The sequence below is a fragment of the Leucoraja erinacea genome, chromosome 6 (genome assembly GCF_028641065.1).
Source record: "Leucoraja erinacea ecotype New England chromosome 6, Leri_hhj_1, whole genome shotgun sequence".
Classification (NCBI taxonomy): domain Eukaryota; kingdom Metazoa; phylum Chordata; class Chondrichthyes; order Rajiformes; family Rajidae; genus Leucoraja; species Leucoraja erinaceus.
The window spans coordinates 86,227,431-86,370,415 of NC_073382.1; the positions used below are offsets into that span (position 1 = coordinate 86,227,431).

At 42.8% G+C, this 142,985-nt stretch overlaps 2 protein-coding genes across 2 annotated transcripts in view; both read right to left on the reverse strand.

Moving 5' to 3' along the window:
* LOC129698453 (splicing regulatory glutamine/lysine-rich protein 1-like) overlaps nucleotides 1–4,324 on the reverse strand; it is a gene marked incomplete at its 5' end in the record, with an annotated part of 23,216 nt that extends 18,892 nt beyond the window's left edge. Inside the window, 2 exons of the mRNA XM_055637599.1 lie at nucleotides 2,737–2,851; nucleotides 4,271–4,324. Of these exons, the coding sequence (XP_055493574.1) occupies nucleotides 2,737–2,851; nucleotides 4,271–4,324 (169 nt within the window). The remainder of the gene's footprint in view (nucleotides 1–2,736; nucleotides 2,852–4,270) is intronic.
* A 26,820-nt stretch (nucleotides 4,325–31,144) lies between these two features.
* nectin3b (nectin cell adhesion molecule 3b) lies at nucleotides 31,145–111,517 on the reverse strand. Its single transcript, XM_055637526.1, has 6 exons — nucleotides 111,357–111,517; nucleotides 69,139–69,480; nucleotides 61,853–62,152; nucleotides 50,732–50,849; nucleotides 41,476–41,627; nucleotides 31,145–32,887 (listed from the first exon to the last, which is right to left on the reverse strand). Exons 1-6 carry the CDS (start codon nucleotides 111,424–111,426, stop codon nucleotides 32,301–32,303), a joined length of 1,569 nt encoding a protein of 522 aa, XP_055493501.1. The 5' UTR covers nucleotides 111,427–111,517; the 3' UTR covers nucleotides 31,145–32,300.
* Nucleotides 111,518–142,985: the final 31,468 nt, after the last annotated feature.

Consider the following 142,985-nt stretch of genomic DNA (forward strand, 5'->3'; position numbering starts at 1 on the left):
TTGCGTTTTTCGTTTGTCTTTTTGCGTTTGTCTTTTTGTCGTTTGTCGTTTGTCTTTTTGCGTTTTTCTTTCGTCTTTTTTTGTTTGTCCTTTTTTTTTTGTTTTTGTCGTTTTTTTTTTTTTGCCTTTGTCGTTTGTCTTTTTGCGTTTGTCCGTTTTTCTTTTTGTGTTTTTGTCGTTGTGTGTTTTTTTTTGTCGTTTTTTTGCGTTTGTCGTTTGTTTTTTTGCGTTTTTTGCGTTTGTCGTTTTGCGTTTTGCGTTTGTTGTTTTGTTTTTTGCGCTTTGTTGCGTTTTTCTTTTTGTCGTTTTTTGTTTGTCGTTTTTTGCGTTGCGTCGTTTTTTGTGCGTTGTCGTTTGCGTTTTTTTTTGTTGTTTTTTGCGTTTGTTTTTGCGTTTTTGCGTTTGCGTTTGTCTTTTTGCGTTTGTCTTTTTGTGTTCGTCTTCTTTTAGCGTCCGTTTTCTTTTTGCGTTTTGCGTTTGTCTTTTGTCGTTTTGTCTTTTGTCGTTTTTCTTTTGTCGTTTTCTTTTTGCATTTGTCGTTTTTCTTTTTTCGTTTTTCTTTTGTCTTTTGTGTTTTTGCGTCTTTCGCTTGTCTTTTTTGCTTTTTTGTCTTTTTGTTTTTGTCGTTTGTCTTTTTGCGTTTGTCGTTTTTCTTTTTGCGTTTGTCGTTTGTCTTTTTGCGTTTGTCGTTTGTCTCTTTGCGTTTGTCGTTTGTCTCTTTGCGTTTGTCGCTTGTCTCTTTGCGTTTGTCATTTGTCTTTTGTCTTTGTGCGTTTGTTTTTTGTCTTTTTGCGTTTGTTGTTTTTTTTTTGTCGTTTGTTTTTTGTTTTTCGTTTGCGTTTGTTTTTGCGCGTTGTCGTTGTCTTTTTGCGTTTTGTCGTTTGTCTTTTTGCGTTTTGTCGTTTTGTCTTTTTGCGTTTGTCGTTTTTGTCTTTTTGCGTTGTTTTTGTCTTTTTGCGTCGTTGTTTTTTGCGTTTGTCGTTGTCTTTTTGCTTTTGTCGTTTGTTTTTTTCTTTTGTGGTTTGTCTTTTTTCGTTTGTCTTTTGTCTTTTTGCGTTTGTCGTCTGTCGCTTGTCTTTTTGCGTTTATCTTTTTGCGTTTGTCGTTTGGCTTGTTTGCATTTGTCGTATGTCGTTTTTCTTTTTGCGTTTGTCGTTTGTCGTTTGTCGTTTGTCTTTTTGCGTTTGTCGTTTGTCTTTTTGCGTTTTTCGTTTGTCTTTTTGCGTTTGTCGTTTGTCTTTTTGCGTTTTTCGTTTGTCTTTTTGCGTTTGTTGTTTGTCTTTTTGCGTTTGTGTTTGTCTTTTTTTGTCTTTTTGCGTTTGTTTGTCTTTTTGCGTTTGTCGTTTGTCTTTTTGCGTTTGTCGTTTGTCTTTTTGTGTTTGTCGTTTGTCTTTTTGCGTTTGTCGTTTCTTTTTGCGTTTGTCGTTTGTCTTTTTGCGTTTGTTTGTCTTTTTGCGTTTGTCGTTTGTCTTTTTGCGTTTGTCGTTTGTTTTTTTTTGTTTTGTCGTTTGTCTTTTTGCGTTTGTGTTTTGTTTTTTTTTGTCGTTTGTCTTTTTTTCTTTTTGTTTTTTTTTTTTTGCGTTTGTCTTTTTGCGTTTGTCGTTTGTCGTTTTTCTTTTTGTGTTTGTTTTTTTTTTTTTGTCTTTTTTCTTTTTTCGTTTGTCGTTTGTCTTTTTGCGTTTCGTTTGTCTTTTTTTTTGTCGTTTTGTCTTTTTGCGTCTTTTTTTGTTGTTTGTCTTTTTGCGTCGTTTTTTTCTTTTTTCTTTTTTGTTTTTTTTTTTGTTTGTTTTTTTTTTTTGTTTTTTTTTTTTTTTTTCTTTTTTTTTTTTTTTTTTTTTCTTTTTTTTTTTGTCTTTTTGCGTTTGTCGTTTGTCTTTTTGCGTTTGTCGTTTGTCTTTTTTCGTTTGTCTTTTTCGTTTGTCTTTTGTCTTTTTGCGTTTGTCGTTTGTTTTTTTTTTGTCGTTTGTCTTTTTTCGTTTGTCGTTTGTCTTTTTGCGTTTGTTGTTTGTCTTTTTGCGTTTGTCGTTTGTCTTTTTGCGTTTGTCTTTTTGCGCGTTTGTCTTTTTGCGTTTGTCGTTTGTCTTTTTGCGTTTGTTTTTTTGCCTTGCCGCTTTTGTCTTTGCGTCTTCTTTCTTTCGTTTGTTTTGTTTTTTTGCGTTTTTCGTTTTTAATTTTTCCGTTTGTCGTTTTTTTTTTGCGTTTGTTTTTTTTTTTGTCGCGTTTTTTTTTGTGCTTTTGTTTTTGTCGTTTTTTTGCGTTTTGTCGTTTGTTTTTTTTTGCGTTTGTTTTTTGCTTTTTGTCGTTTTTGCGTTTTTGTGCGTTGTCGTTTTTTTTTTGCGTTTGTCGTTCGTCTTTTTGCGTTTGTCATTCGTCTTTTTGCGTTTGTCGTTCGTCTTTTTTTTGCGTTTGTCGTTTGTCGTGTCTTTTTGCGTTTGTCGTTTGTCTTTTTGCGTTTTTCGTTTGTCTTTTTGCGTTTGTCTTTTTTCGTTTGTCTTTTGTCTTTTGTCTTTTTGCGTTTGTCTTTTTGCGTTTGTCGTTTGTCGTTTTTGCGTTTGTCGTTTGTCTTTTTTCGTTTGTCGTTTGTCGTTTTTCGTTTGTCGTTTGTCGTTTGTCTTTTTGCGTTTGTCGTTTGTCTTTTTTCGTTTGTCGTTTGTCGTTTTTGCGTTTGTCGTTTGTCGTTTTTGCGTTTGTCGTTTGTCTTTTTGCGTTTGTTTTTGTCTTTTTGCTTTTGTCGTTTGTCTTTTTGCGTTTGTCGTTTGTCTTTTTGCTTTTGTCGTTTGTCTTTTTGCGTTTGTCGTTTGTCTTTTGTCTTTTGTCTTTTTGCGTTTTTGCGTTTGTCGTTTGTCTTTTTGCGTTTGTCTTTTGTCGTTTGTCTTTTTGCTTTTGTCGTTTGTCTTTTTGCGTTTTTCGTTTTTCTTTTTGCGTTTTTCGTTTGTTTTGTTTTGTTTTTTTGCATTTGTCGTTTGTCTTTTTGCTTTTGTTGTTGTCTTTTTGCGTTTGTCGGTTGTCTTTTTTTTTGCGTTTGTCGTTTTCTTTTTGCGTTTGTCGTTTGTCTTTTTGCGTTTGTCGTTTGTCTTTTTGCGTTTGTCGTTTGTCGTTTGTCTTTTTTTTTTGCGTTTGTCGTTTGTTTTTTTTGCGTTTGTCTTTTGTTTTTTTTGCGTTTGTCGTTTGTCTTTTTGCGTTTGTCGTTGTGTCTTTTTGCGTTTTGTCGTTTGTTTTTTTTGCGTTTTCGTTTTTTCTTTTTTTGTCGTTTTGTTTGTTTTTTTTTTTTTCGTTTTGCGTTTTTTTTTTGTCGTTTGTTTGTCTTTTTGCGTTGTCGTTTGTCTTTTTGCGTTGTCGTTTGTCTTTTTGCTTTGCCTTTTTTCGTTTGTCGTTTGTCTTTTTGCGTTTGTTTTTTGTTTTTTTTTTTTTTGTCTTTTGTCTTTTTTTTTTTTTTCGTTTGTTTTTTTGCTTTTTTTTTTGTTGTTTGTCTTTTTGCTTTTTTTGTTTGTTTGTCGTCTTTTGTCTTTTTGCTTTTTCTTTTTGCTTCTCCGTTTGTCGTTTGTCGTTTGTCTTTGCGTTTGTCGTTTGTCGTTTGTCGTTTTTGTCGTTTGTTTTTGTTGCGTTTGTCGTTTTGTGTTTTGCGTTTGTGTTTTTTGTCTTTTTGCGTTTGTGTTTTTTTGTCTTTTTTGCGTTTGTCGTTTGTTTTTTTGCGTTTGCGTTTGTCGTTTGTCTTTTTTGCGTTTGTCGTTTGTCTTTTTGCGTTTGTGTTTGTCTTTTTGTGTTGTCTTTTTGCGTTTTCTTTTTGCGTTTGTCTTTTTGCGTTTGTGGTTTGTCTTTTTGCGTTTTGTTTTTTGCGTTTGTTTTTTTTTTTTTTTTGTCGTTTGTCTTTTTGCGTTTGTCGTTTGTCGTTTTGCGTTTGTCGTTTGTCGTTTTGTTGTTTTTTTTGCGTTGTTTTTTTTTTTTTTTTGCGTTTGTCGTTGTTTTTTTTTTTTTTTGTTTTTTCTTTTTTTGCGTTTGTCGTTTGTCTTTTTTGCATTTGTCTTTTTTCTTTTTGCTTTTGTCGTTTGTCTTTTTGCTTTTGTCGTTTGTCTTTTTTTATTTTGTCGTTTTTTGTTTGTTTTTTCTGTTGTCTTTTTGCGTTTTGTCGTTTTTTTGTTTTTCGTTTGTCTTTTTTCGTTTTTCTTTTTTCGTTTGTCGTTTGTTTTTTTGCGTTTGTCGTTTTTTTTTTTTTGCGTTTGTCGTTTGTGTTTTTTGCGTTTGTCGTTTTTTTTTTGTTTGTCGTTTGTTCTTTTTGTTTTTGTTGGTTTTCTTTTTTCGTTTTTTGTTTGTCTTTTTGCCTTTTTCGGTTGTCTTTTTGCGGTTGTCATTTGTCTTTTTGTGTTGTCATTTTGCGTTGTCTTTTTGCGTTTGTCGTTTGTCTTTTGTGCGTTTGTCTTTTTTGTCTTTTGTTGTTTTGTCGTTTGTCTTTTTTTGTCGTTTGTCGTTTTTTTGTTTTTTTGCGTTTGTCGTTTGTTTTTTTGCGTTTGTCGTTTTGTTTTTTTGCGTTTTTGTCTTTTTTTTTGCGTTTGTTTGTTGTCGTTTTTTGCGTTTGTCGTTTTGTCTTTTTGCGTTTGTCGTTTGTCTTTTTGCGTTTGTTTTTTGTCTTTTTGCGTTTGTCCGTTTTGTCGTTTTGTTTTTTGTCGTTTGTCTTTTTTTGTTTTTGTCGTTTTGTTTTTGCGTTGTCGTTTGTCGTTTTTTTTTGTCGTTTGCGTTTTCGTTTTTGCGTTTGTCGTTTGTCTTTTTGAGTTTTTCGTTTGCGTTCTTTTGTCGTTTTGTTTTTTTTTCGTTTTTTTTTTTTTTTGTTTTTTTTTTTTTTTTTTTTGTTTTTTTGTTTCTTCTTTTTTTTTTTGTTTTGTTTTGTTTTTTTGTCCCTTCATTTTTTTGCTTTTGTCATTTGTCTTTTTGGGTTGTCGTTTGTCTTTTTGCGTTTGTCGTTTGTCTTTTTGCGTTTGTCGTTTGTTTTTTTTCGTTTGTCGTTTGTTTTTTGTCTTTTTGCGTTTGTCTTTTGTCGTTTGTATTTTTGCGTTTGTCTTTTGTCATTTGTCTTTTTGCGTTTGTCGTTTGTCGTTTGTCTTTTTGCGTTTGTCGTTTGTCTTTTTTGCGTTTGTCGTTGTGTTTTTTTTTTGTTTTTTGTCGTTGTCGTTTTTTGCTTTTTGTCGTTTTGTTTTTTTGCTTTTTGTCGTTTGTCGTTTTCGTTTTTTTTTGTCTTTTGTCGTTTTTGCGTTTGTCGTTTGTCTTTTTGCGTTTGTCGTTTGTCGTTGTTTGTCGTTTTGCGTTTGTCGTTTGTTTTTGTGCGTTTGTCGTTTGTTTTTTGCTTTTGTCGTTTTGTTTTTGCTTTTTGTCGTTTGTTTTTTTGCGTTTGTCGTTTGTCTTTTTGCGTTTGTCGTTTGTCGTTTGTTTTGCGTTTGTCGTTTGTCTTTTTGCGTTTGTCGTTTGTCTTTTTGTCTTTTGTTTGTCGTTTGTCTTGCGTTTGTCGTTTGTCTTTTTGCGTTTGTCGTTTTGCGTTTGTTTTGTCTTTTTGTCGTTTGTTTTTTTTGTTTTGTCGTTTGCGTTTTTTTCGTTTTTGTTTTTGTGTTTTTGCTTTTTTCGTTTGCGTTTGTTTGTTTTCTCTTTGTTTTTTTGCGTTGGTTTTTTGTGTTTTTGGTTTTTTTGTTTGTTTGTTGTTTGTCTTTTTGCGTTTGTTTTGTCTTTTTGCGTTTGTCTTTTGTCTTTTTGCGTTTGTCGTTTGTCTTTTTTGCGTTTGTTGTCTTTGTCTTTTTGCTTTTGTCGTTTGTCTTTTTTGCTTTTGTCTTTTGTCTTTTTGCGTTTGTCGTTTGTCGTTTGTCTTGCGTTTGTCGTTTGTTTTTTTGCTGTTGTTGTTCGTCTTTTTGCTTTTTGTCTTTTGTCTTTTTGCTTTTTTCGTTTGTTTTTTTTTTTTTTGTCGTTTGTCTTTTTGTCTTTTGTCGTTTGTCGTTTTTCGTTTCTCGTTTGTCTTTTGTCTTTTTGCTTTTGTCGTTTGTCTTTTTTCGTTTTTGTGTTTTGTCTTTTTGCGTTTGTCGTTTGTGTTTTTGTTTTTTTTGTCTTTTGTCGTTTTGTGTTGTTTTTTTTGCGTTTGTCTTTTTGTTTCCGTGTTCGTCGTTTTTACGGTTGTCTTCTTTTTGCGTTTGTCTTTTTGTTTTTGTCTTTTCGTCTTTTTGCGTTTGTCGTTTGTCTTGCGGTCGTCGTCTCGTTTGCGTTTTTGCGTTTGTCGTTTGTCTTTTTGCGGTGTTTTTCGTTTTTGTCTTTTTTCGTTTTTTTGTCGTTTTTTTTGTTCTTTGTTTTTGTTTTTGTTTTTTGTTTTTTTGCGTGTGCCTTTTTTCTTTTTGCTTCGTTTCTCTTTTTGGTTTGTCGTTTTTTGTTTTTTTTTTTTGCGTTTGTTTTTTTCTTTTTTTGTTGTCGTTTGTGTTTTTGCGTTTATCTTTTGTCTTTTGTGCGTTTGTCGTTTGTCTTTTTGCGTTTGTCTTTTTTGTTTTTTTGCGTTTGTCTTTTTTGTTTTTGCGTTTGTCTTTTTCCTTTGTTTTTTGTTTTTGTCTTTTTGTCTTTGGTTGTTTGTCTTTTGTGTTTTTGTGTTTGTTGTTTGTTTGTTGTCTTTTTGTTTTTGTCGTTTGTGTTTTTCTTTTGTCGTTTGTTTTTTGTCTTTTTGCGTTTGTCGTTTGTCTTTTTTGTTTTTGTCGCTTGTCTTTTTGCGTTTGTCTTTTTTTTTTTTGCGTTTGTCGTTTGTCTTTTTGCGTTGTCTTTTTGTCGTTTTTTTTGTCTTTTGTGTTTTTGCTTTTTTTGTCTTTTTTTTGTCTTTTGTCTTTTGTCTTTTTGCTTTTGTCGTTTGTCTTTTTTCTTTTGTCGTTTGTCTTTTTGTCGTTTGTCTTTTTGTCTTTTGTCGTTTTTCGTTTGTCTTTTTGCGTTTGTCTTTTTGTCTTTTTGCGTTTGTCGTTTGTCTTTTGCGTTTGTCGTTTTTGTTTTTTTTTTGTCGTTGTCTTTTTCGTTTTTGCGTTTGTTTTTTTCGTTGTTTTTTGTTTGTTGTTTGTTTTTTGTTGTTTTGTTTTTTTTGCGTTTGTCGTTTGTTTTTTGCTTTTGTCGTTTTTGTTTTTTGCGTTTTGTCGTTTGTCGTTTTTTTGCGTTTGTCTTTGTCTTTTGTCGTTTTGTCGTTGTTTTTTTTTGCGTTTGTCGTTTGTTTGTCGTTTTTGCGTTTGTCGTTTGTCTTTTTACGTTTGTCGTTTGTCTTTTTGCGTTTGTGGTTTGTCTTTTGTCTTTTTTCGTTTGTCTTTTGTCTTTTTGCGTTTGTTGTTTGTCTTTTTGCGTTTGTTTTTTGTCTTTTTGCGTTTTGTCGTTTTGTGTTTTGTCGTTTTGTCGTTTGTCTTTTTTGTCGTTTGTCGTTTGTTTTTTGTCGTTTGTCGTTTGTTTTTTTTTTTTTGTCGTTGTTCTTTTTCTTTTGTCTTTTTTCTTTTTTTTTCGTTTGTCTTTTCTTTTGTCTTTTTGCGTTTGTCGTTTCTTTTTCTTTTTGTCGTTTGTCTTTTTGCGTTTGTCGTTTGTCGTTTGTCGTTTGTCGTTTGTCTTTTTGCGTTTGTCTTTTGTCTTTTTGCGTTTGCATTTCGTTTGTCTTTTTGTCTTTTTGCGTTTGTCTTTTTGTGTTTGTCTTGGTTTCTTTTTGTCTTTTTTGTCGTTTGTTTTTTGCGTTTGTCGTTTGTTTTTTTGTCTTTTGTTTTTTTGTCTTTTTTGTTTTTTTTTTTTGTTTTTCTTGCGTTTTTCGTTTGTCTTTTTGTTTTTGCGTTTTTCGTTTTTCTTTTTGCTTTTGTCGTTTTTCTTTTTGTGTTTTTCTTTTTTTTTGCGTTTGTCGCTTCTCTCTTTTCGTTTGTCGTTGTCTTTTTTTTTTGCTTTTGTCGTTTGTCTTTTTGCGTTTGTCGTTTGTCGTTTATCTTTTTGCGTTTGTCGTTTGTCTTTTTTTTGCGTTTGTTGTTGTTTTTTTTTTTTTGTTTTTTATTTTTTTGTTTTCTTTTGTTTTTTCTCTTTTTTGTTTGTTTTGTTTTGTTTTTCTCTTTGATTTTTGGCTTTGTTCTTTTTCTTTTTGTGTTTTTGGCTTGTCTTTTTGGGTTTTTGCGTTTTTTTTTTGTCTTTTTTTTTGCTGTTGTTTGTGTTTTTTCGTTTTTTGTTTGTCTTTTTGCTTTTGTCGTTTGTCTATTTGCTTTTGTCGTTTGTCGTTTGCGTTTGTCGTTTGTCTTTTTGCGTTTGTCGTTTGTCTTTTTGCGTTTGTCTTTTTTTTGTCTTTGTCTTTTTTTTTTTGTTTTGTTTTTTGTTTTTTGTTTGTCTTTTTGCGTTTGTCGTTTGTCTTTTGTGTGTTTTTCGTTTGTTTTTTTGTTTTTGTCTTTTGTCTTTTTGTTTTTGTTTTTTGCGTTTGTCTTTTTGTGTTTTTGTTTTTGTCTTTTTTGTTTTTCGTTTGTCTTTTTGTTTTTTGCGTTTGTCGTTTTGTTTGTCTTTTGCGTTTGTCGTTTGTCTTTTTTTTGCGTTTGTCTTTTGTCGTTTTTTGTTTTTCTTTTTTCGTTTGTTTTTTGCGTTTTTTTTTGCATTTGTCGTTTTTTGTTTGTCGTTTTCTGCGTTTGTCGTTTGTCTTTTTGCGTTTGTCGTTTGTTTTTTTTGTTTTTTTGTTTTTTTCTTTTGTCTTTTTGCGTTTTTCGTTTGTCTTTTTGCGTTTGTCGTTTGTCGTTTTTTTTTTTGCGTTTGTCGTTTGTCTTTTTTGCGTTTGTCTTTCGTCTTTTTCCGTTTGTCGTTTTGTTTTTGTTTTTTTTTTTTTTTTTTTTTTTTTTTTTTTTGTTTTTTTTTTTTTTTTTTTTTGCTTTTGTCGTTTTGTCTTTTTGCGTTTTTCGTTTGTCTTTTTGTCTTTTTGCGTTTGTCTTTTGTCTTTTTGCGTTGTCGTTTGTGCGTTTGTTTTTGTCTTTTTTCTTTTTGTCGTTTGTCTTTTTGCGTTTGTCGTTTGTCTTTTTGTCGTTTGTCGTTTGTCTTTTTGTCTTTTTGTCGTTTGTCTTTTGTCGTTTGTCTTTTTTGTGTCTTTTTGCGTTTGTCTTTTTTTTGTTTTTGCGTTTGTCTTTTTGCTTTTTGCTTTTGTCTTTTTTGTTGTTTTTTTTTTTTTTTTTTTTTTTTTTTTTTTTTTTGTTTTTTTTCTTTTTGTTTTTTTTGTCGTTTGTCTTTTTGCGTTTGTCGTTTGTCTTTTTGTCGTTTGTCTTTTTCTTTTTGTCTTTTGTCTTTTTTGTCTTTTTGCGTTTGTCTTTGTCTTTTTCGTTTGTCGTTTGTCTTTTTGCGTTTGTCGTTTGTCGTTTGTCTTTTTGTCTTTTCTCTTTTTACGTTTGTCACGTCTGTCGTTTGTCTTTGTGTCGTTTGTCTTTTTGCGTTTTGTCGTTTGTCTTTTGTCTTTTTGCGTTTGTCGTTTGTCTTTTTGCGTTTGTTCGTTTGTCTTTTTGCTTTTGTCGTTTGTTTTTTTGCGTTTGTCGTTTGTCTTTTTGCGTTTGTTTTTGTCTTTTTGCGTTTGTCGTTTTTTTTTTTTTTTCGTTTGTCTTTTTGCGTTTGTCGTTTGTCTTTTTGCGTTTGTCGTTTGTCTTTTTGTCGTTTTGTCTTTTTGCGTTTGTCGTTTGTCTTTTTGCGTTTGTCGTTTGTCTTTTTGCTTTGTGTTTGTCTTTTTTTTTTTTTGCGTTTGTCGTTTGTCTTTTTGTCTTTTTGCGTTTGCGTTTGTCGTTTGTCTTTTTGCGTTTGTTTTTTCTTTTGTCTTTTTGCTTTTGTCGTTTGTCTTTTTGTTTTTTTTTTTTGTTTTTTTTGCGTTTGTCGTTTGTCTTTTTGCGTTTGTCTTTTTGTTTTTTTGCGTTTGTCGTTTGTCTTTTTGCGTTTGTCTTTTTGCGTTTGTCGTTTGTCGTTTGTCTTTTTGCGTTTGTCGTTTGTTGTTTTTTGTTTTTTCTTTTTGTCGTTTGTTTTTTTTGTTTTTGTTTGTTTTGTTTTTTTGCGTTTGTCGTTTTGGCGCGTTTTTGTTTTTGTCGTTTTTCTTTTTGCGTTTGTCGTTTGTTTTTTTGTTTTTGTCTTTTTGTTTTTTTTCTTTGCTCGTTTTGTTTTTTCTTTTTTCTTTTGTCTTTTTTGCTTTTTGCGTTTGTCTTTTGTCGTTTGTCGTTTGTCTTTTTTGCGTTTGTCGTTTGTTTTTGTGCGTTTGTCGTTTGTCTTTTTGTTTTTGTCGTTTGTCTTTTTGCTTTTGTCGTTTGTCTTTTTGCGTTTGTCGTTTGTTTTTGCGTTTGTCGTTTGTTTTTTTGCGTTTTTGCTTTTGTCGTTTGTGTTTTTGCGTTTGTCGTTTGTCTTTTATATTTTTGCGTTTGTCGTTTGTCTTTTTGTCGTTTTGTTTTTTTTTTTTTGTCTTTTTGTGTTTTTGTTTGTCGTTTTTCGTTTGTCTTTTTGCGTTTTTGTCTTTTTCTTTTTGCGTTTGTCGTTTGTTTTTTTGCGTTTGTTTTTGTGTTTTTGTTTTTGTTGTTTGTCTTTTCTTTTTGCGTTTTGTCTTTTGTCTTTTTGCGTTTGTCGTTGTTTTTTCTTTTTTTTTCTTTTTGCGTTTGTCGTTTGTCTTTTTGCGTTTTTCGTCTTTTTGTCTTTTTGCGTTTGTCTTTTGTCTTTTTGCGTTTGTCTTTTGTTTTTTGCGTTTGTCGTTTGTTTTTCGTTTGTTTTGCGTTGTTTTTTTGCGTTTTTGTCGTTTGTTTTTTTTTGCGTTTGTCGTTTGTCTTTTGTTTTGTCTTTGTGCTTTTGTGTTTTTTTCTTTTTGTTTTTTTGTTTTTTTGTCTTTTTTTGTTTTTCTCTTTTTTTGTTTTTTCTTTTTTTTGTGTTCGTCTTCCTTTTGGTCTTTCTGTTTTTTTGCGTTTGTTTTTTGTTTTTTCGTTTGTCTTTTTGCTTTTTGCGTCTTTTACGTTTGTCTTTTTGCCGTTTCGTTGTCTTTTTGCGTTTGTCGTTTGTTCTTTTTGCGTTTGTCTTTTTGCGTTGTTTTTTTTAGCGTTCGTCGTCTTTGCGTTTGTCGTTTTTTTGTGTCCTTTTGTGTCCGTCGTCTTTTTGCGTTTGTCGACTTTTAGCGTTTCCGTTTTTCGTCTTTTAGCATCCGTCGTTTGTCTTTTTGCTTTCGTTCATCTTTTTGTCGTTTGTCTTTCTTTTTGTCGTTTGTTTTTTTGCGTCTTTTTTCGTTTGTCTTTTTTCTTTTTGCATTTGTCGTTTGTCTTTTTGATTTTGTCGTTTGTCTATTTGCTTTTGTTGTTTGTCTTTTTGCGTTTGTCGTCTGTATTTTTGCGTTTGTCGTTTGTCTTTTTCCGTTTGTCGTTTGTCTTTTTGTGTTTGTCGTTTGTCTTTTTTCTTTTGTCGTTTGTCTTTTTTCGTTTGTCGTTTGTCGTTTGTTTGCGTTTGTCGTTTGTCTTTTTGCGTTTGTCGTTTGTCTTTTTGCGTTTGTTGCGTTTGTCTTTTTGCGTTTTGCGTTTGTCTTTTTGCGTTTGTTGTCCTTTAGCGTTTGTCGTTTGTGCTTTTTGCGGTTGTCGTTTGTCTTTTTGCGTTTGTCGTTTGTCGTTTTTCTATTTGCGTGGTTTGTCATTTGTCGTTTGTTTTTGAGTGTGTCTTTTGCGTTTGTGTCTGTTTGCGTTTGTCGTTTGTCTTTTTTTTTGTTTTTTGTCTTTTTGCGTTTTTTGTGTCGTTTGTCGTTGTTTTTGTCGTTTGTCGTTTTTTGCGTTTGTCTTTTTGTCGTTTGTCGTTTGTCGTTTGTCGTTTTTGCGTTTGTCGTTTGTCTTTTGTCGTTTGTCGTTTGTCTTTTTGTCGTTTGTCTTTTTTCTTTTGTTTGTCTTTTTGCGTTTGTCGTTTGTCTTTTTTCGTTTGTCGTTTGTCTTTTTTCGTTTGTCGTTTGTCTTTTTGTCGTTTGTCTTTTTTTTGCGTTTGTCTTTTGTCGTTTTTCGTTTTTTTTTTTCGTTTGTCTTTGTTCTTTTGTTTTTTGTGTTTTTTTTTGCGTTTTTCGTTTTTTTTTGTTTTTGTCGTTTGTTTTTTTGCGTTTGTCGTTTGTCTTTTTGCGTGCTTTTTGCGTCTTTTTTTGTCGTTTGTCTTTTTGCGTTTGTCGTTTGTTTTTTTGCGTTTGTCTTTTGTTTTTTTGTGTTTGTTTTTTGTTGTTTGTTTTTTTACTTTTGTCTTTTTTTGTTTGTCGTTTGTCTTTTTTTGTTTGCGTTTGTCGTTTGTCTTTTTTCGTTCGTTTGTCTTTTTGCGTTTTTCGTTTGTCTTTTTGTCGTTTGTTGTCTTTTTGCGTTTGTCTTTTGTCGTTTGTCTTTTGTCTTTTTGCGTTTGTCGTTTGTCTTTGTCGTTTTGCTTTTTGTTTTTTTTTTTTTTTTTTTTTTTTTGTTTTTTTTTTTTTTCTTTTTTTTTTTTTCGTTTTTTTTTTTGCGTTTTTTCGTTTTTTTTTTTTGCTTTTTTCGTTTGTCTTTTTGCGTTTGTTTTTTTGTCTTTTTGCGTTTGTCGTTTGTCTTTTTGCGTTTTGTCGTTTTTCTTTTTTGCTTTTTGTCGTTTGTTTTTTTGCTTTTGTCGTTTTTTTTTTTTTGTTTTTGTCTTTTTGTTTTTTTTCGTTTTTTGCGTTTGTCGTTTGTCGTTTGTCTTTTTGCGTTTGTCTTTTTGCGTTTTTCGTTTGTCTTTTTTTTTTGTCGTTTGTCTTTTTGCGTTTTTCGTTTGTCTTTTTGCTTTTTGTTTTGTTTTTGCTTTTTGCTTTGTCTTTTGTCTTTTTGCGTTTGTCGTTTGTCTTTTTGCGTTTGTCGTTTGTCTTTTTGCTTTTGCGTTTGTCTTTTTGCGTTTGTTTGTTGTCTTTTTGCGTTTGTCGTTTGTCTTTTTGCATTTGTCGTTTGTTTTTTTTGTTTTTTGTTTTTGTCTTTGTCTTTTTTTTTTTTGCGTTTTTCGTTTGTCGTTTTCCTTGTTTGTCGTTTGTCTTTTTTCGTTTGTCTTCTTGCGTTTGTTTTTTTGTTTTTGTTTTTTGCGTTTGTTTTTGCGTTTTTTTGCGTTTGTCGTTGTCTTTTTGTTTGTCGTTTGCGTTTTTTGTTTTTTTTTGCGTTTGTCGTTTGTTTTTGCGTTTGTGTCGTTTGTCTTTTTTTTGCGTTTGTCTTTTTTTTCGTTTTGCGTTTGTCGTTTGTCTTTTGTCTTTTTTTTGTCTTTTTGCGTTTGTCGTTTGCGTTTTTGCGTTTGTCGTTTGTCTCTTTGTTTTTGTCGCTTGTCTTTTTGCGTTTGTCGTTTGTTTTTTTTGCGTTTGTTTTTTGTTTTTTTTTTTGCGTTTGTCTTTTTGCGTTTGTCGTTTGTCTTTTTGCGTTTGTCGTTTGTCTTTTTGCGTTTGTCGTTTTTCGTTTGTCTTTTTGCGTTTGTCTTTTTTGTTTTTCGTCTTTTTGCGTTGTTGTTTGTCTTTTTGCGTTTGTCGTTTGTCTTGTTTCTTTTGTCGTTTGTCTTTTTTTTTTTTTTTTTTGTCTTTTTGCGTTTGTCGTTTGTCTTTTTGCGTTTGTCGTTTGTTTTTTGTTTGTTTTTTTGTTTTTGTCTTTTTTTTTTTTGTTTTTGTTTTTTTGTGTTTTTCTTTTTGCTTTTGTTTTTTGTTTTTTGTGTGTTTTTCTTTTTGTGTTTTTCGTTTTTCTTTTTGCATTTGTCTTTTGTCTTTTTGCGTTGGTCGTTTTTGTTTTTGCGTTTGTCGTTTGTCTTTTGTCGTTTTTGTTTTGTCTTTTGTTTTTTTTTTTGTTTTTTCTTTTTTTTTTTTTTTTTTGTTTGTTTTTTTTGTTTTTTTGTTTTCGTTTGTTTTTTTTCTTTTGTCTTTTTTTTTTTTTTGTTTTTTTTTTTTTTTTTTTTGTTTGTCGTTTGTCTTTTTGCGTTTGTCGTTTGTTTGTCTTTTTGCGTTTGTCGTTTGTCTTTTTGCGTTTGTCGTTTGTCTTTTTGCGTTTGTCGTTTGTCTTTTTGCGTTTGCGTTTGTCTTTTTGCGTTTGCGTTTTTTGTCGTTTGTCTTTTTGCGTTTGTCGTTTGTTTTTTTTGCGTTTGTCGTTTGTTTTTTGCGTTTTGTCGTTTGTCTTTTTGCGTTTGTCGTTTGTCTTTTTGTTTTTGTTTTTTTCGTTTTTTCTTTTTCGTTTGTTTTTTCGTTTTTCGTTTGTCTTTTTTCTTTTGTCGTTTGTTTTTCGTTTGTCGTTTGTCTTTTTGCGTTTGTCGTTTGTCTTTTTTTTTGTCGTTTGTCTTTTTGCGTTTGTCTTTTTGCGTTTGTCGTTTGTCTTTTTGCGTTTGTCGTTTGTCTTTTTGCGTTTGTCGTTTGTCGTTTGTCTTTTGTCTTTTTGCGTTTGTCTTTTTGCGTTTGTCTTTTTGCGTTTTTTCGTTTGTCTTTTGTCGTTTGTCGTTTGTCTTTTTGCGTTTGTCGTTTGTCTTTTTGCGTTTGTCGTTTGTCTTTTTTCGTTTGTCGTTTGTCTTTTTGCGTTTGTCGTTTGTCGTTTTTGCGTTTTTTTTTTGTTTTTTTGCGTTTGTCGTTTGTCTTTTTGCGTTTGTCGGTTGTTTTTTTGCGTTTGTCGTTTGTTTTTGCGTTTGTCGTTTGTTTTTTTGCGTTTGTCTTTTGTCTTTTTGCGTTTGTCGTTTGTCTTTTTGCGTTTGTCGTTTGTTTTTTGCGTTTTGTCGTTTGTCTTTTTGCGTTTGTCGTTTGTCTTTTTGCGTTTGTCGTTTGTTTTTTTTTTGTCGTTTGTCGTTTGTCTTTTTGCGTTTGTCTTTTTGTTTTTTTGTTTTTGTCGTTTGTTTTTTTTTGCGTTTGTTGTTTTGTTTTTTTGCGTTTGTCGTTTGTTTTTTTGCGTTTTTTGTTTGTTGTTTTTTCTTTTGTCTTTTTGTCGTTTGTGCGTTTTTGTTTGTTTTTTGTCGTTGTCTTTTTGCGTTGTCTTTTTGCGTTTGTCGTTTGTCTTTTTGCGTTTGTCGTTTGTCTTTTTTTTTGCGTTTGTCGTTTGTCTTTTTGCGTTTGTCGTTTGTCTTTTTGCGTTTTTTTCGTTTGTCTTTTTTCGTTTTTTTTTTGTCTTTTTGTTTTTGTTTTTTTTTGTTTGTTTTTTGTCTTTTTTTGTTTTTTGTTTTTTTGCTTTTGTTTGTTTTGTTTTTGTTTTTTTCTTTTTGTCTTTTTGCGTTTTTTTTGTCTTTTTGTTTTTTGTTTTTGTCTTTTTGCTTTTGTTTTTTTGCGTTTGTCGTTTGTCGTTTGTCTTTTTGCGTTTTTCGTTTGTCTTTTTGTGTTTGTCGTTCGTCTTTTTGCTTCGTCTTTTTGTGTTTGTCGTTTGTGTTTTTTTGCGTTTGTCGTTTGTTTTTTTGCGTTTGTCTTTTTGCGTTGTTGTTTGTCTTTTGTCGTTTTGCGTTTGTCTTTTTTGTTTTTTGTTTTGTTTTTTTTGTTTGTTTTTTTTTTTTTTGTTTTTTGTGGTTTTTGTTTTTTTTTTTTTTCTTTTGTTTTTTTTTTTGTTTTTGTCGTTTGTCTTTTTGCGTTTGTTTTTTTTCTTTTTTTGTTTTTGTCTTTTGTTTTTTGCGTTTGTCGTTTGTCTTTTTGCGTTTGTCTTTTTGCGTTTGTCGTTTGTCTTTTTGCGTTTGTTTTTTTCGTTTGTCGTTTGTCTTTTTGCTTTTGTCGTTTGTCGTTTGTCTTTTTGCGTTTGTCTTTTTTTTGTCGTTTGTCGTTTTCGTTTGTCTTTTTGCATTTGTCGTTTGTCTTTTTGCATTTGTCATTTTGTCTTTTTGCGTTTGTCTCTTTGTGTTTTTTTGTTTTTTTCGTTTTTTTTTTTTCGTTTGTTTTTTTTTTTTTTTCGTTTTTTTTTTTTTTTTGTTTGTCTTTTGTTTTTTTCGTTTTTTCTTTTTCGTTTGTCTTTTTGCGTTTTTCGTTTGTCTTTTTGCGTTTGTCTTTTGTCGTTTTGCGTTTGTCGTTTGTCTTTTTGCGTTTTTCGTTTGTCTTTTTGCGTTTGTCGTTTGTCTTTTTGCGTTTGTCGTGTCTTTTTGTCGTTTGTCGTTTTGCGTTTGTCGTTTGTCTTTTTGCGTTTGTCGTTTGTCTTTTTGCGTTTGTCGTTTGTTTTCGTTTGTCTTTTTACGTTTTCGTTTGTCTTTTTGCGTTTGCGTTTGTCTTTTTGCATTTGCGTTTGTCTTTGTCGTTTGCATTTGTGTTTGTCTTTTTGCGTTTGCGTTTGTCTTTTTGCGTTTGCGTTTGTCTTTTTGCGTTTGCGTTTGTTTTTTGCGTTTGTCGTTTGTCTTTTTGTGTGTGTCCTTTTTCTTTTTATGTTTTTCGTTTCTCTTCTTTCGTTTGTTGTTTGTTTTTTCGTGTTTGTTGTTTGTCTTTTTGCGTTTTTTTTTTTGCGTTTGTCGCGTTTTTTTTTGCGTTTGTCGTTTGTTTTTGCTTTTTTTGTCTTTTTTTTTGTGCGTTTCGTTTGTCTTTTTGTCGTTTTGTCGTTTGTTTTTTGTTTTTTGTCGTTTGTCGTCGTTTGTTTTTTTTGCGTTTGTCGTTTTTGTCTTTTTGCGTTTGTCGTTTTTGTTTTTGTTGTTTGTTTTTTTGCGTTTGTCGTTTGTTTTTTTGCGTTTGTTTTTTCGTTTTTTGCGTTTGTCGTTTTGTGTCTTTCTTTTGCGTTTTTTTTGTTACGTTTGTTTTTTTGGGTTTTTGTTTTTTGTTTTTTTTTGTCTTTTTGTTTTGTTTTGTTTTTTCGTTTGTTTTTTTTTTTTTTTTTTTTTTCTTTTTTTTTTTTTGTTTTTTGTCGTTTGTCGTTTGTCTTTTTGCGTTTGTCGTTTGTCTTATTGCGTTTGTCTTTTTTCTTTTGCCTTTTTTGGTTGTTTTTTTGGGTTTTTCGGTTGTTTTTTTGCGTTTTTCGTTTTTGCATTTGTCGTCTCTTTTTGCGATTGTCGTTTGTCTTTTTGCGTTTGTCGTTGTTGTTTGTTTTTTGCGTTTGTCGTTTTTGTCGTTGTTTTTGCGTTTTGTCGTTTGTGTTTTTTCTTTTTGTGTTTGTTTTTTTTCGTTTTTCCTTTTTTTTTTTGCCTTTTTCTTTTTTGGTTTTTTCTTTTGGCTTTTGTCGTTTGTCATTTGTCTTTTGGCGTTTGTCGTTTGTCGTTTGTCTTTTTGCGTTTGTCGTTTGTCGTTTGTCGTTTGTCTTTTTACGTCTGTGTCTTTTTACGTGTCGTTTGTCTTTTTACGTTTGTCGTTTGTTTTTTTTGTCGTTTGTCTTTTTGCTTTTGTTGTTTATCTTTTTTGTTTTTTTTTTGTTTTTTTGTTTTTCTTTTTGTCTTTTTTCGTTTGTCTTTTTTTCGTTTGTCTTTTTGCGTTTGGCGTTTGTCTTTTTGCGTTTGTCGTTTGTCTTTTTGCGTTTGTCGTTTGTCTTTTTGCGTTTGTCGTTTGTCTTTTTGCTTTTGTCGTTTGTCTTTTTGCGTTTGTCTTTTTGTGTTTTTGCGTTTGTCGTTTGTCTTTTTGCGTTTGTCGTTTGTCTTTTTGCGTTTGTCGTTTGTCTTTTGTTTTTTTGCGTTTGTCTTTTTGCGTTTGTGCGTTTGTCTTTTTTGTCGTTTGTCTTTTCTTTTTGTTTTTTTGTCGTGGTTTGTCTTTTTGCGTTTGTTTGTCTTTTTGCGTTTTTTTTGGTCTTTTTGCGTTTTTCTTTTTTCTTTTTTTGTTTGTCGTTTGTCTTTTTGCGTTTGTTTTTGTCTTTTTGTTTTTGTTTTTTTTTTTTTTTTTTTTGTCTTTTTTTTTTGTTTTTTTTTTTTTTTGTTTTTTTTTTTTTTGTCTTTTTGCGTTTGTTTTTTTGCGTTTGTCGTTTGTCTTTTTGCGTTGTCGTTTGTCTTTTGTCGTTTTTTTTATGTTTGTCGTTTGTCTTTTTGCGTTTGTCTTTTTGTCGTTTTTGCGTTTGTCGTTTGTCTTTTTGCGTTTGTTGTTTGTCTTTTGTGTTTGTCTTTTTGCGTTGTTGTTTTGCGTTTGTGCGTTGTCTTCTTGCGTTTGTCGTTTGTTTTTTTTGCGTTTGTCGTTTGTCTTTTTGCGTTTTGTCGTTTGTCTTTTTGCGTTTGTTTTTGTCGTTTTGCGTTTTGTCTTTTTGCGTTTGTTTTTTGTCGTTGTTTTTTTGCGTTTGTCGTTTTGTTTTTTGCGTTTGTTGTTTTTGTCTTTTTTTGCGTTTGTCGTTGTCTTTTTTGTTTTGTCTTTTTGTTTTTTTTTTTTTGTCGTTTTTTTTTTCGTTGTTTTGTTTTTTTGCGTTTGTCGTTTGTTTTTTGCTTTTGCGTTTGTCGGTTTTTTTTTGCTTTTTGTCGTTGTCTTTTTTGCGTTTGTCGTTTGTCTTTTTTTGCGTTTGTCGTTTGTTGTCTTTTTGCGTTTTGTCGTTTTGTTTTTTTTTTTTTGTCGTTTGTTTTTTGTTTGTCGTGCGTTTGTCGTTTGTTTGTCGTTTTTTTTGTCGTTTGTCGTTTGTTGTTTTTTCTTTTTGTCGTTTGTCTTTTTTGCGTTTGTCGTTTTGTTTTTTGCGTTTGTTGTCGTTTGTTTTTTTTGTTTTTGTCGTTTTTTGTTGTTTTTTGCGTTTGTCGTTTGTTTTTTTGCGTTTGTCGTTTGTCTTTTTGCGTTTGTCGTTTGCGTTTCTTTTTGCGTTTGTCGTTTTGTCGTTTGTCTTTTGCGTTTGTCGTTTGTCTTTTTGTGTTTGTCGTTTGTCTTTTTGCGTCGTTTTGCGTTTGTCTTTTTGCGTCGTCTTTTAACGTTTGTCTTTTGTTTTTTTGCGTTTGTCGTTTGTTTTTTTGCGTTTGTCGTTTGTCTTTTTGCGTTTGTCGTTTGTCTTTTTGCGTTTTTTGTCGTTTGTTTTTTTTTGCGTTTGTTTTTTGTCGTTTTTTTGCGTTTGTCGTTTGTTTTTTTTTTGCGTTTGTCGTTTGCGTTTTTTTGCGTTTGTCGTTTGTCTTTTTGCGTTTGTTGTTTGTCTTTTTGCGTTTTGTCGTTTGTCTTTTTGCGTGTCTCGTTTTTTTGTTTCGTCTTTTTGTGTTGTCTTTTTTCTTTTGTCGTTTGTCTTTTTGCTTTTTTCGTTTGTCTTTTTGCGTTTGTCGGTTGTCTTTTTGCGTTTGTCTTTTGTCGTTTTTTGCGTTTGTCGTTTGTCTTTTTGCGTTTTGTCGTTGTCGTTTTTTGCGTTTGTCGTTTGTCTTTTTTTGCGTTTTGTCGTTTGTCTTTTTGCGTTTTGTCGTTTGTCTTTTTGCGTTTGTCGTTTGTCTTTTTGCGTTTGTCGGTTGTCTTTGTTGTTTGTCTTTTTGCTTTTGTCGTTTGTCTTTTTGCGTTGTTTTTTTGGGTTTGTCGTTTGTCTTTTTGCGTTTTTCATTTGTCTTTTGTCTTTTTGCATTTGTCTTTTGTCTTTTTGCGTTTGTCGTTTGTCGTTTGTCTTTTTGCGTTTGTCGTTTGTGGTTTGCCTTTTTGCGTTTGTCGTTTTTTTTTTGCGTTTGTCGTTTGTCTTTTTGCTTTTTGTCGTTGTCTTTTGCGTTTTGCGTTTGTCGTTTGTGTCTTTTCGTTTGCGTTTGTGCGTTTTGTCGTTTTTTTTTTTTTGTTTCGTTTTTTGTTTTTTTTTTTGCGTTTGTGTCGTTTGTTTTTTTGCGTTTGTCGTTTGTCTTTTTGCGTTTGTCGTTTGTCTTTTTGCGTTTGTCGTTTGTCTTTTTGCGTTTGTCGTTTGTCTTTTTGCGTTTGTCTTTTTGCTTTTGTTGTTTGTCTTTTGTCTTTTTGTTTCTTTTGTCTTTTTGTTTTTGTCGTTTGTTTTTTTGCGTTTGTCGTTTGTCTTTTCTTTGCGTTTGTCGTTTGTCTTTTTGCGTTTTCGTTTGTCTTTTGCGTTTGTCGTTTGTGTTTTTGTTTTTTTTTTGTTTTTCGTTTGTCTTTTTGCGTTTGTCTTTTGTCTTTTTGCGTTTGTTTTTGTCTTTTTCTTTTGTCTTTTTGTTTTTTTGTTTGTCTTTTTGCGTTTGTCGTTTTTGCGTTTGTCGGTTGTCTTTTTGCGTTTGTCGTTTGTCTTTTTGTCGTTTGTCGTTTTTCTTTTTGCGTTTGTCGTTTTGCGTTTGTCGTTTGTCTTTTTGCGTTTGCGTTTGTCTTTTTGCGTTTGTCGTTTGTCTTTGTGCGTTTGTCGTTTGTCTTTTTGCGTTTGTCGGTTGTCTTTTTGCGTTTGTCGTTTGTCTTTTTGCGTTTGTCGTTTGTCTTTTTGCGTTTTTGTCGTTTGTCTTTTTGCGTTTGTCGTTTGTCTTTTTGCGTTTGTCGTTTGTCTTTTTGCTTTTTGTCGTTTGTCTTTTTGCGTTTGTCGTTTGTCTTTTTGCGTTTGTCGTTTGTCTTTTTGCGTTTGTTGTTTTTGTTTTTGTTTTTGTTTGTTTTTTGTTGTTTTTTTCGGTTGTCTTTTTTGCGTTTGTCGTTTGTGTTTTTTTTGTTTTTTTGTGTTTTTCTTTTGTTTTGTGCGGTTGTCTTTTTGCGTTTGTCGGTTGTCTTTTTGCGTTTGTCGTTTGTCTTTTTGCTTTTGTCGTCGTTCGTCTTTTTGCGTTTGTCGTTCGTCTTTTTGCGTTTGTCGTTCGTCTTTGGGCCATGGGCCAAGGGTCCACAACAGCCAAGTTGGCATACGTTGTGGAATTGACAGTTCCATGGGAAGATGGTGTTGAAGAAGCTTATGAGAGGAAAAAGACCAAGTACTCGGAACTGGCAACTGAACCTGCCCGGAATGGCTGGAAGACCAAGATTTTCCCAGCAGAAGTGGGATGCAGGGGATTCGGTGCTATATCTATGACCAGTCTATGTAAGTAAGTTTAAGTGAGTAAGTAAGTAAGTTTATTGGCCAAGTATTCACATACAAGGCATTTGCCTTGGTGCTCCGCCCACAAGTAACAACATGACATACAGTGACAGTTACAAATGACTCAGAAAATACTACACATTAATACTAATAAAACATTAATGATAAAACACCATTGATCAAGCATGTGAACAAACAAATACCAGATCAAAGGGAGGCTATAGATTGTTGGCTGTTGAGTAGAGCAACTACTTGTGGATAAAAACTGTTTTTATATCTGGCTGTGGCAGCTTTGACAGTTCGGAGTCGCCTTCCAGAGAGAAGTGATTCAAAGAGTTTGTGGCCAGGGTGAGAGGGGCAGAGATGATCTTGCCCTCTCGCTTCCTGGCCCTTGCAGTGTACAGTTCATCAATGGAGGGAAGGTTGCAGCCAATAACCTTCTCTGCTGATTGGACGATTCGCTGCAGCCTCCAGGTGCCGTGCTTGGTGGCTGAGCCAAACTAAACCATGATGGAGAAGGTGAGAACAGACTCTACGAATGCCGTGTAGAATTGGACCATCATTGCCTGTTGCAGATTGTGCTTCCTCAGCTGCTGTAGGAAGTACATCCTCTGATGTGCCTTTTTGACTGTGGTGTCGATGGTAGCCCCCCACTTAAAGTCCTTGGAGATGATGGTTCCCAGGAATTTAAAAGACTCCACAGATGTGTCTATGGCGTTGTTGATGGTGAGTGGAGTGAGGGGAGGGGGAGCTCTAATAAAGTCTACAATCAATTCCACTGTCATTGAGCTCTAGGTTGTTGCGATGGCACCAGCACGCCAGTTGTGACACTTCCTATCTGTAGGCAGATTCCTCCCCATCCTGGATCAGTCCAATCTGGGTTGTGTCATCCGCAAACTGGAGAAGCTTGACAGAGGTGTATGTGGCGGTGCAGTCATTGGTGTAGAGAAAGTTGAGGAGAGGAGAGAGTACGCAGTGTTGCGGTGCTCCTATGCTGAGCGTTTGTGGGCCCGAGATGTGTTTTCCCAGCCTCACATGCTGCTTCCTGTCTGTCAGGAAGTTGGTGATCCACCGACAGAGGGGTTCAGGCACAGTCAACTCGGAAAGTTTGGAGTGTAGTAGCTCTGGCACAATGGTGTTGAATGCAGAGCTAAAATCAACAAACATGATCCTCTATTGAAGAAAATGGGGGTGAGGGGTCGCTCCCTCCAACAAGCAATCAAGTCATTAACAAATTCAGCAGAAAAAATCAGCAATTGGCTTTGGATTAAAAGGAAAGACATCAATTGGGCTGCACGATGAAGACAGGAGGGTATGGAACTGAGGGGGGTGTACCTGGGATGCCAGGTATCACCGTTGAGCCCTCTGGACATGTTGTGGGTTTATCAATAAAACGTCAAAGGAGGGTGCCCACCTGATGATCCTGTTGACGTACCTACCCTACCTTTCACCACTCCAATCCCATTGCCAATATATCAAGAGTGCCGACTTACTACAGGGATTGAAACAGCAAGTCCTATTAGCTCTACTCACGGATTTTTAAATATATAGGCAAGCTCATCAAATTGTAACATTAAATCCATTTCCCTCCATTTGGTGCAGTTTAATCTGAGTGTTTCCATGAGTTCCATTTAGTTCAGCTCTTCAACACCCACAGTATTTACCTTTCATAGAATCTCTGGGTAAACTAACAATTCTCACTCCACCCTCATCGCGTTTGCCCCTATACACAATCACAGGCCCTGGATAGTAGAGTTCAACAGTTCATCTGTTTTCCCTGATTGCTCAGGTGCAGTGAGTAAGAAATATCTACTGATTTATTTAAAAGATATTGACAATGGAGGAATGAAACTAGCCTGTGTAAGAAGGAACTGCAGATGCTGGTTGAAACCGAAGATAGACACAAAAAGCTGGATTAACTCAGCAGGACAGGCAGCTTCTTCCTTGACCAAGCTGTCAGTAAATTATTCTTGATAGCACTATTAACTTCAGCTTCCAACTTTATTTTTATTGAGAGTAAACTGCAACTGGCTAGATTGTTTTTTTTTTCCTTTTATTTTCCGTACACTGGATTTTCTGTATTTACAGGCACATGCAAGTACAGTAAACATTATAACAGACTGTGGGGGGAGGGGGAAGGGAATATTGTGTACATCATTGTGGATTGTCCACTATAACCGGATAAGGGTTTCCCAGATAGGGCATAGCTCGCTATTGGCTTCTGTCATCGTCCAACATGTTGACAGAATCGGTCGCGCGAAGTGTCACAGAGTGCATCGTGGCGTCGTTTCCGGGAATGGCTCCGAGGAGGCTTCTGTCATGGTCCCCTGCACAAACAATAGAAACAAAGAACTGCAAAACCTGGTTAATGCACAAAGGACACAAAGTGCTGGAATAATTCAGGAGGTCAGGCAACATCTCAGAACATGGATAATTTCGGGTCGAGACCCTTCTTCAGACTCTCGATGTGGAACTGGGCCTGGAATCCAGGTGAGTTGATGCTTGAGGCCGGTGGAGAAGAGAAGATCGGCGGTGTCATTGGTCACGGCCCGCGGGTGGTCAGGGTGCAAATAGTGGCTGATGAATGGTTCAATGCTGCTTTATTCGTCACATGTGCAACTTCCAAGATGGCGCTGGTCTGGGGTGACATGTTGCCAGCAGCACAGGAGAAATTGATCAAATATAGCAGTTCTCAGCTTACCTGTATAAAGGAAACAGTAGAAACCAGCGATGCAACTGACTAGCTGCTAATGCATTTAAACTCATTAGCACTATTGCAATCTACCGGCAGCAACGGAGATGCCAACTGTAAGGGAATTCTCGATCTTAGGGGAATCCCCGACCTGGCGGAGGATCGCAAGAACAGTAAGAACTGTACCTGGAAACACCAGGCAGGCCTCCATGGTGTCCGGAAACTTGGCTAATGGGCAGGACTACAAGTCAGACTGAAGCGCAGAGGACTACAACACCCTCTCCCTACCATCCTACTAACCAATGTACAAGCACTGGAAAATAAAGTGGAGGACTTAAGGTCAAGGCTGCTTTATGAAAGGGAGCTGAGGGAACGCTGTATGTACTGTTTCACAGAGACATGGCTCACCCCCAGCTCCCCAGACTCAGCCGTCCAGCCTGAAGGTTTCTCCATCCATTGTATGGACCGTACACTGGCATCAGGGAAAGGGAGAGGCGGGGGCGTCTGCCTCATGGTCAGCTCTTCGTGGTGCTCAGACGTGGTGCTCAGTTCTGTCTAGCTCCTGCTCTCCGCACCTGGAACATCTGGTGGTGAAGTGCCGCCCCTTCTACCTCCCGAGGGAATTCACCTCCCTCATCCTGAACGCAGTCTACATCCCACCCCAGGCAGACGTCCGTCTAGCATTGGAGGAACTACACACCGTGGTCAACAAGCACCAGTCAGCGTACCCCGAAGCGTTTACCACCACAGCCGGGAACTTTAACAAACGGACTTCAACAAAGCCAACTACCACCAACGTCTCCTGCAGCACTAAAGGATTAAACACCCTTGACCACTGCTACATGACCATCAAGGATGCCTTTCGCTCTATCCCTCACCCACACTTCGGGAAATCCAACCATTCAGCGATGCTGCTTCTTCCTGCCTGCAGGCAGCAACTGAAGAGCGCAGCCAGAGCTGCCAACATTGGGTGAGAGTTGAGAGTGAGAAATTGCGAGAGAGCTGGGGGGGGGGGGGGGGGGGGGGCAGGTTGTGGGATGGGGGCTTGAAATTGTGCAATCTGGTGCACACTATAGCTAATATCTTAACTTACACTTCAATGCAACATTTATGCTTTAAATTGGATTAGGTATGAATAAGGTTAGGCTAAATTACATTCCTAATACATTCCATAGTAAAGCAAGGCTCTGATCAACAGGTGCAGCACATGAGAAACAGTGAGATAGGTACAGGTTTAGAAGAAAATGGGCCAAATGCAGGCAGGTGGAACTAGCGGAGATGGGACATGTTGGCCGGTGTGGGCAAGTTGGGCTGAAGGGCATGTTTCTGCTGTAAAACTCTATGACTCTATAACATACAAACTTGCTGACCAAAAAGAAAGAAGAGAACAAAGAGAAGGTCTCCACAAAAGGAAACAAATTTCTGGAGTAACTTTGTGGGTCAGGCAGCACTCTGTCTAACTGCACTGGTGAATTTACCTTGGACTTAAGTCAGGAACAAAAGATGTATAGCATGTAGAAACTAGGAACTGCAGATGCTAGTTTACAAGAAATGACACAAAGCTTTGGAGTAACTCAGTGGGTCAGGCAGTATCCCTGGAGAACATGGGTAGGTGACATTTCAGGTGTAAACCCATCTTCTGACTGATGAAGGGTCCCGACCTGAGACATGATATATCCATGTTCTCCAGGGACGCTGCCTGACCCACTGAGTTACTCCAGAGCTTTGTGTGTTTTAAGATAAGGCTTTTGGTCAGAGCAGAGTGAAAAGAACAACGAGAAGGTTGTTGAAGATGGGAGAGAAAACACCCCGTACACTAGCACTATACTACACACTGGGGACCATGTACAATTTTTACCAAAGCCTAACCTACAAACCTGCACGTCTTTGGAGTTTCGGAAAAACCCATATAGTCACAGGGAGATCGACATACTCGTACAGACAGCATCCATAGTCAAGGGCCTGTCCCACGACCATGCGACTGCATGCGGCAAGCGCGACCAAACCGGAAGCGGGGGCCGTGCGGGGGAACGTGCGGAGGTTGAGTGATCCCCGTACAGGGCCTGTCCATCCAGCATGCGACTGCATGTGGCGAGCGCAACCAAACCGGAAGCGGGGGCCGCGCGGAGGTCGAGTGATCCCGTACGAGTTGACGTGAAGTTCGAGTGAAGGCGTACGCCATCAAGACACTGCGTACGGCGTCGAGACCCTGCACAAGCCCGTCAAGGCAGTGAGTAGGGCCTCAATGCGGCTGTGGGCCGGCAGGCCATTGCCGCACGGAATTTTTGGACAGTGTCAGTTTTTCGGAGCCCCACGCGATGTCGGGACCAGCTCCGCACAACTCCATACGGCTCCGGCGATCGAAGTGGAACCGGCCCCGCAAGGCCGTACGGCTCAAGCGACTACGTTAGTTCGCGCTTGCCGCATGCAGTCGCAAGCTCGTGGGACAGGCCCTTCAGGATGGAACCCCGTTCTCTGGGGCTGTAAGGCAGCAACTCTGCCGCTGCACCACCGTGGTGCCCCGTTTTTTCTTCTTTCTTCTTTTCAGAGGAAGAGTATTTCTCTGTGGTCTATGTTCTACCAGGACAACAGCAATACTAAATGCAACACACATAGCCTCTGATGCTGCTTACGCCTGGTATTAATCCAACAATTACTGAAGCTACATCATTTAAGGCAGCTTTTACAACACCAAATAAGTTCTGCTGCTGCTTCACTTCTTAATAAACTGAATTAATAAACTGAAAACAATTTTTTTATTCCATCTGGTCCACATCCTCACAGAGAAAATACTGGCTACACTTTGGCTCAATATTTACTCATGGTATGTGACATCCTCCAGCATTGTAAGAAGTAAATCTTGAAAAACGTAACAACTGGACTAATGACCAAGTTTCTTTTGATGTACTGGAGCTGATCGCTGAATCTGTCAAGGTTAATGTCAGTCTCAATCTGATCAAACTGCCACTGAATTCCGCCAGAAGTTTGCGTAAGTTATGGCTGCAAAAATAGAGAAGTTAAAAATGTAAAAACAAGGAAATAATTAATACCCTAAAGGACACCGATTCTGGAGTGACTCAGCCCAGTTGAGCCCAGACCAGGTTATGAATTTTCACTGCACACAAAAATTAACATGGTCCTTGTGTATCGCCACATGTAATATGGCCAGTGATATCAGGTATATATTTGCATCTTACTTTTCTCGTGGAATTGAAGCAAAACCATTTAAGTTGCAAGCTGTAAAGCAGCATCCTCATCACGTTCCTGTGGAAGGTCAGGCTTGTGAATATTAATAGTGCGCGACGGGCTTAAGACAATCAAATTGCTCGTTCTTTATGGGAAGCCCGCCGCCAGAAAATTATTCTCATTGGTGAGTGTGGAGGAGATCTGGAAGCCTTGGGCAAATTAAATTGTTCGTGATTTTCTTTATTTTTCATTATTTGTTTTTTTGAGCGTGAGAAATTCAGTGATCAGCGTGAGTGTGAGAATTGTGGAAAATACATGAGTCTCATGCTCTATGCATGAGAGTTGGAAGCCCTGGCGCACCCCCAGAGTGAGAACTGCACAGAGCTGGTCGGGGGAGGCAGAGGAACAACTACAGGACTGCTTGGAGTCAGTAGACTGGGCAATGTTCAAGGACTTGGCTTTGGACCTGAATGAATGCACTGCAGTCGTCAGACTTCGTAAGGAAATGTGTGGATGACTGTGTTCGTACAAAAACCTTCCAAGTGTTTCCTAACCAGAAGCCATGGATGAACCATGAGATCCGCATTCTTCTGAGGACCAGATCCCGGGCATTCAGGTCTGGTATCGCAGAGGTCTATAAGTCTAGATATCACCTTGACAAGGCCATCAAAAAGGCCAAAAGGGACTTCCGCTCAAAGCTTGAAGATGGGGCGGATGTTCGGCAACTGTGGCAGGGTTTGTATGCCATCACCTCCTACAAGGCAAAACCAGGAGGCAGCTCAAGCGGCAGCGAAGCATCACTCCCTGACGAGCTCGATGCATTCTACGCACGCTTTGACAGGGAGAACACTGATGTGCCTTGCCGAGCCCCCATACGCCCTATTGGTATTATAGTCACAGTCAGAGGCCGACGTCCGAAGATCCTTCAGGGAGGGTGAACCCTTGGAATGCGTCTGGACTTGATGATATACCCGGTCGAGTAATCAAAACCAACTGTCTGAGGTTTTTGCAGATATTTTCAACCTCTCACTGAGGTCTGAGGTTCCCACCTACTTTAAGAGGGCATCAATAATAAACTTGGACATAGACTACAGCTCGGCGTTCAATACCATAATTCCCTCCAAGCTGGTTACTATATCCTCAATAAGGATTGTATCATAATTGTATAATAGTTTAGTATGGATATATGTTTGTATTGTATTTATGGTGGTGGGTTCTGGCTTGTTTTATTGTAGTGTAAATATTATTTTTTAATAATTGAATACATTTTTTGATTTAAAAAAAAAAAAAAAATTAATAAATAAATAAATTAAAAAAGCTGGTTACTAGGCCTAGCTAAGCTGGCCATCCGCGAGTCACAGCACCAGGTGGAAGAGGGCTTTGCCCGAGCCAGATGCTTGCTCACTCTCCGGGGTTGCATCCACGCACGAGTGGCGTTAGAGAGGGACAAGTTGTGTAGTAGTTATTTACTATATTTGTAAGGATTCTAACATAGTTGTTTGAACATGTAGTGTCTAGATAGTTTGGAGATTTTGTACTATGGTGGAGAGTGTGCTAACACCGTTTTGTTTTGTATCATGATCGTAATTAAATAAATTATTTGATACAAAAAAAAAAGTTGGTTACCAAGCTCACGGAACTGGGTCTCTACGCATCCCTCTGCAATTGGATCCTCGACTTCCTCATCCACAGACGACAGTCAGGCCAATTGGCAGAAATACTTCTCATTAGCAATCAGTACGGGAGCATCTCAAGGCTGCGTGCTCAGCCCCCTGCTCTACTCACTCTATGCTCCATGCGGCTCTGGCCAGCAGCGGCCTCTGCAGCCTGTCCGCGTTTTTATTATTTTTTGTCTGTGTTTTTATGTAGTTTTTGTTATTTTATGTTGGGGTGTATGTGTGGGGGAATGGGGGTGGGGTGGGGGTGGGGGGGGAAACTTTTTGAATCTCTCCCTGCACTGGAGACCCGACCTTTTCTCGTCGGGTCTCAGGTGTCGTTGAGGCCGCAACGAGGAGCGGCCTCCAACGGGAAGAAGCCGGGGACTCTGGTGCCGACTCACCGTTGCCGTCGCGGAGCTGGCCGAGTCCGGAGCGGGTGGAGCGGTGGAGGAGCGCTGTCGCTGCTGCTGCCGCTGCCGCTGCTGCTGCTGCTGCTGCTACCGGAGAGTCGGAGGCTCCAACGACAGGTCTGTGGACGGCGGCACCGGGAGCCCGCGGCTCCCTGGAGGGAGACCGCTTTTCGGGGCTCCTGCAACGGCGAATTCTCCCGCCCGAGTTGCGGGGTTGAAGAGCTCCTGGAGTGGGGCCTACATCACTGCCCCGCGCGGCTGGAATGGCCGCGGACTCTGCGAGCGCACACCGGGGGCTCCAACACCAAGACCCGGTGTGCGACCTCGCACCACCCGGCGTGGCTTTAATGGCCGCGGGACAATCGCCATCGCCAGCCGGGGGCTATGACTTTGACTCTGACATCGGGGGGGGGAAGAGTGCAGTGGAGAGATAAGTTTATTTGGCCTTCCATCACAGCTATGTGATGGATGTTTATGTAAAATGTAATTATGTTGTGTCTGGGGTCTATTTGTGTGTAATGTATGGCTGCAGAAACGGCATTTCGTTTGGACCTCCAGGGGTCCAAATGACAATTAAATTGACTCTCTCTTGACTCTTGATGACTGTGTAGCCAGACATAGTGCAAACTCCATCATCAAGTTCGCCAATGACACTACTGTTGTTGGACAAATTACAGATGGTGATGAGTCAGAGTATATAAGTGAGATCAACCGATTGACCAAATTGTGCCCGAACAACAACCTGGCTCTCAATGTCAGTAAGACGAATGAACGGATCGTGGACTTATGAAGAGGAAGGATGAGGACCCACAATCCTGTTTATATCAACAGGACGATGTTAGACAGTCAAAAACTTCAAATTTCTGGAGGTTGAGGCGGAGGTGGAGGTAGAGAGAGAGACAACATTTTCAGTGTAGTGGGTATATGGAATGAATTGCTGGAGGAAGTAGTACAGGCAGGTCACATCAAATGTCTTTACAGTTCACATTGAATGATGGTGCAGTGGAAACAAGTACTACAAGAAAATGTGTACATTAAATTAATTTACAGTAAAGGCAAGGCAAATAACAACATTCAAAAAGGCATTTCAACAGGTACATGGATAGGGTGTTTAAGAAGGAATTGCAGATGCTGGAAGATCGAAGGTAGACAAAAGTGCTGGAGAAACTCAGTGGGTGCAGCAGCATCCATGGATCGAAGGAAATAGGCAACATTTCGGGCCGAAACCCTTCTTCAGACAGATGGAGGGTGGGGGGTGGGGGAGAAAAAGGAAAAAGGGAGAGGAGGTACAAGGATAGGGAACATATAGAGGGATATGGGCAACACACAGGCAAATGGGACGGTGCTAGATGTCAAGTTGGTCGGCATAGACAAGTTGGACTAAGTTGGTCTATATGACTATTATTCTATGCAAGAGGCTCATTTCATCCTGTGGACTGAACAGAGATATCTTGCAAAGCAATCCAGATTTGATTTCTCCAGGATAATGGTGACTGCTCATTGAGTAGAGAATGCAATACACTCAAGTGCTAGTGAGCCCACTTCACAGAAGGACTGATCAAGTCAGATGGTAAAAGGTTAATGGTGGATCGTGTGTCTTCTATGATTGCATGAGGAAGTGAATGTGAACAGTATGAATAGATACTTGATGGGCGGCATGGACATGGTAAGCTGAAGAGCCTATTTCTTTGCCACTGGAATCCTAGAACATGTCTGATGACATTCTTTTGAAGGCAGAGGATGTTATTTGTTGGGGCCAGTGGGATGAAATCTGATCATTATTCTCACCAACAGAGGAAGAAAACAGATGTTCACCAAACAATAAGAATATAGTTGAAACCCCTGTCCAATATGACAAAGGGAATGTCATATTAAAGAGAAGGGGATACATCTTAATGGAGTGCTAGTGGTGAAATCTTATCCTTGAAATCACTGTAATATATTGTGAATGTTACATTTTCAAGGACATAAACAACACCAATGGGAATACAAGTATATTGTTACTGATATCCGTGATGTAAACAGCTCAATACAAAACCATTTTGCTTCACAGATTAACATTGCTGCAAAACACACCACAGAGCCAGAATTGCTAAGGAGCTTGAGCATTTTTAGCACTTGATATTCAAATAGGTGAATGTTACGTTCCCCACAATTTATTCTGCAGCAAAATGAAATTGAATGCAACATTTATTACATCTCCACATAAAGGTGACACTTCAGTCTGCATAGCTTGTATCCTAAAAAGCTTGAATTTTTCTCCTTCTCTTGATCTTTTAAAAAATAGAAATTGCATAAAATACAAATAAATAACATTACTTAGATCTACAGTTTCATACGATAAGAAAACCCTGCCAGTAATTTAGTTTTAAAGATGTGCAGTGTTGCAACCAGTAACTGAAGTTAAAATGAGGCAATCTGTTTTTTTTCCAGCAAAATGTGTATTTAGCAAACAGCACATCAAATCAACAAGGCATTAACTTTATAAAACAGATAAGGTACAAAAAAAAAGTACTGTACAGTAAATCTCTTCAGTATTTATATACATCAATACAATGATCAAAGGATTTTTGCCCAGTTGTACACAACCCATTTACAAGCAGTTTTCTGTTCACACATGGTGATGATCTCCACAAATGTATCAGCATCCATAAACCAGTGATAATCAGCATCAGAACTTAAGTGGTTCCAATGAAAAAGGGAAAATCTCTCAAGACTGTACATAGAAGCTCTTTCAATCACAAATTCACCTTTAAGTTTCAAGAGATATCGGTTACACAACAGTACATTTTTATGTATTGTGACCTCAGTTAATTATTGTCATTGCTCAAACTTAAATATTACTTTACAAAGGAACTAAATTATTTCAAGATCTGAAACACAGCCTAGAATGAGAACCAAAGAATATAGTTGGAGAGCTGGCAACCTAGGAACATTACAACATGCTCTTGAGACAATGTAAAATTAGTAGTCTTCAATGTACAGGCAAGAAATCAAACTAGCATTTCCTCACAAATGTAATCTATATGTTGGAAAAAGGGGACAATGTAAACATTTAAGACTTAAAGTGAAAAATCTGGCTGCAAATAATACTTCCACAGTCACCTTGATCTCACCAAAGCAGCTTCTTATTCAACCAATTACATATGAATATAATTTATTACACACACTAAATATTGCAAATTTTATTTGGGTTCATTGCGATCTCATTTGGAAGGAGTAGTGAAAAATCAGTAGTCAACAGAAAGTCAGTAACTGTTTCTTTTCTTCCAAAGCCTCACCTGGGAAATGACGGAACTGCAAACAATCACAATATCTTTACAGCACAGTATTAAGGCCTCAAAATTTTGGACATTTTGTATTCTTCCCCAACCCAACCCCACCACAGAATTGTGAAGTTAAACGACTATTACCTTACTCGGGATGTAAATCTCGTACAAAATCATATTCCCATTTTCATGATGAAAAGCACATTTTGTACTCCTTTAGGAAAACAGGAATACTATCAAAATATCGTGAAAAATACACACATAAGAAATGGAAACCTAGAATACTTAATTGAAATAAGTCCTACTTCAATAAAATGTGTCAATTACCACTACACATACCATTCCCTGCGGGAAATTATTGAACCATCTAAATGTGAAACAAGGTCATCTTCATTTTCATCATAGTAATCATATTGAGATGCATTGGGAATTTTTTGATCTTCATAGTAGTCAATGGGTATTTCCACACCTTCAGTGTACCTGTTTTTTATATTGTCCTCATTCTGCCATTCACTTTTCTGATCCGCAGCAGGATAATCCTGAAACATATTATTTGGTGTGAGCTTCCGTTCAATTTTCTCATAATCAGTGTATGGATCAATTTGATGTTGTATGACATTCATCTGCGAGTCCTTCTCTGGGTTTGCAGTTCCAGCGTACTGCTTTGTATAGTAGTCCCCTCGGAAAGTACGTCGGCGTCTCAAGTAAAACATTATAATGATGACGATGACAAGCATGAGGAAAAGTGCACCGCCAACCACACCTCCAATCATAGTTCCCAAGCTATCATTCTTCACAGATGCCAGAGTTGTAGGAGGAATCTGAATCTTTGGTGTCAAGCCGTCCAAACTTGTTAGGCTTGTCATTGAATGCATTTGAGATGCTGTTGTACACAATGGCGTAGTAGTCGGAGGATCTAATTGTTAGTGGGGAAAGGATGGATGCAATTAGAACAACAATAATGACATGCACTACAACATGACATGTTCCTTATCCTCCTTTACTTATTATAAAATTGCAAACCACCAGAGTTTAGATGAGTTCTACTTGTTTAACATTTGAGATTGCAAGCACATTTAAAAAACAACTTTAAAATCTTGATAAGTGAATTAAAACAGTTGCAGTTATTTTTTTTTTACATATTTGGTCAGCAGCCATATCTGAAAAAACAAATTACGTAATTCATGTCAAGAGACAAACTGCAAGGGGACTCAGTGGGTCAGACAACATCAATGGAGGGAAATGGACAGATGGCACTTTGGTCTGAACCAAGTTGCTGAAAATTCCAGCATTACAGTCTCTTGTGTCTCCACCATTCAGTGCAAATTTTACAAAGACACTGGAGAACTGGATTGTTTAAATTGTTTTTTCCAAAAACATTGAGCTTTTCAATGAGCTGTTTGATGCAATAGTTCAGTGTTGAGAAGGTAATGTAATAAGATATGCAAAAATTGACCACTGTTATCGTTTGATGTGGATTATACGAGGAAGGTCGTAAGAAATTGTGGCATTTAGAATTGGGTCCGTTTAAGGAAAAATTCCAAACAGAAATCCTGTGCCTAGATCCTCAAAACTTCAGAAAAGTGATGAAATAAACTAAATTTCAACCATTGCAAGAATGGACCAAACTTGCAGAATACTGCTCCGTTGTTCTTAAATTTCAACATAAATCACAAAACAGCATATGCTTAAAAGCTGACATAAATACAGGAAATATGAAAATATTTATCAGACCAGTGCACATTTATAGAGACATGAAGTTAACAATTCAGGTGGATGATTGCACAGAAACCTAAATGTACAAAAATGGCCCTTATTCAAATCTGACAATGTGCACTTTAACCACATGTGATTATTTTTCTATTAGAAATCTCAAATTGTGGAGTACAGATGCAAATAAATAAATGATGGGTCTTTGTCCCAAACATTATGGAGGGCACTGTACTACTCTGGTTCCACAATGCAAATTAACTTGCATTTATTTCAATGCAAGAGGCTTGCCGGGTAAAGGTAGATGAACCAGGGCATGGATATATACGGAACTCTGATGAATGGACGAACAGGTCGATGTTCCAGGGTATAGGTGCTGCATGGAAGATAGAGGTGGGGGTAAAAGAGCGGATGTGGCTTTACTTATTAATAACGCTATGGAATTCGTCTGACACATTACCGATGGTTCGCCCAGTGAATCTACTGTATATGGGTGGAGCTGAGAAATGAAATGGGGATAATCACCTACTATTGGCCCCCCAAATAGTCAAACAGGAATTAGAAGAACAAATATGCTGGGAGTGTTTTAGCAGCACAAGACTAATAAGGTTGTCATAGAATTTTTACTTTCCCAATACGGACTGGAACGGTCATAGTATCAAGAGTTTAGACGGGACAGAATTTGTCAAAAGCCTGGCCTACTTTTAGGAAATTGTGATGGGCAGGTGACTGAAGAGTCCAAAGGAGAGTCTTTTGGGACCGGCGACTGCAGTTCTATAGCTTTAAAAGAGTTATGTATAAGGATAGGGGTGTTCCATAAGTTAAAGTTATGACCTAGGGCATTCTAACTTTGATGGTGTTAGAGAACAACTTGCAAAAGTTGACTGGAGTATGCTGTTTGCAGCCAAAGGGACGTCCAGAAAGTGGGATGCTTTTAAAAGTATCTTCTTCTTGCGTATGGCGCGCACAGCCTAAAGTTGTAAGACAACTTGTTCTGTTCGATCTTCTGTTTGTGCACGCCAGGTTGATTGCATTTGTCGAAACAGGGTCGACCACGTGAAGGTTGCAATCTCCCACCCGTTTTAAAAGTATGATGACGAGCGTTCAAAGCATGCATGTTCCTGTTAAAGTGATGGGCAAGGCAGGTGAGAATAAGGAAGCCTGGGTGACAAGAGAAACGGAGGCGCTGGTCATGGAGATGGCATGGGCCAGGTATAGGGAGCTGGAATCAAGTGTCCCTGAAGAAGTTTAGGAGACTGAGCATACTTATGGAAATCAGGAGTGCAAAAACGATCGTTCTGACAGATAAGAATAAGGTGAATCCAAACTTATTTTGTAAGTACATTAAGAGAAACTGGGTAAATGGAGAGAGAATAGGGGCCCTCAGAAATCAAAGTGGTTATCCATTTGATGAGACGCAGGAGATGAGCAAGGACTTCTCTTCTCTCATTTTTTCTTTGTTTTGACTGTGTAGAAGGATATGACGATGAAGGAACTTGGGTCAGGTGTCTTGAAGACAGTATGTATTATGGGTGAGGAAGGATACATGTCCAAAGGTGTATGAAGTTAGATGAAACACCCAGGCTTGACAGATATATCTGAATACGCGGTGGGTGGCTAGAGAAGAAATGACAGGCACCCTAAACAGAAATATATAAATCAGGGTGAGGCATGGATTTCAGGCCAGACGATGGAGGGTGGCTAGTGTTGTGCTTCTAATTAAGAGCTGCAAGGAAAATGCTGGGAACTATAGACCAGTGAGCCGAACATCTGTGGTAAGTTATTGGAGAGGATTCTATGAGTAAGATATGTATGGGTTTGGAGACCGAGGCTGATCAAGAATAGCCAACATGGCTTTGTATATGGAAGATCGTACCTCACGCTTTTGATTGACTTTCTTGAAGTGGGAACAAGAAGGATGACGAGAGTAAGAAAGTACATGTTGTATGTATGAACTTCAGCAAGGCCTTTGAAAAGGTTCCCCATGGTAGGTTGCTCTGGAAAGTTAGGTCGCACGGCATAGTCCTAGAGTCATACAGTGTGGAAACAGGCCCTTCAGCCCAACTTGCCCACACCGGCCAACACGACCTATCTACACTAGTCCTACTTGCCAGCGTTTGGTCCATAACCCTCTGACCCTGTCCTATTCATGTACCTGTCTAATTGCTTCCTAAACATTGTGATAATCATCTCAACTACCTCCTCCAGTAGCTCGTTCCATACACCAACCGTATGAAAACGTTAGCCCTCAGATTCCTGTAAAATCTTTCCCCCTTCACCTTAAACCTAAGCCCTCTGGTTCTCGATTCCCCCTACTCTAGCCAAGAGACTGTGCGTCTACCCGATCTATTCTTGTCATGATTTTATACACCTCTATAAGATCACCCCTCATCCTCCTGTGCTCCAGGGAATAGTGTCCCAGCCTTCTCAACCTCTCCCTATAGCTCAGACCCTCGAGTCTTGGCAACATCCTTGTAAATCTTCAATGCCCCCTTTCCAACTTAACAACATCTTTCCTATAACACGATGCCCAGAACATGATGCCCAGAAAATACCCTAAATGCGGCCTCACCAATGTCTTATACAACTGCAATATGACCTCCCGACTTCGATACTCAATTCTCAGGCTGATGAAGGCCAATGTGCCAAAAGCCTTTTAGACCACCCTATCTACCTGCAACCCCACCTTCAAGGAACTAGGACATCTATGGAGAGCTAGCAGTTTGGATACTGTCATAGTCACACTGTATGGAAATAGACCCTTTGGCCCAACTAGCCCATGCTGACCAACATGCTCCAACTAAACTAGTCCCACCTGCCTGCGCTTGGCCGATATCCCTCTGAACCTATGCTAAGCATGCAATTGTCCAAATGTTTTTAAATGTTGTGATAGTACCTGCCTCAACTATCTCCTCCGGCAACTTGTTCCATATACCTACCACCCTTTGTGTAAAAAAGTTGCCCCTCGGGTTCCTACGAAATCTTTCTCCCTCATCTTAAACTGATGCCATCTGGTTCTTGATTCCCCATTATGAGGATGTTCACAAGTTCACATTATAGGATTAGAATTAGGCCATTCAGCCCATCGAGTCTACTTCGCCATTCAATCATGGCTGATCTCTGCCTCCTAATCCCATTTTCCTGCCTTCTCTCCATAGCCCTTGACACGCGTTCTAACAAATTGCCAGGACTCGAGGGCCTGAGCTATAGTGAGAGGTTGAGCAAGTTGGGACTTTATTTCTTGGTGCACAGCAGAATGACAGGAGGTCTTATGGAGCTGCACAAAATCATGAGAGGAATAGATCGGGTAAATGCACAGAGTCTTTTGTCCAAAGTAGGGGAATAGGGAACCAGAAGAAATAGGTTTAAGCTGAGAGGGGGAAAAATTTAATAGGAACCTGAGGGGAAACATTTTTACACAAAGGGTGGCGGGTGTATAGAACAAGCTGCCGGAGGAGGTAGTTGAGGCAGATACTATCATAACGTTTAAGAATCATTTAGACAGGTACATGGATAGGTTGAGGGAAGAGGAATATGGGCCAGACACAGGCAAGTGGGACTAGTGTAAATGGGACATGTTGGTCAGTGTGGGCAAGTTGGGACAAAGGGCCTGTTTCTACACTGTATCACTCTATGATATGGAAGTGCAAGGAATGGCGGGATATGGATCAATGTACAGGCAGATCAGTTTAACTTGCCTTCATTGTTCAGCACAAACACTATGGGCCACAAGGCCCGTTCCTGTGCTTTACTGTTCTATGTTTTATGTATTATCTTCACTCCAGCACCAAGAACAACAAGAAAGGGTTATATACAGATAAACCTCTGTATATTAAAAAAAAACTTTCACTACACTGGAGTGGAACAGCTGAAGTTCCCACAGCACATTGCCACGACCACTGAGGCCAGACATCCTCCTGGTCTCAGAGGGACCAAAAACATCGTCTTGTTGGAACTGACAGTGCGTGGGAGGAGGCTCACGAGAGGAAGATGACGAAGTACGAAGGGCTGGTCATAGAGGGCTGGAAGGCAAGGTGTATGCCCATCGATGTTGGCTGTAGAGGTTTTGCAGCTCTACAAAGCCTTGAGTGCACTGGGCATCAACGGAATGGAGAGGAGAAGAGCTATCAAGAACACCACAGAGGCAGCAGAGAAAGCCTCAAGATGGCTCTGGATCAGGAGAGAAGGTCCATGGGGAGGAGCGAATGCTACTTGAACACAAGTCGTGGTCTGATCAACCACGGCTGGGTCGACTAGGTGAGGATGTCTGATGTTGAAAGACCCGAAACACCCAATGACCTCAGGTTACATCACTGATGATATGCTCAGGAGAATCAAGAGATTAATTTTTATCAATCATTCCATTACATTTCCCCCCTCTCACTTTACAGCATACGGTATATGGGGGCAGGGTGGTGGTGGAGGCAGATGCGATAGTGCTGTTTAAACAGCCTTAAACCGATAGATTAGATTAGATTAGATTTGTTTATTGTCATTCAGACCTTTCGGTCTGAACGAAATTTTGTTTCCCTGCAGTCATACATATAATAAAAAATGACAAAAACACACAATCAACACAAATTTAACATCCACCACAGTGAGTTCACCAAACACCTCCTCACTGTGGTGGAAGGCAAAATCTTAAAGTCTCTGTCTCTTCCCTCTTTGTTCTCCCTGTGCACCGAGGCGATCCAGGCTCCAGATGTTGTGAACCCATAGGAAATCCCGCGGCTCAACCGTGCTCCGCGAACGGGCCGGTTCAAACTTCGCGGGTGGTCGCTGCCGCCGCCACAGCTCCGAGGCCGAGTCGGGTCTCCGCTGCTGCCACCACGGTTCCGGGGCCGAGTCGGGTCTCCGTTGCAGCCACCACAGCTCTGATGTCGAGTCGGGTCTCCTCTGCCGCTGCCTCCGCCACAGCTTCGGGGCCGAGTCGGGTCTCCGATGCCGCTGCTGCTGCCGCCGCCACCGCCACCACCACCACAGCTTCGGGGCGAGTCGGGTCTCCGCTGCCGCTGCTGCTGTCGCCGCCGCTACAGCTCCGGGGCCGATTCGGGTCTCCGCTGCCACTGCCTCCGCTACAGCTCCAGGGCCGATTCGGGTCTCCGCTGCCACTGCCACCGCTACAGCTCCGGGGCCGAGTCGGGTCTCCGCTGCCGCTGCCGCCACAGCTCCGATGCCGAGTCGGGTCTCCGCTGCCGCTGCTGTCACAGCTCCGAGGCCTCCAGCTCCGCCATTAGGCCTCGGCGCAGATGGAGACGTGGACGGGGAATACGACAGAAATAAAAGTCGCATCCCCCGAAGGAAGAGACCAAAACATGTTTCTCCCACCCCACCCACACATATACACAACTTAATATAACAAAATTAACTAAAACATGACAAAGGAACAAAAAGAAAGAAAAAAACAGACAGACTGCAGGTGGGCCGCAGCTATTAAGCCAGCGCCACCATCTTGAGATAGACATGGAAATGCAGGAAATAGAGGGATATGGATCACAAACAGGCAGATGAGATCACTTCAGCTTGCATCATGTTCAGCACAAAATTGTGGGCCGAAAGGCTCGTTCTTGTGCTGTAATTTTAGTTTAGTTTAGAGATACAGCACGGAAACAGGCCTTTCGGTCCACCGAGTCCGCACCGACCAAAGATCCCCGCACATTAACACTACCTTACACGCACTAGGGACAATTTTACACTTATACCAAGCCAATTAACTTACAAACCTGTACGGCTTTGGAGTGTGGGAGGAAACCGAACGTCTCGGAGAAAACGCACGCAGGTCACAGGGTGAACGTACAAACTCCGTGCAGACAGCACACGTAGTCGTGATCGAACCCGGGTCTCTGGTGCTGCAAATGCTGTCTGGTAGCAACTCTGTGCCACCATGCCAAATGATCTATCCTATAACTCGAACCCCATATTCCTGCACCATCCTCATAGTACACGATTCTCATAATGTCCCGAAATCTATTCATCAGTTTTGAACAGATGCAATGACAAGAGCATCAGAATGACTGAATAATCAGTCCCAACCAAAATAGTTGCCTATCCGAACACTTCTGAGACGTTACTCAGACACTGTGCCTTCTTTTGCATACCAGCGTCAGCAATTCTTTGTTTTCACAATAACAGGACAATGACAGTGAAAAATATTCTCATCATCTGCATCAAATCCTGCATGTCTAATCTTATTTTCTCAAATTGTGCTCCCGGTCATAGATTCCTCAGCCACAGAGCATCTTCCCTGCATTTAGATTGAGAAACATGAAAACCTTTGTAAATTTCAGTGACATTTCCTTTCATTCTTAGACATGCACTCAATCTCTTCTCATATGGCAAATCCATTATCCCCGGAACCAATCTAGCATTCACTTTATGGCAAGTGCATCTTCTGTTATGCAAGGAGACCAAAATTGTATGTGGAGTACAGTCTCACTATAGAGACTGTGAGTGAGGGGAGTACAAGAGGATGTAATTGTTCTTCTCCACAAAACAAAAAGTCAGCAGAGTGGTGAAGCAAGTGGTCAGGAAGGCAAATGGCATGGTGCCGTACACTGCAACTCGAGGTTAGAAGTAGGGAAATACTGACAAAGTTACATCGGGTATTGCAAGGCTGTACTTGAAGTACCATGCATAATTATGGACCACTTGTTCCCGAGGGAGAGGATCCTAAAACTAGCGGCTTCAGGGTTAAAATGTGCGATTCTTTAATCGTTTGCCTACAAATGACTCCAGATTCCAACATGATTGAATTTGAAGTTGTCTCCAAAGTTCAATTAATAATGGATAATAGATGCCGGGATTAAGAGTGAAGTTCACATCCCATAAAAAAAATTAATGAATATAAACCAAAGCAGAAGTTCACTGTCAGATCAGAATATACAAAGTTTACAGGTTGAACAGCACCCTCCGTTCCAGAGCCTTTCTGGATTATCCGTTTTTCTGGACCAACAAAGGTCACGTGATAATGAAACAGCAGTACACCCCTGTCCCACTAATGATACCCCTCCAGTGTCTCTAAAACACCATAGAGTGCCAGCAACTAAAAATAAAACAAATAAAAAATGTAAACAGAATGTGAATGGAGTGCCCTGCCTTTCCATCCCCGGCTCCCACCATCTCTTGGGCCAGCTTCTGAGGTGTACCAACGAGCCCTTTTTCACCCGCCGAAAGGACACAAAGTCCGAGAGTAATTTAGCAGGTCAGGATATCTGGAGAAGACAAATTGGTGACGTTGGGACCCTTTCTCAGGCTGATTCGGTCGGCTGAATTGATATTACTATATTGATATTGATATTACTGAATTGATATTACTATATTGTCTTTGCAAAACAGCTAGGAGGTACGATTGAGAGTATAGTTGATTCTTTCACAACAGAGGGACATGGCTGGAAAGAGCGCTCGCCACTCGTAATGCCATCTGTGGTCGCTCAGGAAGTACAGAAAGTAGAGTCTGTGTAATCTTTGCATCATGTGACTTTACTTAATTCAATGTGCTATACTTTGACTCAACTGGCATTTTATAAATTAAATATTCTCGCAGTAAAGCAAGAGTCCATATCTCAACATTTTATTAAAATGTGTAACTTGACACTTGACTTTTAAAAGTGTCTTTTGAAAGCCTTTGCTTTAAATTACTGGGCTTTCACGATTGCATAAAAGAATGAAACGAGTTGTACTTTCACACATAGCAAGTTCTCGGTAAACTTACAAATTAATATTTCTTTCTGAAGTAGAGTTAACACGAATAAACAATTTGATCAAGAGGGAGAGCAATATTTTTTTAAAACATACCTTTTATCTGCACAACTGTTTGTTTTTTTCTATGTCCATGAATGTTCACTACCTCACAAATATAAATACCAGAATCGTTGTGGTTGAGTGGTCTGCTGAAAGTTAGAGTGTCATTTTCAATCTGCAAATCCTCTTGTAGCTCTTTTTCCAATCTAGTTAATTAAAAAGACAATAATTGATATTGAAAATGTACTTACTATTAAACTATTCAAGCTGCTGATCTTCCATCAACATGTTTCAAAAAAGAGCAACACTGCATTGATCTATGAATGTGGCCCACAGCCTCTCATCTTTCCCCATAGACATCCACTCACTCCATTCCACAGCAGGAAGGTCTCAGGGCCCTTTGATTCTCCAACATAGGCCCAAACATTTCCCCTCTACTAATATCTCTTGCCCAGAGTAGGGGAAGCAAGAACAAGAGTACAGGGTTTCAGATTTTTGGGCCATCTGGGGCAGAGGTGACCTGCACAAGAAGGAAGGTTTGCATCTGAACTGAAGATTGAATAAATAAAGGATTAATGTTGGGTTATCTTCAATTGGTGCTTCATGGTCAGCATAGTCTCAGCTCCAATGGCATGTTTCCGTGCTTCCCCTCACTATGATTGAAGTGCATCCAGGAGAACCTGTTGAGCCAGTATATTTTTTAGCCAAACTACAAAAGTAACTGATTGGATCTAATGTTCAGGATTTGATGGCCATTTTGGGGTTGTTTACCATAACTCTTATGTTTCAAAGAGATAAGGTTGTCCATAGATTTAGGAGCTGAATTGGGGGGAAGGGGCAATTGCAATACAACACAAAACCTGGCAAAAATAGACACAAATTGCTGGAGTAACTCAGCAGGTCAGGGAGCATCTCTTGAGAAAAAAAAAAGGTAGGTGACGTTTTGGGTCAGGACCCTTCCTCAGACATAATAGCCTGGCAAAAATAGACTGCAGCAGTTATTTGTGACTGGCACTGGAGAAGCTGCAGAAGAGGTTTTGGGGCATTACCTTTCATTTATGACGAGGAGCTGGCTAGGCCGAGTTTGTTTTGCTTGGAGCAAACAAAGGAAGTTGAGGGGGGAGCTGATATATAAAATAAGCATTGATTGAGTAGGTCATGAGAATTTTCTTCCCATAGCAAACGTGTCAAAACAAAAAGATAGGGATAAAAGATTAAATGAAGAACTTTGTTTGAAGAAAGACAAAAGCTGAAGTAACTCAGCGGGTCAGACAGATTCTCCGGAGAAAAGGAATAGGTGAGGCTTTGGGTCAAGACCCTTCTTCAGACTGTCTTCTGCAAGAAGCGCACACTGTTGCTAACTTTTTTGTTTGATCAGGATAAGGTCAAGATCTGGAACGTACGGCCTGAGTCAGTGGTGAAGGCAGGTATTCTCACAGCTGACAACTATCATCTAGTTAAACACTCAAATTGTCAAGGCTGGTACACGGGATTTATTATAGATGGGCAATTAATGGTTGGTATGAATACGGTGTTCCAAGGGTATGTTTCAGAATTACTCTACAACTTTGAGATTCCAACCTCATTATTTTTATTTATGTCACTTTCACAATATCAGGTATTTTCTCCAGTGACTCAGTTCAATATGCTCACCACCATTCGCACCTATTCCTTTGTCATCTCCAGCTATTCATTCTCACTTGGCTAGTAACATTGAAAATTAAACATCATCTACGATCTTAAGCATGGATTTTTTTTTAAAAGATTATATGGAGTTTCATTTTCAGAGCCAACCATTCATATTGGGTTGGGAACCTCAGAAAACGGAAAAAGACAATTTGAAGTGCTGAAGATTCGAGTCGATCCATCCAACCAAAATCTATAGTCCCCACCAAACACATTGGGATTTCTTTAGTGCTCAAACAGCAACTAAATTTCCCCCTTGCAATAACAGCCTTTGTGCTACGAATGTCAAAGATCTACATCCATGTGATTTTACTATGCGAGTTTACTATGTTAAGAAATTTTGACTGCAAAGTGCTTTACCTCACACTTCTCTGGAGAATCTCAGCGGGAGTGGCAGCATCTATGGAGCAAAGGAAATAGGCATAGTTTCGAGCCGAAACCCTTCTTCAGACTGATGCAGGATGGGGGGGGGGGGGGGGGGGGGGAGGAGGGAGAAGAAAGGAAGTGGAGGAGCCAGAGGGCTGAGGGAGAGCTGAGAAAGGGAGGAGACAGCAAGGGCTACCGGAAATTGGAGAAGTCAATGTTCAAGCCGCTGGGGTGCAGACTGCCCAAGCGAAATATGAGGTGCTGCTCCGCAAATTTCCGGTGGTGCTCACTCTGGCCATGGAGGAGGCCCAGGACAGAAAGGTCGGATTCGGAATGGGAGTTGAAGTGCTGAGCCACAGGGAGAGCAGGTTGGTTAATGCGCAGCCCGAAACGTTGCCCATTACCTTCGCTCCATAGATGTTGTCGCACCCGCTGAGTTTCTCCAACACTTTTGTCTACCTTCGATTTTCCAGCATCTGCAGTTCCTTAATCATTTAATATGTTACAAACAACAAGAGCTCCCAGCACCGATCTCTATGGTATACCACTTGGTACTCACTTCTGGTCACAAAAATAACACTCCACCATTATCCACTGCCTCCAATCAACAAACCAATTTTGGATCCAGTTTGCCAACACACCTCACATCCTATGTGCTTCAATATTGTGACCTGCCTACCCTTCAGTACATTGTCAGGAGCCCTATTGAAAACCAAGTAAACCATGTCTATTGCGCTGCTCATCAATTTTTTTATATATGTCCACAAAAAGTCTGATTTATGAGACATTATTTCTCATGCACAAAAATCCAGGCCAACTGCCTGCCTTTCCAAAATGAACATAAATCCCATCCCTCAGATTCTCCTCCAATATTGTTCCCTAATGCTGATGTAAGGCTTCTCTACTGCCCTTTTTGAACAAAGGGACAACCTCTAAATCCTTCACCTTGGTTGATGAGATTATTCATTTAGGACCCCTCCGTGTCTCCACAAATGCATTACCCCATTGGTCTCTGAGGAAATCAGGTTCTTTAGTTACCATCTTGTATACCTGATGTATATCTCATCGCTCAGAATACTTTCCAGTAACTTGCCTACCACAGATGTTAGGCTCACTGATCTACAGTTCCCAAGCTTTGCCTTGCAGCCCTTCTTAGAGGTACATTAGCCACTCTCCAGTATTCCGACACCCCACCCATTTCTAATGATGATTCGTATATCTCAGCCAGGGTGCGAGACTTTCTTTTCTAGCTTCCCACAGTGTTCTCGGATATATCTGATCAGGCCTGTGAGATTTATCCACCTTCAAACATTTATCCACCTTCAAACCACTTTGGTTTTGAAAGGCCCCTATTCTTTCTCTAGCCACTCCTTAATATTATCTGCCAAATCCCTCTCCTGCCCCTTCTTGGCCCTAAATCTGCAAATTATTCTAAATTGACGCAGCAAGACATGAACATCAAATTAGAAAGCAGGCAAAGAGCCACAAAAATAAGTTGGTCAACTTGTAATAAGAAAAGTTGAATATGTTTAGAATGAATTATACATTTTTTAAATACAGGTGCACAACCTTTTATCCGAAGATCCAAATAACGAAAACCTCCGAATAGCGGCCATTTTATCGGTCCTTGAAGAAAGGTCCTTGAAAACGTTCACCGAGGGCGGCCCACAGAGGTGACAGCGGAACCTCCGGTCGGTCCTCGAAGAAAGGGGAACTAAATCCCCATTCATAAAAGAGAAGGTGAGGGTATATTGCGCGGGAGGGTTAATAATTGACAATATGGTGCTACCTGCCCGCTGAGTTAAAACGTTCCCACGGTAGACACGATACACAGTGTATCGTGAGTCTTGCGTGGGAACTTTTTAACTCAGCGTGCAGGGAGCAGCAGATTGTCGCTCCCTTCAGTTTCACCCCACCTACACCCCTCTGCTTCCCGGTCATGTGTGTGACCCCTTCCCTCCCCTCTCCAGCTCCCCGCTCATTGCACCGGCGCGGGGGCTTTGCACTGTCTTCACGTCGGCGATGCTAGCAGCACAGTGCAGTCACTGGAGACGTCAGGACCAACGAGACACCGACCCCCAGGCCCACTGCAAGCACGGAGGTCCCAGAGACCCACAGCCAGCAGCAGCCCAGACCCGTTCCAACTCCAGAGGAAAACTGCAAACTGGCCGGAGACGTCAGGACCACCAGAAGCCGTTCCCCGAGCTGCGCCCCCTCATCGGGACACCGACCCCCCAGGCCCACTGCAAGCACGGAAATCCCAGATCAGCAACTCCAGCCCAGCCCCGTTCCAACTCCAGAGGAACACGCAGTGTATGGGCAGAAGCTGATGGTGTGCCCATCGGGGAGCGGATTCCTCTGGAGTTGGAGGGGGAGGGGGGTATTGTGCCGTTTGATCGCCTCCTACTATCCCAGGGACAGGGAGACAGGACGTTCACCGAGGGCGGCCCGCCGAGGTGACAGCAGAACCTCCGGTCGGTCCTCGAAGAAAGGGGAACTAAATCCCCATTCATAAAAGAGAAGGCGAGGGTATATTGCGCGGAAGGGTTAATAATTGACAATCTGCTGCTACCTGCCCGCTGAGTTAAAAAGTTCCCACGGTAGACACGATACACAGTGAATCGTGAGTCTTGCGTGGGAACTTTTTAACTCAGCGTGCAGGCAGCAGCAGATTGTCGCTCCCTTCAGTTTCACCCCACCTACACCCCTCTGCTTCCCGGCCATGTGTGTGACCCCTTCCCTCCCCTCTCCAGCTCCCCGCTCATTGCACCGGCGTGGGGGCTTTGTGCTGTCTTCACGACGGCGATGGCTGCAGGTTAGTGCAGTCACCGGAGACGTCAGGACCAATTGGACGTCGACCACCAGGCCCACCGCAAGCACAGAGATCCCAGAGACCCACAGCCAGCAGCAGCCCAGCCCAGCCCCGCTCCAACTTCTTCTGCCGGGATCAAGGCGCAAACTCGCGACCTTGCGGATATGAGCCGAGCACTCTACCACTGAGCCAGCCATTAAAATCTACGCAAAAAAATTTCCATTCCGAAGACCGACAAATTCTGAATTACGAAAAGTGTCTGGTCCCAAGGCTTTCGGATAAAAGGTTGTGCACCTGTACTTGAATAATGTTGTATGTTGTGCAGAACTTTAAAACAATTTAAATATTTTTGTCATGCAGTTACCATAACCATATAACAATTACAGCAAGGAAACACGCCATCTCGGCCCTTCTAGTCCATGCCGAACACTTACTCTCACCTAGTCCCATCTACATGCACTCAGACCATAACCCACCATTCCTTTTCCGTCCATATACCTATCCGATTTATTTTTAAATGATAAAAACGAACCTGCCTTCACTGCTTCCACTGATAGCTCATTTCCCACAGCTACCACTCTGAGTAAAGAAATTCCCCCTCATGTTGCCCCTAAACTTTTGTCCCTTAATTCTCAAATCATGTCCTCTTGTTTGAATCTTCCCTACTCTCAATGGAAAAAGCTCATCCATGTCTATCCCTCTCATAATTTTAAAGACCTCTATCAAGTCCCCCCTTAACCTTCTGCGCTCCAAAGAATAAAGACCTAACTTGTTCAACCTTTATCTGTAAAGTAGGTGCTGAAACCCAGGCAACATTCTAGTAAATCTCCTCTGTACTCTCTCTATTTTGTTGACATCTTTCCTATAATTTGGCGACCAGAATTGTACACCATATTCCAGAATTGGCCTCACCAATGCCTTGTACAATTTTAACATTACATCCCAACTTCTATACTCAATGCTCTGATTTATAAAGGCCAGCACACCAAAAGCACAGACTTGGGATAACCTGCAATGGAGATAGTGAGGTCAAGGCACCTGGACCATTTCCGACACTTCCCTACCATTACACCTGGACCATTACCGACACTTCCCTACCATTCCTTTACCTCACTATCTCCATTGCAGGTGATAGACTTCTGACTGACATCCACTATAAACCTACTGACTCCCATGGCTATCTGGACTACACTTCTTCCCACCCTGCTTCCTGTAAGGACTCCATCCCCTACTCCCAATTCCTCCGTCTACGCCACATCTGCTCCCAGGATGAGGCGTTCCACACCAGGGCATCTGAAATGTCCTCATTCTTCAGGGAACAGGGGTTCCCCTCCTCCACCATAGATGAGGCTCGCACCAGGGTCTCTTCCATACCCCGCAACACTGCTCTCTCTCCCCATCCCCCCACTCGCAACAAGGGCAGAGTCCCCCTAGTCCTCACCTTTCACCCCACTAGCCGTCACATACAACAAGTAATCCTCCGTCAGTTTCGCCACCTCCAACGTGACCCCACCACTCGCCACAACTTCCCATCTCCCCCCATGTCTGCCTTCCGCAAAGACCGCTTCCTCCGTAACTCCCTTGTCAATTCTTCCCTTCCCTCCCGTACCATTCCCTCCCCGGGCACATTCCCTGGCAACCACAAGAGATGCTACACTTGTCCCTTTACCTCCCCCCTTGACTCCATTCAAGGATCCAAGCAGCCGTTCCAGGTGCGACAGAGGTTTACCTGCATCTCCTCCAACCTCATCTATTGCATCCGCTGCTCTAGATGTCAGCAGATCTATATCGGTGAGACCAAGCGGGGGTCGGGCGATCTTTTCGCCGAACACCTCCACTCGGTCTGCAATAACCAACCTGACCTCCCCGTGGCTCAGCACTTCAACTCCCCCTCTCACTCCGTATCCGAGCGAGCAACACCGGATATTGGAGGAACAGCGCCTCATATTCCGCTTGAGGAGCCTGCATCCTGGGGGCATGAACATTGAATTCTCCCTCCCCTTCCTCAGCCCTCCTGCTGGTTCCTCCCATCCCCCAGCCTTCTGGCTCCTCCTCCTTTTTCCTTACTTCTCCCGGCCACCCCCCCCCCCCCCTCAGTCTCAAGAAGGGTTTTGGCCCGAAACGTTGCCTATTTCCTTCGATCCATAGATGCTGCTGCACCCGCTGAGTTTATCCAGCATTATGTACCTTAGGACAACATTGCAGTTATTAAATAAATGGTCTGTTCCTGTGCTGTATATCCTAATCTTCCTGATCAGTCCGCCATACGGGACCGTGGTAAAAGCTTTGCTAATGTCCATACAGATAACAATCACTGCCATGCTCTTGAATCACACTAGTGACTTCTTCAAAAACGATCACATTTGTGAGACACGATTTCCCACACACGAAGCCGTGCTGACCTGCCCTTGCCTATCCAAATGTCGGTAGGTCCTGCCCCTCCGAAGCCCATCCAGTAACGTCTCCACTACTGATGTCATGCTACACGGCCTGTAGTTTATTGGCTTGTTCTTGCAGCACTTCTTAAATAAAGGTATTTTCACCGCGATACAAATATTTCTGCCGCAGCCCGAGCAATTTTCTTCCCATAATATCCGAGGATATACTTGGTCAGGCCCTGCAGATTGGAACATCGAATAGTATAGCACTAGAACATACCGTTCGGCCCATAATATCTGTGCTCAACATGATGCTGGTCAACTATTATCAGCCTGCACATAAACCAGATCCCTCCATCGTCTGCAGTAGTATGTGTCTGTCCAAAAGTCTCTTAAATGCCACTATTGTATCTGCCTCTAGCGCCACACCCGACAACGTATACCAGGCACCGGTCACCATCAGCATTAACGTGTCTTGCACATCTCCTTTCAGCTTTGCCCCTCTCACTTTAAAGCTACATCCTCTAGTATTTGATATTTCCCTGCATTAACAATCTTTGAGACGAGCATCCCCATTTTTGTAACTTAGAGTTAGTCTAGCACATCACTACCCATTTCCCTCAGTTCCTTTGATTCCACAACCTTCTGCTCAGTAAATACGCTTACATTTTGATGTAGGACTTTAATCCAAAACTGACTATCCGAGTAGGAAGGAACTGTGGATGCTGGTTTAAATCGAACGTAGACACAAAATGCTGGAGTAACTCAGCGCGTCAGGCAGCATCTCTGGAGAGAATGAATGGGTGACATTTCGGGTTGAGACCCTTCTTCCGAAACCTCACCCATTCCTTCTCTCCACAGATGCTGCCTGACCCGCCGAGTTACTCCAGCATTTTGTGTCCACACTGACTATCCCTTTCCTCGACCAGTTTGTTTTTTGCTCCAGATTCCAGCATCTGCAGTCTCTTGTGTCTCCAAAATATGCACCCAATGTCAAAACATTTTTTTTGCCATCCTTGAAATATTAAAAACCTTTTATTAACCTTTTAGTGTAACCTCTTATCCTCAAGCTTGATATTTGACATCAATAACATGTGCACATATTGACTTTTGCTACTTGGTTCTTTTCTACATTAAGTAATAACTGTTCCATTTATTTGTCTGCCTATGAATTGCAGATTGTAACAATACCAAAGAGTGGCTAGAAATAAACATCTTCCTCAAAACTGAAAGTGGAATAATAAAGATACAAAAGTAAAATGCAGATATTAGAATTAGGATTAAAAAAAACTGAAACGCTGTGAAAATCAGACAGCAACATGGAGATACAAAAAGGGATAATATTTAAATGCAATGGTCTTTCATCACAACACAAGGAACACGGGTAATTCTACTACAACTCAATAGCAGCGTCCTTAAAGGGCCTGTCCCAATTGGGCGTCATTTGCGCATCATTTACGCGACAGGCTGGTAGTGACTGTCTAGCAGTACAACAGTCGTGCGCCAAGTGCTCTTGAGGGACCCGCTTCTTTTGGGAGCCATTTGCAATGTCATTCGTACTTAGTCCGATCTCCGCGGCAAGGATTTTCCCAGTGAACATTTTTTCAAAACTACGCGTGTCAATTACCAAAGTAACTTTTAAGCAGTTCTCTAATTCCCAAATAATGGTGTATTTTAACAAAGTAGACGTTTTCCAAGTACAAAGGTCGCCCATCCATTCCCTCTACATATGCTGGCTGAGTTCAGCAATTTTTTTTCTTTGCTCAAAATTCCAGCATCAGCAGTTTATTGTTTCTCCATTTTAATGTAAAGGGTGTTGACTAAATCATCACTTGCATTATATTCAATTCACATTGCATGAAGCATGTGTTATAGCAGAACTGCCGGTATATGACCAATTTCCCTCTGGGGATGAATAACGTTTTATCGTATCGTATGACAAAGTAACACACTCACCACAGTTACCCATGTAAGCCACAGTTCACACATTAGATGTAAATTTCAAATGCTTGTTCAGTTAGCTCTGTATCCAATATTTGATTTCAATGTTAAAATAAATCTTACATACCTGCTCCATATGTATGCAGAAGGAGTTGGGTTTGCATCAGCTTTACATTTCAGTTGCACATTTTCTCTTCCAACAAACCAGTTCCCATCATAGCCCATCATTATTACTTCAGGTGCATCTGGAACAAATGATGTGTTGAAACTGACATGCGCGCTATTATGTACTGGACAGTTATAATCATGGGCCTTCTCGGAGTTCATAATAATGACAATCTCACCTCGATTATAGCATTAAATTATTTCATTAGTTTGTGTTCCACTGTAATTACACATACAGTCAGTGCCCGGGTTACCCAAGAGTTACATTCCTCAGTCCATAAGCTAATTTCTTCACTAATCACATATGGCTGCTTTGTTGCTGTCCTCATATCGTTCTACATCACTCGACATACTATTGCTATAATTTTATCATTTCATCCAAATTCACCAACTCTACCCCTAACTAAACGGATGGAATACTCTATCCAGTCATTAATGAATATCACAAAGATTCTATTATTATTATTACTAATCAAAAAATGTTAAACATTTATGGGAGAAATTGTGTTGTCAGAATTCTGCTGGACAGATCATCTGTCATTTATGGAGTCCATGTATGTAAAGATATGCAAACTATTATGGAATTTAGATGCATTCTGGCCATTACTCAATACCTCTTCTGTATGACTCATTGCTGATTCAAGCCCCAATACCCAATCTGAGAATGTTCTGTTTACCAAATTGCAAGGATTTCCTCCAGTTCCTGCTTCAAGTCTTCCGGGATTTTTGTTCCAAACCCACGACCATATCATAAATTCCCTCTCGTACTTGGGATTTTCAGACCTTGAGTCCATTTCTGTAGCCGCTGGAGAGCGAGATGGGGGGGGGGGGTTGCTGGAGAGATCGGGGGGAGGCAGGGTTGCCAGAGATATCGGGGGGGAGAGGGGGGCTGCTGGAGAGGCTCAGAGACTGAAGGCTGATTCCAGCAGGGATGCAGGGGAGCTGCCAGGAACCATATGCGGCAGAAGGCAGTAGATAGGACTGTTCGTGAAAATCTTTTAACTTTGTACACACAAAAACGTGTGCTGCCTTGGTGAGTTCGGCCACATGATTTTACCAGGTTGTGTGAATAACAAAGCATTTTTCTAGGTATACATGACAATAAAGTAGAATTAAATAATGTATAATTGAATCATGAAATGTTGTACCCTTCTTTATCCTTCATCTGTGCACTGTGGACAGCTTGATTGCAATCATGTATATTAGTTTCTTTTGATTTGATAGCACATATACAAAAGCTTTTCATTAAACTAAACCTGGTTGCACACACACACACACCCATACACACATGACCATCCGTGTGAAAAACTTCAGATCCGTTTTAAATATTTTCCCTCTCGTCTTGAACCCTTACCTCAACTTTTAAATTCCCTTATTGCTGGGAAAAAGACAATGACTATCTACCCTATCTATGCCTCTCAATTTTATTAACTTCTGCAAGGTCACACCGCAAACTTTTAATTATAGCCCTCATTTCCCAGCAATATTCTGGTGAATCTATTCTGCACTCTCTATATTGCTTCCACATATTTCACAGAGGATAAAACAGTAGAGCACAGGAACGGGCTTTTCAGCTGACAATGTTTGTGCCACTAATGGTGCGAAGTTAATCTCATTTGTCTATGCGTGATCCATAACCATCTAGTCCCTGCATTTCCAGGTGCCGACCTAAAAGCCTCGGAAACACTACTATTGAATTTGCCTCCACCAGCACTGTGGTCCAAGCCCCCACTACTCTCTGTGTAAAAAAAAACTTGCCCAGCACATCTCCATTAAATATTCCTCCTCTCACTTTATAGTTACGCTCTCTAATGTTGGACATTTCCACCCTGGGGAAAAGGTTCCCACTCTCTACTCTCTCAGAATTTATGCCTCTCGTAATTTTGTCTCCCCTCAACCTCCAATGTTCCAGTGAAAATAACCCAAGTCCACCCAACCTTGCCCTACAGCTGAAACTCTCTAATCAGGGCTACATTCTGCTTAACCTCCTCTGCGTCCTCACCAAAGTTGCCACATCTTTCCTGTAATGGGGCAACCAAAAGTACAAGCAATATCCAAATGCAGCCGAACCAAAGTCCCAGAGAGCTGCACCAAGACTTCCTGACTCAAAGCACCTAGCAATGAAGGCAAGCATACCGTACACCTTCTTTACCGCCCTATCGACTTGTGCTGCCATCATCAGTGAGCTATGACCCTGGACTCCAAGATCCCTCTGCACGTCAATGCTGTTAAGAGTTTTGCCATTAACTGTATACTTTCTCCTTAAATCAATCTCCCCCAAGTGCAACACCTCACAGTTGCTTGGGTTAAACTCCATCTGCCATTTCTTGGCCCATTTCTGCAGCTGATCTATTTCCTACTGTATCTTCTGACAGCCTTCCTCACAGTGCACAACTCCTCCAATTTTGGTGTCGTCACCAAACTCACTCACCAACCCACCACGGATCCTAGAGGAACTCCATTGGCCATAGACATCCAGGCAGAATATCTTCCTTCCACCACAAGCCTGTTTTCTATGAATAAGCCAGTTCTGAATATACACGACCAAGTTATTGTGAATCCTGTAATCCCAATCTTCTGCATCAGCCTACAATGATGGTGGTAGGCTGTGGGTTGAAGGACCCATTTCAACGCCGAATGTCTAAACTAAAAAAACTAAGCTCAGCTATAGAAATGGGCAGAGAAATGGCAGATGGAGTTTAATCTGAGCAAGTGCGATGTGTTGCACTTTGGAAGATCAGATAGATAGATAGATAGATAGATAGATAGATAGATAGATAGATAGATAGATAGATAGCCTTTTATTGTCATTCAGACCGAAGTCTGAATGAAATTGCAGCAGTCATACATATAATACCATACAATAAAACAACAATAAACACACATTAACATCCACCACAGTGAGTCCACCCAGCATCTCCTCACTGTGATGGAGGCAAAAGTCTTAGGTCGCAGTCTCTTCCCTCCTCTTCTCCCTCTGCGCTGGGGCGATACCCCCCCCCCCCCCCCCCCCCCCCCCCCCCCGGGCGATGTTAAGAACAGTCCCGCGGCTCAAACACCGCGGCCCGGGGTGGTTGAAGCTGCCGCCCACCAGGCCTGCAGAAGCAGCTGCTGGCCCGCGGCCGAACCCCGGACTCAGGCCACCACCGCCAGAACACCGTCCCAGCCACCCTCACGTGAGTACTGTGCCGTCTTCAGCCTCGGGCTGGGCCGCCCCGACTTGGGCGTCGCTTCTCCCCCCGGACCGGGCCGCCCCGACTTGGGCGTCGCTTCTCCCCCCGGACCGGGCCGCCCCGACTTGGGCGCCGAACCTCCCTCGGGCTGCCAGCGCCGCACCTTCCCGAGCTCGGCCGCTCCGACGGGAACCTAGTTCCACCCTTGGGCTGGCCGCCCTCACGGGAGCGTCCCAACCTCTTCCAGCCCTGAGCCGGACCACCCTCACGGGAGCGAGCTCAGAGCGAGTCCTTACTGCAAACCCCGTTTTAACCCCCCCCCCCCAAAACACAAGCTAAAACCAAAAAACTAAACTAACCAAAACAAAATAAACAACATAAAAAACACAAAGACAACGGGACCGCCGGTAAGCCGCTGCAGCCAGAGCCACGCCGCCTCTCCGAAAAATACAAGGGGGAAATATACAATTATTGGCATGACCCTTAACAGCATTGATGTACAGAGGGATCTTGGGATTCTCGTCCATCGCTCCCTGAAAGTGGCAACACAAGCAGATAGAGTGGCAAAGGTGGCATATAGAAACATAGAAAATAGGTGCAGGAGTAGGCCATTCGGCTCTTCGAGCTTGCACCGCAATTCAATATGATCATGGCTGATCATCCAACTCAGTATCCTGTACCTGCCTTCTCTCCATACCCCCCTGATCCCTTTAGCCACAAGGGCCACATCTAACTCCCTCTTAAATATAGCCAATGAACTGGCCTCAACTACCTTCTGTGGCAGAGAGTTCCAGAGATTCACCACTCTCTGTGTGAAATTTTTTTTTCTCATCTCGGTCCTAAAAGATTTTCCCTTTATCCTTAAACTGTGACCCCCTTGTCCTGGACTTCCCAACATCGGGAACAATCTTCCTGCATCTACCCTGTCCAACCTCTTAAGAATTCTGTAAGTTTCTATAAGATCCCCCCTCAATCTTCTAAATTCTAGCGAGTACAAGCGGAGTCTATCCAGTCTTTCTTCACATGAAAGTCCTGATATCCCAGGAATCAGTCTGGTGAACCTTCTCTGTACTCCCTCTATGGCAAGAATATCTTTCCTCAGATTAGGAGACCAAAACTGTACGCAATACTCCAGGTGTGGTCTCACCAGGACCCTGTACAACTGCAGTAGAACCTCCCTGCTCCTATACTCAAATCCTTTTGCTATGAATGCTAGCATACCATTCACTTTCTTCACTGCCTGCTGCACCTGCATGCCTACTTTCAATGACTGGTGTACCATGACACCCAGGTCTCGTTGCATCTCCCCTTTTCCTAATCGGCCACCATTCAGATAATATACTTCCCTGTTTTTACCACCAAAGTGGATAACCTCACATTTATCCACATTATACTGCATCTGCCATGCATTTGCCCACTCACCCAGCCAAGTCACCTTGCAGCCTCCTAGCATCCTCCTCACAGCTAACACTGCCCCCCAGCTTCGTGTCATCCGCAAACTTGGAGATGTTGCATTCATTTCCCTCGTCCAAACCATTAATATATATTGTAAATAGCTGGGGTCTCAGCACTGAGCTTTGCGGTACCCCACTAGTCACTGCCTGCCATTGTGAAAAGGACCTGTTTACTCCTACTCTTTGCTTCCTGTTTGCCAGCCAGTTCTCTATCCACATCAATACTGAACCCCCAATACCGTGTGCTTTAAGTTTGTATACTATGGTATTCTTATGTATAATATGGTATTCTTGCTTTCATAATTCAGGACATTGAGTATTAACTGGAGTTTAGAAGGACGAGGGGGAGATCTTATAGAAACATAAAATTATAAAAGGACCGGACAAGCTAGATGCAGGAACAATGTTCCCAATGTTGGGCAAGTCCAGAACCAGGGGTCACAGGCTTAGAATAAAGGGGAAGCCATTGAAGACTGAGGTGAGAAAAAAACGTTTTCACCCAGAGAGTTGTGAATTTGTGGAATTCCCTGCCACAGAGGGCAGTGGAGGTCAAGTCACTGGATGGATTTAAGAGAGAGTTAGATAGAGCTCTAGGGGCTAGTGGAATCACGGGATATGGGGAGAAGGCAGGCACGGGTTATTGATTGGGGATGAACAGCCATGATCACAATGAATAGCTGTGCTGGCTCGAAGGGCCGAATGGCCTCCTTCTGCACCTATTTTCTATGTTTCTATAAGAGTCAGGAAGTCATGATGCAGCCTTAGAGGACTTTGGTTAGGCCGCATTTGGAGTATTGTGTGTGGTTCTGGTCGTCCCATTACAGGAAGGATGTGGAGGCTTTGCAAAGGGTGCAGAGGTGCTTTCTCAGAATAATGCCTGGATTGGGGGTATTACATACGAGGAGAGGCTAGACAGGTTTAGATTGTTTTCTCTGCAATGCCGGAGGTTGTGGCAAGGCCAGATAGAAGTATATAAAATTACGAGAGGCATAGATATGGCAGACGGTCAGAAATGTTTGGGGCGGGTCAGTGGGGCATCGGTAGAATTGCTACCTTACAGTGCCAGAGAACCAGGCTTGAGCCTGACTATGGGTGTTGTCTGTATGGAGTTTGTATGTTCTCTCTGTGCACACGTGGGTTTACTCTGGGTGACCCAGTTTCGTCCCATATTTCAAAGACATGCAGGTTAAATGGGTTCAGTAAATTGTCCTTAATATGTAGGATAGAACTAGTGTACTGGCTATCATTGCTCAGCATGCATTCAGTGAACCAAAGAGTCTGTTTCCATGCTGCATCTCTGGAAAAAAAAACCTTTTCCCAGGATGGAAAAAAAAGAAAAATACCAGCAGACATAGGCATAAAGTGAGATGTGCGGGGCAAGTATATTTTTTTAATTATCTGGGGCTCTGGTGAAACTCCATCTAGAATATTGTCTACAGATTGACTCCTCTCTCCAAGGAAGAATATACCTTAATAGGAGTGGACCATTCCCATATTAAGGTGAATTTCTAGGATTCATCATGGAACATTTACAGGTTAATTATATCTGGAATGGAGTTTAGGTGGGGGCGGGTGCCCTTTGAGGAAAGATCAAATGGACTGGACTTTAATCTCTAAAATTTAGAATTAGAATTGATTTGATTGAAATAAAGGAATCTTAAGACCATATGCAGAGATGACGTTTTCCTGAACGTTGAGTCGCATAATCAAGCCTTGCAGAATTGAGAAAAATAATTGTTTTTCAATCCAGATGGTAGTGAACCTTGAGGATTGGTTAGCTACTTGTATACTTTATAGGCTTCAATTATGCACATTGAAACATTGAATGTGCACATGATACCGTCATCACAAAGATAACAGTGTTAAGTTGTAAGTAAGCAATTGTTGAAACAAATTCCCTTCAAACAAAACAGAGAGACTAGGCAAGAACATGTGAGATTAAGGGAATGCATTACTTTTACAAAATGAAGTCCACTTTCAGATCAATGCTGTCGTATTTCCCGGCAGTGAAGACAGCAGTGAAGACAATTTGAGTAGCTAAATTTTTTAAAAAGGATGGCGGGACAGAGGTCGGTAACATCGCCTGCGTGCCCCGGGACTGGCTGCAATTCCCAGGTTGCCTGCCCCGGAAGACAGGAGAGAGGCGCAGACAGAGACAGACAGAGGCGCGCGCAGACAGGCAGACAGGCAGACAGATGGCGCTGAGGTGGCGGCCAGTTCCACTGCCCGGTCCTGGTGGCCGCTCGCAGCCACCCAGGTCGGGTGCGTGCCCCGCAAATGGTGGCAGTTCCCAGGTCAGCTCGCTTGCCCCAGGTCTGGCTATAGCGCTCAGGTCGGCTTGCCTGCCCCAGGTCTGGCTGTGACACCCAGTTCACCTGCGTGCCCCACGAATGGTGGCAGTACCCAGGTCGGCTCGCTTGCCCCAGGTCTGGCTGTGACACCCAGTTCACCTGCGTGCCCACGAATGGCGGCAGTACCCAGGTCGGCTCGCTTGCCCCAGGTCTGGCTGTGACACCCAGGTCGGCTGCGTGCCCCGCGATTTGGCTGTAGTTCCCAGGTGGCTCGCTTGCCCCAGGTCTGGTTGCAGTTCCAAGGTCAGCTGCGTGCCACGGGACTGGCTGATGGAAAGCGGCTGTAAAAGGATTCCCCACACGCTGTGAAAGGAACACTCTCCCCCTCCCTCCCCCGCCCCCAGCTTTTACAACCGCTTTCCATCAGCTGCCAGCAATGAGGGATAGACGTGGCTCTCCCTCAGTACAGCAACATCGTTCTTGATGTTCCTGTACTGAGGGATTGCACAGTCTATCTTTCTTGGCTAACAACCTAACCTTCAGCCTCCAAGACGCAGGTACATTTTCGTGCCTTATTTTTGGGTTAAAAAAAAATAGTATCTTCATTGCCGGGAAATACGGTAAGTATTCACCTTACTGCTTCTGTGACTTGGTGACCTGAATAAGATAAACATTCAGAATTCTTGATTTCTCCCCCCTCCCCCCTCTGTTGCTGTTGTTTTCTCCATCTATGATTGCCAGTATGGACACTTTTTCTGAATGCTTCATATGCTGACATTAATGCTTCAATGGGAATTCAACTTTGGCACAGTCCAATTTCCAATAATATTCTGAAGATAGAGACAAAAATGCTGGAGTAACTCAGCGGGACAAGCAGAATCGCTGGATAAACGGAATAGTGTGGCGGCTCCTAAGGGTCGTGCCATTATACTGCCGAACCCCTCGGCACAGGAGTGGTGCAGTCCGGAGGCGGTCCTTAGCCGGAGGGTTTAAAAGGCAGGGTTTGGGTGCCATCTTTGCCTGGTTTCGTCTTCCCCTGAACCGGGAGGAATTAAAGTAAAGTGCTTCTCAAACTTCGGACTACTTGCCTCATTTTGAGACCCACGCACTACAACAGGTCATTTCGGGTCGAGACCCTTCTTCAGACTGAGAGTGAGGGGAAAGGGAAACGTGAGACATAGACGGTGATGTAGAGAGATATAGAACAAATGAATGAAAGATATGCAAAAATGTAACGATGATAAAGGCCATTATTAGCTGTTTGCTAGGTGAGAACGAGTACAGACAATAATATTCTGGCTTTTTTCTTAAAAGGTTTGCAAATATCTGGCACAAGATACAATGTAAGGTTCGCTTGATTTGTTAATTCACAATGTTGAACAGTGCAAATTGAACACAATGTCATTGGATGAGTAATAGTAAAGCATCTTAATAATGTACCCAACGTTCACTTTGATGGCAAGAATATTCTACATGTACAAAACTGAATTTTCCAAGTCCTAAAATATATACATAGCCCAGATAATTATTCAAAGGCCACAGAAACAGCACACTGGTAACACTAAGCATTGATGATCCTTCGTCATAACCAAGTTAGAGAACAAGGATGTTGTAAACTGCAGGGGAGAAAAAAGGAGAAATCTATAATAGGGTTGTAACCAAGAGAACTGGCTGACACAGAAGAGTGGGTGTAGGCTGTGAGAGGGTGACAGAAGGCTTGTTAAAAGCAGCTGCTACTTTGAAGGATGTATAAATAGAGGAATATAAATGAGAACAGAAGAGAAAACCGAAGAAATTCAAGTTGAGTTTGTCAATTTGGATTCACAATTGGCATGGAGGAAAAAGTCAATAGGTATCTGAAGTGGGCTATTTTTTCTCATTGGAGGCCTGTGACCAGTGGTGTGCTCATTAAAATGCACCAAACTAGTATCGGTACAGCAGATGACAATTAGTCGAGCAATTTCTTTACATTCTATAACGTTGCGTTATATACAGTGCCCTCCATAATGTTTGGGACAAAGACCCATCATTTACTCCACAATTTGAGATTTGTAATAGAAAAATAATCACATGTGGTTAAAGTGCACATTGTCAAATTTTCTCAAAGGTCATTTTTATACATTTTGGTTTCACCATGTAGAAATTACAGCTGTGTTTATACGTAGTTCCTCCTATTTCAGGGCACCACAGTGTTTGGGACACGTGGCTTCACAGATGTTTGTAATTGCTCAGGTATGCGTAAATGCCTCCTTAATGCAGGTATAAGAGAGTCATCAGCACCAAGTCTTTCCTCCAGTCTTTCCATCACCTTTGGAAACTTTTATTGCTGTTTATCAACATGAGGACCAAAGTTGTGCCAACGAAAGTCAAAGAAGCCATTATTAGACTGAGAAATAAGAATAAAACTGTTAGAGACATCAGCCAAACTTTAGGCTTACCGAAATCAACTGTTTGGAACTTCATTAAGAAGAAAGAGAGCACTGGTGAGCTTACTAATCGCAAAGGGACTGACAGGCCAAGGAAGACCTCCACACCTGATGACAGAAGAATTCTCACTATAATAAAGAAAAATTCCCCAAACACCTGTCCGACAGATCAGAAACACTCTTTCGGAATCAGGTGAGGATTTGTCAATGACCACTGTCCGCAGAAAACTTCATGAACAGAAATATAGAGGTTACATTGCAAGATGCAAACCACTGGTTAGCTGCAAAAATAAGATGGCCAGGTTACAGTTTGACAAGAAGTATTGAAAAGAGCAACCACAGTTCTGGAAAAAGGTCTTGTGGAAAGATGAGACAAAGATTAACTTATATCAGAGTGATGGTAAGTGCAAAGTATGGAGGAGAGAAGGAACTGCCCAAGATCCAAAGCATACCACCTCATCTGTGAAACACGGTGGTGGGGGGTGTTATGGCCTGGGCATATGTGGCTGCTGAAGATACTGGCTCACTTCTTTTCATTGATGATACAACTGCTGATGGTAGTAGCATAATGAATTCTTAAGTGTATAGACACATCCTATCTACTCGATCAAACAAATGCCTCAAAACTCATTGGCGGGCGGTTCATTCTACATCAAGACAATGATCCCAAACATACTGCTAAAGCAGTAAAGGAGTTTTTCAAAGCTAAAAAAATGGTAAATTCTTGAGTGGCCATGTCAATCACCCGATCTGAACCCAATTGAGCATGCCTTTTATATGCTGAAGAGAAAATTGAAGGGGACTAGCCCCCAAAACAAGCATAAGCTAAAGATGGTTGCAGTACAGGCCTGGCAGACCAACACCAAAGACACACCGCATCTGGTGATGTCCATGAATTGCAGACTTCAAGCAGTCATTGCATGCAAAGGATATGCAACAAAATACTGAACATGACTACTTTCATTTACATGACATTGCTGTGTCCCAAACATTATGGTGCCCTGAAATGGGGGGGGGGGGGGGGGGGGGGGGGGCTATGTATAAACACTGCTGTAATTTCTACATGGTGAAACCAAAATGTATAAAAATGGCTTTTATTAAAATCTGACAATGTGCACTTTAACCACGTGATTTTTTCCTATCACAAATCTCAAATTGTGGAGTATCGAGGCTAATAAATAAATGGGTCTTTGTCCCAAACATTATGGAGGGCACTGGCATGCATCATCACCCCCGTCATGACATGCTCCATATCTAAAATATGTAAGTGATCTCATTTCCACTGTGCCTATCAATGCTTCTCCTCATCTTTGCTTCCTTTTTCCTTTAATGCTTGTTACCCTTCATCTTTCTCTGCTGCTGAAAAAGAAAGTCCCTCATAAAAACCAAAAAGAAAACGTTGTTTATTGTGTAGGAAGGTCAAGGCAACTCGAAACGTCACCCACCCCTTCTCTCCTGAGATGCTGCCTGTCCCGCTGAGTTACTCTAGCTTTTTGTGTCTAACTTTGTTTATTGTAGCTTTTAAAACGTCTGATGAATACATTTTAGACTTCAATGCACTTAAATCTGAATACAATTCACAAAAAACTGTTCACCTACAATAACTTACATAATTCACCTACAATAACTTACAGAATCATGCATAAACACAACAAAATTGAATGATAAAAACTTACTGTTTACATTCATGTAAATTAGCCTCAATGTTATATGTTCAGATTTACAAAACAAGTACTTACATTGTACATCCAAGGCATACGGGATTCGAACCGTGGTATTCAGTGGCAGATGACTCACTATGCAAGTTATCGGTCTTTTCCGCACAAATCGGGATGGAACGATCTTGAACCGATTGATTACAGTAACAGTTCCATTTGGAGCAGAAATCTTTGTCAGCTCCTGTTCTCCAATAAGATCACTTTCCCAGGAAACAACTGCTTCGGGTTTTCCATTCGCTGCCGTGCACACCGCTGCAACTGTCGCGTTGGCACCATCTACAAGTGGCTCTGGCCCACTGCCCACAGTTATTGTGGGTTCAACTACAAAATTAATAAATCAGTCTGTAGAACAGGGTCATTTATTATTATTCTGTAACATTAACTTTTACAGATACATTGCATAAACATGCAAGTTCAGCATATCACAGGAAGAGACTCTTTGCCCCACAATCTTTGCGCTGATATGATGCCAAGACCACCCATTATCTGCCTGCATTCCCTGCGTATCCATGTGCTTGTCCATCTCTCTCTTAAATGCCACTATCGTATCTGTCTCACCACAACTCCCAGCAGCGCGTTCCAGGCACTCACTACCATCTGTAAATACAAAATAAAAATTGCCCTGCTCATCTCCTTTAATCTTGGCCTCTTACTTTAAACCTATGGTCTCTAGTACTTGATTTTTCTATCCCAGGAAATAAGTTCTGATTGAATACAATATCTGTGCCTTTCACAATTGTATATATAGTACTTCGATCAGGTCTTTCCACAACCTCCGCCGTTCCAGAGAAAAGAATCCAAGTCTGTCCAATCTCTCCCTGTCGCTAGTGCACTCTAATCCAGGCATCATTTTGGAAATGTTTAAGAAGGAACTGCAGATGTGGGAAAATCGAAGGTAGACAAAAGTGCTCCATAGATGCTGCCGCACCCACTGAGTTTCTCCAACACTTTTGACGACCATCATTTTGGAAACCTCCACTGCACCCTCTCCAAAGCCTCCACATCCTTCCTGTAATGGGGCGACCAGAACTGCATGCAATACTCCAAATGTGACCTAACCAAAGTCCTATAAAACTGCATCAAAACTTCCAGACTCTTATACTCAATGGCTCAACCAATGAAGGCAAGCAAACCATCTGATTTCTTTACTACTCTATCTACTTGTGTGGCCACTTGCTGGGAGTTATGGACTAGGACTCCAAGATCCCTTTGATCAATGCGGGTTAGGGTCATGCCATTTATTTTAATATGTTTCCCTTACAACACCAAACACTTTAGCCTTCCCCATCGGCAAACCACATAAATTGCAGGTGATGATATTTATACTAATAAGAGTATAGCAAGCAATGCTATGTTAGAAACTTGCCCACAGACAGCTAGATTAATCCCATTGGATCCCTATCTTGGATCCCTATCTTTTTATACCTTACCCAAGTATAAAATGTGCAGATTGAATCCAGAGGACAGAATAAGGCACAACCATATATTTGTTCTCATGGATAAATAATCCAAAACTGAATATTAATTTCACACATTAGGTATGAGGACTGAGAATAAAATATTTACAGAAAGCATTTTGCTGCATGGGTTCTCACATTTAATTAATTAGGTGAAATGAAGCTTAATTGGACTAGATTCCGTAACACCATACCCAAGAGCAGATTATTTACGCACTGTTACTCTGCAGCTGTGTTATTGCAGAGATAGAAAAGCATCGGAGGGAAGAGTCATCTGAAAACTTCCCTTCCTTGAGATGATGTGAAAGCTTTTGATGCAGGAGGTGAATTTGAGGGTTGCATTGAAACTGATGTTATAACTAACTCATTAGTTAAATGGAGAGACAGATGACTGAGTAGCAGCAGTCAAGACTCCAGAACGACGTGTTGCATCCCTGGCGCCAGGTTCCAGGATGTCTTGGAGCAGCTGTTTGACATTCTTTTGTGGGGGGGGGGGGTGAGCAGCCAGAAGTCGCTGACACAAAATAAATAGATATGAAATGAGATCCTGCAAAATGAATATACAAAATTAGGCAAAAAGGTTGAAAAGCAGGACCTCCAGGGTAGTCACCTCCAGATTACTCTTGGTGCCAGGTGTTAGTGAGAGTAGAAACAGGAATATAAAGCAGATGAATGCGAGCAGTGCCTGAGGAAACGGTGCAAGGGGCAGGAATTCAGACTTCTGGGATCTCTTCTGGGGCAGTGGTGACTAGTACAAGATGGATGGGTTGCATCTGAACTTAAGAGATCAATATCCTGGCAGGCAGGTTTGCTAGTGCTACACGGATGGGTTTAAACTAGACTGGTGGGGGAGCAGACCCCAATGCAGGACTGTGGCAGGTTAGAGGCTGGAAGTTAGCCGTACAGCATGGAAACAGGCCCTTTGGCCCAACTTGTCCCACCTGCCTGCATTTGGCCCCTAACCTTTTATATCTGTCCTATCCGTCCGATCCATGTACTTGTCTAAATGTTTCTTAAGCGTTGTGATAGTACCTGCCTTAAATACCTCCTCCAGCAGCTCATTCCAAGCACCCATCACACTCTGTTACCCATCAGGTTCCTATTAAATCTTTCCCCCATCACCTTAAACCGATGTCCTCAGGTTCTCAAGTTGGTATGGAAGGAGATTAAAGTTTATTGGACAGAATAGGCAGGAATACGGAAAGGAACGAAGAAGGACTGATGGATTGAATTACATGTATTTTAATGCAAGATGCACAATGGGTACATTGGGGGCGGCACAGAGCTAGAGTTGATGTCTTACAGCGCTAGAAACCTAGGTTCGATGCCGACTATAGATGCCGTCTGTACAGAGTTTGTACGTTCTCCCTGTGGCCTGCAGTTTTCTCTGGGTGCTCCGGTTCCCTGCCACATTACAAAGACTTGCAGGTTTGTAGATTAATTGGCTTCAGTATTGTCCCTAGTATGTAGGATAGGTGATTGCTGGTCGGCGTGGACTTGGTCGGCCGAAGGGCCCGTTTCCATGCTGTATAACTAAACTAAAGTGTGTCCCTCATAATTTTATACCCTTTTATAAGGTTCAATCACAGCCCCCTGCATTCCACTGATCATATCCACTGAGAATTCCACTTAGCTGGCTGATTGACCAAATGGTGCCAACACAATAACCTGGCTCTCAACACCAGCAAAACCAAGGAACTGATTCTGGACTTTGGAAGAGGTAGGATAGGGACCCACAATCCTGTTTATATCAACGGGACAATGGTGGAAAGTGTTAAGAACTTCACATTCCTGGACGTGCACATGTCTGAAGATCTTTCCTGGTCCCAGCATACTGATGAAATTATAAAGAAAGCACATCAGCACCTCTACTTCCTGAGAAGACTACGGAGAATCGGTATGTCAAAGAGGACTCTCTCGAACTTCTACAGGTGCACAGTGGAGAGAATGCTGACTGGTTGCATCGTGGCTTGGTTCGGCAACTTGAGCGTCCAGGAGTGGAAAAGGATGCAGAAAGTTGTAACCACTGCCCAGTCCTCATCGGCTCTGACCTCCCCACCATCGAAGGGATCTATCGCAGTCGCTGCCTCAAAAAGGTAGCTATCATCATCAAGGACCCACACCATCCTAGCCACACACTCATCTCTCCGCTACCATTGGGCAGAAGGTACAGGAGCCTAAAATCTGTTATATCCTGGTTCAGGAACAGCTTCTTCCCCCCCAAAGCCTTCAGGCTATGAAACTCGCCAACAAACTCTGTACTGTAACAGCCTATTGCACTTTATCTGTTTATTTATGTATAAATTGACCTGAACTGTTCTGTATTTTTGCTTACAATATTCTGTTGTGCTGCAGCAAGCAAGAATTTCATTGTCCTATCTGGGACACATGACAATAAACTCTCTTGACTTTACTTGCCTTTCCGATCTCTCCTTGTGATCTCAGCCTTTCATTCCAATCTGTTAAACCCCCTCTATCGTGACAGCATCCTGTCAGCCATGTGGCGACTGAAACATATGGCAGGTTGAACACCGATTTTCCAGCAACTGATGGTCTGCCGGCCCCTACACTCTGGACAAGATTATGAGAGCTCAGTTGAAATCCCCTGAGTGGCCACAGAACCTATTGCAAGTGGTGAGCGCTCTTTCCGGTCATGAAAGTTATTTGTTTTCATCTAAACATTGAAATCCCTACTTGATCTTGTCTAATTTGACCTCTACTGGATCAATGTTAAAGTTTCCGTGCTTCAATTCTGCCTTGTCCCCAGGCACCACCTCACAACCCCTCCTCCCACCATTCTGTTCACATATCCTCTTACCCTCTGGAATTCTCGATTTCCTGTCGCCTTCTCTAATTTATTGGGCACCGTTAAATGGCTGCTTCCGAAAAATCCCCTTTCAACTATGCTCTCTATCTTCTTTCCTCTTTCGCACAACACAATACAGAAAACCTTAATTTTGACGACCAATGTAGAACCAATTTCAGATATAGTGGACGGACCTGCCGACCCATCCCCGGTTCCCACCATCCCATCAGCCATTTAGAGCACTGGCTTCCGACCCCATCCCTGACTCGCAAAATACACCAGCGAACCTTTCTTTACCCACTGCATGCTACACTGACACGGTTATTGTTGCTGCTCACTTTTTACTCGCCGACAGGATGCACTAGTCCCCATGGGGCTCTCTCCCCTCTCACCTAACGTTGCTCCCAAGCTGGAGGATGTTGGCGACTCTGGGGTTGGAGGAGGGGGCGGTGGGGAGAGGAGATGGGGGTGAAAAGAGGCCAACTGGACAGAGCAACGGAAGAAGCAGGCACCAATGGTCGAATGGGGAGAGGACAAAGCTACTGCTGACAGCAAGAAACAGCAAGAGGTGGGAGGGCTGGGAGCCCATGGTGATGGAGTGATGTTCTGTCGTTGGCGGAGGCCTAAAGACGGCGCTGTCCCCAGGGGCTGTTCTTGGGTATGGTGTAAAGGAATCTAGTCCAATTAAGCTTCATTTCACCTAATTAATTAAATGCGAGAGCCCATGCAGCAACAGCAAGCCACAGAGCAGGTGGGGGGTAGGGCAAGAGCATATTAAAGAGAGGTTGGACAAGCTTGGGTTCCTGTAATGCGCTGCCAGGGATGGGAATGGAAGCTGATATGATAAGAGTGTGTTTAAGAGGCTTTGAGATAAGCACATGGAGATGCAGTGAATGGAGGAGCATTGCATGCAGAGATCAATTTAACTTAGCATTACGTTCAACAAATATTGTTGGCCTATGGACCTGTACATGTGCTATGCTGTTTCATATAATGCGAGAAGGGTCAATGGTCAGAGGATATACATTTAAGGTACATTGCAAAAGATACAATATTTTTGCATACAATTCTTTACTATGACATGGAATGTACTTCATATAAGCATATTGCAGGCTGATTTAATGATATATTTCAAACAAGGGATTCAATAGACACTAGAAATAGTAAGCACTGAAAAAGTTGGAAATTGGGCTATTTAGCAGTTCTACCATTGAGCTGGCACTAGAGGAATTGAACAGCTTCCTCTGTGCTGCAAGATTCTTGTTTCAGGAGGTCAAAAGTGGACTTTCTGAATTATAAGTTGTGTAGTGGCAGTGATTTGGTAATGTCGATACACAGTGATTTCTTAAGAGTTTGGTAAAATATTTGGATTAGCCAAGATGACTGGCACAGATATAAGGTAGATCCATTATAACCATATAACAATTACAGCACGGAAACAGGCCATCTCGGCCCTACAAGTCCGTGCCGAACAAATGTATTTTCCCCTTAGTCCCACCTGCCTGCACTCATACCATAACCCTCCTTCCCCTTCTCATCCATATGCCTATCCAATTTATTTTTAAATGATACCAATGAACCTGCCTCCACCACTTCCACTGGAAGCTCATTCCACACCGCTACCACTCTCTGAGTAAAGAAGTTCCCCCTCATATTACCCCTAAACTTCTGTCCCTTAATTCTGAAGTCATGTCCTCTTGTTTGAATCTTCCCTATTCTCAAAGGGAAAAGCTTGTCCACATCAACTCGGTCTATCCCTCTCATCATTTTAAAGACCTCTATCAGGTCCCCCCTTAACCTTCTGCGCTCCAGAGAATAAAGACCTAACTTATTCAACCTATCTCTGTAACTTAGTTGTTGAAACCCAGGCAACATTCTAGTAAATCTCCTCTGTACTCTCTATTTTGTTGACATCCTTCCTATAATTGGGCGACCAAAATTGTACACCATACTCCAGATTTGGTCTCACCAATGCCTTGTACAATTTTAACATTACATCCCAGCTTCTATACTCAATGCTCTGATTTATAAAGGCTAGCATACCAAAAGCTTTCTTTACCACCCTATCTATATGAGACTCCACCTTCAAGGAACTATGCACGGTTATACCCAGATCCCTCTGTTCAACTGTATTCTTCAATTCCCCACCATTTACCATGTACGTCCTATTTTGATTTGTTCTGCCAAGGTGTAGCACCTCACATTTATCAGCATTAAACTCCATCTGCCATCTTTCAGCCCATTTTTCCAAATGGCCCAAATCACTCTGTAGACTTTGGAAATCATCTTCATTATCCACAACACCCCCTATCTTGGTATCATCTGCATACTTACTAATCCAATTTACCACACCTTCATCCAGATCATTGATGTACATGACAAACAACAAAGGACCCAACACAGATCCCTGAGGCACCCCACTAGTCACCTGCCTCCAACCCGATAAACAGCCATCCACCATTACCCTCTGGCTTCTCCCATTCAGCCACTGTTGAATCCATCTTGCTATTCCTGCATTTATACCCAACAGTTGAACCTTCTTAACCAACCTTCCATGGGGAACCTTGTCAAAGGCCTTACTAAAGTCCATATAGACAACATCCACTGCTTTACCCTCGTCTATTTCCCTAGTAACCTCTTCAAAAAATTCAAGAAGATTAGTCAAACATGACCTTCCAGGCACAAATCCATGTTGACTGTTCCTAATCAGACCCTGTTTATCTAGATGCTTATATATATTATCTCTAAGTATCTTTTCCATTAATTTGCCCACCACTGAAGTCAAACTAACAGGTCTATAATTGCTAGGTTTACTCTTAGAGAGAAATAAAACTCTTGAATTCTGTATTGGTAATTCGTCTATTTGCAGCAGAAATATCATTGACTACTGGGATTTGTTTTGTTAATTCAGAATTCCCAAAATCAAGATCGTGTGTTTTGTTTCTTTGAATGCTCTTGTAGCAAATTGAGAAAAAGCAGATTTGTACCATTTAATCAAACAAATCTTCAAAGTGCATTGGCACAGGGTTGTAATAAATACATACCAATCACAATCACGGTGCTTGTTTCTTGGTAATTTCCCAATGGAAAAGTGACCACTTTACAGATGTAGTTTCCAGAGTCTGAAAATCTGACTTTAGTAATAAGAATGGTTGCATCTTTTGAAGATGGATTTGTGAACACAACTCTTCCCGAATAACTTTCTTGGATTGAAATTCCATATTTTGGATGAAACACTGCAACGGTATCTGTAGTTCCGTATTTCTGCTTCTCCCAGGAGATCTGAGTTATATTTTCCTTCACAGTAACAAAGCACTTTAAGGTGGCATTTTTCCCCAAGATTGCAGATACTTTTTGATCGACGACAACTGGACCAGTTAAGGCACCTATTAAGACAAAAAAATAATAAATCAATAGCAAAATCTCTTCGCAATATTTCATAAAGAATAAAAACCCAAAGCTCTCTTATAGAAGAAATTGAATGTTTTTCGTCATGAAGCCTCAAAACTAAAATTCAACTGCATGGTCTTTGCACAGGATGCTGAACTCCACCTCCTCCAACCTCATCGATTGTATTCGTTGTTCACTTCCAAATTCCCAAACAATCTTGCCATCTACAGGCCAAGTCATCTAAATTAATTCTTGTGGTGAAAAGTATTCAGCCCTTCAAGCCTGTTCCAGCATTAAGATCATGGATGATCTTAAACCTCAACTCCATTCACCCAGCACTATCATGTCCCTTTATTCCTTAAATATTCCAACATCTACCAACCTCTGTCCTAAATACACAACCTCAATAACTCCCCGGAGTTACACAAACTCCCAAAGACTCAACATTCTCTTACAAACAATTTAGTCATTTCTAAATATCTTATAATATTTTATATACTGCTTCTAATCTCCTCAGACAGACTGGCAACCCTGGTTGATAAGAGATGTGGATGTACTGGTCAGGAAAATGGAGGTATACATCAGATTCAGGCAGTCGGGATCAAGCAAATCCCTCAGTGAGTATAAAATGTGCAGTACATTTAAGGTGACAATCAGGAGGGGAAAAGGACAAAGTATCTGGCAAGCAAGGTGATGGAAAATTCTAAGATATTCCAGTGGTATATTAAGAGTAAAAGGGTGGCTTGGGAAAGATTAGCATGGCCATCTTTGTGTAGTTTGCGTACAAGACATTGGCGAGGCCCCACTTGCAGTATTGTGGACAGCTTTGGTCACCCTGCTATAGGAAGAATGTCATTAAGCTGAAAAGAGTGCAGAGAAGAGTGCAGGGGACGTTGTCTGGACTTGAGAACCTGAGCTATAGGGAAAGGTTGGGCATGCTAGGACTTTATAGCTTGGAGCACAGGAGGCTGAGGGGTGATCTTATGGCGGTAGATAAAATCATGAGGGGAATAGGTAGGGTGGATGCAGAGAGTTTCTACACCCAGCTTAGGAGAACTCTGGAACCAGAGGACATTGGTTCAAGGTGAGAAGGGAAAGTGGGGGAGGGGACCTCCTAGAGCATCGGTTGGGAATGGGGGGGGGGGGGGGGGGGTAGGGAGAAAGGAAGGAGCGAAGGAAATAGGCAGCGTTTTGGGCCGAAACCCTTCTTCAGACTGATGTAGGGTGGGTGGGGGACGGGAAGAAGAAAGGAAGAGGAGGAGCCAGAGGGCTGAGGGAGAGCTGAGGAGGGGAGGAGACAGTGAGGGCTACCTGAAATTGGAGAAGTCAATGTTCATGACGCTGGGGTATAAACTGCCCAAGCGAAATATGAGGTGCTGCTCCTCCAATTTCCGGTGGTCCTCACTCTGGCCATGGAGGAGGCCCAGGACAGAAAGGTCGGATTCAGAATGGGAGGGGGAGTTGAAGAGCCACCGGGAGATCAGGTTGGTTATTGCGGACCGAGCGTAGGTGTTCGGCGAAGCGATGGCCAAGCCCACGTTTGGTCTCACTGATGTAGATCAGCTGACATCTAGAGCAGCGGATGCAATAGATGAGGTTGTAGGAGGTGCAGGTTAACCTCTTTCGCACCTGGAACAACTGCTTGGGTCCTTGAATGGTGTCAAGGGGGGGGGAAGGTAGAGCGACAAGTGTAGCATTTCTTGCGCCTCCTTGTCCATCTCCTTTTGCTCCACATAGTCGACTGCTTTGATTCCTGACAGGCACCATTCTCTCTCTGGTTACTTATTTTTCCTTTAATGTACTTATAATATTACTTGGGATTATCCTTAATATTATCTGTCAGAGCTATCCCGTCTCCCTTTTTCTCTCTTGGTTTTTTCTTAAGCGTGCGCCGCAGTTCCTAAAACTCCTTACTGGATACACTTGATCCCAGCTGCCTATACCCGTCCCATGCCTCCTTATTCTTGACCAGGGCCTCTCGTCATCCCAGCTTCCTTACGTCCACCTGCCTTGCCCTTCACTACAACAGGAACAGGCTGTCAGCACACTTTTTAAAACATCCCACTTTCCGGACGTTCCTGTTCCTACAAACAACCTGCTCCAATCAACTTGAACAAGTTAATGTCTAATACCTTCATAGATTTAGAATTTTAACTTGTGGGTTGACAAAGTGGGGAAACTGGAGCTGCCGCTGGGTGACCTCGGGATTGTCCAGGAGAATGTGAGTGTCGTAGATAGGAGGTATACCGAGGTGGTCACACCAAAGGACCACGCAGAAAATAGATGGGCGGCCTCCAGGAAGAGTAAAGGGGGTAGGCAGAGAGTGCAAGAATCCAAGTTGCCTCAAGTTCCCCAATCCTCATGTCCTCCTCTAAGGTAAAAAGAGAAATACTCATTGAGGACCTTGCCAATCTCATCTTGCTCCCTACAGAGTTGACTGCTTTGATTCCTGAGTGGCCCTAAGAATCTCCTGTGGCTATTCCTCTTGAAAACAAGTGTACCCATTTGGATACTGTTGGGAGGGATGATTGTGCAGGAAAAGCAGCAGCAGCCAGGTCCAGCACTTCGAACAGCAGGATAGGGTGAAGGCAGGGCTATAATGACTGGAAACTCTAAAGTTAAGGGGAAGGACATGATATTCTGCAGCCACATGCAGTAGTCCAGATCAAAATGAAATAGCAAACTATGCAGATTTACCTTCTAACAATCAGAAACTTCAGACTAATATTTCTGGATCATTTCACTGCTACTATTCCCCACCCAGCTGTTTTTGCCTGAAAGTAGAGTTTCCTTCTCATTAATTATATTTTAAGTCCAATAGACCACTGTGAATTGGTGCAGTGCCCAGGCGCAGCAAGTCAAACATTTAGCCTTGTCGTGTTTTCCAATTGGGTGCACATGTCTGCCTTTCTCAGTGGTGCTCAGTACTAAATATACTTTGCCATAACATTTGTCATGTCTACTTCTTATGACAAAAGCTAGTAAATTGTTTCAGAGAAAGTGAAGAATTTATCTTGCCCCCAAGTGTATTACAACCGTTACTTTATTTGTGTATTAGACATAGAAAACAGGTGCAGGAGTCGGCCCTTCAGCTCTTCAAGCCAATATTATCATAGATGATCATCCAAAATCAGTACCCCGTTCCTGCTTTCTCCGCATATCCCGTGATTCCTTTATCCCTCTCTCTTGTATTATTATTTTGTAGTGATGGGGTGAACAGAGAATCATTTCACAAGCAGCAGGAGTCTACATTCAACAAAACTAAATACGGGCAGGTGAGAATAGTGTAGATGGGGTACTTTGGTCGACAAGGGCAAGCTGGACCAAAGGACCGACACTATGCCCCTCACTGTGACCCTATGATGCCTACCAACATCTTGTACAATTGTAATGTAACATCCCATCTTCTATACAAGTACTCCCCCACTTGTGTAACAGGCGAGTTATATGAACTCATATTTGCGTTAACAAATTACAATACGCGATCCCATATTCAGAATGACCTATATTATTGCTGCTCTTCCAGCAACACTGGGAAGGTGTGCGAGAACGGGGAGGTATAGGGGGGGAACTCCCAACTGAGTCACCAACATTCTCCACAAGGTGCAACAGCGAGCCTTTCTTCTCCAGCTGCCACACCATCCAGTTGACGTGGACGGCTGTTGTTGGAGCTCATGTTGTAGCCTCTGGCCGGCTGCGCTCGCTTTAGACTCTGTCACCATGCGGCTCCCTCCAATCTCACCAACTGCCGCTTATTCCTGTCGGCTGTCACTTTGTCCACTGCCCCTCCACCATCTTCTCCTGCACCTTGGAATTTGTCAGCGAAAGGAGGCGGTGGCAGCGGAGAGGACAGCGGCGCAGTGGGCAAAGTAACAGGAGGAGAAGGAGGAGTCGGTTGTGGAAGGGGGGGTGGACAATTCGACGGCCGACAGGAAGAAGTGGCAACTGGTGAGATGGGAGGGGGCCCCACGGTGACCGAGCAAGTCCTGTCGGTGGCAGCAGCTCAAAGAAAGTGCTGTTTGCTGCGGGCCACCATCAATAACTCTGCCGACCTTCGCCTCTCCTCCAGCCGAGAGTTTGAAGAAGGATTTTGATCCGAAATGTCAATTATCTATATTCTCCAAAGATGCTGCCTGACCTGGCTGAGTTACTCCAGCACTGTGTCCCTCAATTCCTGGCCCCATCCTTATAAATCATAAGTTCTGCAGTTCTTTGTTGCTACTTCTTGTACAATGATACTCTATTGCCCGGTAATCTCTTACTCGCTTACTGAGGACAATCCGAAATAATGGACACCATTCCCTCTCCTTCCTCCCACCTCACTTATGGTCTGTTATAATGTGGGTTTACTGTACAGAAGTACACTTAAAGAGCCAATCAGGAGGTCAAATGAATTTTCCAGTCAAAGTAAAATTAATCCTGAGAGCTCCTACAGTTGTATTAAAAGTAAAAGGGAAGCTTGGGAGATAATAGGTCCCCTAAAAGATCAGTGTGGCTACCTTTGTGTAGAGCCACAAGAGAAAGGGGGGGGGGGGGGGATATTAAATATTTCTCATCAGATTTAACTGTGCAGAAGATCATGTAAGCTAAGCAATTGAGGCATACAAGTTAGGTCTTAGACCATATAACAAAGATTAACAAAGAGAAAATATTGGCAGCCTTAAAATACACGAAGGTGGATAAATCCCCAGGCCTTGACCAAGGGCATCCTCGAACCCTGTGGGAAGTGAAGGAAGTAAGTACGGAGGCCCTTGCAGAAATGTTTCTATCATATTTGGGTAGCCTTGGGTGCAGTTCAGATAGTCTGCAGAGTGATCAATGTTGTACTTTTATCTTGGATAGCAGCAAGGACAAGCCAAAGAAATACACGCCCACAGTAAATACACACACACAGTAAGGTTGATGCAGTGGTGAGAAAATTGTTGGAGATTCTAACGTACAGGATCTATCAGCATTTGGTCAGACACCAAATGATTAGGCACAGCAATAGCAAGGCTTTGTGCATGAGCAATCATGCCTCATTAATCTAATAAGTGTTTTATATTTAAGAGGGCATAGAAAGGATTAATGAGGGCAATGGACATCGTCTATATGGACTACAAAGAGTAGGGATTAACGGGTCCCTTTCAGAATGGCAGGCAGTGACTAGTGGGGTACCGCAAGGCTCAGTGCTGGGACCGCAGCTATTTACATCATATATACATAACGATTTGGATGAAGGGATTCAAAGTAACATTAGCAAATTTGCAGATGACACAAAGCTGGGTGGCAGTGTGAACTGTGAGGAGGATGCTATGAGAATGCAGGGTGACTTGGACTGGTTGGGGGAGTGGGCAGATGCACGGCAGATGAAGTTTAATGCGGATAAATGTGAGGTTATCCACTTTAGTAGCAAAAAACAGGAAGGCAGATTACTATCTAAATGGCGTCAAGTTGGGAAACGAGATCTGGGGGTCTTTGTTCATCAGTCTATAAAAGTAAGCATCCAGGTACAGCAGGCAGTGAAGAAAGCGAATGGCATGTTGGCCTTTATAACAAGAGGAATTGAATATAGGAGCAAAGAGGTCCTTCTGCAGTTGTACAGAGCCCTAGTGAGACCACCCCTGGAGTATTGTGTGCAGTATTGGTCCCCTAATTTGAGGAAGGACATTCTTGCTATTGAGGGAGTGCAGCGTAGGTTTACAAGGTTAATTCCCGGGATGGTGGTACTGTCATATGCTGAGAGAATGGAGCAGCTGGGCCAAAGATCCTAGAGGAGCAAGATAGACCACTCCTCGAAAAACGCATAGTATGACGTGTGTGATCGTCGACACCATTTTTCGAGGCATTTATTGGGCTTCCCCCACACTGTCATGGCGTCCTGATCTAAATTTCATCTCACTGCTCTGCTATCAAGTATTCTAATCGTAAATCTAAACGACCCAACCTGTCATTCTTTAGGTTCCCCAATAAAAAAGAAAGGTGAGAAAATATTTTTATTATTTTCAGTCGATATTCTGTCGTGAAAATGTTATTTTCTGTTCTCCCATCAACGGCCATTGGGAAACTGGGTTTGTCGGTACATTAGAAAATTATTAGACTTATTTTTAATAGTTCTTTACTCACCACAATAATAAAGACAATTTTAACACTTCTGTACGTTTTTGGTTTTGTTTTGTAAGGGATTAGTCTCCACAATATGGCCCGCGGACACATTAGGTCCAGTGACCAGGAGATTTTTCGAGCTCAGATTCAAGTCCGAGAATGGGCGGCTGTTACCCATTATATTCCTCGAACATAGGGACATAGCAAACAACACTCACATACATACAAGACATCACAAGCAAAGATCACAAGCCCGCCGTGAAGAAGGGTGCAATCAAATATTATATAACTCTGCTCTATCATCTTTGGGCGCAATGGTGGGTCGGGCGGTTCGGTGGCGGCGGCCGCAATCAAAGATACTGGTGGAGCTCTGCTCTATAATCTTTGGTCGGAATGGGACGGCTGCGCATTATAATGTGCTATCGTTCCACTCTCCCTCTCCCCCTTGTCCCTTGTCCCCCTTCTCCCTTCCCCCCTCCCTCCCCTTCTCCCCCCCCCTTCCCCTTCTCTCCCTCCCCCTTCTCCCTCTCCCCCTTCTCCCTCTCTTCTCTCGATCTCTCTCTCCCCTCCTCTCGATCTCTCGCTCCCTTCTCTTCTCTCGATCTCTCTCTCTCCCCCTCTCTTCGCGATCTCCCTCCCTTCCTTCTCTCCCTCCCTTCCATCTCTCCCTCCCTTACCTCTTCGTGAGAGTTGGCAGCTCTGCTACGCCTTGGGTCCAAAAGAGGATAGATAGAAAATACTTAATGGTCTTTGTAAGAAGATTTTAATAAGCTCTTCTACATTTAAGGTAAATTGACATATTAGAGGCAAAACGCATTTTTAATATACAGGTCTCTCCACACAACTGAAAACAATTGCATTTAAGTGATATATCATCCATTGTTCAGGCAAGTAGCACTAGCTTACAATAAACTTCCTACATATTCCAGGAATTCATCTCATAAAAATGGGAGAGGCTTAAATGCATTGTAAAATCATAAATCCATGTTGACTTGGACTAATCCTTTTACTGCTATCCAAATGCCCCATTATTACATCTTTAATAATTGACTCCAGCATCTTTCACACCACCAAAGTCAGGCTAACTGGTCTGTAATTCTCCGTTTTCTCTCTCGCTCCTTTCTTGAAAAGTGGGATAGCATTAGCTATCCTCCAATCCACAGGAACTGATCGTAAATCTATTGATCGTTGGAAAATAATAGAAACATAGAAATTAGGTGCAGGAGTAGGCCATTCGGCCCTTCGAGCCTGCACCGCCATTCAATATGATCATGGCTGATCATCCAACTCAGTATCCCGTATCTGCCTTCTCTCCATACCCTCTGATCCCCTTAGCCACAAGGGCCACATCTAACACCCTCTTAAATATAGCCAATGAACTGGCCTCGACTACCCTCTGCGGCAGAGAGTTCCAGAGATTCACCACTCTTTGTGTGAAAAAGGTTCTTCTCATCTCGGTTTTAAAGGATTTCCCCCTTATCCTTAAGCTGTGACCCCTTGTCCTGGACTTCCCCAACATCGGGAGCAATCTTCCTGCATCTAGTCTGTCCAACCCCTTAAGAATTTTATAAGTTTCTATAAGATCCCCTCTCAATCTCCTAAATTCTAGAGAGTATAAACCAAGTGTATCCAGTCTTTCTTCATAAGACAGTCCTGACATCCCAGGAATCAGTCTGGTGAACCTTCTCTGCACTCCCTCTATGGCAATAATGTCCTTCCTCAGATTTGGAGACCAAAACTGTACGCAATACTCCAGGTGTGGTCTCACCAAGACCCTGTACAACTGCAGTAGAACCTCCCTGCTCCTATACTCAAATCCTTTCGCTATGAAAGCTAACATACCATTCGCTTTCTTCACTGCCTGCTGCACCTGCATGCCTACTTTCAATGACTGGTGTACCATGACACCCAGGTCTCGCTGCATCTCCCCTTTTCCTAGTCGGCCGCCATTTAGATAATAGTCTGCTTTCCTGTTTTTGCCACCAAAATGGATAACCTCACATTTATCCACATTATACTGCATCTGCCAAACATTTGCCCACTCACCCAGCCTATCCAAGTCACCTTGCAGTCTCCTAGCATCCTCCTCACAGCTAACACTGCCCCCCAGCTTAGTGTCATCCGCAAACTTGGAGATATTGCCTTCAATTCCCTCATTCAGATCATTAATATATATTGTAAATAGCTGGGGTCCCAGCACTGAGCCTTGCGGTACCCCACTAGTCACTGCCTGCCTAATGAAGAACTCAACCATATTATGGTCACTCTTGCCCAAGGGGGCACGTACAACAAGATTGCTAACTAACCCTTCCTCATTACTCAATACCCAGTCTAAAATAGCCTGCTCTCTCGTTGGTTCCTCTACATGTTAATCATATGTATAAATATATATGTATGTGTATATATATGCATGTATGTGTGTATATGCATGTATATGTATATGTTTGTATATATGTATGTATATATATGTTTATATGTGTGTATGTATGCATATAAATGTATCCATATGTATGTGTGTATTTGTATGTGTGCATATGTATGTGTATACGTATGTATGTGTATATATGTATGTGTGTATATATGTATGTGTATATATATGTGTGTATAAATATATATATGCATATATATATTATTACTATATAATTATATATATAATTGCCTTTATGGTTTATGTATATCATCTTACAAGACAAATAAATTAATAGTGATTATTTAAATCAAAGTTGCTTCTGATCCATGAGAATAAACTTAACTATCTCTAACTTGCCTCTCACACACAGACACACATTCATATAAATATATATAATATGTATACGTTAAATTTAATTTTGTGCAGTGTGTGTTAAAGCAATACAATGCATGGGAAACTACGCAAAGGAGGGGGCTGTTCCCGCTACAAGATACTCGAGGATCTTTGCTTTGGATCAAAGATTATAGCGGAGCTCTATAATCTTTGCTTTGGATCACAGCGGGTGGCATACCGGAAGTCGCCTGTCGCATTGAAAAATGGTGGCCGTGACGTTCCGTCACGTACTACACGCCAGTCCATTGGATTTCGAAGGAGTGGTCTATCTTGCTCCTCTAGGATCTTTGAGCTGGGCTTGTATATTCTACGGTTTAGAAGGATGAGATGGGATCTCATTGAAACATACAAGATTGTTAAGGGATTGGACACGCTAGAGGCAGGAAACATGTTCCCGATGTTGGGGGAGTCCAGAACCAGGGGCCACAGTTGAAGAATAAGGAGTAAGCCATTTAGAACGGAGACGAGGAAACACTTTCCAGATTCAATAAACCCCCCGTTAGGTCAAACACCAACTCCGCATGGCCTTTCCATTTTGCTCCTACAGTAGTTTGAGTTGCTTTACTATTTGGATACCAGTGACCAGTGGTGTGCCACAGGGGTCGATACTGGGCCTACTGTGTTTGCTATTTATATTAACGATTTGGGAGACAATGCAGTTAACATTGTTAGAAAATTTGCAGATGATATTGATGGTACAGTTGACACTGGCAAAAGATATCCAAGATTATAAAAGGATTTTGATCAGTTGGCAAGGTGAAGAGGGAAGTGAGCTAAATATAGGCAAATGGGACATCGTAGAATGCCAACTTGAGCCTCAGAGCGCAGAAACAGGCTCTTTGGACCAACATGCCCCATCTGCACATCCCACTTACCTATGCTTGGCCCATATCCCTCTGAACGTATGCTATCCATGTACTTGTCTAGATATTTCTTAAAAATTGCTATAGTACCAGATTCATAGACTACAGCTCTGCCTTTACTACCATTATACCATCTAGGCTAATCACCAAACTCACGGGACTTGGTGTCAGCGCTCTTCTCTGCAACTGGATCTGGGTCCTCGACTTCCTGACCAACAGACTCCAATTAGTGAGGATAGGGGACAAATCATCATGCATGATAATCTTCAACATGGGTGCTCCTCAAGGATGCATTCCAAGCGCCCTTGTACACTCACGACTGTGCAGCCATCTACAAATCTAATTCAATTTACAAATTTGTAGACGACACCACCATTGTGGGCCGGATATCAAATAATGATGAGACAGTACAGGAAGGAGATCGAGAACCTCGTGTCCTGCCATCGAGACAACAACCTTTCTCTCAATGTCAGCAAGACAAAGAAGATAGTGATCGACTTCATTAAGTGAAGCGGTTCACATACCTCAGTTTGCATTGACGGCACCAACGTAGAGATGGTTGAAAACTTCAAATTCCTAGGAGTCAATATCACCAACTACTTTTGGAATACCCATATATTTTAAGTTAACTTCAGTTTAGAGATACAGCACGGAAACAGGCTCTTCGGCCCACCTGGTCCGCGACAACCAGCGATCCTCACACATTAACACTATCCTACACCCACAAGGGACAATTTTTATATTTACCAAGCCAATTAACCTACAAACCTGTACGTCTTTGGAGTGTGGGAGGAAACCGAAGATCTCGGAGAAAGCTCACGCAGGTCACGGAGAGAATGTACAAACTCCGTACAGACAGCATCCGTAGGCGGGATCAAACCCGTAGTCAGGATCGAACATTTGCTGTAAGGCAGCAACTCCACCGCTGCGCCACCATGACTGCCCTTAAAGCAACGACCAAGAAAGCACACCAACGCCTCTACTTCCAAAGTTCGGCAAGTCCCCTAAAACTCTACAGATGCATCACAGAAAGCATTTTACAGCTCCATCCAAGACTGCAAAAACTTGTGGCGAATTGTGGACACACCCCAGACCATTAGATCCCAGACCATTTATGCCTTGTGCTGCCACAGCAAGGCCAGCAGCATAATCAAGGACGAGTCGCACCCTGGCCACTCCCTATTCTGCCCTCTCCCATCAGGCAAAAAGTGCAGAAGTGTGAAAACGCACACCTCCAGATTCAGGGACTATTTCATCCATCCCAGCTGTTATCCGGAAACTGAATCATCCTATCACAACCAAAGAGCAGTCCTGAACTACTATTACCTCATTGGTGACCCTCAGACTATCCTTGACATACTGGCTTTACCTTGCACTGAACGTTTTTCCCTTATCATGTATCTATACGCTGTAAATGGTTCAATTGTAATCATGTATTGTCTTTCCGCTGACTGGATAGAAAACGACAAAAGCTTTACACTCTACCTCGGAACACCTGACAAAAACGCGTTCCATACACCCATCAAACTTTGTGTAAAAAAGTTATCCATCATTTTAATTCCTATTAAAATCATCCCCCTCTCACTTTAAACCTATGTCTGGTTCTCGATTCCCCTACTATGAGCAAAATAATGCATTTACCCGATTTATTGCCCTCATGAGTTTTCTCCCTATGTTACAATAGTGCAAGATCAGCATCTTGTATAAATGTAACATAATGTCCCATCTCTTATATTCAGTTCCCTGACTGATGAAGGCACACAGCAATTCATAATAACCATTTTCACTGTCTACGATATCACCTACGTCATATCTCGAAATGGAACAATTAAAATCTTACATACGACAGCACAACAGATATGTAAAGATAGTACTTTGTAAACACCATAATAACCAAGATAAAAAGTACAAAATACCCCAAACCCTCGGTATAATGAACCATAGCTGGGGGAATGGTGTCCATTATTGCCGATTATCATTGTATGAGTAGTAGAAACAAACAACTCCAAAATGCTGGAGTAACTCAGCAGGTCAGGCAGCATCTCTGGTACATATGGATAGGTGATGTTTCAGGTCGAGACCCATCTTCATGCTCTCGATCTGGAATCCAGGTGAGTTGATGGAAACGGCCAGCTAGCAGCTGGGGGAGAGGTGAGGACTAACGGAGTCATGGGTTGCGGCCCAAGGGTGGCCGTTGTGCAAGTATGGTCCTGCAGCGGCAGGCGCAACCAGGAAACAGCCGAGGAAGCTTAGTGAACCAGCGGTGGTGGTGCGCACTAGAATCGGCAGCTCGGCCTGCCGGTGAAGATCAGTAGAACTGGCCAGGAAGCAGCCGGGGTGACGTCGGCAGCCTGTCCTGGAACACGGTGCAGACCAGGAGCGGCATCAGCAGCTTGGCATGAAAGCAGAAGGGGAGGAGGTGCGGGGCGTGGGTGGTGGCAGTCTCCTCTGGCGGTGAAGGTCAGTAGGTCCATCCGCTGCAACCAAAATCTGTTATAAAGTGGTCTGTTAAAACACCTATATAAAAAAAACAATAATATTGCCAAGACAACAACTATGGCCATGTAGTTCAGAGATTATTTGAATTACAGCCTGATGGTTGTAGGTATGAAGCTGTTCTTGAACCTGGACATTACAGTTTTCAGGCTCTCATACCTTCCTCCTGATGGAAGGATTGAAATGAGATTGTGGCCAGTGTGGTGTGAGTCTGTGATGATGCTGGCTGCCTTTTTGAGGCAGTGACTCCTGCAGATCCCTTCGATAGTGGGGCAGTCTGTATCCATGATGCATTGGGCAGTGTTGAGCACTTTTTGCAATCTTCTTTGTTCCTTTTCCTGTTCCCCGAAATGCCAAACCAGGCGCTGAAACAACCAGTCGTCATGCTCTCAACTGTACATCTAATATAGAACTTCAAGAACGTATTTGTTGACATACTGAATTGAGAACTGCGAAATTGGCTATGACTTTTTAGTGGCGGAAAGGGGGCGGGTACAGTAGAGGGGATGGGGAGAGAGCTGAATGTAGAAGTTATTTAAAATGAGAGAATTCAATGTCCATAGCAAGATGTTGTAAGCTACCCAAGCAAAACATGAAGTGCTGTTCCTCCAATTTGCGTGTGGCTTCATTCTGGCAAAGGAGGCTACCCAGGACAGAAATGTCAGTGTGGAGGGGACAGTGTGGTTAACAACAACATAACCCAGTAAGCCTTGGTGAAGCGAGCACAAGTATTCAGCAAAACGATCCCCCGGTCTACATTGCCTCGCCAATGTCCAGTAGCCAACATCGAGAATGCCGAATGCAGTAGATGAGGTCAGAGGATGTGCATGTGAATCTCCATCTCACCTGGAAGGACCGTCAGGGTCCTTGGATGGAGTCGGAGAGGGTATAAGATAAGAGGTATAGGGGGCAGCCTCTGGCACCTGTGCAGAACTCATGGGCTTTATTAACCACTACTAACTTCCACCCTGCCCTCCAATTCACCTTGCGTATCTCCAACTTCACTCTCCTCTTTTTTTGACCTGTCTCCACAGGAGACAGACTATTAACAGATGTCTATTACACACCTACCAACTCCCAGTTATCTTGATATTTCCTCCCACCCTGCCTCCAACATAGTTGCTATCCCCAACTCTCAATTCCTTCATCTCTGACGCATCTGATCCCGAGATGAAGCTTTCCATATGAGGACAAACATGTCATCGTTTAAGGATAAGGGGGAAATCTTTTAGGACTGAGATGAGGAAAACTTTTTTCACACAGAGAGTGGTGAATCTCTGGGATTCTCTGCCGCAAAAGGTAGTTGAGGCCAGTTCATTGGCTATATCTAAGAGGGAGTTAGATGTGGCCCTTGTGGCTAAAGAGATCAGGGGGTATGGAGAGAAGGCAGGAACAGGATACTGAGTTGGATGATCAGCCATGATCATATTGAATGGCGGTGCAGGCTCGAAGGGCCGAATGGCCTACTCCTGCACCTATTTTCTATGTTTCTATCAGTCTTTAGTGAATGAGGTTTCCCAACGGTTGTCATAGATGGATCCCTTACCAATTTTTCATCTGAGTCCCGAAGTTCTACTCTCACACCCTCTCCCGCCAGAGACACAAGGATAGTGTTTCTCTGGTCCTCACCTTTTTCCCCACCAGCCCCCGCATCGATCACATCCTCCAACATTTCCGGCACCTCCAACGTGAGGCCACCACTAATTACATCTTACCAAATCCACCCCTTTCCGCCTTCCTCAAAGATGGCTCCCTCCGTGACTACTTGGTTCATTCCTTCCTACCCAAACCACCCCGTCCCCAGTATTTTCCCCTGCACCGCCAGTGGATGCAACACATGTTCTTGTACCTCCACCTTCGACTCTACCCAGGACCAGAACAGTGCTTCCAGTTGAAACAGAGGTTCACATGCATCTGCTCTGACCTCATCCACTGGGCTACTATATCTTGGCGAGACAAAGTGCAGACTTTGCAACCGTTTGGCTTGATCTACCAAAGTCTACTGGTCGTCTCAGATGCTAACCACTTTAGCTTCCCTTCCCATTCCCACACTGACCTTTCTGTCCTGGGCCTCCTCCATTGCCGGAGTAAATTTACGTGCATATTGGAGGAACAGCAGCTCAAATGTTGCCCGCGTATCCCTCTTGGGATCACACCATCTCCAGCCAACAACCAGCCTATCAGAGAACCTCCTTGCCTGAGGTAATTTGTTGTTGGCCCCGATTTGTCCTGGATTTTCCTCGTTTCCAGTTTCTCCCCACCCCAACAATATTCGGTCTGAAGTAGGTCCTGACCCGAAACATCACCGATCCATTTTCTCCAGAGATGCTGCCTGACCCGCTGAGTTATTCCAACATCTTGTATCTATCTTTGGTATAAACCAGTATCCTTTTTATTACATTGAGTTATTCCAGCAGTTTATTTTTTTGCTGCAGATTCCAGCAGGCAGTCTCTTGTGTCTCTGTTACAAATAAAAAGCTGAATTTAATTTAGTAAATTAGCATTTCCCATCATATTGTTGGTTGATTGACTCTGGAATGCTGATGAGTATAAAACAAGGTTTAGATCAAACCAAGTTGGGGGAGGGTGAAAAGGGATCCTTGTGTCAGCTGTTAAAGCAAGGCTGCAATAAATCTCCCAGTAAAGGCATTTCACCACAGAATAAGGAATTCTGGTCTGTTCTTATTTACTAAAAATACCTGCACAGCTGGCATAGCCGCCTACTATACTGTTGCAGGACATGGAAAGACTCCAGTCCCGAAAGACACACTTTGGGCACAATCTACAGCATACAGCAAATCAGTAGAGTAGAAATATAGCTAGAGTAGCATCAACATCAAGGTTGTAAATTTAGTCAAAAAGAAATAGCGCGTGCAAGGTTTAAGGGCCTTGGAGGAATAAAGAATGCAAGCGGGTGATGTGAAAGACCAAATGGGATCACAATATGGCTTTTGTGAGTCAGATGAAAGGAAATCCCAAATAGACTGTCAGCCCAGAGACATTAGGTTAGACGAACTAGGTACCAATGTCTGGCTATGGGAGTGTGTAGGGGGATCACCTGAAATGAACAGAATTGGGAGTCTGCACTACAGGTACCAGACATCCCAAAAATGACACCTTAGACCCTGCTGTCCAACCAGGCTAGCCTAGATATTGTGGCTACCAGCTAAAACCAAGGAAATGGCAGAATAGTTAAACAAGTACTTTGGTTCTGCCTTCACTAAGGAAGACACAAACAATCTCCCGGAAATACTAGGGGACCGAGGATCTAGTGGGAGGGAGGAACTGAAGGGAATCCACATTAGTCAGAAAACGGTGTTAGGTAAACTGTTGGGATTGAAGGCAGATAAATCCCCAGGGCCAGATGGTCTGCATGCCAGAGTACTCAAGGAGGTGGCCCTAGAAATCGTAGATGCATTGGTGATTATTTTCCAATGTTCTCTCGGCTCTGGATCAGTTCCTGTGTACTGGAGGGTAGCCAATGTAACTCCACTTTTTAAGAAAGGAAGGAGAGAGAAACAGGGAATTATAGACAAGTTAGCTTTACATCAGTAGTGGGGAAGATGCTGGAGTTGATTATTAAAGATGTTATAGATGCACATTTGGAAAGCTGAGACAGGATCAGTCAAAGTCAGCATGGATTTATGATGGGGAAATCATGCTTGACTAATCATTTGGAATTTTTTGTAACAAGTAGAATGGATAAGGGAGAGCCAGTGGATGTGGTGCATCTCGCCTTTCAAAAAGCCTTTGATAAGGTCCCACACAAGAGATTAGTGTGCAATATTAGAGCACATGGTATTGGGGGTATGGTATTGACAGGGATAGAGAAATGGTTGGCAGACTGGAAGCAAAGAGTAGAAATTAACAGGTCCTTTTCAGAATGGCAGGCAGTGACTAGTGAGGTGCTGCAAGGCTCGGTGCTAGGACCCCAGTTGTTTACCACATATATTAACGATTTAGACAAGGGAATTAAATGTAACATCTCTAAGTATGCGGATGACACAAAGCAGGAGGGCAGTGTGAGCTGCGAGGAGGATGCTATGAGACTGCAGGGTGACTTGGATAGTTGGGTGAGTGGGAAAAGCATGGCAGATGAAGTATAATGTTGATAAATGTGAGGTTATCTACTTTGGTGGCAAAAACAGGAAGGCAGATTATTATCTGAATGGTGTCAGATTAAGAGAAGGGGAGGTGCAGACCTGGGAGTACTTGTACATCAGTCACTGAAAATAAGCATGCAGGTACACCAGGCAGTGAAGAAAGCCAATTGGCTTTCAATACGAAAGGATTTGAGTTTAGGAGCGAGGAGGTCCTACTGCAGTTGTACAGGGCCCTAGTGAGGCCACACCTGGAGTACTGTGTGCAATTTTGGTCTCCTAATTTGAGGAAGGGCATTATTGCTATTGATGGAGTGCAGCATAGGTTCACCAGGTTAATTCCCGGGATGGCGGGACTGACGTATGATGAAAGAATGGCTCGACTGGGCTTGTATTCACTGGAATATAGAAGGATGAGAGGGTATCTTATAGAAACATATAAAATTCTTTAGGGATTGGATAGGGTAGATACAGGGAAAATGTTCCCGATGTTCAGGGAGTCCAGAACCAGGGGTCACAGTTTAAGAATAAGAGCTAGGCCATTTAGGACTGAGATGAGGAAAACCTTTTTCACCCACAGAGTTGTGAATCTGTGGAATTCTCTGCCACAGAAAGCAGTGGAGGCCAATTCACTGGATGTTTTCAAGAGAGTTCGAAACAGAAACATAGAAAATAGGTGCAGGAGTCGGCCATTCGGCCCATCGAGCCAACACCACCATTCAATGTGATCATGGCTGATCATCCACAATCAGTACCCTGTTCCTGCCTTCTCCCCATATCCCTTGATGCCACTAGCCCTAGATTTAGCTCTTAGGGCTAAGTGAATCAAGGGATATGGGGAAAAACCAGAACGGGGTACTGATTTTGGATGATCAGCTATGATCAAATTAAATGGTGGTGCTGGCTCAAGGGGCCGAATGGCCTACTCCTGCACCTATTTCCTATGTTTCTATGTTTATGTTTCTTTATTTAAGACTGAAAGTAGAAAAAGTCAAATGAATTATAGGCTAGCGAGCCTCACGTCAGTGGTAAGGAAACTATTGGAGAAGATTGTCTGGGGTAGGATTTACTCACATTTGGAAGAGAATGAGTTTATTATCAAAATCACCCTTTGAAAGTGATGGATGAGAGCAAGACGGTGGATGTTGTCGACATCGACATGTGATAAAGTCCCCATGATTTGCTGATCCAAATGATTAAGATGCACGGGATTAAGAGTGAATTGGTCATATGGATTTGGCACTGTCAGAGGGTTGCGGTGGAAGTACAATCTTCAGGCTGGAGGTCTGTGACCAGTGGAGTTCCACAGGGATCTGTTCTGGGATGCAGCTTTTTGAGATATATATTAAAAACTTGGATTTCAACATAAACTGGTTGGTTAGTAAGTTTGCAAACAACATCAAGATTGCTGGGGTCATGGACTGTTAGGAAAACCTGTCAAAGTATGCAGCGGGATATAGATCAACAACAGAAATGGGTGGAGAAATGGCAGATGGAGCTTAATCCAAGCAAGTGCGAGGTCAAATGTAAGGGGAAAATATACAATGAATGGCATGACCCTTAACAGCACAGATGTACAGAGTCCATAATTCTCTGAAAGTGGCATCACAAGCAGATAATTGTAAAGAAAGTACATGGTCTACTTGCTTTCATAAGTCAGGACATTGAGTACAAGATTTAGTAAGTATGACGCAGCTTTCTAGCACTTTGGTTCGGCTACATTTGGAGCATTGTGTGCAGATCTGATCGCCCAATTACAAGAACAATGTGTAGGCTTTTGAAAGGGTGCAGAGGAGGTTTACCAGAATAATGCTTGGAGTAGCAGTTAATAGCTACAGGGAGATTGTTTCTTCTGGAACACCAGAGGTTGTGGGGAGATCTGATAGAATACAGTTATGAGAGGCATAGATAGAGTAGGCAGTCTGAATATTTTTCCCAGGATGAAAAAAATATACTACAGGGCTCAGCTTCAAGGTGAGAAGGGAAAAGTTTAAAGGAGATGTGTGGGTGCCTGGAACGGTGATTGAAGTTGATAAATTAATGGGGCTTAAAAGACTTTTGGATGGGCACATGGATATTCAGGGATGGAGGGATGTGAGTTAGATAAGTGCAGGTAGATAAGTGTCATGTTCAGCATAGACATTGAGCCGAATGGGCCTGTTCTTATGCTGTACTGTTCTATGTTTTATAGATACCCCAGACTCTTGATGTTCCAACTCTTATGCTCCATGTCACAGCCTGTGAAGCAAGCATAGCAAATGCCTTCTTCACTACTCTATTCATCTGTCATCACTTTCAACAAGCTGTGAACTTGCACTCCAAGTTCCCTCTTCACATCAATGCACCCCCCTCACCTCATTTATTCTTCGTCTCAGCGTCTATATTGATGCAACACCCAAGACGGCACCACAACACCTCTGCTTCCTGAGGAAGCCGAGGCAATTTGCCATGGCTCCAAAGTCATAAACTTCTACAGATGCACCATGGAAATCATACTCTCAAGTTGCATCACAACTTAGTTTGGGAACAGCTCTGCCCAAAACCATAAGAAATTGCAAATAGACACAAAAAGCTTGAGTAACTCAGCGGGACAGACAGCATCTCTGGTGAGAAGGAATGGGTGACCTTTCGGGTCGACACTGTGATGCCTCCTGCTCTCCGACCACGTTTTAACCTAGACTCGCTACCACATCCACGTGTGTTTTCTTGGATCTTGCCTGTGCCTCCATCTTCTACCTCGGGGATTCCAGCTCCAGTTCCAGACATCCCAGTTCAGACACAATCTGGATCTCCCCCGAGATGCTGCCTGTCCTGCTGAGTTGCTCCAGCTTTTTGTGTCTATCTTCGGTTTAAACCAGTATCTGCAGTTCCTTCCTACAGAAATTGCAAATAGTTGGATATAGAACCCAATGCATCTCACAGGCCAGACATCCCACCATTGACTCCATCCACATTTCATGGCGTCTCAGCCAACATAATCAATGAATTGTCCCACACTGGTCATTCCCATTTCTCCCTGCTCCCGTCCGGCAGAGGGCATAGAAGCTTGAAAAACCTGCACGTCCTTGGAATGTGGAAGAAAACCGGAGCACCCGAAGAAAACCCATGCGGTCAGAGAAAACAAACAAACTCCGAACAGACAGCACCCGTAATCAGGATCAAACCCGGGTCTCTGCTGCTGTAAGACAGCAACTCTACCACTGGGTCACAGCGCTGCCCTGCAGGAAATCGCTGGTAACCATGATAATTACACTTGCGCAAAACATGTCCACTTGCAGCACCTCACAGGCAGAGTTAGGGGACTGGAGCCGCAGCTGGATGACATTGTTATCACGTGGGAGAAGGAGAGCTTCATAGATAGGAGTTATAGTGAGGTGGTCAAGCCTAAAGTATCAGTACATGGGAGCAGGCAAAGAGTACAGGTGAACCTTGTGACCATTCTCTTTCAAAACAGGTACCTTTTCAGAAACTATTAAGGGAGAGCATCAGTACCAGTCAGGTCTGTCGCTCAGGGTTTGGCTCGGAGACACAGGTAATTGGTAATTGTCAGGCAAGCAATAGTGGTAGGAGACTCAATAGAGGGACGTGGGAGATTGTGACAGCAATCGAGACTCTAGGATGATGCTTTGCTTCCCTTGTGCCAAAGTCCAGTGTGTCTCAGGGCAGCAGTAAGGTATTCTCATAGGGGTGGATCGGCAGCATGTTGGCAGAAATGACATAGTATGAAATGGATGAGGTTCTGTGGGTTGAGCTGAGAAATAAAAAGGGAACAATCATCTTGTTGGGAATTTAGGGCCCCAAATAGTCAACTGGACTTAGAAGAACAAATATACTGGGAGACTGCAGGCAGCTGCAAGAATAATAGGGACTTTAACATTCCCAATTTAGACTAGGACTGCCATAGGGCTTAAAAAGGGTGGAATTTGTCAAATGTGTTCAAGGAAATTCCCTCGGCAACAAGGGAGAGTGAAAAATGTGATCTGCTCTCAGGAAATTAGGAAGGCAAGTGACTGAAGTGGCAGTGAATGAGCCTTTTGGAAACAGTGACCAGAGTTCTATTAGCTTTAAAATAGTTATGGATAAAGACAGCACGGGCTCACTAGCTAAAATTCTGAGGCAGACAACATTGATGGTATGAGGCAGAAACATCGTGACTGGAGAAGGCTGTTTGTTAGCAAAGAGGCGTTTGGAATGCAGGATGCTTTTAAATGTGTGATGTTCTTATTACAGAGAAGGTCATGGTAGGTGGGAGTAAGGAAGCCTGGATGACAAGGGAAATTGAAGCTCTGGCGAGGGGAAAAAAGAGGCACAGGATGGGTACAGGCGACTGGGATCAAGGAAGAAAACAGGAGGGCAAAGAAAGGCAGGATAGTTCTGGCGTGTAATATATTTATCAGAATCCAAAGCGATTTTATGTATAAGATCATGAGAGGACTAGATAGGGTAAATGCATAGAATCTTTTACCCAGAGAAGGGGAATCGAGTACCAGTGCGTTAAGGTTTAAGCTGAGGAGGGAAAGATGTAATAGGAACTCATGGGGCAACTGTTTTACATAAAGGGTGTTGGGTAAATGGAGCGAGCTGCCAGAGGAGTTAGTTGAGGCAGGTACTATTACAACATTTAAAAGGACACTTGGACAGGTACATGGATAGGATAGGTTTAGAAGGATATGAAGTAGATGGCGCATGGGCAATGGTCAGCGTGGGCAAGTTGGGCCGAAGGGCCTGTTTCCACACTGTATCACTATGACCCGAGATCAGGGTATCCATGTTCTTATTAGAGAGAAGGGCGTAGAATTAACGCTATAAAAATGACTTTCTTACCACAATTAATATATTTGTTTCAAGCGATCCCAATATATATTCCAAAATATTTTTTCAAAAAATTAGATTCCACTATCACTAATTTTATATGGGACTACAGAACACATAGAATTCAACGAAAGCATTTGTGCAAATCTAAAGAAGTTGGGGGTTTATCATTACCTAACTTTATATATTACTACTGGGCAGTGCATATTAAGAACATAATATACTGGCTGGATAGTTCCACTCAGCAGTTGGAGTGGATAAGAATGGAGAAAGAGGAGTGCTTTCCGCACAATATAGGAACGATCCTGCTCTCACCGATAAAATTGAATAGTATAATATATAAGAAGAACCCAATTATTCACAATATAATAAGAATTTGGAAACAAATAAAAGTATCCTTGAAATTAAATAATTTATCAGTACTAACCCCACTATTGAACAACCCCACATTCAAACCTTCTCTCATCGACAACACATATCAACAATGGGATAGACTGGGGATTAGGAAAGTAGGGGACATGTATGAAGTGGGCAAACTGTTATCATTTCAACAATTAAAATTAAAATTTAAATTGAAGGATAATCAATATTTTAAATATATACAGGTATGTGACTTTATGAAGAAATATACACATAGATTTCAAACTATATTTTTAGATCCTTTAGAAGAAGCAATGAATATTAAGGCTGATTCACAAAAATTAATATCATACTTTTATAATAATATATTAAATAGAGAATCACCCTCAACAGAAGCATTAAGGGAAGATTGGGAACAAGAGCTAATGATAAAGATCTCGAAGGATAGATGGGAAAAGTATTTGATGAATACACATAACTGTTCTATTAATGCAAGACATAATTTAATTCAATTCAAATTATTACATAGACTATATTATTCAAAAACGAGGTTGAATAAATTTTATCCAAACGTCTCTCCCAGATGCGATAAATGTTTGTTTCAAAACGCTAATATAACACACTCATTTGTTGGATGTACAAAGTTGAATAAATTTTGGAGTGATATATTTGATATATTTACAAAGATTTTCAAGTCAAGAATAGAACCCAAAACGGAATGGATTATATTTGGAATAATAGGAGAAGATACCAATTTAAATAAAGATCAAAATGTTTTTTTTAATTATGGGTTAATAATTGGAAAGAAATTGATACTTAAATTTTGGAAAAATACAACCACACCAACTGTTAAAATATGGATTAGGAATATGATGGACATAGCACGCCTTGAAGAAATGAGACTCCGACTAATAGATAAATATGACCAATTCTTAAAGAGTTGGTCTCCTTTCATCGACTTTTTGGAATCATGTGATGCAGCGGTGCCGTAAGGATTGCTGATTTCAGTTCATGACGCGGATAGAGCTACATCTCCGAATACAGATTTGAAAAATTCTCTTTTAAGGGGCCTTCTCTTCTATTTCTACTTTCCACTTTCTCTCTTCCTTTTTTTATTTTTTATATACACACTTCACGTTTTTCTACTCTCTACCATCTATTTTTCCACTTTTTCCCCTTTCTATTGCTTTCTTTTTCTTGTAAAAAAAATAAATAAATAAATAAATAAATTTAAAAAAAAGAGAGAAGGGCATGGCAGGTGGGAGCAAGGAAACCCGGATGACAAGAGAAATTGTGGTTCTGGTCAGGAAAAAGGAGGTATGGGACAGGTATAGGCAGCAGGGATCAAGAGGCAAAACAGGGGGGACAAAAAGAGGGCAAGAGATAGTTCTGGCAAATACCAAGGAGAATGCAAAACAAATGTATGTATATTAAAGAAGACGGTATAGAGTGGGTAACTAGAGAGTGAAAAGGCCCCCTCAGAGAAAAAAAGTCATGTGTGTGTGGAGCCGCAGGATATGGGCAAGATCCTCAATGAGTATTTCTCCTCTGTTTCTATCATGTGGGCAGTCCGTATTATAGTCAAGGTAAATGCTGGGCATCCCAAGGTATATGAAGATTGAAAAAAATCTCCCTGTTCTGATCAAATATATCCAGGGACACAGTGAACCTAACATCTGTGTTATGCATGTAACTGGAGAGGAGTCCGAGGGATGGAGCATTTAGTTTAGAGATACAGCATGGAAACAGGCCCCTCTGCCCTCCAATGCCTGTAACTGGTAGTGTGTTGAAATTGCAGGGGCCAGGTGGGTGTTGTAGAGCAGGGGGATCTAAGGGTGCAGGTACATAGGCCCCTGAAAGTAGCATCACTGGTAGATAGAGGCTTTGCGTACATTGGCCTTCATCAGTCAGGGCATTGTGTAAACAAAATGTGTAGAAAGGCACTGCAGTCACTGGTTTATACCGAAGACAGACCCAAAACACTGGAGTAACTCAGCGGGTCAGGCAGAAATTCTGGAGAAAAAGAAAAGGTAATGTTTCGGGTCGGAATCCTTCTTCAAACAAAGAAAGAGGTGGGGTGGTGGGGAAACTGGAGGCAAGTAAAGGCCATAACAAATCAGAAGTGGTGTCCATAATGGCCCATTGTTCGCTGGGGAAGATGTAGTAAAGAAAGGGATACAAAGATGCAAACTGTGGAACAAGTAGGACGATTAGGGGGGGGGGGGGGGGGGGGGGGGGGGGGGGGGGGGGGGGGGGGAGGTGTGGGAGGATGCAGGTGTTACTTGAAGTTACGGAAATCAATATTCTGGGTTGAAAGCTGCTCAAGCGAAATACGAGGTGCTGTTCCTCCAATTTCCTCTCCTGGACCTCAAACTTGACGTAGAGGAAAGGCTTGTGTACTCCAGTGATCCTGAGAGCTATTGCCGGTTGCGGTTTCATATCCCTGGCAGGTTCAACCAAACCAGACAGGTTTTGGGTGAGGAGGCAGACGAAGCAGTCCCTGATCCTCTAGGTTGAGGGTTGGGCGTAGGGTTAACTGCCCCACCCTGGAAAAAAGAGCAAGTTACAGAAACTTTGACGAATGAAAACCAAATTACACACTTGGTTGAAGAAGGTGCTCCAGCGATGAGAAACATGACGCTTCCCAGCCAAACCCGCAAGGACGCTGGGAAGCTGGCACACCTTCCGACGCCAAAGAAATCCATCCCTGTGGGGACATGGAACATCCGAACCATGCTTCATGCCAACAAAATGGTGCGCTACAATCTCTTAGTCCTGGGCTTGGCTGAAACAAGATGGACACAGTCAGGGGAGATCAAATTGGTCAGCGGGCAGTGCATTATCTACTCCGGACAGGACGAGGAGGGAACGAAGCATACAGAGGGAGTGGCCATCATGATGACGAAGGACGCTAGAAAGGCTCTAACGGCACGGGGGACCCATCAGCTCTCGCCTCATCTCCGCAAACTTAAATCAAAGGAGAAAATGGAGTTGGATTGCACACACCCTCAGGAAACCCGATACAAACATCACCCGGCAAGCCCTGAAATGGAACCCCCAAGGATAAAGGAAAAGAGGTCGCCCCAGGAACAGCTGGAGAAGAGGTGTCCAGATGGAAATGTTTGAGAGTGGGTTCAACTGGGGAGATCATGAATGAACTGCCAACAACCGAGGTAGAGGACAATTGTCAATGGCCTATGCTCCCTAGAGGAGCAAGGGGCTTAAGAAGAAGAGAAGAAGAAGAGTTCCTCCAATTTGCACGTGGCCTTACACTGACAGCAGAGGCCGAGGACAGAAAGGTCAGACTAGCGAAACCAAATATAGACTTGACGATCGTTTCGCTGAACACTTGGCCGACACGATCTCCCAGTTGCCAAACATTTTAACTCCCCCTTCCCATTCAGATTTTTCTGTCCTGGGCCTCCTCTACTGTCAGAGTGATATCACATGCAAGTTGGAGGAAGAGCACCTCATATTTCACCTGGGCAACTTACACCCCAGTGATATGAACGGTGATTTCCCTAATTTGATGAACCTGGAGAAATTCAGTTTTGCTCACCTGATGTTGTTGAGCTGGAATGAATAGAGAAGATTTATGAGGATGTTGCCAAAAATTGGGGGCTTAATCTATAGGGAGAGGCTGGGCAGGCTAGCACTTGCAGCATAGGAGGCCAAAGGGTGATTTTATTGAAGTGCAGATGATCATGAGATAAGAATCACAGGGTCTTTTACTCATAGGAGTAGAATCAAAAACCAGAGGACTAGGCTTTAAGGTGAGAGGGGAAAGATTTAATAGGAATCTGAGAGGGAAGTGTTTTCACACAGAAGGCGGTAAGAAGGAGCTGCCATGGGTGGCAGTTAAGCAGGTACAATAACAACACCAAAAAGACATTTGGACAGGTACACGGATAGGAAAGGTTTAGGGGGACAGGGACCAGATGCGGGCAAGTGGGATTAGAGTAGATGGGGTATGTTGGTTGGCGTGGACAAATTGGCCACGCCCTATATCCGTACTGAATGATTATGACTATTTCCAATGCTGAAACTCTAACTAGTCCTTTGAATATATAGTATGATCAAGCAAAATTCAAATTTGGATTCAACAATCTTCTGCACAAATTACCAATATCATTTATTGAAATTCCATGCCAAATTGTCCGATAACCCAGAAATAATAATAATTTTATAGTAAATACTACAAAAAGGACACATGACTGCACTGCACAGATGATATTAGAAAAGCCATTATTTTTCCATTTTCATACATCCAATATGTCATATACTGTGTAGGTTAATACTTTCCAAACAAGCCCATTCAAATACTTCATATTCATGTCATAGGAGCAGAAATAGGTCATTCAATCCAGTGAGTCTACTCTTGCTAGTCAATCACAGCTGATCTACCTTTCTCTCTCCTGCCTTCTCCCCCATAACGTTTGACACTTTGTGTAGGAAGGAACTGCAGATGCTGGTTTAAATCGAAAATAGACACAAAATGCTAGAGTAACTCAGCGGACAGGCAGCATCTCTGGAGAGGAGGAATGTGAGACATTTTGGGTCGAGACTCTTCTTCAGACTCATGACACTTTTACTAATCAAGAATCTGTCAATCTCTGCCTTAAAAATACCCAATGACTGACCAGTACCTCAGCACCCTGCACCAGTACTCCCAAGTCCCTTTGCACCTCCGATTTCAGAATTCTCTCCCCATTTTTAAAAGTCTACGCGTTTATTCCAACTATAAATGCATGCCTGCACATTTTACAACACTGTATTCCATCTGCCACTTCTTTGCCCGCTCTTCCGACATGTCCAAGTCTTTTTGCAGAGTCCCTGCTTTCTCTGCACTACCTGCCCCTCCACCTACATTCGTATCATCGGCAAACTTGCCCACAAATCCTTCAATTCCCCGATTCAAATAAATGATATATAGTTTCATACTGCAAGCCTTTGGAATGTGGGAGGAAAACAAGAGTACCCGGAGAAAACCCACGCAGTCACAGGGAGAACGTACATCTCCATAAAAACAGAACCCATAGGCAGAGACCCAGAATGAACGCAAGTCTCTGGCACAACGTTGTAAAGCAGCAAATTTACCGTTGCGTCACTGTGCTGCTGCATGTAGCAAAACCTCGTAACTTTTCACCATCACACCATGTACCTCTTTCTTTGTTTTGGCAAGTTTGAAACCAATTACCTTTTTATATATTAGATGTTATAACGTTAATGAGATGCTTTAAAATTATGTTCAAGAAATTTTATACATCATTAATAGAATATAGAACAGTACAGGAACAGACCCTTCGGCTCACAATGTCATATTAATACCAGATTAAACTAATCTCCTCTGCCTACATGTGACTCATAACCATTTGCCGATCTAAAAGCCTCAAAAACCATCTGCCTATGCCACCACCCCAGGCAGTGTGCTCCAGGAACACAGTAGAACATTTAGACAAGAACTGCACATGCTGGTTTACAAAAAAAAACAAAGCACAGGAGTAACAGCTGGTCGGGCAGCATCTGGTATACCTCTTCTGCACTCTCCATAGCCTCAACATACTTCCTGCAATGGGGCGACTAGAACTGTACACAATACTGTAAATGTGGCTTACCCAAAGTCCTATAAAGTTGCAACATGACTTGCTGACACTTATACTCAATGCCTCGACCAATGCTGTGTACCATATTTTTTCTTTACCTCAATATCTACTGGTGTTACCACTTTCAAGAATTTATGGACTCTGTACTTCGATGGTCTAAAGGGTCTTGCCATTAATTATACATTTTCCCCTTATAGTCGACCTCCCACTTACTCATATTAATTTCCGACTGTCTTTTTACCACCCGGTTCTGTAGCTTAGATATACCCCACCCTATGACTTGACATCCTTCCTTAGAACACCAATTTGGGTGTTATTTGCAAACTTCCCAACTAACCAATCATGTACATTGACGTCCAAGTTTTTCATATAATACAAAACAAGAGGTCTCGGAACAGATCCTTGCAAAATTCTGTTAGTCACGGCATAGCCAGAAAAACATCGTTCCACCACAAATTTTGGTCCTCTATGAGTAAGCCAGTTCTAAATCCTTACAGCCAGAACAGTCACGGATGCCAGGTGGTATCTAGTAAACAACTTGTACGGTAGCTTAGAAATGTGACTGCATGGTGCTTTTTCAAAGTGCAACACATTGAAAATTGCTTTTTTCTTCAAGAGTGCAATTATAATTTTTAGTTTGAACTGCAGTACTTTGGAAATTTGAATTTGCACTCACCTTGTATCTGAAAGAATGGCACTTCTTCATGTACAATAGAACTCCCAGTAGTAATTAATTATAGATAGACACAAAATGCTGGAGTATCTCTGGATAGGAATGGGTGATGTTTTGAGTTGAGACCCTTCTTCAAACTAGTCGAACTCTGACGCAATGTTTCAGGTAGCTCTAGAGGACTTTATTTTTGCGTGCATTTCAGGTCACCCAATTACATGAAAGATATGGAAGGTTTGGAGAGGGTGCAGAGGAGGTTTACCAGAATGCTGCCTGGATTAAAGGGTTTTAGCTACAGGGTTGGATAAATGGATTGTTTTCTCTGGAATGTCAGAGTTTAAGGGATAGACAGTTGAGGGATAGGAATGGTACAGTCAGCACTTTTTCCTCCTGGCTTCAAACCAATAGCCACCAGCTCTTTTCCCAGACCTATACAGCACTCTCTGCCATGAAATTCATTGATATCCTGGAACAAATCTTCAAGCAGCCAGGCCACAGAATAAAATGGCTAATTGCATGCAGCACAATGACCATTTTCAAGCCTTTGAACAGACCAATATATTTTATGGCTATATGTTTTACCATTGTACATGCATCGACAAAGAGACTGCCATGGAAATGGGTTCAGGTAAGGATCACTAGACTACTACAGGTGCACAACCTTTTATCCGACAGCCTTGGGACCAGACACTTTTCGTAATTTGGAATTTGTCGGTCTTCGGAATGGAAATTTTTTAGCGTAGATTTTAATGGCTGGCTCAGTGGTAGAGTGCCCGGCTCATATCCGCAAGGTCGCGAGTTTGCGCCTTGATCCCGGCAGTTCCTCGGTCGCGAGTTTGAGTCTTCAGTGTAGTTTTTTTCTTGCAGAATAAATGTCTGTATGAAATGCAGTGTGTTGAATGAGTTCCTGAATTTGTAAATGTGACCGCAGCATTGAATCACCTCCCGCACTCATGTCACCCTAGCGGGGCTACATGCCCTAAGGCGGCCTAAGGCGACATTTTCACACTCTTATATCCGTGTGCAGCAGAGGCGCCAAACGTGAGCTTTGGTGTGCAGACATCCTGGAAAAAATGTCTGGTTTCTTCCAGGTAGGCGATATACCCTCCCGCGCAATATACCCTCCACTTCTCTTTTTAGTTCCCCTTTCTTCCAGGACCGACCTGAGGTTCCGCTGTCACCTCTGCGGGCCACCCTCGGTGAACGCTCACTCAACTTTGTCTTGGGATTCCTACTCTCCCGGTGAATGTACCCTCACCTTCTCTTTTATGAATGGGGATTTAGTTCCCCTTTCGTCGATGACCGACCGGAGGTTCCGCTGTCACCTCTGCGGGCCACCCTCGGTGAACGTCCTGTCTCTCTGTCCCTGGGATAGCAGGGGGCGATCAAACAGCACAATACTCCCCTCCCCCTCCCCCCCACCCCCAACTCCAGAGGAATCCGCTCCCCGATGGGCCGCTACGGCGACAAGTGGCAGTTCGCCCACAGCCCGAGAACAAGGCGCACCTTGCGCACCAGCAGCCCCTCTGGAGTTGGAGCGGGGCTGGACTGGAGTTGCTGATCTGGGATCTCCGTGCTTGCAGTGGGCCTGGGGGTCGGTGTCCCGATGAGGGGGCACAGCTCGGGCTGTGGGCGAACTGCCACTTGTCGCCGTAGCGGCCCATCGGGGAGCGGCTTCTGGTGGTCCCGATGTCTCCCGCTAGTTCGCAGTTTTCCTCTGGAGTTGGAGCGGGGCTGGGCTAGAGTTGTTGCTGGCTGTGAGTCTCTGGGATCTCCGTGCTTGCAGTGGGCCTGGGGGTCGGTGTCCAGCCCAGCCCCGCTCCAACTCCAGAGGAACCCGGGTGGCAGATGAGGGGGCGCAGCTCGGGCTGTGGGCGAACTGCCACTTGTCGCTGTAGCGGCGCATCGGGGAGCGGCTTCTGGTGGTCCTGACGTCTCTCAGCTCCTGTCCAGGGGGATGGCCGGAGACGTCAGGACCAACAGGAACCCGCTCCCCGATGCGCCGCTACAGCGACAAGTGGCAGTTCGCCCACAGCCCGAGCTGTGCCCCCTCATCCGCAACCCGGGTTCCTCTGGAGTTGGAGCGGGGCTGGGCTAGAGTTGCTGCTGGCTGTGAGTCTCTGGGATCTCCGTGCTTGCAGTCGGTGTCCCGTTGGTCCTGACGTCTCCGGTCACCCCTCTGGACTGGAGCTGAGACTGGGAACTGTACCGTCCTTGCCCCCTCCCTCTGCAACTGCAAACAACCCCACGGTTCCCAGTCTCAGTTCCTGTACAGGGGGGTGGCCGGAGACGTCACAGCCCGAGCTGCGCCCCCTCATCCGCAACCTCAAGACCAAGACGCACCTTGCACACCATCAGCTTCGGTCCCTACGGGGAGCGTGTTCCTCTGGAATTGGAACGGGGCTGGGCTGCTGCTGGCTGTGGGTCTCTGGGATCTCCGTGCTTGCAGTGGGCCTGGGGGCCGGTGTCCCGTTGGTCCTGACGTCTCCGGTGACTGGCACTAGCTCCGACGTGAAGGCAGTGCAAAGCCCCCGCGCCGGTGCAATGGGCGGGGAGCTGGAGAGGGGAGGGAAGGGGTCACACACATGGCCGGGAAGCAGAGGGGTGTAGGTGGGGTGAAACGTAAGGGAGCGACAATTTGCTGCTGCCTGCACGCTGAGTTAAAAAGTTCTCATGCAAGACTCACGATCCACTGTGTATCGTGAGTCTACCGTGGGAATTTTTTAACTGAGCGGGCAGGCAGCAGCAGATTGTCAATTATTAACCCTCCCGCGCAATATACCCTCACCTTCTCTTTTATGGATGGGGATTTAGTTTCCCTTTCTTCGAGGACCGACCGGAGGTTCCTCTGTCACCTCTGCGGGCCGCCCTCCGTGAACGTTTTCAAGGACCTTTTTTCAAGGACTGAAAAAATGTCGCTATTCGGAGGTTTTCGTTATTTGGATCTTCGGATAAAAGGTTGTGCACCTGTATCTGGAACAGCACACTGTCATATTGAGGAAAGATTGATGGGGAACTAGGTTTGCATGTGCTGGATTAAGATGAACGAGAGAAGACAGTTGAAATATTGCGGTTCGACAGGATTGCTATGGAGGGATGATTCATTTGATGATGGTGTCTAGAACTCATGATCCTGTTTGAAAGCAAAAGGCTGTGCGTAAAAGACAGCGAAGGTGAATTACTCAGAGGAGTGTCTTGATAACTCTCTTCTTCAAGGGGCAACGGTGGCAGCATCTGAACATCTTTAAGACAGAGATAGATAGGTACTTGAAAAGGGGTGAAAGGTTACCTGTGTTCAGATGGAAATATGGAGTTGAGGATGCAGTCAGATCAGCCAAAGCTGTAAAAGATGACTTAAGTGGCTGATTAGCCTAGTCTTACCACCGCAATTAACAATTCAGCATTGTAATATTGATTTGGGCCAGAGGTTTAAATCATCTTCTATCAGCCACAGACATCTGGCCCACAAAATGCTAGCATTGCGTCAGCTGCTAGTATTTTATATTTGCAGGCAATTTGAATTTTCTTTCCCAATATATGGAAATAATTATTTATTTCCTCATTGGTGAATATAATTTAATTCATCTATTTCATCAATGACTTATAAAGGTGCAATTAATTTTGAAATCATATGATCAGTACATTTTGAAAATGCCATTTTACAAAGTTCATGATTAATCAGAAAATATATTTAATTCAACTCATTGTATGTAGTATTAAAGCACAAATTTAAAAATCATAATGTGTTGGATTGATAAAGGGGCTGTCCCACTTGGGCGACCTAATTGAGGAGTTTAGAAGGGTTTGAAAAAAATGACATGTTGAAGACCTCCTTCAACTATGTAGAAGACCAGCTACGATTAGCTACGACTAACTTCAGGAAAATTGGACAACGAATAGTGGAGAGTGAAGACGACCTCCTTCGATCTCCTTCGACCACCCTTCGACTATGATGAAGACTATGACTACCTTAGTCTACCTTAGACTACCCTCGATTACCTACGACTAACATGCCGACCTACTACGACTAAACCTACGAGTATCGATTTTTTCCATGGCGACCGTTTTTTACTCGTGGGCATTTTTTAACATATTGAAAAATACGCCGTGACCAAGCTGAGGCCTCGAGTATGCGGAGACCACTCTCGAGCATGAAGGAGAGTTACAAAGACCTCCTACGACCTTGTGTCAACCATGCTGCGAGTACGAGTCGAGGGCAAACTCGTCGGAACTCGCAGATTAGGTCGCCCAAGTGGGACAGGCCCTTTAATGTAAACAATTTACAATGGGCAAAATAAACAGTAAAAGGAACCACAGATGCTGGCTTACAAAAATAAATAAAGTTCTGGAGTTACTCAGGCACTGTCTCTGCAGAACATGGATAGGTGACGGTTCAGGTCGAGACCCTTCTTCAGACTGATTGTAGTAGGGGGCAGAAAGTTGGAAACGAGGTGGGGTGGGACAAAGCCCGACTGATGGATGAGTACAAGTGAGGGGTGTTGATTGGCAGCTGGATGGACAAAACCTCGATATAAAAAGGAGACAAAAGGGTGTCAAAAGAAGACAAGAAGAGAAGTGTAATACAAAGCCAGAGGAAGGGAGACTCACCTAAAATTGAAGAATTCATATTCATACTGAAGACAGACACAAAAAGCTGGAATAACTCAGCGGGACAGGCAGCATCTCAGGAGAGAAGGAATGGGCAACGTTCTGGTCGAGACCCTTCTTCAGACTCTTCATACTGTTGAGTTGTAAGCTTCCCTAACGGAGTAGGTACTGTCCTCCAATTTGCAAGCAGCCCCACTGGAGGAGGCTCAGAACAGAAAGTTTGGAATAGGAATGGGAAGGCCATTTATAATGGTTAGCAATGGGGAGGTCTAGCAGGCCTTGGCAGACCAAGCGCAAGTGTTCAGCAAAAAGCTCACCTAGTATACACATGGTGTCGACAATGTAAATGAGGCCCCATCAGAAACACTCCCCAATCTATATCCTACAATTTTAAACACATTTAGAAGGTCAACCCTCGGCCTCCTCTACTCCAAGAAATAAAGTCCTCCGTATAGCTCAGATCCTTGATCCTGGTGCATTGATCTGTCAAGTATTTACAAACTTCCACTTTTGCGATATGTTTGACCCTCTTTCGTCTGCTCCACTTTAAACAGTTCTAATGATCCAGTTTCTACTACCCACTGAGACAGCAAATTGCAGAGATTTACCACCCGCAGTGAGAAAGAATTTCTGCATTTTAAATGACTCGTCCCTTATATTGTAGTTATGTATTTATGAATCTTCACCACTCTTCAACATGTATCCTGTGAAATCCCTCTAGGAACTTGTACAGTAATGGGCCTGTCCCACTGTACGAGTTCACCCAAGAGCTCTCCTGAGTTTAAAAAAAAAATCAAACTCGTGGTAAGCACGTAGAATATATGCAGTAGGTTCGTCGGAGCTCAGAACGTCTCTTAGAGGCTCGTAATGCTAACGGCAGACACTCGGGAAACGCGGTAAGCTCGGGAAGACTCGAAGATTTTTCAACATAATGAAAAATGTCCACGAGAGCCCCGAGTACCTACGAGCGGCTATTACCGTAAATCTCCGAGTTCGAATCAGAGGAAACTCGGGAGAACTCTTGAATTAACTCGTACAGTGGGACAGCCCCATTAAGTAAGGTCACTCATCTAAACTCCAAGAGTATAGATCCAAACTATTTTGTTTTGCTAGGCAGGACAGCCCTCTCCTCCCAGGAAATAGCTTGGCAAATCTCCTTTGTACTGCCTCCGACGTTACTATATCTTTAAGGCATTGCAGGCATTACCCATTTAACACAATTTGCTAGTCTTTTGCCCACTAGCAGTAAAATAGTAATACTTGGAAATAGGCTCTTTAGCCCAACTCATCTATGCCAACTGAGAGGCTTTCCCGAGATAGTCCAAATTCCTTGCATTTGACCAAAATCGTTCAAAACATCCATGACAATTTAACGAGGGCTACAGTATGAAGATATTTAGCGTGTTTGCCTTCATGGGTCAGGGCACAGAATATGAATGTTGGAACACTGTGTTGCAACTTTGCAAAACAGTGATCAGATGGCACCTGCATTATTGTGTGCAACTTTGTTTGCGACATTATAGAAGTATCATCAAGGTTAGGGAAATCAAAAATAAGTTGTATAGGATGAAGATGAGAGAAAGTGTTTTTGTGTAAGCAGAGAATGGTATATATCTGGAGTTCTCTGCCAGAGGCAGTGATGCATTTGAGAAGGCACAAAGGCTACAGAAGGATATGGACCTAAAGTGGGCAACTGGATTCAGTATAGATGGGCAAAACGATCAGCATGTACATCGAGAGCTGAGGGTCCTGTTTCTGTGTGGCATGACTCTGCCTCTATGAATGCAAAGATGAGCAATCAAGTTTAAGAAACAACAATTCAGATTTAATAGCCTATCTTTGTTTGCTGTTCCAAGGAAATAATGAGTTTTCGGTATCGAATCGTGCAATGCAATTAATTAATATGCTACCTTGCTGCAATATATACAAAATGAAGGTGTTTTCCAACCAAATGTAAAATTTAATATAATCACCATTAAAACTTCAAGAATTACATGAAATTATGTACAGCAATAGTTCAATTATAGTAATTAGGTAAATAATGCTTTGCTCATTTCTGGTAGTGTTGGCTGAGTGGCAATTGTTGTTCTTTTCATCAGGGACAACGTAAAATTCTAGTAGGATCGTTGTTCTTTTCATCAGGACAACGATCCTACTAGAATTTTACTACCCAAGTGGACAAGTCTTCAACAATTCAGCTAAAAGACAGCACTTGGTTCACACTGAGGCTTGAATAGAAGTAATATTTATAAACAGCAACTTTATTGTAAGAAAAGTATGTCTATTGTTTTGTCTCTCTCCCCAGGTTTAGAATTATAACCCAGTTCACAAATGGAGATTTCTTTCTTCCACAAAATTCAGTAGCTAAAATGCAAAATTGTTGCTTTAAACTCAAAATGTAAATATGTTTTAATTCTATAATCATCTAAGATCTGAATGGATGACAAACTAATTCAAAAAGATTGAACAGTCCTCACCTACAAAGCCCTCCACCATCTGCCCGCCCCATCTCACTGACCTCCTCTCCCCCTACCAACCCTCACGGTCCCTCAGATCCACATCAGCTGGTCTCCTCTCCATCCACAAGTCCAACCTCCGCAGTTTTGGGGACAGAGCCATCTCCAGGGCAGCTCCCAGGCTCTGGAACTCCCTCCTCCAACTGATCCGCAATTCCGTGTCCCTCACCATCTTCCAGTTCCGCCTCAAGACCCATCTCTTCACCTCTGCCTATCCTTAGCCCTACGTGCCGTCCCTTTTCATCTGTGCATTAATTGCCTCATACTGTGTTTTGTATTGAATTCTGTATTTACTTTGTGTACTAGTCATGTCTCTACTATTTATTTCATTCCCTTACATGTTTTTCCTCTACCTGCTAAATTTTTGTAAGGTGTCTTTGAGACTCTTGAAAGGCGCACATAAATAAAATTTATTATTATTATTATTATTCATGTTTCAATATTTACATCGGTAAATTAATCAGTAAATTCCAAAATGCTACCTATCATTAAAATCGTTAGCCAGTAGAAATTTGATGAGCACTTTAATTGAGATGCAGCAGCAGTTTACTATGTGAGTAAATATGCCTAATGAAGATGAGAAAGCAGCCAAAAAATCTCTCCAAGTTAATTAGGTTCATTCAGTTACAGAACATTGCTGGCAAGGCCAGCATATATTGCTCATCTCTAATTGCTCTAAATCTTGTATGTTCAATTGTCATATACACCCGGAGCGGAACAATACAGCTTTACAGACACTTTAACACAACAACACAAATAAATAATAATCAATGACACATTATCAATAATACTAGGTAACCAAGCCAGAAAAATGTAGACCAAAGTACAAAGTGCAACCCAAACAAAGTTCATAGTAGATCGTTGGGGTTCTGGTTTAAAAATCTGATAGTCAATGGAAAGAAGTTGTTGAAACATTAAAAATAGGTGCAGGAGTAGGCCATTCGGCCCTTTGAGCCAGCACCACCATTCAATATGATCATGGCTGATCATCCAAATTCAGTACACCATTCCTGCTTTCTCCCCATATCCCTTGATTCCGTTAGCCCTAAGAGCTATATCTAACTCTCTCTTGTCGTTCATAAACCTAGAGGTCATAGGTCTTGGGCTCCTCTACTGATGGTAGACGTGAGATGAGAGCATGGCCAGGGTAGCATGGGCCTTTTTGAGGCCGAGCTTCCTGTAATCAAAGGTATTTTATTAGTCACCCAGGTGTAGTGAAGTGAAATGCTTCTTGCTATTTTGCAGCACACAAAAAAACGAATACAGACATAACACCAATAAGAGTCAGATTCAGATTCAGATTCAATTTTAATTGTCATTGTCAGTGTACAGTACAGAGACAACGAAATGCATTTAGCATCTCCCTTGAAGAGCGACATAGCAAACGATTTGAATAAAAAATAATAAGTGTCCGGGGGGGGGGTGGTGATTGGCAGTCACCGAGGTACGTTGTTGAGTAGAGTGACAGTCTTAAACACAAAGAACATCCCCCCACAATGGCTCCCATCATGAGGGAAGGCACAAAGTCCAGTCCCCAACCCCAGTTCACCCATAGTCAGGCCCATTGAGGCCTCCACAGTTGCCTATACGGAGGCCCGATGTTCCAGGCCGTTCTCGCCGGGTGATAGTGCTCCGGAGTCGGGAGAGTCCTCTCAGTGGCCTGGGAACCCTGGAACGGCCGCTTCCGTACTGGAGGCCGCGACTTCCGAAGCCAGGCCGCGCCAGTTGGAGCTCCACAACTGGCGATCTCATCTAGAGATCCCAGGCTCCCGGTGTAAAAGTTCAGCGCCACCGCCCGCAGCTGGTCCCTCCACATGCCCGCAGCTCCGCGATGTTTTCCTCAGCGATCTCCTGCTCACCGGAGCTGCACCACGGCGACCCGGGCAAGACAGGAAACGCCACTCCAGGCCCGCCCGCGAGGACGGGTCGAAGCTGCAGCCCGGAGAAAAGCTGCTTCTCCGACCAGGTAGGGACCCTGAAAGGTAGTTTCCCCCTCCCCCTCCCCCGCAGCTTCGACTATGTTGAAGACCAGCTTCGACTAGCTACGACTAACTTCGGGAACATTGGGACACCGAATAGTGGAGTGTGAAGACGACCTCCTTCGATCTCCCTTGACCTCCCTTCGACTATGATGAAGTCTATCTACGACTACCCTCGATTACCTACGACTAATATGCCGACCTACTATGACTAAACCTACGAGTAAAAAAAAGTATTGTTTTTTTCCATGGCGACATTTTTTTATCTCGCGGGGATTTTTTAACATTTTGAAAAAAACGCCGCGACCTAGCTGAGGCCTCGTGTATGAAGGAGAGTTACGAAGACCTCCTACGACCTCGTGTCGACCATGCTGCGAGTATGGGTCGAGGGCAAACTCGCGGATTAGGTCGCCCAAGTGGGACAGGCCCTTAACCATTCCTCTGACCACTTAGCCCAACTCAACAAGATCCTGCTGTGATTTTTGATAACCTTCGTCGCTATCTACAATATCACCTACTTTAGTGTCAACTGCAAAATTACTAATCATGCCTTCAACATTTTCATCCAAACCATTGATATTAACAACAAACAACAATGGGCCCAGCATCGAGCCCCGAGGCATACGACTGCTCACAGGCCTCCAGTCCAAAGAATAACCTTCCACCATAACCATCCGCTTCCTTCCACGAAGCAAATTCCAAATCTAGTCAGCTAGCTCTCCCTGGATCACATGCAATCTATCCTTTCAGAATAGACTACCATGCGGAACTTCATCAAATGCCTTGCTGAAGGCAACTCCTCCCCTTTCTGCAACTTCCTTCATTTGTGGGTGTTTGAGTTACTGAAACAGGCATTACGCAGTCAGTTAGTATGCTCTGTGCCACACACAGTTACTGAAACGGGCATTACGCAGCCAGTTAGTATGCTCTGTGCCACACACTTGTAGAAGGCTGGAGTAAGCGGACTTCTTGAAATTCATCAGTCCTTCCATAAAAGCCACTCTCGCAGTGGTGGATTAGGAGTTCCAAACTCGAGAGCAAACAATGACCACGGAATGGTCATATTTCCAAGTCAATATGATACACTACTTTCAAATCTGCTGCATCATTCAGTAGGATCCAAGCTTGACCCCAACTCCATTTTCTTGCCCACTCCCATAACCATATACTCTTTGATAGTTAAAATCTCCACCTTAGTCACAAATATATTCTATGACTCAGTTCTGCAGATCTCTTCAACTGAGCATCTTGCACCAACTGGTTCGTCACTTGCTTTCCCTAAGTATTTCTATTGTCTACAAGAGAAATCAAGAGTATAGTGGAATACTGTGTAGGAAGGAACTGTGGATGCAGGTTTAAACCGAAGGTAGACAGAAAATGCTGGAATAACTCAGCAAGAGGCAGCATCAAATTCAGCTCAGCAATTCACCCAGTCTCTCCAAACTGCCTCTTTAATTTAAAGGGATGAGGAGAACTGACTTAAGAATACCACTAACTGCAAATTCCAATCACATCATCCTTACTTGGAAATGGTATTTTTTCATAAATACCAGGACGAAATCCTGGAACTTCTTACACACGCCACCATAAAAGCCATAGCAATATCTTCTGAGAAAATAGGGAATTAAATCTTGACCTCATCATCAATACCCAGATCACAACAAGAGAATAAAAATGTATTTAAAAGAGCAAGCTTGAGATATCATAACTAGATCAAATAAAATGCTGAGTTGCAGCATCACAATAGGATGGTGCATAATTCAAATATTTTTACCCCTTCCACATGCAAGTGATCCTTACAGCTGTTCTTTCAGAACAACTGTCTAAACAAAGTCTGTTAGTGACAATCAAAAATCACCAACAGGTGTAAGGAAAAAAAACACCACCCCATCTATCTAATGGGTAACAGCAATCCCAAGGGACAGCAATATTTGCAATTGTGCTACAAATGCAGCAATGTCATCCATTTTTTACTTCAATGAAACCTAAAATATTTAACGTAGAGAATGGATTGCAGGCATCCACATGGAACTATTGGAAACATTGCATAGGTAATGAAACAATTAAGTTTTCAAGTCTGTTATAAGAAAAGTTCAGAGGTAGCATGGAAACATGCCCTTCGGCCAACCGAGTCAATGCCGACCAGCAGACATATATTACTGGAGTAACTCAGCAGGTCAGGCAGCATATCTGGAGGACATGGTTGGGTGACAATTCAGCTCAGGACCCTTCTACAGTGGAGTGGAGTGGAGGGAGGAACCTGGAAAATGAGGTTGGTTCGGGACAAAGCCTGGCAAATGATAGGGGGATGATACAGCCAAGGAAGGTTTGATTGGCAGATGGGCAGTGAACAGCGAGAGATAAAAAGGATTTCAGATGTGGCGAGGTGAAATATAAAGCTCAGGGGTAGGTATGCAGGTGGAAGGAGAAGTGGGATATGGGGAAGGGGAAAGAATAGTGGGGGAAATGAGTATGCACGCTGGCAGGGCACGAGAAAAGAGATGGGGGAAAAAACAAAAAAAGAGGGCGGTGTGTTACCCAAAATCAGAGACTTCAATGTTCATCCGTTGGGTTGTAAACTACCCCAGCAGAATACGAGGTGCTGTTCCTCCAGTTTGCATGTGGTCTACCTCTGGCAATGAAGGCTGCCCAGGACAGAAAGGTCAGTTTGAGAATGGGAAAGGGTGTTAAAATGGTTAGCAACCAGGAGATCCAGTAGGTCTCAGTGGACCACAAGGGATCAGCGAAGCAGTCACCTGGTCTACGCTTGGTCTCGGCGATGTCGTTTAAACAAACTAATGGTGTACATTAAGTATTTCAAAAGGTGTGCAGTACTCTGGCTTTACACTTAAACTGCAAACTATAATATTGAACTAACTCTGTGGAATGTAACTCAATCATAAAGTACATTTAATTTCAATTGCAGAGATAAGGGTATGAAACATATACAAAATAAAGTATGCACCCATTTTCATTTTGCTAACTGTGCCTTTCCCATCCCCTCAGTTTCCAAGCTCTTCGTTGATCCTCAATTATGTTACATCTCAATTCAACAGGTGTTTCAGTTTTCATTTTTACAGCAATTCTCAAAGAAAGATATGAATATGAAACTGTGAAAATTTTAGTTCCACCTGTTGAATTCAGATATTGCAATTTCACCTAGCGTATACAAAACATGAAAATTCGCATCATTACTGTGCTGAAAAAGTTTCAATAAAAAGTAACTGAACAAGAAGCACGGGCAGTCCCTTGTGTTCTCTTGCCATTTTTTTTACATGAATGTGATGTGCTTTACGAATAAATCAGCTACCACATTTCCAGAACAGATTTAGAATGGATGGATACGAATACATACTTTCATTCCTTAACCACAATTATAATAAAGACAAATAGGGCACGAAGGGAAATATGTCCACATTTGCAAATGTTCCTATTGCCATAGGAACATTTCTTCACTTCATTAACTGCTAACTGGAAACAAAAATTAGCAAAGCCTATTAAACCAGATCTATTGTTAAAAATAAACTTTGACCAATTCCATTCCATGTAGCACTGATTACAGTAGTTCCTTTGCTCATTTACTTTAATCAAATCAGAAATATTACCTATCAGGACTGTGATTCACAGATTAAATAAAAACGATTTTAACAAATACCCATTGTTTGAATTCTTGGGTTAATATTAAACGATATCTTGACTCTTAGAGTCAGAGTCATACCGCATGGAAACAGGCCCTTCTGCCTAACTTGGCCATGCCAATTAAAATGCTCAATTTACCAACATTTACCGATATCTCTCTGAACCTTGTTCATTGCACCGAACGCGTCTCCAGCTTGAACTTTGTATAAATCTGTTCATTATCATTATCATAGCTTCATAAAACCTGGAACCTAACCTCCAATGCAATTAAGATTTTTCTTTCATCTATTACTTCAAAGAGTCATATAGCATGGAAACAAACCTTCTGGCACAACTTACCCTGCCAACCAAGATGCCCCATCAACACTAGCCCCACCTGCTAGTTTGGTCTACATTCCTCCAAACCTTTTTGTGTACCGATACCCACCCAAATTGTTGTTATAGTAATTATTCAGGTATTACATTCAGACCAGTCTGAAGAAGGGTCTCAATCCAAAACGTCACCTATTCCTTTTCTCCAGAGATGCTGTCTGACCTGCTGAGCTACTCCAGCTTTTTGTCTATCTTCAGTTTAAACTAGCCTCTGCAGTTCCTTCCTACATATTGCATATGTGCCAAAATAAGTTCTGCTAACTCGTTTAATATTTAGATACACCACTTTTACTCTTTGGAGACACTTATCTACTCAGCATGTAGCAGATTTTCTTCATACTAGGAATAGACTAGGAATATATATTAAATGTCAAAGGGAGCTGTTTGAGGAGCAGCTTCCTAGGGTGCGTTTCATTCCAGAAATTGGCTGCCTGGTAATTGACAATCAGTTGCTTCTCTACAACAAGGAAAACTGGTCACCATGACACCGGGCTGGGCCGGGTTGAGTTACCCCGTTTCCACCAACCCCCATCTCACGATACAAGCAACCCGCAAATAGTTCGACGGCCAATATTTCAACAAAAAAATCTCTACGCGAAACACGTTTAAAAAAAAAAAATCTCAACGTCTCAAATGCGTTTGCTCCGCCGCCTGGCACATCTAAAAAAAGTTAAATCTATTGAAATCCAGCACAGCAGCGAATAGATTTCAATGATGAACCGTAAATCAAAACTGCCTTCTGAAGGGAGGGGAGAAGAATATGTGGAACATTTTTTCTGCTCCTCTCCAGAAACACAGGCTGTCAACGCCTGAGGAATTTGGGACAAACTTCTGCTTAGCGGTTCGACGGAGAGAGCGGGATCATGGAGAAATTAAACCAGGGAGCGAGCGAGCGAGCGATTGAATCGGTTATCTTTTAAAGGAATAATTGATAATGTTTAACAGATGGCGGCGGCCGTGTCCTTACCCGAGGCTGAGAGCAGGGTGAGGAGGAGCAGCGGTAGCGGCGGCGATGTGGGCGCCTCACTCCGCGCCATCTTGCAGCACTGAGGGAGGGAGGCGGACGCGAGGGGGAGAGTGGACCAGGTCTGGCTGGGCTGGGCTGGGCTGTGTTGGCCGCAGCCCGCAGTCTCTCTCTCTCTCCCTCTCCCTCCCCCTCCCCGCCCGCTGCACTGCAGCCACCAGGGGAGGTGCTTGAGGCGCCGCCCAACACACGCACAAACACACCCACCTACCTACCCGCCCGCCCGCAGCAGCAACCCTATATATGGACGCTGGAGAAGGATCTCCACCCTCAAACATCACCCATTCCCTCTATCTATCCAGAGATGCTGTCCCTCCCACTGAGTTCCCCCAGCACTATGTACCTGTCCATGTCCTCCAGAGATGTTGCCCCTCCCGCTGAGTTACTCCAAGCACCTTGTCACTGTCCATGTTCTCCAGAGATGCTGCCTGTCCATGTTCTCCAGAGATGCTGCCTGTCCATGTTCTCCAGAGATGCTGCCTGTCCGTGTTCTCCAGAGATGCTGCCTGTCCGTGTTCTCCAGAGATGCTGCCTGTCCCTCCAGAGATGCTGCCTGTCTGCTGAGTTAAGGCCCTGTCCGTGTTCTCCAGAGATGCTGCCTGTCCGTGTTCTCCAGAGATGCTGGCCCTCCCGCTGAGTTACTCCAAGCACCTTGTCACTGTCCATGTTCTCCAGAGATGCTGCCTGTCCATGTTCTCCAGAGATGCTGCCTGTCCATGTTCTCCAGAGATGCTGCCTGTCCGTGTTCTCCAGAGATGCTGGCCCTCCCGCTGAGTTACTCCAGCACTTCGTACCTATCCATGTTCTCCAGAGATGCTGCCTGACCTGCTGAGTTAGTCTATCACTTTGTACCTATCCATGTTCTCCAGCGATACTACCCGTCCATGTTCTCCAGAGATGTAGCCCCTCCAGCTGAGTTACTCCAAGCACCTTGTCACTGTCCAAGTTCTCCAGAGATGCTGCCTGGCCATGTTCTCAAGAGATGCTGTCCCTCCCGCTGAGTTACTCCAGCACTTTATGTCTATCTTTGGTGTAAACCCGCATCTGCAGTTCCTTCCTAAACAATGAACTTTTCATCTGTTGTTTTCACACCTTACCCTCCCATATCTCTGTGTCTCCCTCTCCCCTGACTCTCACTGAAGAAGGGTCTCGACCGGAAAAGTCACCCATTCTTTCTATTTATCCAGGGATGCTGCCTGTCCCGCTGAGTTACTCCAACATTTTGTGCCTTAACACATGGATGCAACGTGTAGGAAGGAACTGCAAATACTGGTTCACACCGAAGATACAGAACAAAATGCTGGAGTAACTCAGCGGGACAGGCATAATCTCTGGAGAGAAGGAATAGGTCCCAATTCCATCTCTGCACAAAGATTCATTGTTTGTCGTTTTCACACCTTACTTACTTACTTACTGCCTATTATACCTCCTGGCATGTAGGGCAGCAACAAAGGTCCTCCACTCCTGTCTGTTGTGGGCTAGCTTCTGGACACTACCCCAGGTCAGGTCCATTGTTTTCATTTCCTCCTCTACAGTTCAACGCCAGGTGGTTTTGGGTCTCCCTCTTTTCCGTTTCCCTTCTAGTGTCCAGTGCAGGGCTATTCTTGGGATGCTGTCTGGTTCTCTTCTCAGTATATGGCCAATCCAGTTCCAGCACCTTCTCATGATGCCTAGTCTTATGTTTGGCATTTAGAACTTCCACCTTCCTGCCAGTGGTTTCCTTTCGGCTTTCACCATTGACATTCATCCTAGCATCTGTCGATAGCAGTGGAAGTCCATCATGCCCAGTAGTGTTGATTCCTTCAGTTGCTGTTTCCGTAACATATTTGTTTTACGAGACAGACTGCTCAACCTCCAACCTGGAGGACCAGTTTTCACACCTTACCCTTGCATATCTCTAGTCTCCTTCTCCCCTGACTATCAGTCTGAAGAAGGATCTTGACCAGAAAAGTCACCCATTCCTTCTCTTGAGGATGCCGCCTGTCCTGCTGAGTCACTCCAGCATTTTGTGTATCTTCGGTGTAAACCAACATCTACAGATCCTTCCTATGCATAACACACATACGTTATGTTCACGTTGACCACATTAGATCTTTACTCCCCTTCTCCTTGTCAGTTACAGTGTGCTTTTTATTTTGTCGAACATGTATGTACAAAGCTGCTTAAAACATGAAGCTTGGCCCTTTTCTGTCCCATGTTATGTTGTTCCTTTCATATACATGCTCCTTGCACGCATTCATTAAACAATCAGTTCTATAAGTCATCGACAAAATCTCATCTCGTTCTTTTATTCGGAATGAGAAAAAAAAAGTCAGCCTTAAAAACGTGCAAAAGAAGGCTGATCTTTCAGCAATCGTATGATATTCAATTTTGCGCAGGATGCTTTGACCCAAGACCATGCGTGTCAAAGTAACATCCTGTGAATTATCTGATAATACGTACTTTTACCATATTTAGAAAAAAAAATTGCAATTCTAACAGGGACACTGCGCAGATGTCATGGTCAATGAAAGTTGTGACCTTCAGTCATCTCAACAAAGCAAATATAAGAAGTAGAACCTCCTTCATAAAACGAGGGATTTTTCCAACATGTAATTTCCTTTCAAATTTACAGATAGGTAAATAGCTCCCATTATTGCAGTTGTTTATATTAAGGACATTAACTCCATTCCAATGTTAATGCATATGAATTATGCAGTATTTGCATGGTTGATTTGATTTATGAAAGTTAGCTTACAATGTTCGAATCCACTTAAATACCTGTATCAGAAGCATTTCCGAGAATTCCTGCAGGCATTAAATAAATTATAATACAAATGTTCATCATATTCACTGCTGAACTTCAGTTATTGCAGATCCACTGCTACCGTGGAAACAGGCGGAGGCCCTTAGCTCTATCATATTCATGTTCCCGCTGAGTAACTCCAGCATTTGGTGTCTATCTTCAGTGGTACTGGTTTGCACTGAAGATAGACACAAAATGCTGGAGTTACTCAGCGGGATGGGCAGTATCCCTAGAGAGAAGGAACGGGTGACGTTTCAGTTTGAGACCCTTCGTCTACTCTAAATGTCACTCATTCCTTCTCTCCAGAGATGCTGCCTATCCCGTTAAGTTACGCCAGCTTTTTGTATCTACCTTGTGTCATATTCATGCTCTTTGGTAAAGTGCTGCCTAATGTAAATCACAATTTCTAGCAGGCATGGAATTTTCACAAGAATAGGTACCAGGGACGCCATCTTAACACCCTTATACAGAAAATATTAATAAAAAGAAGTGTTGGCTCTATAGAAAGTAAGTCCAAGGAGTAAATAAATAGCACTGAACACATTGTTGGTGTTGGAGACTGACAAGTTCCCGGTTTCTAGTGAACTTCACATTGGAGTCTTAAAAAAACATGTTTCAGAGATAAGATGTGGACAGAATCTTGAAAACATTTGGGCAGATATATGGATGGAAAGGGGTTAGTGGGCTATGGGCCAAATGCAGGAAAATTGGATTAGCCCAGTGTGCCAACACAGTTGGCAACAATAAGAGTCAAAAATGTTTTATTGTCATATGTCCCAGATAGAACAATGACATAAAGCAGAAAAAAAACCTTGTTTGAGCTTGTCGTGTTTAATAGCCTAATGGCTGTAGGGAAGAAGCTTCCTCGCGATGGCAGGAGTGAAATGAGTGTGTGGCCAGGGTGGTGTGGGTCTCTGATGATGCCGACTGATTTTTTGAGGCAACGAGTCCAGTACATCCCTTCGATGGTGGGGAGGTCAGAACCCCTGATGGACAGGGCAGTGCACAATTGTTTGCAGTCTTCTTCGCTCCTGGGCATTTAAATTACCGAATATGCAACGTCAATATGCTCTCTACTGTACACCTGTAGAAGTTCAAGTGAATCCTCTCTGACATACCGGATCTTCACTATCTTCTCAGGAAGTAGCGGCTTGCTTTATAATGGGAGATGCGATGCATGGTGATAAAATGCTTTATATGAAGCATCTGTAGAATTTGGTGAGAGTTGTTGGGGACATGCCGAAATTCCTTTATAATAAGTAGAGGCTTTCATGGGCTTTCTTTATATTTGTATCAGTGTGCTGGGTTCAGGAAAGATCTTCAGAAATATGCATGCCCAGGAATGTTTAGCTTTTGCCTCTCTCCACCATCATCCCATCAATATAGACAGGATTGTGATCTCGTCAACAAGGTGGGCCAAAGGACCTGTTTCCGTGCTGCGCAGCTCTGTGACTTCAGAAGTGTCCACCTGAAACTTGGTCCGTCAATTTCCCTCCACAAATGCTCCAGACCTAATGAGTTCCTCCAGCAGATTGTCTTTTGGTAGACAGTGTGATAGTGGGTGTATAGATTTTAACCTTCCAAAATGCCCAAGATTCAGAGAAAGAAACACGAGGTTGGAAAATAACAAATAGTTATTAAAAAAGAGATAGAGACAGAAAACAGGACACTACAAGACATCTGTCATTATGAAAATGCTCAAGCCATTTTCTTAAAGATGTTATAGCAGGACATTTTTAGTTTAATTTAGTTTAGTTTAGTTTAGTTTTGTTCAGTTTTGTTTAGTTTAGTTTAGTTTAGTTTAGAGATACAGCACATAAACAGGCCCTTCAGCCCACCGAGTCCGCGCCGATCAGCGATGCCCGCACATTAACACTATCCTACACACACCAAGGACAATTTACGTGTATACAAAGCCAATTAACCTGTATGTCTTTGAAGTGTGGGAGAAAACCGAAGATCTCGGAGAAAGCCATCGTAGTCATGGAGAGAATGTACTAACTCCATACAGACAGCAACCGTAATCAGGATCAAAACCGGATCTCTGGCGCTGTGAGCGCTGTAGGACAGCAACTCTACAACTGCGTCACCACGTCGGACATTTACAAAATCCAAGAAAATCAGATGATCAGTATGCTTTTGTGAAAGAAAAAATCATGGTTGACGTGTTGACGTGATGAAATCATGGTTGAAGTAACACATGCGACCCCGCCTCCACCCTCACGCCCACAGATTACGAACGCCAGGCTTATGTGCATCCCTTGCAAAAGAACAGGCATTTGTAATACCAGTGGGATGAATTTGCCAGATGCATTGGGCTTGCAGCCATCTTTTGCTAAGTCAGAACTTGGATCACAGCTGTATTTCCAACGCGATCTATTACGGTTACTGCCGAGCAAGATACAACGTGGAGTGTCACAGGGAATGTAAGTGGAAGAGAATGGGGGAAAGGAGACCAGTTTAGTTCAGTTTAGTTTATTGTCACGTGTACCGAAGTACAGTGAAAAGCTTTTGTTGCATGCTAATCAGTCAGCGGATAGACAATACATGATTACAATCGATGACATGAGGTTCTTGATCTTCTTCCTGTACTCCGTCTCATCATTATTTGATATACAGCCCACAATGCTGGTGTCGTCTGCGAATTTGAACATTGAATTAGATTTGTATATGGCTGCAGAGTCGAGGGTGTACAAGGAGTAAAGAAGGGGGCTGAGGAGGCATCCTTGTGGAGCACCACTGTTGAAGATTATCATAGAGGATGATTTGTCCCCTTTCCTCTCTGATTGTGGTCTATTGGTCAGAACCAAGTGTTGACTCAGAGACTGTTTTGCCAAACACTTGCGATCCGACTGCCAAGGCCTACCGGATCTCCCGGATGCCAACCATTTCAACCCCCCTTCCCATTCCCATACTGACCATTCTGTCCTGAACACACACAAGATGGAGGAACAGTATCTCATGTTCCATTTGGGTGGCTTATAATCCAATGGTATGAGCATTGAATTATCCAATATTAGGTAACTACCCTAGAAACAGAACCCCCCCTCCCCCCACCTCCTCCTCCCCCCCCCCCCCACCTCCCCCCCCCCCCCCCCCTCCCCACCCCCCCCCCCCCCCCCCACCCCCCCCCCCCCCCCCCCCCCCCCCCCCCCCCCCCCCCCCCCCCCCCCCCCCCCCCACCTCTTCCTTCCTCCCGTAGTCCAAAACTGACTACGAGTGCTGTCCGAATGGAGATTGTACGTTCACCCCGTGACCTGCGTGGGTTTTCCCCCTTTGCTCCGGTTTTCTCCCACACTCCAAAGACATACGTTTGCAGGTTATTTGGCTTGGTAGAATTGTAAATTGTCCCTGGTGTGTGTAGGAGAGTGGTAGTGTGCGGGAATTGGTAGTTGGCGAGGACTCTGTGGGCCGAAGGGCCTGTTTCCGCGTTGTATCTCTAACCTAAACTAAACTGAGCGTGGACGTGATTGAAGCAAATAAGGTCCTCAGCAGCCTTGAGTGCTTGGGTGTGAGGAGGATGTATCATCTTGCTGGTTATATGGTTATATGGTTGCTGGAGTTTGGACAATAGACTTTTAAACTAGTACGAGAATTTGGCATTACTATTTAGTCGTTGCTTGTATAGAAATAAAATGATGACAATTTCTTTCTCTTTGAGGGGTGTGAATCTTTGAACTTCCCTTCCTCAAAGGGCAGTAGAAATAGAATCTTTGAATGTTTTGTAGGCAGAGGTTGATTGATACTTGCTGAGCAAGGGTGCATAGGTTACGGCAAGAAGATAAGAATGTGGATTTGGAGTTAGAATCAGACCAGCCACGACCTTAAAGATTGGCAGATCAGATTGGAGTCGTTAAATAGTTTATACCTACTACTAATTTGTATGCCTGCATTTACACATTCTCTTGGTGATTTCCTCCCCCTCATTTTCTTTCTAGCACTTCAAACAACTACTACAATAAACATACGTGTAGGAAGGAACTGCAGATAATGGTTTAAACCGAAGATAGACACAAAAACCTGGAGTATCTCAGTGGGACAGGCAGCATCTGTTTGAGATGTCACGCGGAGTTACTGCAGGCTTTTGTGTCTATCTTCACTTTAAACCTATGCCTCTGGTTTTACATTTCTCTGCTATTTACTTAATCTAGGACCTTCATAATTAGCAGAAAATAGAAGCAAAACCAAGAAAAGCACAGCAGGTTAGTTCAGAAAAAGAAAAGCAGATTAACGATTTAATTGAAATGTTCTTTGGAATTCACCCAAATGAAACAACATTTTCTCAGTTAACTAATGTAGCTTTTCCTAGCTCCCCTGTTCTATTTTCCTTTTCCTGTTGATTTCTAACAGAATGACACTTTGGCAAGCTGAGCTGTTATATGTGTGAGGAAGTGAGGATGAGGGAGGTGCGTGGGTTATGTTATGTAATGGATGTGACATGTAGCAACATTTATTACCAAGAATACAGAAAGGGAATTTTTATTTTCCTCTTTCCTATGCACACAATGAATTGCACAACCCAATATACTACATTTCCATCAACAAGTATTTCAAATTTTACGTGTTCGCCATAATACATATTCACTGCATAATAGCTGTTAAATTCTGGGCTGAAGCAGGTTGTTCAACTCAATAATAAATTGAGAAGGTTATTCTGCTCATTTACAGAACTAACAAAACAAGTCAGGTATATATTATTTTAAAGATCGAGCTTCCCTGGGACCTTCCAATGCTCTATTTGGCATATTTCTATTTTGTGTCTATATTTTCTATTTCCTTATCTTGATCCAAATAAATACCTGTCAGTACAATGGTTCAATGGTTCAATTGTGTTTTTATTGTCACATGGTGACAAGGTGAGAAAAAACTTTTTCACCCAGAGAGTTGTGAATTTGTGGAATTCCATGCCACAGAGGGCAGTGGAGGCCAAATCACTGGATGGATTTAAGAGAGAGTTAGATAGGACTCTAGGGGCAAGTGGAATCAAGGGATATGGGGAGAAGGCAGGCACGGGTTATTGATTTGGGACAATCAGCCATGATCGCAATGAATGGCGGTGCTGGCCCAGGGCCGAATGGCCTCCTCCTGCATCTATTTTCTATGTCTATGTCTATGTTTCAATGTGCAATGCTGGGCCCTCTGAGCAGGGGCTGGTACTGTTGGAACTTGTGAAAATAAGAAGTGGTTCACATACTCAGTGGTGAACAGTGGATTGGTTAACTCTGCAAACAACCGAAAAGCTGGCAGAGTTGCAGAAAGTGAAGAAGATTGTTCGTTCAGACTTCGGTCTGAATGACAATAAAATGCTATCTATCTATCTATCTATCTATCTATCTATCTATCTATCTATCTATCTATCTATCTATCTATCGAAGGGTTTTGACCCGAAACGTTGCCTATTTCCTTCGCTCCATAGATGCTGCTGCACCCGCTGTTTCTCCAGCATTTTTGTGAACCATCAACATGAATGAGTTGGGCTGAAGGGCCAGTTTCTATGGGTTATTATGTGACTCTGCAGAGGAATCTTAAGGTCCAAATCCATAGCTCCCTGAAAATACAAACGTCAGTAGAAAGAGTGCTAAAGAAGGCATATAGCATTGAGTATTACTCAAATTGTATAAAGCCACAATATGACTTCCTGACTCTATTAGTCAGGAAGTCATATTTTGGCTTTATACAATTTTGGTCAGAAAGTATTTGAGGTATTGTGTGTGGTTCAGGTCGCCCCATTACAAGAAGGATATGGAGCAATAGTCCACAAATAGGAGTCTGACATAGGTGGCTTTATTATCCAATAGGTCTAAGAATGAGTTTAGGGCCAGGGAGATGGCAGCAGCTGTGGACCTATCTAACCTCTCCATTACAAGAAGGAGAAGTTAGATAGGTTCACGGCTGATGCCATCTCCCTGGCCTTAAACTCATTCTTGGACCTCCTGGATAATGAAGATACCTACGTCAGACTCCTATTTGTGGCCTGTTGCTCTGCTTTCAACCATTATCCCATCCAACCTCATCTCCAAACACGTGGAACTTGGAGTCAGCACTCACCTCTGCAACTAGATCATTGACATGGACCAACAGACCACAATCAGTGAGGTGCGGTGACAAATGATCCTCTACGATAATCCTCAACACTGGTGCTCTGTAAGGATGCTTTCTCAACCCCTTTCTTTACTCTTTGTACACCCATGACTGTGCAGCCAAGTATCACTCCAACTCAATATACAAATTCACTGACGACACCACAGTAATGGGCCGGATATCAAATAATGTCGAGGAAGTGTACAGAAAGAAGATTGAGAACTTCATAGCAACCTCGGTCCCTCAATGTCAGCAAGACATAGGAGATCGTGATCGACTTCAGGAAACAAAGCAGTTCACACACACACACACACACACAGACACACACATACACGCAAAGACCACACGCACTCACACATACACACATGCACACACACACACACACACACACACACACACACACACACACACACACACACACACACACACACACACACACACACACACGCACACACACACACACACACACACACACATATTGATGGCACCGAAGTAGATATAGTCAAAAATTTCAAGTACTTAGGAATCAATATCACCTATTGATAGCAATCTGGCCTGGAGCAGCCACATTGAAGCTGTGGCCAAGCAGGACGAACACCATTCACATACTTTTCATGTTGTGGCCTCGATAAATGTTGTCTATTTCAGTAAGCCTCCTCTCATTCTTATAAACCATGATGAATACTGGTTTAGTCTATTAAATCTTTCATAGAGTCATATAGGATAGGAATAGAACCATCAGCCCAACTCGCTCATGGCAACCAATATATCCCATATATGATCCCATTTGTTGTGACTGTTGGCAGACCAATCTCCCTCCGGGATAATAAAGTTTTATTGTATCGTATCGAACAGACACTCATCCTAGAAACCAACTTGGTAAATTTAGTTTCCCCTCCGCCACGCCCCATCTCGTTTATTTGGAATAAATCTTCTTTATTCTTATACACTGCTCTCACTTAGCACTCAGTATGCTTTCCCAGTACGAGAGTGCTAACTGAATCATCTCCAAAAGGGCTCATTATATAATTTTATCCATGTTTCTGACCATGCTATTACCCACTTATGTGTGATGAATGGGGACTTCACTGCAGATAAGCATAGGATATTAAGTGTTATTTATTAAACAGTGAATGTACAATGAAATTTAATACAAAATCCATGCAGAATGACAAAAATGAACGCCTCAATACAACAGAGCAATAATAAGACCACGGAGACAAACTAAAAGAACTGACGACTGGGAATTTAAGTCAGGCTGTGGCTCGGCCTCTTAAATTATCTATCATTTTGAAGAAAAAAATCCAGAGTCTGAATTCTAAATACATTTTTCTTTGGACCGATGGGACTATTCTGGTGCAGAGGTAACGTACAAAAGTAACAGATTGTACTTGAACTGGTGGGTGACCAACATTCTTGTAGGGAGATGTGTGGGAAGGAACTGCAGATGCTGGTTTAAACCAAAAATAGACACAAAATGCCAGAGTAACTCAGCGGGACTAGCAGCATCTCTGGAGAGAAGGAGAATGGGTGATGTTTCGTGTCAAGACCCTTCTTCAGACACGTCAAGGGGGCAGGGAGATAGATAGATAAGGAAGTGTGAAGGTGTGAAAACAGGGCAAAGAAAAATATAGAATAGATCATTGTTAGCTGGGAGAAGGTAACAGCAAAACAAACAGAGATAAAATATAGTCGGAGACAGTAAGACTGGTCAGAGAACTGGGAAGTGGGAGGGATGGAGAGAGAAAGAAAGCAAGGGTTACTTGAAGTTAGAGAAGTCAATGTTTATACCGCTGGGGTGTAAGCTTCCCAAGCAAAATATGAGGTGCTGTTCCTCAAATTTGCGCTGGGCCTCACTCTAACAATGGAGGAGGCTCAGGACAGAAAAGTCAGTGCGGGAATAGGAGAAGCAGTTAAAGTGTCCAGCAATCGGGAGATCAGGTAGGTTCAGGGAAACTAAGCGGAGGTGTGCAGCGAAACAATCGTCGGGTTTGCGCTTGGTCCACACCTGAAACAGCGGATACAGTAGATAAGGTTGGAGGAGGTGCAAGTGAACATCTGCCTCACCTGGAAAGACACAGAATCGACATCAGAATCAGTCCACGTATCTCTCCACTGCACTCTTATGTCAGAGCCCATTCCCCTGGCAGGGACTGGAGTCGAGGGGGGAGTCCATCACAATGGAGGCCCAGGTGATGTCAGAGTCTCATAGCCCCCGGCTGGCGATGGCGATTGTCCCGCGGCCATTAAAGCCACGCCGGGTGGTGCGAGGTCGCACACCGGGTCTTGGTGTTGGTGCCCCCGGTGTGCGCTCGCAGAGTCCGCGGCCATTCCAGCCGCGCGGGGCAGCGGTGTCAGGCCCCGCTCCAGGAGCTCTTCGACCCCGCAACTCGGGCGGGAGAAGTCGCCGCCGCAGAAGCCCCGAAAAGCGGTCTCCCCCCAGGGAGCCGTGGGCTCCCGGCGCCGTCGTCCACAGACCTGTAGAGAGCCTCCGACTCTCCGGCAGCAGCAGCAGCAGCAGCAGCAACAACAGCACCAGCAGCAGCAGCAGCAGCAGCAGCGCTCCTCCACCGCTCCGGACTCGGCCAGCTCCGCGACGGTGAGGTGGAGTCGACACCTGGGTCCCCGGTCTCTTCCTGTTGGAGGCCGCTCCTCGTTACGGCCTCAACGACGACTGAGACCCGACGAGAAAAGGTCGGGTCTCAGTGCAGGGAGAGATTCAAAAAGTTCCCCCCCCCCCCCCTCCCACCCCCCACCCCCACCCCCCCACACACACACCCCCAACATAAAATAACAAACACTACATAAAAACACAGACAAAAATAATAAAAACGCGGACAGGCTGCAGAGGCCGCTGCTGGCCAGAGCCGCGCCGCCTACCGGACCGCCTACCGGGTCCTGGGACGGAGTCGAGGGGGGAGGTAAAGGGTCAGGTGGTGTGTCTCCTGCGGTTGCAGGGAAAATCACTTGGGGAGGGGGTGGTTTGGGTGGGAAAGGACGAGTTGACCAGGGAGTTGTGGCGGGAACGGTCTCTGCGGAAAACAGAAAGGGGTGGAGATGGGAAGATGTGGCTAATGGTGGGATCCCGTTGGAGGTGGTGAAAATGTTGGAGGATTATGTGCTGTATGCGACGGCCGATGGGGTGGAAGGTGAGGATAAGGGGGACTCTGTCCCTGTTACGATTGGGGGGAGGGTGAGCAAGAACGCAGCTGTGGGATATGGAGGAGACCCTAGTGAGCGCTTCGTCTATGATGGAAGAGGGGATGGCCTCGTATGGAATATCTCATCTTGGGGTCGAAGATGAGGCATAGACGGAGGAATTGGAAGGAGGGGATAGAGCTTTACAGGAAGCAGGGATGGAAGAAGTGTAGTCTAGATATGTGTGGGAGTCAGTGGGTTCATAATAGGTATCAGCCTAACATGGTGGTGACGTGGCGTGATGACGTATTGACGCCCGGTCTTTCCTCAAGTATCGCAACATTTTTTTTGTCGCCGCTGGATTTTGAAATGTTCAAAATCTTTTGACGACCCTGATATGATGCCGGCAGTCGCCGAAAAAATCACCAAGTAGGACAGGCCCTTAAGTCTTCAAGGAAGGATAGGCATGGAGAGGATCGTGAATACGGGGACAACAAAGGGCTGAGACATTTATTTCAATGCAAGGTGTATTGTAGGTAAAGCCGATGAACAGAGTCTGGATCAGTGCTTGGAACTATGATGTTGTGGCCATTATGGAAAATTGCTTGTGAGAGGGACACGACTGGCAACTCGACATGCCTGAGTTTCAAAGATTCAGACAAGAGCGTGGGGACGGTAAAAGAGATGGAGGAGCTTTGCTAATCAGGGAGAATGTCATGGCAGTACTTGGAGAGGACATACTGGAGGGTACATCTACTGAGGCATTACAGGTTGAGCTCAAAAATAAGAAAGGAGCAACTGCTCTAATGGGATGACATTGTAAGCAAACCAAAAGCCAGCAGGAGATGGAGGTAATTTATCCCTGGAGTCAGAGAATGTTGGTAGGGTACCAAACAAATACATTGAATCTGTATTCACAGAGTAGAAGGACTTGAAGGTCAGTAATTTCAGTGTGGAGAATACAAATATGCTAGGACAGTTTGAGATTGAGATGAAGTGGTGTGAAGCTCGTGAAGAATACTAAGGTGGATAAATCCCCAGGTTTTCTGGCAACCGATAGTCAGGCACCTTGTTTAATCTGGACATAATTGTGAGAGTGCACTTGAAATTCACCCCCGAAATGTGACACCCAGGCCGGCTTGTACTGTGATCTTGAGAGAAGGTACTATAAGCAGTAGGAACACAAACCAAGCTGACAAAAAGAGGTTAGTTGTATACTATTCAACAAGGCAAAGTGCAGTGGTAGCTGGGATGCACTGGTGCTCAAGCACTCAACTGTGTGACATGAGTAATAGAAGTCTCAGAATCCATCGTACTGCAGAGGGCTATAGCTTTACACTCTACCCGTAGTACAGTGTAACTCTTACCTACAGTACAGTGCAACTCTTAGAAGCAGGTAAGTTAAGGACAGTATCAGTTAGCTTTCACAAGACCCTCGTCTTAGTCTCAATGTAAAAGGTACTGTTTAATACATATTGACCACTTTACTCACTGGATAAAGGGATTTCCGTGCCAAGATAGTACACTGATATCACAACATGGAACCAAGGAAATAATATATAGGTGTCCCCATGGTTTGTGTTGCTACTGTTTTTAGTATCCTCCCTCAATATCGCAATACTGCATGGCCTAGCCACCACATTTTCGGGAGGACCTCCGTGGAGTGAATATCAAGTGCACTCTCATAATTTTGTCCAGATTTAAATAATACATCAGATAGACTCTGATCAGAGAACACATTTCACTGGGAAAGATGATGGAGGCTTGTGCCTTGTTAGGAGTGAAACAGTGATTTCACATTCCCCACCACCCACAGAGTTCTGGGTTAGTGAAGGGAATGAACAGGACACTGAAGAATAGTCTAATTAAGGCCTTGATTGAGACTGAACAGAGATGGATTAAGGTACTCCCAGCTATTCTGATGAAGTTCACAGCAACCCCAGTGAGGGGGATAGGGTTAATTCCTGTGAGCTGATGAATAGGGCGAGCTATGAACCTGATGTGATAACTGGAGGAGGTGAGGTTTACAATGGAAATGAAAAAGGTTTACAGAGACAGCCGGGAGTTAACAAAAAGATTATGTGAATTTAAGAATGAGGTAATTGATCAGTAAAGCATAGAAACATAGAAACATAGAAATTAGATGCAGGAGTAGGCCATTCGGCCCTTCGAGCCTGCACCGCCATTCAATATGATCATGGCTGATCATCCAACTCAGTATCCCGTACCTGCCTTCTCTCCATACCCTCTGATCCCCTTGGCCACAAGGGCCACATCTAACACCCTCTTAAATATAGCTAATGAACCGGCCTCAACTACCCTCTGTGGCAGAGAGTTCCAGAGATTCACCACTCTCTGTGTGAAAAAAGTTCTCCTCATCTCGGTTCTAAAGGATTTCCCCCTTATCCTTAAGCTGTGACCCCTTGTCCTGGACTTCCCCAACATCGGGAACAATCTTCCTGCATCTAGCCTGTCCAACCCCTTAAGATCAAATATTGGGAAAAGGAGGAAGTAAATATTGAAGCTAAAGTGTTGTGAATCTGTGGGATTCTCTGCCACAGAAGGCAGTGGAGGCCAATTCAATGGATGTTTTCAAGGGAGAGCTAGATATTGCTCTTAGGGATAACAGAATCAAAGGATATTGGGAGAAAGCAGGAACGGGGTACTGATTTTGGATGATCAGCCAGGATCATATTGAGTGCTGGTTCGAAGAGCCGAATGGCCTACTCCTGCATCTATTTTCTATGTTTCTATGTTGAAGGACAGAGATCAGGTAATGGTTAAAATCCTCCAGAAAGGGCTGGTCTGCAGCTCTGGTGGCTGGGACAACACAGTGTTATAGTGGCAGAAGAAACATGTGCCCTAGTGGACATGAAAGAGATTGCTAAATGGAAGCACTGGACTCAGTTAAAGCAGTATAAAGCATGAAGGAGAAAATTAACTAAAACTAATGGCAATTGTCTGGATTTGTTTCTGTTCTTTGCAGGTTTCTAATGTGCATGCATCAAGCTGGAATCATGAGCGCTCCAACAAGATCACGTTTAATCATCAGCCCTAATTGGAATAAGGACAAAAATAGTGGACTGAATACAGTTGTAAATGATGCTATATGTACAATCACCTGCACAAATGGAGCTACAATAATGAAAGGACAAATGGTGTGAAGGGGGGAATGTTACTTGAACATTTTAGAATTGTAGTATTTGGGGTTGACTCTCTGGAGACCAAAAGGGAGTGAAGAAAATGTGGTTTATTGTGTCTCATAGTAGGTCTGGAGACCTCATTACTGTAATATATGGAGATCAACACAGCATGGTTTGGTTAAATGGGTGTTCAACTCATGTACGTTGATCGCAACTACTGGGAAACCGGCTCTCTGTGATGAGGATATTAGGGTAGTGGATAATCGCAGGTTAATGATCTCCCTGAAAGAACAGAAAAGTAACCTTTGTCTTCATTTATCGTCATATTCAGGTAATGCTTAACTTTACAAGTTAGACATTCTGGAAATGGTGCTCTACACCTACAAGGGAATTATTCCAATATTTTTGTTGAAAGGGCAGTGCAAGTATTCTGAAGGAAGTTTAAATGCTAGACCTTGAACAGATGAGCTGAGGGCAAGGTGATACAGGAATGGCAGCAATGCATTTAAAGGTTGGGAATTTGAGTAAGGTAGAAGGGGAAGCAGTGCAAGTATTCTGAAGGAAGTTAAAATGCTCAAACCTTATGAGGGGGCAATAAACAGGATAGACAGTGGGTAATTGTTCCCAGGAACAGCCTAGGGAACAACTGCGCACAGTGGCGCAGTGGTAGAATTGCTGCCACCAATCCAGGTTCGATCCTGACTACGGGAGAACAGGAGAGGGGAGGAGAGGGGAGGACGGGAGAGGGTAAAGGAGGGGGAGAGGGAGGAGAGGGGAGAGGGGAAAAGGAGGGGCAGGAGAGGGGGGAGGAGAGGGGGGAGGAGAGGGGAGAGGAGAGGGGAGAGAGAGAGGGGAGAGAGGGGGGGAGGAGAGGACAGAGGGGAGGGAGGGTGGTGAGGGGGGGACAGGAGAGGACAGGAGGGGAGGAGAGGAGAGGGGAGGAGAGAGGGGAGGAGAGGGCAGGAGAGGGGGAGGGCAGGAGAGGGGAGGAGAGTTGGAGAGTGGACAGGGTGAGAGGGGAGAGGGGGTGAGATACAGAGGGAAGGGGGGAGAGAGGAGAGGAGAGGAGAGGAGAGGAGAGGAGAGGAGAGGAGAGGAGAGGAGAGGAGAGGAGAGGAGAGAGAGGAGAGGAGAGGAGAGAGAGAGGAGAGGAGAGGAGAGGAGAGGAGAGGAGAGGAGGGAGGGGAGAGGATGGGAGGAGGAGGAGGAGGACAGGAGAGGGGAGACAGGAGAGGCCCAGTGCTATCAATCGCTCATCATATGTTAACCCCATTCCTTCCTGGGATAATTCTCGTAAATCTCCTCTGGACTCTCTTTAGCTCCAGCACATGCTTCCTCAGACACAGTTTACGTCTGTAATCCCCAGGGTCAGGGCCCCATGTATCAAGAGGATGTGCCTGTTGATGATTAGTTTTCTTCTTTGTCTTCCTACCCACCAGACAAACTTCCACAACCCCCCCCCCCCCCCCCCCCCCCCCCCCCCCCCCCCCCCCCCCCCCCCCCCACCAATCGCTCGTGCCAAGCTCTAACCAATTGTCCACCACCCCAGCCACAGGTTGGAGTAGAGGGGTAGCGGAACCATCCTGGGCCACTGAGACAGAAGTTGCAGCCCAGTCCTTTCAGGATTGCCCGACACCTTAACAGGCATTTAACATTTAGGTTTGGATTTATTATTGTCACGTCACGGAAAGAGTGTTGATGCCACGGTCCTGTATTCACCAATCTTTCCACCGCCACCACGCAGAAGAAGCACAAGAAGCGCAAGGCAGACACCATTGAATGCAGATGCCGAGAAGTGTGTTCAGCTCTGGCTGAACAACTTCTAATCTTGTGTGTGAAGAAGATTGTCACGTGCACCAAGGTTGAGTGAAAAGCTTTGTTTTGCCAGCTTACCAAACTGTTCAAATATACCACACATAAATACAACCAAATCAAACTCAAATACGGTAGAAAGAGCAAAGTCAAAGTTTCAGAGTGCAGAATATTGTTCTCAGCATTGTAGCGTGTCGTTGTGCATCAGTTGCATAGACAGGGGCAGCCGAGAACTAAGAGGGGTGGGGTGACAAAGAAAGGATGTGTATTTTTTCAAACTTATTCGGCTCCTTTGTGGCGAATCTTTAGTGTACTGAATCCATAAACATAGAATTTCATTGCACGTAGCTACGTACAAGTGACAATAAAACTCAACCATCATCATCATCAACATCACATTCAAATGCAGTTTGACTAGACTTATGAGAAAAAGGAAAAGGCACTCAGAGCCTGCTTCAACTGTGGTAACCTGGGTCATTATGCACAGAACTATACAACAAGAAGGTCTTGTAATGTAAATCTTATCATAGATTTGAATTAAAAATGTGGGAAACATTAGAAATTGGTGGTGATTTGTTTGATGAAGAGACATCACACTTTAAACACATTGAGTGCTTACTTGTGGTAGATGATTAATTTAGTTTAGTTTAGTTGAAACAGGCCATTCGGCCCAACAAGTCTGCCCCGACCAGCGATCCCCGCACATTAATACTATCCTACACGCACTGGGGACAAGACAATTTACATTTAACCTACCAAGCCAATTAACCTACAAACCTGAACGTCTTTAGAGTGTGGGAGGAAACTGAATATCTCGCAGAAAACCCACGTGGTCACGAGGTGAACGTACAAACTCCGTACCGACAGCACCCATAGTCGGGATTGAACCCGGGTCTCTGGCGCTGTAAGGCAGGAACTCTACCGCTGTGCCACCGTGCCCTCCTTAAATTCATTTTCAGTATTCCTTTGGTATTTAAGTCTTATATGTTTACATGTAATCTTAATGTTTATATGATTGTATTAATAGAAACATAGATGGAAACATAGAAAATAGGTGCAGGAGGAGGCCATCCGGCACTTCGAGCCTGCACCGTCATTCATTGTGATCATGGCTAATCGGCCCCAATCACTAACCCATGCCTGCCTTCTCCCCATATCCCTTCATTCCACCAACCCCAAGAGCTCTATCTAACTCTCTCTTAAATCCATCCAGTGATTTGGCCTCCACTGCCCTCTGTGGCAGGGAATTCCACAAATTCACAACTCTAATTCAATTCTTGTTTTATTAACCGTTTCAAATGCTGCATGATGTTGGATAACTTGTGAGTTCACTTTGGTTTGTGAATGTGTGGGATTCCCCACCCCCCCATCATTTATTTTCCTTTATTGGAACATAGAACAGGGAGCATAAATCATAGCAGGGGGAACATGCCCTACGGCCCACAATGTCTGTCTCGAACATGATACCAAGCTATTTTAATCTAATTTTCCTACATGTGATCCATACCCCTTCATTCCCTGCATATCCATGCACCTATCCAAAAGCCTCCAAAGCCACAATAATATTGGCTCCATCACTCCACCAGGCAGTGGGCTCTTGGCACCCACCCACCACTGGAATGGGATGAGCAGCATTGTAGGCAATGCTACCAATGCAGCCAAACCAAGTCCTATCAAGCTATATCAAGACTTCCTGACTCTTTTGCACAATGCTCCGATCAATGAAGCCAAGCATACCAGAGGAGTTCATTACCTCTACCCAATTGGTTTACCAGTTTCAGGGAGCTATGGACTGGGACCCCAAGATCCCTCTGTGCATTAATGTTCTTCATTAATTGCTATTAACTATCTATCTCCCCATATATTTCATCGCTAAAGTGCAACACCTCACATTTGCTCGGATTAAACTCCCTCTGCCATATCTTTGCCCATTTCCGCAGATGATTTATATCCCAATGTATACTTTATGATCCTCATGATCCGTAACTCTAGCAATCTTGGTGTCATCTGCAAACTTATGCCCCTGTCCCACTTAGGAAACCTGAACGGAAACCTCTCGAGACTTTGCGCCCCACCCAAGGTTTCCGTGTGGTTCCCGGAGGTTTTTGTCAGTCTCCCTACCTGCTTCCACGACCTGCAACCTCCGGCAACCACCTGCAACCTCCGGGAACCACACGGAAACCTTGGGTGTGGCGCAAAGTCTCCAGAGGTTTCCGTTCAGGATTCCTAAGTGGGACAGGGGCATTAGTAACTAACCCATCTACACTTATGGCCAAGTCATTGACTACATCACTAACAACAGAGGCAAAGATCACTGTCAAACTTTTCTGGTCATACACCTCTAGCCTGAATAATACCCTTCCACTGTGCTAGCCGTCTTAAACTTCCTGTTCATCGCGGTGTGTGTCTGTATCACCTTGGCTTTGCACCGTGTGATTTTCAGACAGCGCTCCCCCGCTTTCCCTGGCCCCCGCCTTTGCGATGTGTTTGTGTGTGTGCGTGTGTGTGTGTTCCACTCTGACACTCGCCGTTCCAATTCCCGGATTTTCAGTGAGTGCCACGAACTTGACAGTCGCCGGCAGTCCACTGAAAAATCGCCCAAGTGGGACAGGCCCTTCAGGGTAGGAATATGAAGATAGGACAGTTAGACTCAATGGAAGGACAAGTGGGTTAATTGGCCTCTGTAAATTGCCCCTAGTGCGTAGGGAATGGTTACGAAAGAGCAATAACATAGAACTAGTGTGAACGGGTGATCAGTGGTGGGCATAGAGTCGGTGGGCTGAAGGGCCTACTTGCGTGCTGTATCTCAAAACTAAAATAAACAATATTATTAGGTAGGAGCTCGGGAGGGTACACTGGGTTGTGTACGTGGGTACGTCCACATCTGACATGGGCAAATCTTTTCAAGGCCAGTTCACCGAAGATCAGAACTGGCATGTTCAGGTAAGGAGGAGGGATCATGATGGCAAAGTAAGAGTACCTCGGCTGACCAAAGTGGTTGTAAATTTGTTCAAAAGGTAAAGGAAGTGCAGGCAAGATTAAGAGGATAGAATCAGACAGGGCCTTTGAGGAATATAAAGAAAGGAGGAAAGAATTCAAGCAGGTGATTAGAAGGGCCAAAACGGGCCAAATAACGATGAGGGGGCTGCGTGGGTTTTTTCTGTGATCTTCGGCTTCCTCCCACAGTCCAAAGACGTACAGGTTTGTAGGTTAATTGGCTTGATATAAGTGTAATTTGTACCTAGTGTGTGTAGGATAGCGGGGATCGCAGGTCGGCGCGGACTCGGTGGATTGAAGAGACTGTTTCCGCGTTGTATCTCAAAACTAAACCAATCATTGTAACGTGCTGTATGTGCTCAGCCAAGCTGCTAAGTGCATAAAAAAGTCAAACAGGCGTCTTGCCACAGTTTGAAGTGTGGGGATTCGTATCATCGGGCAGTAAACGTTTACCATCTGTGTCCCTTCTCAAATACAAAAAGCCCAAGGGTGAGAACATTAAAAAATTAGAATTAAAGCATACTGTAAATTATCCCCTGCAAGAAACGTATGAGCAAGTGAAAGGGCAAATTTGGTGTCTAGGAAACAAAACCACAGCAATCATCAGTACTGTAGATGCAGTTCCTGCTAAACAGGATTAAGCACAGGTTCAGCCATGAACAATAAGTTAAAAAACAAATCCGAGATGAAATATATCCTTTCTCACACGATATACGAGAAACTTAGAACTCTCCTGAGAAATAGGAGAACTTAAAAGTAAGCGGGTGACAAAAGACAATGGACAATAGGTGCAGGAGTAGGCCATTCGGCCCTTCGAGCCAGCACTGCCATTCAATGTGATCATGGCTGATCATCCACAATCAGTACCCCGTTCCTGCCTTCTCCCCATATCCCCACGACTCCGCCATCTTTAAGAGCTCTATCTAGCTCTCTCTTGAAAGTATCCAGAGAACCGGCCTCCACCGCCCTCTGAGGCAGAGAATTCCACAGCCGGACTGATACAGCCGGTTAGTTTGTGTCGGAGAAGGAACGGGAAATTTTAAAAGCTAAAGGTGGTTTGGTGCTACTCGTGAATATCAGTTTTGGAAAAGGAGTGGGGGCGGGGAGGGTGGGGGGTTTAAAATGCCATTTTTTCCTGCCTGTCGGAGACGGACTTCCTCGGGCTGCTAGCTGCCGAACAATAATCGATCCGATTTCCGTTCCCGATTTTTTAAAATTTTTATCGCGAGACAATTTAATAATTTGATTAAAATAAAAAGCGACTTCTAACGCCTTCAAGGCCTACAACGTGACGGATCGCAAGAATGGGACAAAACAAAGGGAAAGTCGTGTATTTTACATATAAACTTGCTTCTTCAGATGGCTTTAATCTAATTTTACAATGTAAAAATGTGATTTGGGCCCCATACGAACTGGCAGTGTTTTTCCTGCCGATATGGACTTCAAGTTCACTGCAAATGCAACGTTCCAATCGATCGCGTTCCAGAAAAACCCACTCGCAAGATGATTTAAATGCTCTTTTTTATTGGACACTCATGTCATAAGAGCATCTAAATTGTCTATATTTTGTGTTATTGTCTACCCATAGTCAATATTTTTATACTAAATATCAGTTTTAGTCCCATGTATTGTGCAAAAAAAAAAAATTTGATTATATTGAGTGGATGTTTCTAGATTAATTTATGGGAATTAAACATTAAATTCCATCCATCTGACATAAATTCATGACAGTGAGATTTAAAAATCATGTTATATTGTGAATTCTTGTGTGAATGGGATTAGTTTGTTATTTGGATACTTAGGCTATTTAATAAATATATCCTTTTCTTAAGAAATGGAATCTACAGGACATTCTTAATGGGAAAGTAGTGGGCAGAAAGGCATGTCATGTGTGGTTTGAAGAGCAAGAACTTGTAGTTTATAATGCCAAAATTGAAAAGTTGAGGAAAAACAAGGTGTACAGAGTTGCTTATTGGTTACAATCTGAGGAGTATGATGATGCTACTGATTATGATATGTCAATCTGAGTGGACGACAAGCCCCCAAATAGTCAACGGGAATTTGAAGTGCAAATATGGCAGGAGATTGCAGGTGCCTGCGAGACGAATAAAGTTGCCATTGTGATTGAAATTTTAACTTTCCCAATGCAGACTGTGACTATCATTGTGCAAAAGTCTTAAATGGGTAGAATTTGTTTAATATCCTCAGGAAAGTTTCCTCAGGCAGGGTCAATGAGAAGATTTCTTACAGCAGCTTGTAGTTGAGCCTTCCAGGGAAAAGGTCATTCTGGATTAGGTATTGTATAATGAATTTGATTAGGGAGCTTAAGGTAAAAGAACCACTAGGAGGTAGTGACTAGAATATGATGAAGTTCAACCTGCAATTAGAGAAGGAGAAAATGAAATTGGATATGTCTGTATTTCAGTTGAGCAAAGGTGACTACAGAGGCATGAGGAAGGAGCTAGCTAAAGTTGACTCCAGCAGGAATAACTGTGGAAAATATCTGGGAATAATTTGGAAGATGCAGGATCTTTTCATTCCAAAGAGGAAGAAAGATTATAATTGGAGAATGAAGCAACCGTGGCTGACAAGCGAAGTCAAAGACAGTGTAAAACTAAAAGAGAAGGCATATAACATTGCAAAGAATAGTGGGAAGCTGGAGGATTGGGAAGCTATTAAAAAAATAACAGAAAGTGACTAAAAATACAGGGAGAAAAGAAGAAATATGAAAGTAAGCTAGCCAATAATATAAAATAAGATAACAAAAGTTTCTTCAGCTATATAACGAGTAAGAAAGAGGCAAGAGCGGACATCGGACTGTCAGAAAATGATGCTGGAAAAGTGATAATGGGGATTAAAGAAATGGCAGAGGAATTGAATAAGATTTTTGCATCAATCTTCACAGTGGATGACAACAGCAACGTGCCTGAAATTCAAGGGAGTCAAGGGGTGGAAGTTTGTGGAGTGACTTGGGAAGCTGTAAGATCTGATGGTGGATATGTCACCTGGACCAGATGGACTGCACACCAGGGTTCTGAAAGAGGTGGCTTTAGAGATTGTGGAGGCATTAGTTGTGATCTTTCAAGAATCATTAGTCAGGGGTGGTTCCAGATGATTGAAAAATTGCAAATATTACTCCGTTGTTCAAGAAGGGAGTGGAAACTATAGGTTGGTTAGTCTGACTTCAGTGGTTGGTAAGATTTTAGAGTCCATTATAAAAGATGAGATATCTGAATACTTAGAAGCATATGATAAAATTGTGAAAGGGAGATCTTGTCTGTCAGAAATTGGTGTAACGGGACTTGGGAGTGCTGGTTTAAGACTCCCAAAAAGTTAATTTGCAAGTTGAATCGGTAGTAAGGAAGGCAAATGCAATACATTTATTTAGAGAGGACTAGAATATAAAAACAGGGATTTAATGCTGAGGCTATATAAAGGCACACAGATGTGCTTTGTATACAGAGTCCAGAGGAGGTTTATGAGAATGATCCCGGGGATGATTGTGTTAACATATGATGAGCGTTTGACGGCTCTGGGCCTGTACTTACTGGAGTTAAGAAGGATGAGGGTGGACCTCATTGAAATTTACCAAATAGTGAATGGCCTGGATAGAGTGAATGTGGAGAGGATGTTTCCACTAGTGGAAGAGTCTAGGATCAGAGGCCATAACCTCAAACATAAAGGACGTACCTTTAGAAAGGAGATGATTAGGAATTTCTTTAGTCAGAGGGTGGTGAATCTGTGGAATTCATTGCCGCAGAGGCCCGTGGAGGCCAAGTCATTGGATATCTTTAATGGGCCTGTCCCACATAGGTGATTTTTCAGCAGACTGCTGGCGACTGCCAAGTTGCCGGCAGTCGCCTGAAAAATCGGGAACTGGAACGTTGACTGTCAGTGTGGAACACACACACACAAATGCAAACACATCGCAAAGGCGGGCTGTGAAGTTCGGCGGACATTTAACATTACTGGTCGGTTATCCTTGGTTCTGAAAACTACTGCTTACGTTTTTTTTCCCCAATGAGCCAATGAAATTCACCGGTCAGCACCTACGAGAACCTAAGAGAACCTTCGAACTCCTGGCAACCCACTAGGACCTCCTTGCAACCCACCTACGGCTCGAGAATTCTTGCTACTTTCCATGGCGGCTTCATTTTAGTCGCAGCTAATATTTCAACATGTTGAAAAATTCTCGGCGACCATAATGAGGCCGCGACTAGTTCCCAGAATGCGGGAACTCCTCACGACAATGAAGGCGACTCCTCGACAACCATCCGCGAACAAGTGGCGACCATGTGACATAGTCCTGCAGTCGCCTAAAAAGTCGCCTAAGTGGGACAGGCCCATAAGGCAGAGATAGATAGATTTTTGATTAGTACAGGTTTCAGGGATTATGCGGAGAAGGCAGGAGAATGGAGCTAGGAGGGAGAGATAGATCTGCAATGATTGAATGGTGGAGTAGGCTTGATGGCTTAATTCTGCTCCTCTCACTTATCACCTTATGAAAAGTTGCAAACAAAAAGGTCAATGTTGCTCCATGGATGTAATTTGGGTTTCATCCCAACACCAGATGAATCTTACACTGTGTAAATGGCAGGAAATCACCACCACCTTGTACTCCCACTGTGAACACCTTCACTTTTTCCAGTTATTCTATAATGTTATCCCCCTATTAATTGAAGTTGGTCCACAATGTGTTGGATGCTGGCAAATTCAGAGATTGCAGAATGTATTCAGAACAAAGGAGCGTGTGATGAAGAGATTTCCTAAGTAAAAAATTACATAGCAGCAGTTGCTCAATAGCAGTGGCGTACTTGCCTGTTTGTGGACACAGGGCAGGCTGAATATTTGTTCAAAGCCTTTGCACGCAGGAACACAAAAGCTGCATTCCTGAACTCATGAGCGGTCAAGACCTCGAGTCTTTTGTGTCAAGAATAAATGGATTCTAAAGCAGCTGATACTGTCACAAAGCATGAAATCATCCCATGAGATGGTAATCCTGGAGCTACAAATCTGGTGGTATTTATCATGAATGTTACTCACTAGCAACTCTAGAAGTAAAGATGACTCGGGGAAGCTGCTGGATCAATTTTGAATTCAATAACCATTATCCTGACTTATCCTTGCTGATTGTTTCCGTGGTTACTTGTTGCTTCCTTATGACACTGTGGTGCCTCATGGATACCAAAATATTTTCCAATTATTATACTTGAACCACAATTATAACTTAGGAAATAAATGAAGGCTTGTAAGTTTTGACACAGAGTTTCTCTATAAATCCGTGTGAATCCATCGATAGGTAACTCCCCTCTTTAAACATGGTTGTTCAGAGCAAGAAAAATAATTAGCTTGCAGTCTAATGGAGAGCATTTCTTAACTGTCTGGCTGTTGGAGTAGCTGTTACAGCTGTTGCTACCCAGTAAATGAACAGGGTCATTGGCTTACCTCAACACACAGCTGCTGTAATTAGAGAAGTGTGTGTGAAAATCCTTTTCCACGTATTGTGATCAATGACAGAACTAATGATGGAAGATAGCAACTTTAAGTAAGTAAGTAAGTAAGTTTATTGACCAAGTATTCACATACAAGGAATTTGCCTTGGTGCTCTGCCCACAAGTAACAACATGACATACAGTGCCAGTTACGAATGACTCGGAAAAGACCAAACATTAATAATAATAAAAAATTAATGATAAAACACCATTGATCAAGCATGTGAACCAACAAAATATCATCAATATCATCAATCAAAGGGAGGCTACAGATTTTTGGCTATTGAGTAGAGCAACTACTCGTGGATAAAAACTGTTTTGATGTCTGGCTGTGGCAGCTTTGACAGTCCGCAGTCGCCTTCCAGAGGGAAATGATTCAAAGGTTTGTGGCCAGGGTGAGAGGGGTCTGAGATGACCTTGCCTGCTCGCTTCCTGGCCCTTGCAGTGTACAGTTCGTTGATGGAGGGAAGATTGCAGCCAATAACCTTCTCTGCTGATCAGACGATTCGCTGCAGCCTCCAGGTGTCGTGTTTGGTGGCTGAGCCAAACCAGATCATGATGGAGAAGTTGAGGACAGACTCTACGATGGCCGTGTAGAATTGGACCATCATTGCCTGTGGCAGATTGTTGCTCCTCAGCTGCCGTAGGAACATTTCAAAGCATAATTTTTATTAGATTTAATTGCCTGTGTGCTCCTATAGTTTATGGGACTTTGTATTTTACCTCAGTGCTTTTGCGGTGGTGGGGGGTCGAGGTCTGGTGGGAGATAGACCAGATTGATGTCTGGACCAAACAGGTCGAGCACTCTTCGTGCTTACTTTACTGGTGAGTCCGACCCACAGGACGGTTTTCCTCCCTTTTACACTCCTTTTTTTATTTTATTTTAATGTAAATCTGTGCTTTTTCTGCTATGAACTGTCTATATCCTTACTGTTTTAAATTGTGTTTTTATTTAGACCTGTGTTTTTGTGGAAAGCACTTTGGGTTGCATTCAATTGTATGAAAAGTGCTGAAAGCTGCTCGTACTCAATGCATAAAGTTGCTAAAGAAACAGAAAAAAACCGGTACAAAAAACAGAATTACAAGTCTATATATACAGATGGAAGTCCGTTTTGGGCGGTGTGCTCCATTATATTTATCGGAAAGCCAACTATTCCTGCGAGTCTGTTTGTCCTGGTTTCGCCTTCCAAAAGGGCACATGTTGCAGGCCAAAGCAGGGAGGGAGAAAGCCCATGATTCTGCGCTGTCCTCCTACTCTTGCCATGGTGCAGGTGCCATTACCAGCTGGTAAGCAGTATATCAGCAGGCTCTCGATGGACGAGCGGTAGAAGGTCAGAGATAGTCCAGGTTGTTTGGGAGATCCCGCATGCATGTTCCTTCTTGATGACCGCTGTCTGTTCTTCGATATGGACACCACACCCTTTTCAACCCAGCCAGATTGTTGTGCACTGAGCTCCAGGTTGTCAACTCCAGGACTTCCTCTCTGTAGGCTGCCTCGTCTCCCTTCGAAATAAGTCCGACCACAGTAGTGTCATCAGCAATTTGACGATGTGGGCCTCCCCTGTTGGGTAGCTCTGTCAGGTAGGGAAGAGAGCAGTATGCATGGTGTTCTTAGGATGTTTTTAATGGTTTAAGGCGACAGTCGTATGTGTAGAGACCGTATAAGAGGGGGCTCTCACAACATGCACTGTACATTTTTTAGAGTTGACTAACAAATTAGGTTATAGAGTCCTAGCTTCTGTGGATCTGTTTTGGCGATAGGCGAATTGCCCTTGGGTGGTAGATCAACTTACCAATCGTACTAACCAAGAGTGAGGGGCCACAGGACGGTAGTCATTCTAATTAGACTTCTTCGGCACAGGGACGATTGTGGCCCTTTTTCCCCACATTTAGACCCCTAGATGGCAGGTTCTTGAAAGCTTTTCCTATCACTGCCAGAGCACCCGTCTGACATCCGTCTATTTCCTTTCCTGTCCAAATGTCTTTTAAATATATGTCATTGTACCTGTCGAATTCCTCTGGCAGCTCAATCCAAAACAAAGTGTGGCATCTGACTTACATGCTTAAATTTTCAGAGATCAATGCCAATTTGCTAATACAACTTACATAAACTGAGTAGCAAATGAATGACCAGTATAAATAGAACTGCTGCCTCACAGTGTACAGTTACTGTACACTGACAATGACAATTAAAATTGAATCTGAATCTGAATCTGAATCACAAAACTACTGAAAGCATGCTTTCTGGACTTTAATCAAATGTAAATATAAACCACCAAGAAAAAGTAAAAAATAGATTTAATGTAAAAACAAAGAACTGCAGATGCTGGTTAATGCACAAATGGACTCAAAGTGGTGGATTAACTCAGCAGGTCAGGCAGCATTTCCGGAGAACATGGATAGGTGATGTTTTGGGTTGGGACCGTTCTTCAGACGTTCAGGTCAGGTCAAGGTCTTTAGTTTAGTTTAGTTCAGTTTAGAGTCACATGTACTGAGGTATAGTGCAAAGCTTTTGTTCAAAGCCTTCTTCAGAGATTGTAATATAATCCACAATAAGTCATACAAACATATGTACTCCTACTGGCAAATGTTAAATTGTAATCTTACTTTACTTCTACATAATCAAAAGTGTATGCAGCTCAAAATATCCTCCTCTGTTTCAATTCTGGGCAAAACAGTTAAACCGCAGATAGAGTGCAGCTGTCTCACAGCTTCAGGAATTGTTTGGGTTTCATTCGAGCCTGTGGTGTGATCTGTGCAGAGTTTGCATGTTCTCCCAGGAAATACAAGGATATCACCTCATGACAAACACCTGCTTGTTGACAGGTTAATTGGCCATTTCAAATTGCCAAAAGAAAATCAGTGAAGGTGTGAATGGAAAATAGGGCACAGAAATATGGTGTAATGGCATTGATAAGTTTGGACTGAAAAGTGGCATGGACACGATGAGCCTTGTGTTCAGTTTATTGTAATGTCTACAGAGGTGTAGTGAAAAGCTTTTGTTGCATCCTAACCAGTCAGCAGAAGGACAATACATGATTACAATCGATCCATTTACAGTGTACATGATAAGGGAATAGCGTTTAGTGCAAAGAGATAGATAGTGGATCGGGACTGTTCTCTGGTTGTGGTAGGATGATTCAGGTGCCTGATAACAGCTGGGAAGAAACTGCCTGTGAATCTGGTGCTGTGCGTTTTCACACTTCCGTACCTGTTGCCTCTGGAAAAACTCATTTTGTTGGTGACTAGCTCCTCTAGAATTATCACCAAGTGCAGACCCGTTATGTCTGCTCCCCCAACGCAATATTCCAGCACTAACCCGCTCTCCCCAACGCAACCCGTTTGGCTTTTTTTGAAAATTTAATCATGAATAACGCAGGGGGGGTGGGGGCAGAGGTGTGGCACTCGGCAGCTTGAGAGCCCATTGTGATTGGTGCACTGGAGGGGGGGGGGGGGGGTGGGGGGAGGGTGAGGGGGGGGGAGGGGGATGGGGGGTGGGGGTGTGTGATGGGGGAGGGGGTGAGGGTGAGGGGGAGGGGTTGAAGTGCTGGAGTGCCCCTCCCTCTCAGAGTGGCCCGCCCTGCGTTGCGAGTGCATTATGACGTCACTCGGATTTTTTTCCCAAAATGGGTGAGTTTGAAGAAATCCCGCTGTTTTTAAAATTTCAACGATTAATAACTTCAGAATATAGGTGGAAATACGACGGGAAGATGTTTATCGCCACCACGGGAAAAATGTGAGTAGGATGTGTGAAAATGGGAAGGCTGTGGCCTAGCGTTTGTAAGAAGATAGGAATTATCCAGATTGACACACACAGAGACGGCCACACACACATCGTGGGCACGAACAAGACGAAGACTTTTAGTTATATAGAGATTACATGTATCTGAATCTATTTGAGTTGTTTATTTGATTGTAGCACCTTGGACCAAAAAGTTATTGCAAAATGAATGGAAATGAATGCTGCTTGCCACAAACAGTGTTTCGAAAGTAGTAGAGATAGATTTCATTCAACAGCGGCAAACAAAAACGTAGCTGGTAATAACGTGTTGTAAACAATTTTTCTGAGGTATCTCATAAAGCTGAATCAATTGGAATCGTTCAATTCATTGCAGCATCCTGCCCTGAAAATTGATGGTAAGATGAGTGGAAATGAATGCTGTTTGCCGTTGCCAATCTTTCTAAAGCAGTAGCCATTGTTTACATTCTACGGCCATTAACTAAAATTACTTGCAAAACGTGTTGTAGAGTAACATTTCTGAAATATCTCATGAATCATGGCAGTGGTTAGAGGTGACATTACGGACGGTTCATCTAGTGAGGCTATATGGAGCTGAGGAACAAGAAAGGGATGATCACCTTGTTGGGGGTGTACTACAGACCCCCAAATATTCCATGGGAATTAGAAAAGCAAATGTGCCAGGAGATTGCAGGCAGCTGCAAGTCTAATAATGCTGTCGTTGTAGGGGATTTTAATTTTCCCAACATTTACTGGGATTGTCATAATGCGAAAGGTTGAGACATTGTGGAATTTGTCAAATGTGCTCGGGAAAGTTTCCTCTGGCAATATGTTGAGGGCCGTCCCTCAACACCTCCAAGCTGATCAAAAAGGCGCAGCAGCGCCTTTACTTCCTGAGGAGGCTCAAGAAAGCTCACCTGTCCCCCCCAGATCCTGACCAACTTTTACCACTGTACCATCGAAAGCATCCTGACCACCTGCTTCACGGTATGGTACAGCAGTTGCACCGTAGCAGACAGGAAGGCACTACAACGGGTGGTGAAAACCGCTCAGTACATCATCGGTGCCCCGCTCCCTGCCATGGATGCCCTTCACCGAAAACGGTGTCTGAGACGGGCCGGGAAGATCATCAAAGACCCCTCCCACCCCAACCATGGACTGTTTGCCCTCCTCCCATCAGGGAGGCGGTACAGGAGCCTCAGGTCTCGTACTAGTAGGATGACGAACAGCTTCTACAATAACACTATCACATTGCTGAACTCGGAGTCCCGACGATAGATTTCTCCAGTCTCTCCGTCCACATTGTTTGCTTATTCTGTATTTTTATATCTATATTGCACTATTACTACGGACTGACGCTAAACTGCATTTCGTTGTACCCATACTTGTATTTGTGCAATGACATTAAAGTTGAATTGAATTGAATTGAATAAGGCAACGCTTAATTTAGTCTTGGGAAAGTGGGAAAGTGAGGGGGTGGGGGCAAGTGGCTGAAGTATTCGAAGATGAGCCTTTAGGGATCAGCGACCACTGTTCTGTTAGGTTTTAGATAATTATGGATAGGGTCAGAACGGGCCCACGAGTTAAAATCCTAAATTGGTGCAAGGCCAACTTTGAGGATAAGAGACAGGAACTCGCTTGAGTTGATTGGGGTAGGTTGTTTGATGGATATGTAATGTCAGGAAAGTGGGATGTTTATTAAAAGTATGCTGACCAGAGGTCAGGACATGTACGTCCCTGTTAGAATGAAGGGCAAGGTAATTAAACGTAAGGAAGCCGGGATGATGAGGGAAGTTGAGGTTTTGGTCAAGAGTAAGGAGGCATGGGACAGGTGTAGGCAGCTGGGATCCAGTGTATTCCTGCAGGAGTTTTGGGAACTAAGAGTAAGCTAAAAAGGGAAATCAGAAGGATAAAAGTGAAACGAGAACGCTCTGGCAGATAGCAATAAGGATAATCTCAACAGATTTTATAAGCACATAAAGGGGAAAAGGGTACGCAAAGAGAGAGTGGGACCCCTCAGTAATCAAAGTGGTCAACTCTGCCTGGAGCCACAGGAGATGGGCATGGTCTTAAATTAGTGTTTCTCCTCTGATTTTACCGTGGAGAAAGCCGGGAGGACTGAGGAACGTGTGATGGTCACTGGAAGTGTATTGAGAGCAGTCAGTATTAAGGTCAAAGTGGTGCTGAAGGTCCTGATGTGTATGAAGATAGACAAATTTCCCAGGTCAGATCAGATATATCTGAGGATACTGTGGGAAGCTAGAGAGGAAATTGCAGGAGCCCTCGTGGATATTTATACAGGCGAGGTGCCGGAAGACTGGTGGGTGGCAAATGTTGTTCCTCTATTCAAGAAGGGCTGCAAGGAAAAGGCTGGGAACAATGATG

Excerpts from the sequence above, each read along its gene's own strand:
- nectin3b (XM_055637526.1), bottom strand. The coding sequence starts at position 111,426 with ATGGCGCGGAGTGAGGCGCCCACATCGCCGCCGCTACCGCTGCTCCTC. Across the intron at positions 50,850-61,852 it reads GTATGCCTTGGATGTACAAT|ATGCACCTGAAGTAATAATG; the intron begins GTAAGTACTTGT and ends CATTTGTTCCAG. Across the intron at positions 32,888-41,475 it reads AACAGTTGTGCAGATAAAAG|ATCCTCCGACTACTACGCCA; the intron begins GTATGTTTTAAA and ends ACTAACAATTAG.